The 142,947-nt window shown below is 38.8% G+C and overlaps 11 protein-coding genes across 15 annotated transcripts; 6 read left to right on the forward strand and 5 right to left on the reverse strand.

Moving 5' to 3' along the window:
• Window positions 1–19,227: 19,227 nt before the first annotated feature.
• On the forward strand, window positions 19,228–19,905 carry LOC121050016 (secreted RxLR effector protein 161-like). Its single transcript, XM_040508545.1, has one exon. The coding sequence runs from the start codon at window positions 19,228–19,230 to the stop codon at window positions 19,903–19,905; it is 678 nt and encodes a 225-aa protein (XP_040364479.1).
• A 15,817-nt stretch (window positions 19,906–35,722) lies between these two features.
• On the forward strand, window positions 35,723–37,212 carry LOC112173307 (aquaporin PIP2-7). Its single transcript, XM_024310920.2, has 4 exons — window positions 35,723–36,112; window positions 36,215–36,510; window positions 36,601–36,741; window positions 36,868–37,212. Exons 1-4 carry the CDS (start codon window positions 35,827–35,829, stop codon window positions 36,985–36,987), a joined length of 843 nt encoding a protein of 280 aa, XP_024166688.1. The 5' UTR covers window positions 35,723–35,826; the 3' UTR covers window positions 36,988–37,212.
• A 1,959-nt stretch (window positions 37,213–39,171) lies between these two features.
• On the reverse strand, window positions 39,172–47,230 carry LOC112171352. The gene is made up of 14 exons (XM_040508546.1): window positions 47,007–47,230; window positions 46,403–46,557; window positions 45,716–45,874; window positions 44,962–45,114; window positions 44,699–44,827; window positions 44,409–44,561; window positions 43,904–44,280; window positions 43,374–43,769; window positions 42,903–42,966; window positions 41,490–41,648; window positions 40,737–40,939; window positions 40,387–40,627; window positions 39,749–39,885; window positions 39,172–39,660 (listed from the first exon to the last, which is right to left on the reverse strand). Exons 2-14 carry the CDS (start codon window positions 46,524–46,526, stop codon window positions 39,433–39,435), a joined length of 2,523 nt encoding a protein of 840 aa, XP_040364480.1. The 5' UTR covers window positions 46,527–46,557; window positions 47,007–47,230; the 3' UTR covers window positions 39,172–39,432.
• Window positions 47,231–58,801: 11,571 nt separating this feature from the next.
• Window positions 58,802–62,029, forward strand: LOC112171353 (transcription factor ABORTED MICROSPORES). Its single transcript, XM_024308550.2, has 10 exons — window positions 58,802–58,915; window positions 59,036–59,096; window positions 59,292–59,404; window positions 59,494–59,673; window positions 59,822–59,903; window positions 60,000–60,071; window positions 60,218–60,766; window positions 60,976–61,254; window positions 61,362–61,538; window positions 61,637–62,029. Exons 3-10 carry the CDS (start codon window positions 59,301–59,303, stop codon window positions 61,844–61,846), a joined length of 1,653 nt encoding a protein of 550 aa, XP_024164318.2. The 5' UTR covers window positions 58,802–58,915; window positions 59,036–59,096; window positions 59,292–59,300; the 3' UTR covers window positions 61,847–62,029.
• A 9,192-nt stretch (window positions 62,030–71,221) lies between these two features.
• LOC121050017 lies at window positions 71,222–73,548 on the reverse strand. Its single transcript, XM_040508547.1, has 2 exons — window positions 71,316–73,548; window positions 71,222–71,232 (listed from the first exon to the last, which is right to left on the reverse strand). Exons 1-2 carry the CDS (start codon window positions 73,546–73,548, stop codon window positions 71,222–71,224), a joined length of 2,244 nt encoding a protein of 747 aa, XP_040364481.1.
• Window positions 73,549–75,574: 2,026 nt separating this feature from the next.
• On the forward strand, window positions 75,575–78,963 carry LOC112171354 (transcription factor ABORTED MICROSPORES). Of its 2 annotated transcripts, none has more exons than XM_040508121.1 (9): window positions 75,575–75,870; window positions 75,950–76,058; window positions 76,171–76,359; window positions 76,597–76,681; window positions 76,799–76,867; window positions 77,079–77,789; window positions 77,981–78,319; window positions 78,424–78,600; window positions 78,713–78,963. In XM_040508121.1, the coding sequence occupies exons 1-9, from the start codon at window positions 75,732–75,734 to the stop codon at window positions 78,926–78,928; spliced, it is 2,034 nt and encodes a 677-aa protein (XP_040364055.1). In that variant the 5' UTR covers window positions 75,575–75,731; the 3' UTR covers window positions 78,929–78,963. The 2 variants fall into 2 exon arrangements, with proteins under 2 accessions (XP_040364055.1, XP_040364056.1); XM_040508122.1 differs by having other exon boundaries at window positions 75,575–75,729.
• Window positions 78,964–80,698: 1,735 nt separating this feature from the next.
• On the forward strand, window positions 80,699–82,515 carry LOC112172463. Its single transcript, XM_024309816.2, has 2 exons — window positions 80,699–81,202; window positions 82,163–82,515. The coding sequence occupies exon 1, from the start codon at window positions 80,800–80,802 to the stop codon at window positions 81,196–81,198; it is 399 nt and encodes a 132-aa protein (XP_024165584.1). The 5' UTR covers window positions 80,699–80,799; the 3' UTR covers window positions 81,199–81,202; window positions 82,163–82,515.
• Window positions 82,516–83,777: 1,262 nt separating this feature from the next.
• Window positions 83,778–90,922, reverse strand: LOC112169724 (probable ubiquitin-conjugating enzyme E2 23). 3 transcript variants are annotated; one of them, XR_002924852.2, is made up of 9 exons: window positions 90,782–90,922; window positions 88,022–90,033; window positions 87,289–87,432; window positions 86,320–86,793; window positions 85,807–85,876; window positions 85,585–85,724; window positions 85,076–85,387; window positions 84,239–84,555; window positions 83,778–83,978 (listed from the first exon to the last, which is right to left on the reverse strand). XR_002924852.2 is itself a non-coding variant. In XM_024306779.2 (8 exons), exons 2-8 carry the CDS (start codon window positions 90,023–90,025, stop codon window positions 84,304–84,306), a joined length of 3,396 nt encoding a protein of 1,131 aa, XP_024162547.1. In that variant the 5' UTR covers window positions 90,026–90,033; window positions 90,782–90,922; the 3' UTR covers window positions 83,792–84,303. The 3 variants fall into 3 exon arrangements, 1 of the variants encoding a protein (XP_024162547.1); XR_005801159.1 differs by having other exon boundaries at window positions 83,792–84,148; XM_024306779.2 differs by having other exon boundaries at window positions 83,792–84,555.
• A 7,296-nt stretch (window positions 90,923–98,218) lies between these two features.
• On the forward strand, window positions 98,219–100,689 carry LOC112170551 (trafficking protein particle complex subunit 2-like protein). Its single transcript, XM_024307882.2, has 5 exons — window positions 98,219–98,382; window positions 98,482–98,578; window positions 98,838–98,916; window positions 99,005–99,086; window positions 100,209–100,689. The coding sequence occupies exons 1-5, from the start codon at window positions 98,350–98,352 to the stop codon at window positions 100,347–100,349; spliced, it is 432 nt and encodes a 143-aa protein (XP_024163650.1). The 5' UTR covers window positions 98,219–98,349; the 3' UTR covers window positions 100,350–100,689.
• Window positions 100,690–101,009: 320 nt separating this feature from the next.
• Window positions 101,010–104,879, reverse strand: LOC112170550 (probable 26S proteasome non-ATPase regulatory subunit 3). Of its 2 annotated transcripts, none has more exons than XM_024307881.2 (9): window positions 104,750–104,879; window positions 104,555–104,648; window positions 104,202–104,392; window positions 103,972–104,109; window positions 103,737–103,873; window positions 103,560–103,614; window positions 103,369–103,479; window positions 102,191–102,430; window positions 101,010–101,864 (listed from the first exon to the last, which is right to left on the reverse strand). In XM_024307881.2, exons 2-9 carry the CDS (start codon window positions 104,631–104,633, stop codon window positions 101,352–101,354), a joined length of 1,464 nt encoding a protein of 487 aa, XP_024163649.1. In that variant the 5' UTR covers window positions 104,634–104,648; window positions 104,750–104,879; the 3' UTR covers window positions 101,010–101,351. The 2 variants fall into 2 exon arrangements, with proteins under 2 accessions (XP_024163649.1, XP_024163648.2); XM_024307880.2 differs by having other exon boundaries at window positions 104,555–104,643; window positions 104,750–104,877.
• A 1,842-nt stretch (window positions 104,880–106,721) lies between these two features.
• On the reverse strand, window positions 106,722–109,734 carry LOC112169334 (monooxygenase 2). The gene is made up of 6 exons (XM_024306351.2): window positions 109,509–109,734; window positions 109,231–109,377; window positions 108,949–109,017; window positions 108,487–108,652; window positions 107,913–108,141; window positions 106,722–107,629 (listed from the first exon to the last, which is right to left on the reverse strand). The coding sequence occupies exons 1-6, from the start codon at window positions 109,580–109,582 to the stop codon at window positions 107,076–107,078; spliced, it is 1,239 nt and encodes a 412-aa protein (XP_024162119.1). The 5' UTR covers window positions 109,583–109,734; the 3' UTR covers window positions 106,722–107,075.
• Window positions 109,735–142,947: the final 33,213 nt, after the last annotated feature.

Raw genomic sequence — 142,947 nt, forward strand, 5'->3', positions numbered from 1 at the left:
ATTAAAATTACAGGACTAACTATTAAATGCTTAAAGACAAATTATGTACTTAACTAAAAAAAACAAGTTAATATTCTACAACAAATTTGTTATGTGAACATTGACAACACTCAAAGTAGTCTACTCTTCTTGATGGAAAGACATTTGTGGAAAATAATTATTCGAGCTTGAACAGTCATTTAGAAACAACTCTCGGTGTTTTTCAATAATTTCTCTTTTTCTCCCATCAAAATATGTCTTACTTATCGGAGTAAAATTGGTGATTTGCATCAGCAAGTAAGCTTCATCTAGATTAAGCTCTTCTTGTGCCTCCCTTTTCTTCTCTCTTCTTGCCATTTCTTCATCTGCCCTTATGTTATTTTCCACGACTTCCACACAAGGCCAACCATTTCTTCCCTAATGAGCTTAGCACCAGTTACCGAAACTTTTTCCTTCAATCTTCTTTTGACATTTCATCCCATCAGCCTATAAATGGGTGTTGGAGTTGGATTTGGAGTTAGAGAAGCTTCGGCAGGATCAACACCGTCCTCCAAGGAATATGGTGAATTCCTTTTTGTACAGGTGTTGGACCATATTTCTCTTCCGGTGGATCATCAAACGTTACCCAATCTTTGCACAAATCATAACAATTATCAAATTTAAATGACGTTCTCATGTCGGCCCAATAGTAACCCTCCATTTGGCAGTGCTATAAAATGAATTAATAAAATTGTTACAACAAAATTTAATTACACACCAATACACAGAAAAATGATTAACTATGCCACAATAATTTTTTCATAATTAAAATTTTAAATTTGAAAAACTTAACAAAAAACTTACTTGATCCGATTGGTTTGCTCCACTTATTATCCTCCTCTCAACTTGTTTGATGCATTGATGACATTTGTTTATCTTTGGAAAAATATAATTTTTCCATCAACAATTACAACTATCTTCCGATCTTCTCTTTGGAAGAGTATTGCCCTTGTAATAATCCAAGTATGCTTGTTGGATACTTCCCGAAAGCCCTTCCTTCGATTGACTTGTACCAATCAAGCTATTTTTGAAGACTTTCACGTAAGCAAGTGTTAGAGCTTCATCTTCCTTTGGTGTCTAATTTCCTATTCTTTTTGTATTGGAGGCCATTAGGAAAAGGAATAGAAACTTGAAATATGTATGTGAGTGAAATGAGTAAGAAAATAAATAGGAGAAGGGAAAGAACCATTGGCTACCCAATGGTTGAAAACTCAAAATTCAGGTTGAAATCAATTAAGCATCCAAAGGTGGGCCAACAACTTGTCATCCATCATCTAAATGTTGGTCTATATTTAGACTTATGGACTTTAGCCCTCCATTTGTGTTTTTTTAATTAGACTCAATCCATGATTGGAGATGGGATGTCCTGGTCTATAATTTAGACCATACATCTTCTATTGGATAAGGCCTTAGCTAGCGTCTGAAGTCTCTAAAAATGAAACTGGGGATTGACATGGATAAGTGAAAGTATATAACTAAGTGTCTAACTTGATCAAAATATGCTTTAAGCACCTGGAATAACACCTAGGCCTAAATCAAAATTAACTGGGAAAGGCACAAGATGATAGTCAATATATAGTATCTTAATAAGGTCAAAAATAGAGACAAAGTGCAGATATCATATCTCTACTACTATAAAGGGAAACCAAAATTTGGTGTCATAGGCTTCACCAAATTTGTATTTGCCATAAATGCCATTTACAATAAAAATAAAAACTCATAATGAAATAATCTTAAATGGTTATTATGGTGATCGGAAAAAACAGAAAAAAATATAAAATTGAGAAAGCGGATGAGAAGAAAACTTTCACGTTCTCGTCTTTTTAACAATAACACGTGCATTGCATGGGTATGAGGCTAGTCATAATAAGTCACCTAACAATTTTCTTTGTTCTTAATTATGAACTGAGAGTTTCTTCCTAGGGCTTCTTCTGATACAAAATGAAAAAGAGAGAGAGAGAGAGATAAACAATTTGTGAAGCCATCACGTGCCTCTACAACTTATGTAGTAAATAGACCTCAACCAAAAATTTGTAACCATGGACGTCCGACGCCTCGATTTCAGTTTTCATGTCAACTTCCAGCTCGTTCTGCCGTTCAACATTGTTCACCAAATATTTCACTTTTAACAAACACTAGCACTCGTTGTTATCTGTTTGAGTCATCTTTACCCTATACTTGACATCTTGAGGTATTTCGTAAGTTTCTAAGTCTTCTGTCCTTACACCCAACTAAATTATGCCTAGGGAGGCCAAACTATTACCATCATATATATGACATGTTTTCTGAGTCATATTGATAAATACATAAAATTCTAGCCCCATATAGATTTGAATCAAAAAGACCATGCACGGGTCTCTTGAACGTTCTCTCTGCCATTCTTAGAAAATACCTAGAGCCCACACCTAGCATTCAAATGCCAATGATCATTATACATCTAAATTTCTTCCAAAATATATCTTGAGCCAACCACATAAACACACTATGTTTCTCCACTACTAGAACGAATGCCAATTCTTTATCATCAATGGTGCTCATATTAGTAAGCAAGTATGTTCTTGCCAAGCTCGGTTGTCCAAACTTGTCACACGAACAATCAATTTCCTTGCCATTATATATGTACTTCATGTTACCCAGAACGACTCCTTTGTCAGTAGCGAACAAGTGTAGGCAGTAACGATGACAACAAATTGTGCAACATAAGTAGTCAATAATAGAGCTAATCCTTCGCTGATTTTTATAAAGTGTCGTATTAGTAGAAAAAATATCTCTTACGTTTGCATGTATGTTTGGTTTCCACAACTTAAATATTTCTAAGAGAACAGAAATAGTCACCGTAAATATATTGTTGGGTTTGTCCATCAATTTGTGCAAAAAAATATTGGTAGTCATGAGCTTAACATATTCACTTTCTTCGTCAAACTCCTGATTTTGTTTGCCTGTTGACAGCACTTCAATTGCATAATTTTCTGAATCTTTAACCTTTTTCAACATATCCAAAACCTTCTCCAGTATCTCATATGTTGATTTTTATGTGGCCTCGATGCTTAAAGAATCTACAAGTGGTTGTCCTCTAAAGATGGACAGTCCCTCGATGCCTTGGATGAGTTGGATGATTTCATTGGCAGGTAAGACTTCTTCTTTCAAGGGATCCGGAGACTTCGCTGTAGTAATTGTTTACTCAATTTCTTGTTTTAGACGTTTGAACTCATGTTTTATTGATCTTTTCGGTTTTATTATCAACTCTTGTAGCAACTTTATCATCCCCATTTATACTTAGGTTTTGAAACGTCTCAGTAAAATCATTAGCCATTGTATTTTGTTGGACACAACAAGATCAATGTGACTATAAAACCTTCAGTGAAAGTGTGAGGTATTCAAATTAAGGAAATTCTTCTATGCACTAACGATGTAAGTGATCCAACACTTATAAGATGATCTCAGCCCTTGATATTTATAATCAATCTTTTTTCTAATAACCAAGAAATGTATATTATGTAATCAAACTATCCGTTCATATTAGTATAAGTGAACATCGGTGTTCTAAATCCTCCCCCTACAAATTATAATATAGAGATCGAAGCACCTAGCTTATTCTTTTATAGTAACAAGTAAGTCGGCAGCTATCCTTAGTTCCTCATTGACCTAAGAGAAAAAGGGCTAGCTTAGCCTTGACCAGTTAGGATTTACATTATGATTTTCCCGTTTAGAACCAATATAGCTCATTTTCCCTTCTTTCTAACTTTCATTACTTTCCCTTTTCATCTCTCGGTCTTATTCCTTTTTCATAAAAAAAATAAAATCCGCCTCTTGGTAGCAAATTTCCTTATGTATTGTTGTTTATAGAGGCTGCCTCACCAAATTGAACATCATCCTTTCTTTTGCAACGCATGCACTAGATTTGGTATATTTTTGTTCCATTTTATAGCAAGTGGGTGGTATGCATTCTATGATTACATGTGCTATGCGTTCTATCATTATATTCAAGGTTATTACTGCTTGAAATGTCTCATTTAAATAAACACTTGTAGAGCATAACTGGATTAGAAACATAATCTATAACAAACTAGACTAAATTATGTAACTCAACTAGAAAAAACGTAGAACTCTTTCTAAATCAATAAATATTTATATATCAATAAATTAATAAATTATGTATTTATATAATATAAAAACCACTCTAAAGTAATAATTTTTTCTAGTCCCAAAAATATTAATATATTTATAGGAGTTTTACTGACTAAGAGTTAATTTGATCTAAGTCCAAAACTCACATTCAATAGTCTGGATTTATTGTTTGAATGATGTCAATACAATATCAAATGATGTGGAAAATGATATGGCATTACATATTTTTAATAAAAAAATTATAATTATATTAAACTTTTCTTCATTAAAGGCAAAAAAAAAATTAGGAAATATCAAAAACAAAATCAAACCTTTCTTTGGGGAAGACACAATAAGAAAAATAAAAAAAGGAAAGAGCAGAAGAATAAAAGCCAAATGCTAAAGAGAATATCGCTCTTCCCATGAGGTTTTATACGTTCTATGACTATAGGAAGGACGTGCTCAAGACTGTATCATATTTTTGCAGATGTTAAAGAGCATCACTTGCTTCGAGATCAAACATTGATTTAGATCATAAGCGAATTGAATTGGGAGAATATAGGAGTGACAATTTGTCTTGTTTCTTGTTTTTAGTTGAGGAAACTTTTGGTCTTGTTATTATCGAGCTTATATTTCCATCAATGGGGCACTCATAGATCAGTGTGGCAATTGCCACACTTATATTTTAGGGATGTCAACCTCAGACCATATGTGGCTGACATCAATGTTAAAATTTATGTTTGTTCTCCCAATTCAATTTGCTTGGGATTTAAATCAATGTTTGATCTTGACGCAAGTGATGTTCTTTTAACATATGAGGAAACATGTAGGGTCTTAAGCACGTTCTTCTTCCAGGGAAGAGCAATATTCTCTTTAGCGTTTGACTTTTTTTCTTCTTCTCTTCTTTTTTATTTCTTTTAATTTTTTTTTAAATAGGGCTGGTGCGCCTGTTATCAAGGCTTGATTAATGAAATTTCATAATACAAGGGAGGACGTAAAGCCTGAACCTATATTACAATAAGCATTAAGAGTACGTCCTGAAATGATATCAAGAGTCTTCATTAAATCTATGTATTCTAACAAGCACCAATCAGCAAAGAGTGCACAATTGGCTACTCTATTTGCTTTAACAAAGCGGTGACATAACGAAAAGATTATTTTATCATGAAGAAGCATAATTACAAATAGCATAGCTTCCCTACTATGTTGCGGCACATAAACAAATCTGACGACACTCCATTTCATCTTGCCACTAGGAAGTTGCATCCATTTGATCAAGTCAACGGCTCGCCGCCTCGCTAGGTCAGATAAGGCACACTGAGTATGCATACCGGGACCAAGCTCACATTGCCCTATTATATAGTGATAGGGACTTATTGCTGGCATAAAGCCACATATTACTATACATAGCATGCAATAAAACATAAAGAAATAAAGTAAGAAAACAAAAACATAAAAGAAACAAAGTTTTGGACCAGAGCCTAAACCCAGGCCTAAGCCTAAAAGTCACTGAGCCTAAGTCAAGGAAGAAGGCTACATATGTCACCCCTCCTCCATCTCGCACACAGAGCTCCCGCTGTTCAACCATCGGCGGTATACCCGCTGCACGTAGCAACCTCAGACTATCCCTTCACCTCCCCCCCCCCCCCCCCGGAGCCGCCTTCCCCAGCCAGCATCGCCACCAATGGAAACTGACCCAATCTAATCAGAGAGATGGTTGTGGATGCAAGTGGCTACAATCAACCTAAGCCAAATCAAAGAATTTCGATCTATTATGAGCCCTTTAGATCCCGCTCTCGCTCCCACCAAATCGTCACCACCAGGCAACCTCACCTTCCGCTATCCACCCTCCACTTTCACTAAGACACCATCCCACACTGATTTTTCCTAACGGCACCTCTACGCGATCAAAACAACAAAGCCACTATGCAGTCTTCGCTCTGACTGGACACTCATCTACCACCGGACACTCGGTCCACTCTAGCTAGTCTGACGACATAGCCATGACGCATGCCTTCGGACAGGGCATACATCTCAATCGAAGTTGACCAAGCGCGTGCAGACTGGGCGTTTTTTCTTTCTTTTAATCGTGTCTTGTATAAAGAAAAGTTTGATTTCGATTTTGATATTTTCCTTCTTTTTTTTAATCTAATAATTATAATTTTTGATTGAAAATATGTAATTCCTTGTCATTTTCCACATCACTTAATGTTGTGTTGACATCATTCATACAATAAATCCAAACCATTGAATCACTACTAAAAAAAACTTCAATTGTGACGGCAGTTTGCGATGGTAAATAGTAATTTTGTCGTAGCAAATACTTTTTGCGACGGCAAATTGAGCATTTGCGACGGAAATGTTAGCGTTGCAATAGGCAGCGTCACAAAATCCAATTGCGAAGGTAAATTTCCGTTGCAAAAAGTATTTGCGATGGAAACTGTTACCGTCGCAAAGGCTAATTTAGTTGCGACAGGTACTTTGCCGTCGCAAAAAGATATTTCATTTAAAAAAAAAAAAATTTGCACACCAAAGCTAGTTCCACGTTCTACAAATATTATAAATTGAAAAATATCCAAATACAATATCCATCAGTTTTACATCAACCAACAATCACAATTCAAAGACCTGAAATTATATTCGAATATGTATTTGCAAGCAAATATACAAAATTAAACAGATATGTAGTGGTAGACAATGCAAAAACTACTCAACATGTGAATACTCCCACGCCTTCTGCCAGGTTTGGACCTGAAATTGAGATAACACGAGGGATATAGTAAGAAGCATAACTAAATCAGCTAATATAGTCAATGATGTATAAGAGTAGCTTATAATAGAGCTTGTATAATATTGCATGAAAGTGAAACAAAAAGTAAGCACCATACCCCACCTGAAGAGAAATTGCAATGTGGAAAGCATCTCTTGCCACACATCTAGTTTCTTCACATCGTTGTAAACAAGCCCTACAATTCCAAGTGAAATGTGACACTGTCTGTCACGCCCCTGATTTTTAACAAAATTAAAAATCGATATATAATCTCATACTTATATATGCGCGATCGTTCAGCCATTAATACAAAATACGTGGAAACTTTTTCCTTTTAACCCAAGTACACATTGATGCCCTGAACCCACAGTAATAATATATACTTGCCCTCCACAGAGTTATGTAATACAACAGCGTACGAATTAAATTGCCACAACAAAATAAAACGTAAATGCTCCTCAGAGCTCACTACAAGTGGAAGTCTTAACAACGGTAAAATCACACAAATGGCTTCCTACCTTTAAGCTGCAAGCACGCTACCTCAGCATCAGCCACGATTATCCTGACCTGCAACAATAACCCCTACACCGTTTGAATGGTGCACCGGGTTGCCACACAACAAACCCGGTAAGCTTTTGCAAGCCCGTATGAGTAACTCAAAACACACACGCACAACTCACCCTACGAGGAACATCAACTCGTAAAAAGGGACACACACCCTGTTTTCCCAAAACAGCACATTCTTTTCCCAAAAGAAACAAATACAAATCACCCCGTGACAGAATCATATTAATTGAAACTCTGACAATTTACATGTGATACACAAGTCCTCCCCGGACATTTAAAAGAAAGTATCCCCGAAACTCCCTTTTAAAAACACGTACTCATGAGCATCAGATAGCTCCCTGCTGATAGGAGCACAATGTGCGACAATATTAATGAGTATGTGCTCCATTTTAGCCTTGTTTCTCCCTTAAGTTTCGTGTTTTGAGTCATCGAGTCATTTTAAGAGTCTTGTAGAGTGTTTGGTGTGAAATAGGCAGAAAACACAAAATTCATGAAGAATCCTAGTTGGATCAGGATTCCTCACCGTCATGCTAATCTGTGGGCCTTAAGAGAGAATTTATGGATGTATTTTTCTGAAATTAAATTGTTTTAATTTCTTTTATTTTCTCTAAAAGAATTTAATTTTGTGCCCTTTATTAAATCAGGTTGACCAAGCACTGAAGAAGAGAAATAAAGGAGAAAGACGTTTTCAGTTGGAGAATAAAAGAGAAAGATGTTTCAGCTTGGAAATTAAAGGAATTGCCCCATTATGAAAGGAGTTAAGACCTTAAAGGAGATGTCTCAGTTGGAAAATTAAAGGAATTACGATGCAATCCCATCCGTCCAATGATGAAGGGTATGATCGACAAAAGCCAACCGATGCTCCCCTATAAATAGGCCAGCAACGTCCAGAACTGAATTTGCATCACTTCCCAGCCAAGATAATTCCTTGCCTATCACTTCCTAGCCAAAAAATTTTCCGAGACTCTGCCCAATTCACTCCTTAAATTTCCATCACCTACAAGACCGTGACCACCTTCCATCCATCAATCTACGAAGCTCTAAGGCGCTAAGTCAAGGACGCTCCACTACCATAGTAGAGACGAGTTCATCACCTTGTTGTCAAGCCGCTAAGGAAATCTTCAAAGTGTAACTATGACTCTACTTACAATTTTTGTTTCGGTTTTGTGGGTTTGCATTTGTGAGTTGTGTAATTGGAGACACGAAATTTTCAGAATATTTTTATTAATATTTTTGAGATTTTCAGTTTATTATTGAGTTAATTTCGAGAATTCTTTTATGATGCATGTTACAATCTTGTGCCCTTTTACGTGTTTAGGTAATTTTTAGAGTTAGGTTCATAAGTTTGCATGCTAGAATAACGGTGAGAGTTCTTATGTGTTTGCTTAATTTGCCAAGAGTGATTGTTATTTGTTAAGACGCTGAGTTAAACAAGTAGTAATTAGTTCTAACGGGTGGTAAAAATCATGCTTTAATGATTAAATGATTCTGGAAATTACGTGTTAAATTCTATGTGTAATGGTTAATTTGCACGTGTGAGTTGATTCAAGGGTTAGATAATACTACCAGTTAAGACAATTACGCTAAGTGTTTTCGAAAATTAGTAGTATTAGGCTTGGTAAAGACTTTTCCAATCCAAGCCTACATTAGAATGAATCAGATAAGTGGATGATCCGCTGAGGCTTTTCATTTGAGCTCTTATCTAGGCATTAAAGATGGGCACATTTTTGTAGCATGTTGAAATGGATTTTCTGCTTTTACACTTAGTAATTTCTGAGTGGTATTGGTCTAGGTTAGGGAAGTCGATCATTATATATAGTTTTATTTGTTTCATTTTTATTTTAAGTAGAATAGGAACCAAATTTGAAAACCCCCCATTTTATTCTTTTATTTGTTAATTGACCTTTTTGTGTAGGTGTACCCTACAATCCCCGGACTGAACGATCCCTGCTTATCCTATACTGACAACTACATTTTGCAGGGTTAAATTGTGAGGCTATTTTAGCCGCATCAACCCCCTATGATGTACCAACAACAAATCAGTCCAACCTAGCTAGACACACAACACATCAACACACCTTCAATCATACCTATCGTTAACCTAACAAATAGAATATGATTCACAAGTCCTCCCAGGACATTTAAAAGAAAGAATCCCCGAAACTCTCTTTTTAAAACACGTACTCATGAGCATCAGATAGTTTCCCGCTATCCCCCATGACGTACCAACAACAAATCAGTCCAACCTAGACACACAACACATCAACACACCCTCAATCATACCTATCGTTACCTAACAAATAGAATATGATTCACAAGTCCTCCTAGGACATTTAAAAGAAAGAATCCCCGAAACTCTCTTTCAAAAACATGTACTCATGAGCATCAGATAGCTCCTCACTACCCCTTATGATGTACCAACAACAAATCTTGACACTTCCCAAGCAAGAGGAATTCCCAATTCCTAACACATTGTCTCCCGAAAAGTCAAGTCTCAAGCAATAGAATGAAACCCATCAAATCCCTATTGCATAAATCATCCCTCAACCCACAAGAATATACTTATGTCACGTAAATATATATATACACACATGGTCATTCACTCAGTAATGCCACTAATACGAACAATAGTTTGCAGTTAACTAAATAACTCTCAAAACAATAAAGGTATTCCGTTCATTAATGAACCTTGTGAGATTACTCACCTCGAAACTCCCGCTGCGTCTTCAATACAGAATAAGGTAGCCACACCACAAAACAACCGTCCAAGGATACCTCGTCAAGTACCTAATCACATACGATTTCAACTTAGCAACAATCCACAAATGATTTAAGTCCAAAACCCCTGTTTTGAACTAAAATCCCCAAAGTGACGCCAATCGAGGCGAAACCACATTCGAGACCACCCAATGTCTCCGGAATACTTCTACGATCGATATGTCGAAACCACAAGTCGATCGGAAGCTCGAATCCTCACGGATTGAATAAATCGACCGGTATGAAACCGTAAAAATCATAACAAATCCATACAAACTCCAAAATTTGCATATTATATATCGAAACGCTTGTATCAACGAGAAGAACATATATAATACCAAAAACAGTTCCCTACATGGCCGGAAAGCCACCAGGCGCACTGCCACCTGCCAAAACTCAATATTTCACAAATTTCCCAACATCAAAGCTGTTCATCTAAGCATGCTTGTGAATTTTCATAACTACCTCGAAGTCAGAAAACAAGAATAAAGGGTCAAAAACTACCTCACAAGCTTTGGATTTTTGCTCAAACTGAGTTGAACCGATTTCCACGTAAATCGATCCAAACAAACACTATAGATCGATCAAGGAGCCTTCTCTGAACTCAACCAACGAAGCATGAAGCCACGAAGTCGCCGGAACTGCGTTTTCCGATCTGGTCCGAAAACACCAACTGTGCCACCTTTTTTCGCCGTACACAGTAGATATCGCAGATAGAGGATGCCACAGAGACGACCAGACGGAGGAGAGGAACCAGCTGACCAAGTTTCAAGGCCAGAGATCACCGGAGCTGCGAGTTCCGGTCAGGTCGGATCTCCGGGTTCGGGTCAGGTCAGACGGAAGATTTCATCTATGAAGGAGTCCAGAGAGAGAAGAGAGGGGAAGAGAGTTTCCGGAAAAGGAAACCAAATGAAAATAGTAAGTTTCCCACTCGGGAAACTTCTATTTATACCAAAATGGAAACTTCTTCCAATGGCCATAACTTCCTCATACAAACTCCAATTTTCGCGTTCCACATATCCACGAACTCGTATCGACGCGCTCTACAACTTTCTTGAAGGAAGTTTCTGGAGAATCCCAACGAATAAAAAGTCAACCCTTGCACCCCCCCTAAAACTACGCTTCCTGAATAATTATTCGCCCGAAACACTTCCGCTCCATCCAGGAGCCATGAAACCGTCCGATACCCACAATTTAAATTCCAGAAAATCCTCGGAAAATAAATACGAATTTCCGGGGCATCACACTGTCAATTCCAAAATTTCAGTTGGTCTAGCTCTGGTATCCAATTTCCCTAAATCCACATGACAGATTACAAGTGTATGCAAAATAAGCCATACTTCTTCATTGTGCAAAATGGACGAAAACTTTGATTCCACCAAATAAATAAAAAGACCCATACTCAAGGAACCTTGTACAAGTCAGTACTGAACCAATAATTACATATTAATATCAAAGGATGAGGAGGTACTTATCAAACATCAATTTTAAGTGACTTCAAATGGATAGGAATTGCAAGAGGGCACTGAAAGAGAAAAAGAAAGAAGAAGGAGGAGGAGGAGGAGGAAGAATTAGTAACACCGAGGAAGCCTCTATTTTAATGGTTCAAAATAGGGCTGAAAGTTAAGAGTTAATTGCTTGTGAAGAAAGCTTGTTGACATCACACAATTTACTTTTTAGATTGAGCTCTTATTAGCGAGCCATCTAACAAGGAGACATGTGAGACATACTTATCACACACAAGTAATAACCAACAATGCTCCACGTCTCCTTGCTATAGTTATGAATGACTAGACTCAATCTATATTTCCAACCAGTAAGCACAGAACTGAAAAATAAATGCCTCCTTGCTAAGATAGTCCTTAAGCTGAAACTTCCAGTCACTCAAAAAATAAATGGCTAATCTAGGCTAAGAAAGCCTCAGTAGGTTACAGAACAATAGCCACATTGCACAGGACATTACAATGCCCAGTCTTTAAAGCAAACTGATGATAACATGAAAATCTCAAAACGATATACAGTGGCAAAACTGATAATAGAAGCTACAGCAATAGAACTAAAAATCCCACAAACGATAAAAGAATGATTTACCTATAATGAGGATCAGCATCACCAGACTAGCATCTATAGCTCTGAATCTGAATTCCCATAATACCACTACAAAGAAAGCAACCCAGTAGTGCCTATATTTTTTTCCCTACAAAACTACCCATAGATAAACAACAAAATAGTGAAAGTTATAACCTGTGGAACAATAAAAGTTATAAATGTTCATGGTATGCTACTATTGTATAAATTTCACAACAAGTAAAAGCAAGAATCCACAATATCATAAAAGCAAGAATCCACATTATCATAAAAGCAAGAATCACTAACATGGTCTCCAGAACCCTAATAAGAGACGGTACCTACAACTGACTGTAATAGAAATTATCAAACAAGATACAATATATGAACATCAACACACCTATTTGCCCAATTGTAGAAATAATAAAAAAAATTAGTAAATGGGTACCTAAATTTCAAGCAAAACACATTGGAATCTTCAATTTCACGCCCCAAAAAGACTAGCAGAGTAGCTATGAACACAAAATTTCAAAATTTAACAAAGTACATATAAGTAAGGTAATCTTGGAAATCCTAATTCGTGTATTGATGTGGAAAAACTATGAGGAATCGAGATGGTTACCTTGTAGAATTGAAATTGAGGTTTGGATCCTCAGTGCCTAATTCGAATCGAGGTTTTGGTGTTAGGGGAATTGGGCTCTCACCTTTGAATTTTGGGAATGGCTTACGCATGTGTTGGAGGCCACATCAAAAGCTGAGAGGGATGAATTACAGCCTTTACCTTAATTATCCAGATCGAGAACGCCAGGGTCCTGAAACCAACGTCCCTCACCATCAACTAGTTCAGCTTCTTTAAGGAGGAGACAACCATCAACAGAATTCAATCCCGCTGTCTGCTCATCTTTTGGAATATAGCTCCTAAAACAACAGCCTAACCGACTATAATATGATCCAAAGAATTGATAACCCAATCGATCGAGAAATTTGACCTTGTTCTTGCGAAGCAAAGAATGATATGGATTCCAACGTTTAGGCTACTAGAAATCGAAGTATCTTGGGATCTAGGTGAGGAATGGGGACGAAGAGATAGGGTTTGAGGAAGAGAATGGGCCAGCCTCTCTCTTTTTTCTTTTTCCTTTTCTTTTATCTAGCAGTTTGTTGGCTTATCCTTTCTCATTTAGCATGTTTGCTGCGACGGATTGGCTATACTGTCGCAATTGATGTAAAATTATGCGACGGTAAAATTGAAACAGTAGCAAAAGTTTGTAAATTTATGACGGAAAGTATACCGTAGTATATGCCGTTGCAAAAGCTAACTTTACGCGATGGAATATTTTTCCGTTGCAAATTTTCGAAGCAATTGAAGTTTTTTTTAGTAGTAAATCTTTTTAAATCTAATGGCTTACAATAGATGTAAAAAATTGTGTAAAATATAGTGTCCATTGATCCAAACGTATATGTGTTAATTACTGATCTGCATCTGCTAGTCAATTTTAAATTTTAGTGTCAACTATCAATTTTATATCTCACTTTTGCAACCGAACATTTGGTTTTCACTAGCTTTTTTAGGAGTAATATAGTCATTGGCAATTTATATTAATAACACTTTGATACGTATGGTTAAACAGTCTTCTTATTTAGAGTCAATTTCTGTTATCAGCTTTTTAGGTGTGTCATCTTTCATTATGAGCAATATATGCTAGTTTAAATATATCGTTTGTGTGTTTCAGATTGGAAAAATAAAGCATCAATCAGATCGAAAATGATCACCTGGTCAGTTATTGACCAAGAAAATAATGCTCAACTACCCTTAGATATAAATCCAATGGCAGAGAGAATTATTATTAAGTTGAGATGTTTTGTTTTCCACCCTTGGATGTAAATCTAAGGGTTGTTGAGCATCAATTCTTTGGTCAGCAACTGACCAGGTGAACACTACTGCAATCAGATTACCTTTGCCTCCCTCTAATGACAGTCATATTTTTGAGGTGAGGGCGTCCTCCAAGTGTCTTTCCTTCTTGATTTGTTTACATATTTGTGTGTTCTTGCTACGGTCAATTATCATGCTTAGAACACGGAAGAGTATATGTTTACATCATTTTAAGTGATGAATCTTGTAATCTTAAAAAATAAAAAATAAAAATTAAACGATTAATTTGCTTTGTAAGCACATTGACAAGAATTAGATAAACAAATGAGAGTAAAAAATTTGAGATGTTCTGATGTGAGGATTGAAAAGTGACAATCTTGTTCTTGGGATGGAAGAACATAGGATGCCTGTGCAGCACAAAAGCTTATGCACAGAGCTAATTTTGTGGTGGCATAAATCAGGGCTAATGCTGAGGTTTTTTATGCCCAGGGCGACATTGTGTTTTTTTTAGTCTCTAATTACAGAACTACCCATAAATAGACATATGATGATTCTTACAAATGTCAAACTCTAATTTTTTTCTTTTTCTTTTTAGGGGTTTGGAACCCAGTCAAGATGGGCGGCTCATCTGATGCAGATTTTATTAGAAAAAGAAACATGATACAACCAAGGGGACATAAAACCAAAATTTTGTATATCAAAGATTACATATTTCTTCTTGCCACAAAAATTCCTAGCTTTTCCAAATGATCACAGACATAATGTAGTACTTCAACATAATCACACAAATAAGAGGTATGGTAACGCGTGTCTTCGTAAAATTTATGAAGAATTCTAAACCAAAAAAGAAAGCCATATTCATAAGTTAAACAAACAAATAGAAAATGTCCTAGAAAAAAAATATCAAATATCAAATATGTATGTACTCATGGTCAGCCTCTATGGAGTTATATAGGATAAAACCTGAATGTTTCTCTCACTGTGATGCTGAAATAAAAAAAATATCACTGACATCACATTCTCTTACTAAAATCATAAGAAACTTATGCTTAAGAAACATTTTACCAATCAAATAAAATTAATAGGATTAACTAAAATGCACCAACAAACACATTACATGAATGCATAACAACATTGTTGTGTTTTTGGCTCATTGATACAATCTGGAAAATTAGGATGCATAATTCAAATCCAAGTCTAGAAAGGAAAGAGGTTCGCGCGCAGATTTTCTAAAAGTTCTAGGAAAGTTAGTCTTTCAGGTTCTTTTAGGATTTGTATTATAGGCTTAGTCTATTAGGATTAGGAATCCTAATCCCATGTTGTATCAGCAGCTTTTATGTCCTATAAATAGGAGCTGCAGGGGGTTTTCTGAGAATAGAAGACAGAAAGTGCAGAAAACTGAGAGTCAAGGTGATAGAGAGATAAGAACTAGTCAGAGGGGTTTGAGGGATCTGCAATAAGTACTTGTAAACACCTAAATTCTTCATAGTGCTAGTGAATCTCTCAAGAGAGATCACGAAGTGGATGTAGGCTAAAGTTTTGGCTGAACCACTCTAAAAATCTACTGTGTTGTTTCTGTTTTCAGTTCATCTATTTTCTGATTTTACTTAAGTAAAACACAAAGATCCTAAAGGGGGCTTACACAATAAGTGGTATCAGAGCTTAGGCTCAAGGTGTTTTGCAATGGTGAACGGCAAAGTCATTGTCGAAGCAGGAGATGTGAAACCGTCCATTAAGCCCTTTAATGGCAAGGACAACTTCACGCTTTGGCAAAGGAAGATGAAGAACGTTCTGGTTCAGCAAGAGGTTGATGAGGCAATTAGAGATAAGCCTGCAATAATGACTGAAGCAGATTATACGAAGAAGAATAAGAAAGCAAAGAGCCCCATTGAGCTGCATCTTGCTGATAATGTCTTGCTTCATATTGGTGAGAATATGACTGGAAAGGAAGCATGGGAGAAGCTTGAAAGCGTCTACAGGGGTAACACTATTAGCAGTAAGTTGCTCTTGAAGGAGCAGCTCTTTGGCCTCAAGATGGAGGAAGGGGATGATCTTAATGATCACATATGCAATTTTTAGAATTGCATATCAAACTTGGAGAAGGTTGGAGCAAAGATGGATGACGAAGACACGGCTGTCATGTTACTACATTCGCTTCCACCTTCATTCAAGCACTTCAAAACCACCATGATATTCAAAGATACTATCACACTTTCTAAAGTGTGTGAGAATCTAGAATCATATGTCAAAATGGATAAAGAAGAAGAAAGTTCTCAAGCACGGGACTTCATGTCAGAGGCAAGGAGAGAGGAAGGTCCAGAAATAGAGGTGGTGGATTTGAAGAAAGAGGCAGGTCAAAATCCAAGGGAAAAGGCAAAGAAAAGAAGAATGGTTGCTTCGAATGTGGTTCACTCGACCACTGTTAGAGGAATTGCAAACAATGGAAGGAGAAAAAGGCGCAGATGTTAGGAGAAAGCTCCAAGTCAGCCAATGTCTTTGCTGGAAATTATAGTGACGATGGAGAACTTCTCGCAGTAACAACCAGCTCCAGCGCTCTTAAATATTAGACCTTGGATACAGCCTGCACATTTCATATGTGTGCACACAGAAATTGGTACGACACATATGAAGAGAGGAACACCGGGGAAGTGTTGATGGGAGATGATTCACCTTGTAGGATCATGGGAATTGGAACAGTAAAAATCAAGATGCATGATGGAATTGTCCGAACGCTGGGAAACGTCCGACATGTCCCAAAATTGAGCAGAAATATGATTTCATTGAGCACTTTAGATAGGGCTGGATTTTGGTATAAATCTGAAAAAGGATAGCTCAAGGTAGGAAAGGGACAAATGGTCTACATGAGGAGTGTGATGCAAACAGATAACATGTATAAACTTACGGGTTCTATGGTGGTTGGTGGAGCTGCAGTTTGTACAGAGGAAGACAAGACTGAGCTTTGGCATAAACGGCTAGGGCACATGAGTCAGAGAGGGTTGCAGGAATTACACAAAAGGGATCAGCTGGAAGGTGTAATGAGCTGCAAACTTGAATTTTGCAAGTATTGCACACTAGGAAAGCAGACCAAGGTGACGTTCAATGTGGGCAGCAGTGAGAACAAATCCAAAGGAGTATTGGACTATATTCACACATATGTTTGGGGGCCTACACCAACAAAATCAAAGGGTGGAGCCAGATACTTTGTCTCTTTCATAGACGATTTTTCAAGGAAGGTTTGGGTATACTTTATGAAAACTAAAGACCAGGTTTTCACTAAGTTCAAGGAGTGGAAAGCTGAAGTTGAAAACCAAACAGGCAAAAAAATCAAGTGTTTGAGAAGCGACAATGGAGGTGAATATAGAGATAATCAGTTCTTACAGCTGTGCAAGGATGCGGGCATTACAAGACACTTTACTGTTAAGAAGACTCCTCAACAAAACGGTGTTGCAGAAAGGATGAACAGAACTCTCATGGAGAGAGAAAGAAGCATGAGACTTCATGCGGGGTTGCCTGAAACTTTTTGGGCAGAAGCGGTTAATCATGCATGTTATTTGATTAATCGATCACCTTCTAGGGCTATTAACTTCAAGTGTGCAAAGGAGGTATGGTCTGGAAAGCCCGTTGATTATTCCAACTTGAGAGTGTTTGGTTGTAGTGCTTATGCACATATTCCCAGCGATGAAAGAACCAAACTAAAACCTAAGTCCCATGAGTGCTTGTTCATCGGCTTTGAGAAAGGGGTGAAAGGTTATAAGTTGTGGGATATTGTCAACGACAAAAGGGTGATCAGCAGGGATGTAATCTTTGATGAGAAGACTATGCCATTGAATGAGGAGGTTAATAGCAAGAAGGAGAAGATGGCTGTTGTTGAAGACGAAGCAATCAAGATTTCATTAGCTAAACCATCAGATGAAGATTCCCAAGTTCAGGTGGAGCAAATTGAGCAAGTAGGGAATGATCAAGGAGCTATTGAAGAAATAGAGCAGCAACAACAGTCACCAGTTAGGGCTCAGGTGGAGCAATCCCTACAGAGGAGTCGAAATTCCCCTATCCCACAAGCACCTGAGTCATTTAAAAGAATCATAGCACTTGACAAACCTAAGAGGAATCCAAGAAAGATACAAAGGTTTGGGTTCGAACCGGAAGAAGATGTGAGTCATGCTCTGAGTATAAGTCAAGGAGATCCAACTACTTATCAAGATGCCATAGAAAGCGAAGAAGGGGCAGGTTGGATTGGTGCTATGATAGAAGAGATGGAATCTTTGCATAAGTATTCCGTGTGAGAGTTGGTTCCTAAACCCAAAGAAAGAAAACTTGTTGGCTGCAAGTGGGTGTTTAGGAAGAAAGAAGGAATACATGATGCTGATGCCATAAAGTATAAAGCACGTTTGGTGGCAAAAGGGTATTCGCAGAAAGAGGGAGTGGATTATGATGAGATTTTCTCTCCGGTCGTCAAACACACTTCAATTCGGTTATTGTTGTCTATAGCAGCTCAGTATGATATGGAGATTAAGCAGATGGATGTGAAAACTGTGTTTCTTCATGGGGACCTCGAAGAAGATATTTATATGTCACAGCCGGAGGGTTTTGTTGAAACAGGAAAAGAGGATTTGGTTTGTCTGTTAAAGAAGTCCCTATATGGACTTAAGTAATCACCGAGGCAATGGTATAAACGGTTCGACACATACATGCTGAAAATAGGCTACACAAGGTGTCTATATGACTGCTGCGTTTACTACCATGTATTTCAAGATGGGGGGATTATTCTACTACTTTTGTATGTAGATGACATGCTAATTGCATGCAAAGATATGTTGAAAATTCAAGAGCTTAAGAAGAAATTGGGAGATGAATTCGAGATGAAGGATCTAGGAGCTGCACAAAAGATCCCTGGAATTGAAATAAGGCGGGATAGAAAAGCTAGTAAAATTTGGCTATCACAAGAAAAGTACATTATGAGGGTTCTTGAACGCTTCAACATGGATGGAGCTAAGGTTGTTTCTATCCCATTAGCTACACATTATCAATTAAGTGCAAAGCAAAGGCCATAAAGTCAAAAGAGATTGATGCAATGAAGGATGTTCCATATGCAACTGCAGTAGGGTGTTTCATGTATGCGATGATTTGCACAAGACCAGATTTAGCTCAAGCATTGAGCGTTGTCTCTAAGTACATGTCAAATCCAGGTAAGCCCCACTCGGAAGCAGTGAGGTGGATTTTGAGGTATTTAAAAGGGACTAGGCAGCTTGGAATCATGTTTGAGAGAAAACAAGAAGTAGCATGTGTGGCTGGTTTTGTGGACGCAGATTATGCAGGAGACTTAGACAGAAGGAGGTCTACAACAGGTTATGTTTTTACTTGTGGAGGAGGACCTGTGAGCTGGAAAGCAACCCTTCAAGCAGTCACAGCTCTATCTACTATTGAGGCAGAATATATGGCATTAACAGAAGCTTCAAAGGAAGCTATTTGGTTGAATGGGCTGGCAAGTGAATTTGGAATTCACCAAGAAGGCGTGGTAGTGAAGTGTGATAGTCAAAGTGCCATTCATTTGGCAAAGAATCAAGTGTTTCATGCAAGGACGAAACACATTGATGTTCACTATCACAGGATCAGAGATTGGGTAGAATCTGGAAATATCTTTGTGGAGAAGGTTCACACAAATGACAATGCTGCAGATTGTCTTACCAAGCCCGTTACTATAGAGAAGTTCAAGCATTGCTTGAAATTGCTCGGTGTCACAACATGTTGAGTTGTCGTGGAGCACCTCCTCACTTGAGGTGCGTTGAGGCAAGAAGAGTCTTGCCAAGGTGAAGGTTCTTGAAGGTTTGTTCGGGATTACTTCAAGAAGTTCAAGACATCCTGAAGGTTGCAGCAATCGTTTTGGTATCAACTCACCAAGGTGGAGATTGTTGTGTTTTTGGCTCATTGATACAATCTGGAAAATTAGGATGCATAATTCAAATCCAAGTCTAGAAAGAAAAGAGGTTTGCGCGCAGCTTTTCTAAAAGTTCTAGGAAAGTTAGTCTTTCAAGTTCTATTAGGATTTGTATTATAGGCTTAGTCTATTAGGATTAGGAATCCTAATCCCATGTTGTGTCAGCAGCTTTTATGTCCTATCAATAGGAGCTGCAGGGGGTTTTTTGAGAATAGAAGACAGAAAGTGCAGAAAACTGAGAGTCCTGGTGATAGAGAGATAAGAACTAGTCAGAGAGGTTTGAGGGATCTGCAATAAGTACTTGTAAACACCTAAATTCTTCATAGTGCTAGTGAATCTCTCAAGAGAGATCACAAAGTGGATGTAGGCTAAAGTTTTGGCTGAACCACTCTAAAAATGTGCTGTGTTGTTTCTGTTTTCAGTTCATCTATTTTCTGATTTTGCTTAAGTAAAACACAAAGATCCTAAAGGGGGCTTACACAATAACATACCATTATTGTATCATCTAGTGAAAAGAGCTTTGTAAATTGCATAGATAAACCACTCAGCACATAGCCATGCAAGGATATCTACGGCAGCAAAGCAGTAGCAACTCCTGCAAAAAACTTGAAGAGCAAAAAATTGTCAGATCTTAATAAGATCATATTCTGGTGTAACTTAATCAAGAGATAGAACCTTCAGGTGTAATTTAAACAAACCAATAACAATACTTACATATTATGACAAAATATGCAATAGAATAGAAACATATTCAAAAGTTAATTTGCAAACACTTCTACAATAAAACTTGGAATAGTCGATTGTGAAATAGGAAGGTTGAAAGCTGAAAATTGAATACCAACAATGACAGTATAGCCAAGTTTCGAGATTAATTTGGCCCTAAGCTATTACCAATTAGCAGATTATTAGACTAAAAATAGAGAGAAGAACAAATGATGAATTGACAAAGTGAATAACCATTGAAACCCCAAATTTAAAGCGAAAATTTGATTGATTTCAAGGTTTTGGAGAGAGTGAGAGACTCTTGAATATAGCATAGCTATACTGGTGTTTACAATCGAGAGAGAAGAAAAGAAGAGTCAGAAGACGGAAAGATGCAGCTTAATGCGTTTGGGAATAAAAGAATTTTTTTTTCCGAATTAAACATTTTTTTTTTGTATAATCTTATACATAAAAGAAATGTATGCCCCCATTTGTTTTGGGCCCTAGGCTGTCGCAAAGGCTGGCCTTGGACAGGACCGAGCTTGGCAGAAATCCTTTTCAAGTATTGGGGGCACCAATACTTTTCAAAAGATGGCACAAATCTTTTTCAGGTATTGGTGCCCCAAAGTACGTTTGAACTAAGATTTTTTTATTTTTTTTTTGAAAGGGGCTGGTGTGATTGCCCTCAAGTCTTGATTAATGAAATTGCATAATACAAGTGGGGGACGTAGAGCCTGAATCCCAGATTACAATAAGCATAAAGAGAACATCTTAAAATAATACTAGGATTCTCCACAAAATCTATGTACTCTAACAAGCACCAATTAGCAAAGAATGCACAAATGGCTCCTCTATTTGCTTTGAGATAGCGGTGACATACTGGAAAGATAACTCTATAACGAAGAAGCATCATTACAAATAGCACAGCTTTTCCACTATGTTGCTGCAAGAAATTAAATCCGGTGACACTCAATTTCATCCTGCCACTAGGAGGTTGCGTCCATTTGATCAAGCAAATAGCTCGCAGCCTAGCTAGGTCAGACATGGCACACTGAGTATGCATATCGGGACAAAACCCATGTCGCCCCACCGAAATTTGATAGGGTCTTATTGCCGGCATAAAGTCACGTCTTACTAAATGTAAAAAATAATAAATAAAAAAAGAAACATAATAATATGGGCCTAGAGTAGAAGCCCAAGCCCAAGTACCATCATGCCCACGCTAGAGCCCAAAGCTGCAAGAGGTAGGACGCCACCATCTTGCCAGCAACCTCGCCTTCCGACCACCAACAGCATCACCACCTTTGCCAGCTTGTCGCTGAGAGATCGCAATCCTTCCAAGTTCCCTTTTACGCCGACAAGAGGAAATGATGCACCTAAGATCGATCACAAACCGCTAAAACCAAATCGGATCCAATTGATTCAATCTCAACTCCTATCCCAGCGCTGCTGCCTCCCAATCGTCACTTCCAGGTGATCGCTGATCTCGCAACACCAACTCGGACCAACCCGGCAGCGACCTTCTACGCTCCGCTCTCGGCAACACCTGCCCCACATCAAACCGCCGCAATCCTCTACCATCAGAACCTCCACTCGGTCGAGACAGTGCTGCCAACCCCCAACAGCCCTCACTTCGACTAGGCCACTCTCCACTAACACTAGGTCCCCTCGGGCCCGTCCGACGACGAAGCAGTGAGGGCGCGCTGTTGGACGGAGCATCTCTCTCAATGTGGTCTAAATTTTCACCTCCAATAATTTTGGAGCTCTCTGAAGGCCAATAGTTTTAGATCTACATGAAAAATAACTAAGTTTTTTTTTAAGAATAAGTAAGTTTGAACTAATAAATCTACCAGACATAGAGACAAAAATAAGACAGTGTGATGCAATTTTAAGAAATTTCATCAACAGACCTGTAACTTTGAAAAATCATAACTGAATCAAGAAAAATCTTTCAGGTGGATTCTAACTCTCAAATACTCTTTGAGATGTTCTCTATAGCTTCTCAGAAGAAAACAATTTCAAATTATGAACAGAAAGACACAGTTTTAAACTTTTAATAGAACAGGTTACTAGGTCAGTAAAATTTTAATATGAAACTAAATATATAATAAATTCTTTGGAATACATAGTTCCAAGTAAAAAATGGAAATAAGTTCTATAGAAATAAATTTGAATCAAAATACCTTGTATATCAGCTGTCATCACAATGGACAACTTTGTTTGCTTAATATATATATATACAGATCCTATACAGAGCGAGTCCTCACTCTGAAATTAACGTGTGAGGTTGGAGTTTAGGGTTACTTTTCTGTTTCATATCCACATCTCGACCATTCAGTTTTTAGGTACTAATGATCATCTCTGCAAATTTTAAGCCAATTTGATGATCTTTAAGGTATCTAACTCACTTAAACCAATTGACGAACTGAATCTGTCCACCCTGAACCGTACTAGATTTAAGGCAGTTATCGATGCCTTAACGACCATCAATTTGGCTGAAATTTTGCAGAGATGATCAATTTTTTTTATTACATTTCAGCATCTCGACTGTTCCGTTTCTTTGTCTTAATGTATAAATCAAATCTACAAATTTTTAGCCAAATTGATTATCGCTGTTAAGGTATCGAAATAGTTTAAATCAATGGATGAACCAAATCTTTCCAACCTGAACCGTTCATGTTTATAATTTTAAATCACAGTTTTGAATGCCTTAATGATTATCAATTTGGCTGAAAATTTGCATAGGTGATCTACACATATAGATCTAAAAACTTAACGATGAATATGTGTTCGAAAAGTGGGTCTAATAAGCTATCCCTTAAAATAGCCAAAAAAAAGATCCCTCCCTAGAAGGGCTCAGTACATATATGTAATAATTATAGTCATAGTGTGCAAAACTGGGGGTTTTAGTTGCTAGATAACACATAGCCTAAATAGCAAAGGGGAGTGTGGATATTCTACAATCCACACTTCATACTTCCTTTTATAATATCTTAAGTTTTATGTTTTTATAGTGTGGATTGTAAATATGTGACGTTAAGATAATATAAAATAAAACATGGAGTGTGGATTGTAAATTGGGAAGTGTGAATTTCACTCCCAATAGCAAAAATGGTATTTTTAACATGCAATAATAGAAATCTGACACCATAAGAGCCTAAATTGACAAGCTCACCTAAAAGGAGAAATATTAGACAACCCGTGTACTTGGTTAACCTAAAAATATTGGCCATCTACATTTATAAGAATTCATGTTAATACTCACAAAGCCTTATTAATCAGTTAATCACAGACATTACAAAAGGATGATATGTATTTCACAACTACAGACTTAGTTGCACCAGTGTTGGTGGATTCATATGTATTTCACTTGCTATGCCGCTTTCGTATCTATTATATATTGAGAATAGGCAAGGAATCATATTTCTATAGAATCAAAAACCCTAATGAGCATCATGAATGAAAGGGTGATGGAGTTGAGGAGTGACATTCAACTCATTCAAGCACAGATCCATGAGTGAAGCCCTATCACCAAATAAGACACCAAACACCAATCCTTGCTAAGATGCAACTTCCAGAGGCATCTACAGGGATACCTTCGTATACATCATCGTGTATAAGCATTCAACCATAATACAAATCTATTTCTATATAGCAAATATGATAGACTTGTTCAAATCTATTTCAAATGCCAATTCTAGAAACATGAAAACATTGTAAGACCTTACTACAGCAAATCCGAATAAGAAGAAGTAAACCAACCAGAACTTGAAAATCCATGAGTTGACATATATAGTTTGAAACTATAAATGAAGTTAACTCAATATATTATAATTAACGGAATAATCCCACATTGTACTCCACTAAATCATCTGATAAAGACAATTAAACAAGATAGATAAACCAACTACAAATATTAACCAAGTCACAGAAATTGTTGTAACATATCATTAACAAGACAACAACAATTATAACGATGAACATAAACAGCCTCCAAAAGATATTTCATCATCACAAAAAGCTTTTTTTTTCAACTACATCCTCTGGAATAACTAAGAGCTCCCGTACTTGACCTGGTCAACATCCTTGCTCTTGCAACCATAAATTCTAAGGTCTCTACAAAATCCCAGCAAAGCATAACATACTTGCAGAAACCCATCGAGTAACCTGCTAAACCATGATAATAATGACTTTTCCTTGTTGTTGTTCTATGGCAGCTGAAGTGAAATGATACAAAGATATTTTAACTGTGAACAGGTTAGCAAACACAAAATGTAGTAATGCGACTAATGCCTTCAATTTTGTATCAGATAATCGACATCAGTTTTATTCTTGGCTTTAAGTCAATCAGTACTATTAACCTACTTGGCTAAGAAAATTTTAGCAAAACCAACATCTCTGAGTACCTGTATTGAATTTGAAGTAGTACTTTCTGATGTGCATTAGCTAGTACTAACTTTCTGGACTACTTTGGAGGCAGTCCTAAATAAATCTTTGGACGCTATTATGCCAATTAGTGATCGGTTTGCTTCTAAGTGTTTAATTTTATCAATCATTTGAATTCATATCTATAAATGCTTCTTGCCTTCAACTACCTTCTACTCCATTGATTTATTGTGACGCTTTTCTTGTACACAACAAGCTGTTGGAATTAATGCTTTCCTGGTCCAACTAGGAAGCTCCAACAAAGTTCGCTGTGAATCAAAATTCGCTGAAGTAAGTTCACTAGATGAGTTCACTGCAGGGAAAAGATAGAAGTGAGTTCGTTGCGAACCAGAGTTTGCTAAAGTCTATTAGCTGAATTCTAAAGTTAATTAGTTCGCTGAAGATTTTAGTGTGTTCGTTGCAGAAAAACTTAGCTGTGGTGAAAGACTTAGCAGCATGAAATACTTCGCTTTCTGAAAGATATTTTCCAGCCACTTGCGTTAATGTTTGCTCCACTCAAATTAAGCTAGATATTTTGTATCTAGCTAAAGTACCTTTAATCTAGTTTAATATGCTTTCATTCTATATATTTTGTACGTAGGTTAATCTTGTACCCTATATAAAGGTTAAGGTTGATGTAAAATATAGAATAGAAAAAGAGAACAAGTTGAACAAGTTCTGAAACTCAAAGCACAACGTTTGCTTAGTTTTATTCATCTGTTCTTGCTTCATTTGTTACTGCAAATTAATCAAATCATCCAAGTTGTGGTTTTGATTATATTTTGTTCAAATACAAAATAGAAGCCGTCAAAAATACCAACACATGCATGCATGCAAGCTCATTAATTGGATCCTATATAACACGTTTTGTGCAAGTGACTTCAAGCACCGATAAAAAGCATAGGGATAATTGTCCTTGATATATTCAAAATCATTCATAGTACATCTACTTCATGATTCTCCTCTCATAGTTATCTCATGTTTGCTCGAGATCACCATATCTGACTCCATTTTTTGCTGTTTTAAGCACTGATTTTAACAACCAAAAGCTTCGCAGACTATCTTGCTGTTACAACCAAGGCAGGCTATTGTTTTGACATTCCCATTCCACCCCAGAAGCTCGTAGTACGTGTTCGTTCTAAACAGGAATGTTGACAATGTGCAGAAGATCGAAAATCTTCTATAAGCATCGATGATTAGATGGTACTAGTGTTGATACAATCAGTCCATCTTCCTGTAAGTTAAAATCAAACAGAAACAGCTAGCTGTTTTGGAAAGGAATATCCTGGATGGATTATTCCTATTGTTTCTATTCAGTAAACGTGGATGTAGCTTCCTTCTATATCAATTAAATTAGAGCAACGTTGCATTATAGAGGAAAGTAAAGGAAACTTCCCGTATTCCTCGGACTGTGAGTGCAGCATATCCACAAATTAACCAATCTATTTATGAATGTGCTGGAAGACTCAGTAGCACCAAATTAACTCAGTAGCCCACTTAAATGGGCAACTAATTGTCCTAATTTTTTTTTTTTTTTGAAAGAATTGTCCCAAAATTTTGAGTAACGAAAACGAAAAACTCACAAATATTTAGCATTAGTCTAATCTGTCTGTTGGCCCATCCACTCTATACATGTGATTTTGTATTCTCCTCCCACCAAACATGAGAACAAAAGAATCGGGATAGGACACTAATAGGAATGCTATTTTGGATAAGATTAATCATCAAATGCTAAACATGAACTCGATCGATTGACAACATTTCAACTACTTTTTGAAAAGGGCTTTCGTCATATATACTATGCCAAACTATCGAAATTTAGTTTTAATAAAAAAACGTCTAATAAAAATGTTAGAAAATTACACACAAGTGTCATTTTAAAATTTTAATTAGCTATAAAGCCACCTAGTTTTTCTTGTACAACTAAGGCCACTTTCATCTTCAATTTATTTTGTACTTTACGATTTTGCCCATCTGCAAACAAAACAGTCTCTGTCTCTCTCTCTCCCCTTCCTATCCGTCACCACAGACCTCTCTCTCTCTGTCTCTCCTTCCTCCCTCCCCGTAACCATAGACCTTTCTCTAGAGCTCACTTGGACCACCGGAGCTAACTGCCGCCGGGATAGAATGATCGAGCCTCTCCACAGTTTGAATTGGTCATCGGGCTGCTGGAAGAGACTGATTGAGCCTCTCTACGGTTCGAATTCATCGTTCAATTTTCTGATGCGCCGGGTCGAAGGCTGTGTGCGTCAACGGAGGTAATGGCTTCATCGACAACGGTCGGGGTCTCCTCCATCTTCCTCCGTGACTGGATAGTCGTTATTGTCGTCTAGAAGATCTGGTATGCGAGCTCCAGTGTCGCAAAACCACCTGGCCTTACGGCTCCGGCGTCAGGTCCAATAACGACAGCGACGACATCGTCTCCGCCTTCGAAGGTAACTCCAACCTCTTCTTGCAGCTTCGGCCTCGTTCCCACAGCCGGGATCTGAGATTGCGTATCTGAGCTCCGATTCGAATCCGTTGGGATCTGAGATTGCATATCGGAGCTCCAATCTGAGATTGCATACCTTGAGCTTCCGATCATCGAGCCCGGTGGCCAGGAGCTCAAATTCGAAGCCGAGTCGTTCTCCAACGAGCGGCTTTGATCTGGCGGCTGAGATCTGAAGCAGTCGATGCTTTCAAAGTCGTTGGCGGCGGTAGAATCGCCTGGTGGAGTGAAATGTTTGGGATTTTAGGGTTTTGATTATAATGTATAAGAACATTGATGATTTTGATAGAAATGTTTGGTGAAATGGAGTAATGGAGTGATCTATATGCAAAAGTAGGAATCTTCTTTTGAGTTTTGGTATAGAACAGATTGGATTTTTTTTTATGGGCTAAATACAAATTACTACCCTATGGTTTAGGTCCAAAATCAATTCAGTCCCTGGACTTCTAATTTCATCAAAAACACTCCTGCACTTTCAATTTTGATCTAATAGGTCCAATTTGTTAGTTTTCCGACAATTGAGTTATTTAACTTGTTCATGTGGTTCATATATGGCTTATGTTTTATGATGTGGTGTCGAGGTGGTCTGCATAGTCAATTTAGGAGTGAGTCATACTATTAAAAATAAATAGTTTTTCAACAAATAATCCAACTATAACTTGAACCCATAATAGAATATTAACGAATTAGACCTATTAGATCAAAATTGAAAGTGCAAGGGTGTTTTTGATGAAATTAGAAGTCCAGGGACTGAATTGATTTTGGACCTAAACCACATGGTACTAACTAGTATTTAGCCCTTTTTTTATTCTTTAACTGCTGAGTGTTGAAACTGTTTCTAATTTTTAGTTTCAATTTGAGAATATATGTGTGTGCCTCCTTTAAAGTTGGGGAATGCATCAGATGGCCGTAGTAGGATTGTAATTTTGGTTTCTTAACTGGCTCTGGAAGCATATGTTTACCAGAGTTTGATTTGATTGGTTATAATTGCTGCTTGTAAGAGGTATTGTAGCTATAATTTGGAAGCCTTCGATATTGTAAATGTATAGTTGTTTTAATGTTTCATAGAAGTTTTTGTGCAGGTTGGTAATAGCTTTCTCAGTCGGTGATAGTAGCTTCGTTAGTCTCTGGTAATAGTTTTTCAATCTTGCAAATAGATTTTGTTTTGCATGTAGTAGCTTTCCGTGTTGGTGTGAGTAGCTTTTAGTGATGATTAAAGTAGTTTTTGGTGCCAGTGAGAGTAGCTTTTTTGATATTGGTAGGAGTACTTTTTGTTGCTGGTGACAATAGCTTTTATTTCTTATGAGAGTAGTTTTTCTTGCTAGTGACAGTAGTCTTTGTTTCTGGTGAGAGTAGTTTTTGTTGCTGGTGATAGTAGCTTTTCTGGTGACAGTAGCTTTCTGAAATTTGTGATAGTAGTTTTTGTTGTTGGTGTGAGTAGCTTTAAGTGTTGTTGGTGACAGTAACTTTTGTTGCTGATGATAATAGTTTTTGTGACCTCGCCGAAAAACTCATCAGAGTAGCTTTTGTTGCTTGTGACAATAATTTTTGTTGTTGGTGGGAGCAGCTTTTAGTGTTGGTGATAGTAGTTTTTGTAACCTCACATAAGGCCGTCAGAAATTTCATCAGAGTAGCTTTTGTTGGTGGTTACAGTAGTTTTTGTGACCTCGCCGGAGGTTGCTGTAAATCTCACCAGAGTAGTTTTTCTTGCTAGCGACAGTAGCTTTTGTGGTCACCGGAGTTCACTGAAAGTTGGCCGGAAACCCACCGGAGTTGGTCGGAGACCCGCCGGAAGTTGGCCGAAGGTCGGCCGGAGACCCGCCAGAGTTGACCGGATGCCTCGCCGGAGAGGAGAGAGAGCATGATTGTTGACTTTTTACTCTAGTGGCATTTCTGTAAATATATTAGTTTTTATATCTAAAATATAACACCCTTTTTAATCTAATAGCCTTATGAGGGAAAAAAAAAAACTAGTTGGTGGCCTTATATCTAAAAAAACATTCAAATATGCACTTATATGTAATTAACCCTAAAAATGTGTGCTTATTTAGCCAACTAACATTTAATCTACTGGATACGACATTGCATTTGATAATGATAGAGATAACAAATTCAAATCCCTCTTTGTTTTATAATAATAATAATAATAATAATAATTAATTTATTATTATTATTATTATTATTATTATTATATAAAGTACATACTTGTAAACATGAATGTATCCAATATAAAACATCAGCTATTATGATTTACATATTTTAGATTCTGAATTTTATTACTAAATTTTAAGTTGCAATAAGGCTTTCGACCATCGTGGGATCATGGCTTTCAATCTCATGTTGTAGCGCTGCTCTAGGGTTTGAGCAAAGAAGACTGCGGCGGGGACCATTGCGGCCTTGCCAGATTGATAGATCTAGTGCGGCGAGGTTTCACGTCGTCGCAGGTATTGTGGTAGCAGTAGCCGTCAAGATCAGAGCTGTTTCCTCCTGCTGGTGACTTTGGTGGCATCCTCGTGCGTGTGCGTCTTCGAATCGGATCTGGTGCAGAAGCGGCAACAGGTTCTTTGGAGGCAGGCTGGGCTTAAACCTCCTTGGTGTGGCCAGCTGTGAATCGGGGTTTCGTTTGAAGCAATGAAGTCAGCGACGGTCCAGGTTTCAGAGCAGAGTTGATCGGCGAGGTCGACTTGGGAGGCAGATAGGGGTCGCGCGTTCGGATTCTACTGGTTTCCGGCCGGTCTGATCTTGCAGGTGGACCAGTTTGCTTGGATAGAAGGGTGGGTATGGCCCTCTAAAGAAGACGGCCGCCGGAACTTGAAGCGTGGTGGTGGTGCTCAGAGCAGTTTTCTGGGCTTGGAGTTGGGCCTGGGGTTCTGGGTCTGACTTTGAACTTGGGCTAGCTGGGCCTAGTTCATGGGCTATCAAGGAGGGTGCCTTGCCACTCTCACTTGTTACTTAGTGACTTGGGCAGGCCCAACCCAAGAGTTTGACATAGTTGGGCATGTTTGGGGCTACCTATGGTCTTCAAGTGCTAATCTATTCGGATCATGACTTCTTCGAAAGTTGGTAATTATCTTGGATGTGATTGGTGTATTTCAAGTGGTTTATGGATAAGGAGGTAATTCTATTTGTTGGTTAGGAAGTGGCTTTCTGTTGGTACCACAATTGTGTGATTGGATAATGGGAGGCTAGTGAATGATTTTGCCTTAGAAGACATGGAGTTTCTTTGTTTATAAGTTCGCTAATTACTGCGAGCTTATTATTGACTTGTAATAAGTTTGCTTCGCTTAAATTAGCGTTTTTCGGATTTTCTTACAGGCTATCTTTTTATCAGTGCAGCTAGACTCTAGTCATTGGCTGAATGTCGGCTATTGATCCTAATGATACCAATATCTATTAAAAAAAAAAAAAAAAGGCTTTCAACCGTACCATTGATAACGGTTTGCATTTCTAACTTCTAATACGTTGCCGCAGGCCTTGTTTTCGTGGTCGACTACGACTAAGACTGAATCACCTAAACACAGTCCAATCCTATGTAACAACACAATATCAACTCTCATTAGTTTATACTAGCAACTCAACTACGTGTATATAGCCACGGTTTCAGGATAATATTACTTGCATTTTTAGTTAGTCATCCTTTGTTTTTCGGGATACTTGATTCAGTGCTCCAACCTCCGACCCCACAAATTTTCCATGATGAAAACGTACAATGTGCTTCATTATAATATAACAAGTTACACCATTAACACAGTGATAGTTATACTGCTATATAAAGCGATGAACAATCTTGTCCTTAAAGACCAAAGCATTTCTCTTCCAACTTTAAGAACGCCAGAAAATTCAGCAATGCTTCACTGCTCCCTGCACAAACTTCTTCAAATTACAGTCAACACAGATTATTCTTCTGCCATCTAAAAAACTGTTTATCTTTGCATTTCCCACTCTTTTTTGCTTTAATCAAGTATCTCTTTACATGATCATAGATAAAAAGGCATCAACTCTTCTATCCGAAGTTCCGAACCATCATATCCAAATCTCGAAAACCCACAATTCTAAAAAAATAAAAATAAAAACCTCAAATGCCCACGAACATTTTTCCTCTTTCATCATTTTTCTCTTTAGCTAAAGTTAATTAATACAAGAACAGTTTCGTCACTTTGAAATTATATGCAGATTCTATCCAGAGTTTGAAATTAATGTACGGATTTAGAGTTTATGGTCATTTTTCGGTCACATATCTACATCTCGATTGTTCAGTTTTTAGATACTAATATATATATATATACCGTTCTGAAGAGGACGTCCACAACCCAGAAAAAGTGCGGACGTCCCTCCTCCGGCATCAAGAAGGCGGCGATGGCTGCTCTGCGGTTGCCGGACGAACCCTCTGAACATCCCAGACCACTTTCCAGTCGGGTGGACTCGCCGGTAACCACTTTCCAAGTGACCGTGATCGGACTACCACTTTGCAGTCAACCACGCTACCCAGACCTCCAACCTCGATCTCTTTGGCCTTCGTCTTCACTGCAAACTGGTCTGGGATGCATGTAGCCTCCGTCCGGCAAGAGGAGCGCCGCCGTCGGAGCTTGATCGCGGAGAAAGGAGGGACGTCCGCACTTTTTTTGGGTTGCGGACGTCCTCTTCAGAACATTTTAGTGTGTGTGTGTGTATATATATATATACAGATCCTATCCAGAGCGGAGCTCCGCTTTAAAAATTAACTTGTGAAGTTCGAGTTTTGGGTCACTTTTCGGTTGCACATCCACATCTTGACCGTTCAGTTTTTAGGTACTAGTGTATAGATCGTCTCTGCAAATTTTCAGCCAAAATGATGATCGTTAAGGCATTGATAACTGATTTAATGCTAGTACGGTTCAGGTTGACAGATTCAGTCCTTCCATTGGTTTAAGCGAGTTAGATCTCTTAACGATCATCAATTTGGCTGAAACTTTGCAGAGATGATCTATACATTAGTACCTAAAAACTGAATTGTCGAGATGTGGATATGTGACCGAAAAGTGACCGAAAACTTGAACTTCACAAGTTAATTTCAAAACGGAGCTCCGCTCTGGATAGGATCTGTATATATATATATATATATATATATATATATATATATATATATATATATATATATATATATATATTGTAAAGATTGATTATTGTGGTTGCTTTCATGAAGTATTTGTCTCTTTCAACGTCTTAATTCTGCTTCAACCAATAGTTCCAAAAGAATGCGTTTGATTCGAAACCGTGGGCGAGCCTATTAACAGCAGGAAAAAAATGTCAAATCAAAGTGATATGGACATTGCTTAAATGATAGAGTACTAGTTAATATCATTAGTTTGAACCACACAATATAATTGAAAGCAGAGTCCGAAATTTATCATCTGAAGAAATTTTTTTTTTTTTATGAACTAATATCATAACTTGAATATATATGCCTTTAAACTTGTGTTCACCTGAATAAATATTTGTAAGAGAAAAAGATTACTTCTAATGCTCATATATATTAGACAAAACCGTCCAAATTCTCATATGTAATTTTTAACCCTTTCTTACATGCTACATTTTAATATAATTATATTTAGAAAATGGTTGATTAAGCATTTCAAAATTTAGAGGCTACAGGTCTGGCTTTGTAATAGTAGGAATTTGAAGAAGTTTGGGGTTGTTGTTGCTGTTGTTTCATGTCATCGTTTGAGTGCTGATATGTTAATTTGTCGGACTAGTTTAGTAATTAATTGTGCTAATTAGATCTGTACTAGCAATAGTTCAATATGAGCTTAACAAGTAAGGGTTTTTTGCTTGGGAGTTTTTTTTTAATGTTCTGTGGATTTTTTTTGTTTCTGAATTTTATGTTTCACATGAACTAAATTAATCAAATAGAGGATTGTGAAATTTATTTCCTTTTTATAAACATAAAGATAGAGCATCCTAGGAGTGCTTGGAAAATGGATAGTTTGGTGCATGGGGATGATGATAAGAACGTGCGGACAATTTCGCCCAATGGAAGATATAATCAAAAGTTGTGCATAGTGCCTCCTTTCAATTAAATCACTTCCATTTCGTTATCAAATGAAAAGGGCATCGAAATTATACATTTCTTTGTTCTATTATTCCAATGGAAGTAGCTTAGCTTCATTCATAATCATAACCAACCTGGGTCCGCAGCTTCACTAATAGCCACAAAAATCAAATTATTTAAAGTTATGACCGTTGTGATGTGTGGTTTAGAAGAAGAAGGCTCTGGAAGTATCTAGCCGTTTTACCTATAGGACACGTGTCCAATTTCAAGCAAAACCATGTTTTTATTTTCTTTTGTGTGAGATTTAAAATTGTACGTCCACTTTTCAACACTACTAAAGATTACTTGCCAAAAAAAAAACCCTACTAAAGAATTGGTTTCACTCTTCACAACCCTACAACAGTGTTGCTAATTTGGTACCTTCAATTGACCCTATAGTTGTTCAGTTGTTGTAATTACTCGAGCAAAGGACTCAATTTGGGCAAATTAATGGACGTAAATAGGAGGTGTGAGATTTGAGTGGATATTTTAAACTTGCCTAGGTAATAATATCTTGTAATATGTAATTTTTAGTATCGTTGGTTGGCCAATTAAGTAATTGTATGAATTAAAATTCAATCCACAAAGAACAGTCTCATCATTTAGTGTCGAAAGTTCGAATCAACTTCAGTATATAATATCGAATAAGAATGTGTTATCCGCACTCTTGATAGTTATTTTTACAAGTAGTTTAGAGAAATAAAGCAATAGTTTTTACCATAGTGGTGTTCACTTAATCAGCAACTGACAATGAAAATTATATGTATATCTGACAGTAAAAAAATAAAATAATTCAACTTAAAATAATTATTTTCACTATTGATTTTACATTCCAAGATTGTTGAGTAAGATATTTTTGATCGATAACTAATAAATCAGGTGAACATTGAACATTATTGATTCTTACCACGACCGTTTTCGTCACTCTCTCTCATGTTTCGTCACTCTCTCTTATTTGGTTTAAACCCAACAATGATGAGGGTTAGTTTGGGCAGAACAAAGAAAAGAAAAGAAAGAGGGTCCAGTATGTTCTACCAAACTCCAAAGTACCATATATAATTAGGTGCTTCAAAATCAAATAGGGTTGAAGAAGGAGCATGATTCATGATGCCAGTGACTGCAGGGGATCACTGTGTCTCTAAAATAGTACCGTTGATAATGGATAAGGACAAACCAATGAATGAAAGCCAGGCTAAAAGACACCATCTCCCAGACTCGGGACTGCGATTTTATCTCAAACAAATACAAAAGATTTCCCACAAGGGACACAATTTTAATTTTAAAATAATTTCAAACAGAATTTATGTCCAGCCCAGCTCAAATAGTCTGTGTGATATATATAAAAGCACATGACACGGGGATTGTGTTTATGATTTCAAAATATGGATAGTATTTTAAAATAGGGGATAGTCGGATGCGGAAATATGACATGAAATGAAATGAAGTTGGATCGAACTAGTGTGCCAACGAAGGTCTTTCAATCATCATAGGGCTATAGCTGTGCAGCAGCCTGTGCTGAATAATTGGTCCCCGAGGATAAACCCTACCTCTAAAACAGACATGCCCCAAAGATATGGTCCCCTAAACCGGCATTTGGCAACCCCTTCTTAAATAATAAATATATCGAGAGAGATGGGACGAGATATAACCGTTGTGTATGACTGTATGGCTTTAGTCGGATGCCAGCCTCACCCCTCTCCAAAGCCCTAGCACCCATTTCCCTCTCCCACAACACACGAGAGAAAGAGAAAGAGAAAGAGAAAGAGAAAGAGAGATGATTAGCCCTCACATGGCTGAGCTGTACCCTAGGGTCCCACCACTTCCACCCTACTCTCTCTTTTTTCTAGGACATTCCCACTTCCCGAAATACCCCCGCCTTATCCACATATCTACCATCTCCCCACCCCTTCCTCACTCCACTCTTTTATAACCAAACACCACGCCTCTACCCCAGCACACTCACATTTCTCTAATATTCTCACAGCAAAACCAGAGAGCTCTCTCTACTCAAAACTCAAGAGCGAGGTGAACCAAACTATTCGAGTGTTGAAAAATGACGAAGGAAGTGAGCGAGGAGCCGCAAGCCCACCACCACAAGGACTACGTCGACCCACCGCCGGCGCCGCTCTTCGACATCGACGAGCTCAAGCGCTGGTCCTTCTACAGGGCTCTCATAGCCGAGTTCATCGCCACCCTGCTCTTCCTCTACGTCACCGTCGCCACCGTCATCGGCCACAAGCATCAGACCGGCCCCTGCGACGGCGTCGGCCTCCTCGGTATCGCCTGGGCCTTTGGTGGCATGATCTTTGTCCTCGTTTACTGCACCGCCGGTATTTCTGGTAAGCAATAACACCCAACACCCGCTACTGAAACTCCCATCTTCTGTCATGTACTGGAGCTTCAATTTCTGATGGGTGTTGTGTTTTGTTTTGTGTATCCAGGTGGTCACATTAACCCGGCGGTGACTTTCGGGCTTTTCTTGGCTCGTAAGGTCTCTCTGATCCGGGCCTTGGCTTACATGGTCGCCCAGTGCTTGGGAGCTATCGCCGGTGTCGCGCTGGTCAAGGCCTTCCAGAGTAGCTACTTCAAGACCCTCGGTGGCGGCACCAACTCTGTCTCTGCTGGCTACAGCAAGGGCACAGCTCTCGGCGCTGAGATCATCGGCACCTTTGTGCTTGTCTACACCGTCTTCTCAGCCACCGACCCCAAGAGGAGCGCGCGTGACTCTCACGTGCCTGTGAGTGGTTTCTTCACTTTCTATTTTGCTTTCTGTATGTTATGAGGGTTTTGGTGTGATGATGATGATATGTATGGGTTTTGCGTCCAGGTGTTGGCTCCTTTGCCTATTGGGTTTGCTGTGTTTGTTGTGCACTTGGCTACCATCCCCATCACCGGAACTGGCATCAACCCTGCTCGGAGCTTCGGTGCTGCCGTCATTTACAACAAGGAGAAAGTCTGGGATGACCAAGTAAGACCAAAAAAAAACCTCGCCACCTTTGTTGGTTATAAAAACACCTTGCATGCGTTTTGGGCTTTTGATTGGAGTGTGATTATGTGTTTTAGACTGATGGGTATTTTTGTGATGTGGGTGCAGTGGATCTTCTGGGTCGGACCCTTCGTCGGAGCTCTTTGTGCAGCCGCGTACCACCAGTACATCCTGAGAGCCGCCGCCATCAAAGCTTTGGGTTCATTCCGGAGCAACCCCTCCAACTAAATGAGAAGAAGAAGCTAGAGGAAATCAAGATCTCCACATCTTATATTTTGGTTCTATTTAATTTGTTAGTTTGTTGATGGATGTGTGTGTGTATGAGAGAGGAATGTTTGATGATGGTGATATCTCTTGATTAAATTTGTCTGTTGGATTTTTAAGAACAAATATGTAGCCAGTGGATGTGCATTATTGTCAATGAGTAGTGGTGTTTTGCCATCTTTCCTCCAAGTCATGTTGTGCTCCTTCTCCCCCCTCATAATTTTTAGCTGCAATTTCAATTTAACATTGTGACCCAAACAAGCATATTTTCTCGTTAAAATCGGAGAGCATTGCACAGGCCATGGTTTGGTTTAATCTCCATGAATGCGTCCCAGGCTAGGCCAAAGTTTGGTAACTTTACTTTTGGCAGTCTCTGGAGCCTCTACAATGCATGGTGCTGGCATGAACTGTTGGGTGTGATGATGATGCTGGCCGTGGATTCCAATTGGGTCCCTGCCACGTGTCCTTGCAAGAGAGCCTAGAAGGTGGTAGATGCATGTACGGGGCACACATGTTTACCCGCTTGACGGTTCAGGTCTGAAATGACAGGTCAAGGTTTTGGAGCAGAGTGAGCCCACCCAATAAGGACCAAAACCCTGGCAGCAGGCACATGGTTGTGAGGTTAAAGTTAAAAGTAATATCTTACAGTGGTGACCCGTCTTTTCACGAGGTACCGATGGTCAGGACTCAAGTGACAAAAATAAACCAGAGCTGAAACTGAAACTGCTGGTCCATCCGTGGTGGTCCAGCCTGCTGTGCTGGCGCTTGTTCTTCATCACGAGGGTCGTGGTTCTCATTCTTCGTCATGGTCCTGCTCTTCAGTTTAGTATCACGATGTTTTTAACACTAATAATTTTTGGCCGGAAATAAAACACGTTTTTTGTTTTGGGGATATACTTAACCACTTTAAATCGGAATGAAGTTACGAAACAGTTTCCTTAAGGAATCATTTTTTTGGTTTTTAGATTTTTTTGTCTAATTACAATAAGTTTTCTTGTATTAGGAAATCTAGAACTTTAGCTTCTCCGGCATAGTACGAAATCTTCGCTATCTATACAGTCTGAAATGTATAATGAGTGGGTCTGTTTCTACGTACCGCTGTGGTACCTACCATTACCTTCTTGTTTTGTCTATGCCCTTAAATGACAGCGGAAGAGTATGTAACGACCTATTTTGACTTGTGATAAATATACTATCCCATGGGGGGTGGGCTTGATTCAAAAAAAAAAAAAAAAAAAAAGTTAGGAAACAGTTCATTATTAAAAATAAAGGAGCATTTGAAGTTCCGACGTGCACTCGTGCACTTGCACCAACATAAATAAACGACTCAATTATATTAAATACACTTTTTGCCTATTAAAAAAATTGATTATAAATATCAAGGATTGAAATCATTGTTACGTGCGTAGAAGAATTTTCAATCAAAAACATGTTGAACCACACACATGTTGAGTGTTAATCTCACGACTCATTGCAATTCAATGTAATTGTTGATCGACGTGGTAGTTTTTTTTCATCAAGAACATGTACCAGTCCACAGAACCTCCTCTCTTGCTGAAAACTGAACATGCCAACCATACAGAAAGCTTTAACTTAAAAGTGCAAGTTAACACAGGTCTAACTAAAAACCACATCCCACGCGGTAATCATACACGACTCTTTGGTGGCAACCCACAATTTACATGACCGTCTGGTGGTTGAGATCTGGGAGGTACCATTCAACAACCGATTACACTTGCAAGGGCAGTTCCCAAAAAAAAAAAAAAAAGGCCTTCTGAATTTGAGACAAGAAAAGAAGAAATATTAAAGGTGAGTAGCAAAATCATTCATCCAGATGATAAAAAAAAAGCACAACAAATCATTTACCGTTGAACCATGTGTCTTTATTCTTTAACATTGATCATTTCTTAACAACCATTTTTAGTGGTGTGCTGCAAAGTTGTGAATAACAAGCAAACTTTCAAATCAGTTAAAAAGAGATGCCCATCAATAAAAGCATTGCAAATCATGAAAGAAAAAGCTAAAGTGTTTCATGGCTCTCCAAGGTCATTATTCTCTTCACCCTACACAATTATACACATAGCAAAGTTTTCTCATGCCAGAATTCGTCAAGAGGATAATCATGTTTACATTATGGTTCTAGTCGGATAGACAAACTTTTTTTTCATTTCAATGCAACCAGATACAAAAGAAGAAAATCTGTTAAGATACCTAAAAAAATGTTAAAGACACTTGGAATACAACAAAATCTGTATCAAAGAAACACTTCACCATAAATTCATACATGCATTATTACAATTCACCAGCATCAGACCTGGCAGCACTAAGTTGAGGGAATAGTACCCATTAAGCCAGTTAGACTTTCCCAATTACAAAAACATCATGATACAATGCATTTTGCAGTTTACCTTAGTCAGGCAATGCAGTTCCTCGCTCAAGATTGTTTTTGATTTCCAGCGTGTATTTACCAAAAGCTCGCTCAATCTTCTTGTTAAAATGCTCATTACGGTCATTGATCGAGTCAATATCCTTCTCATCATGAAACCTCCTCCTCCTGCTGAATTTCTTTTTCTTCTCTTCCTGGTCCTTTAGTTCCTTCACCATCTTGTCAATTTTATCCTCTGAGATCTTTGGAGCCTGCACCATAAAATATAAAATTCAAGGCTTAGAATCTGTTTCTAACTAGACTACCAGGAATCATCACTTTTGATCAATAGAAAAATACCTTCCCGTATTGAAGGCTGGAAGCTTCACGGTAGAACTCTGGATCTTCTTCTTTCATCTTATTGTAATCTTCCAAGTCAATATCAATATTCTTTGTTCGCTTTTTGTATGCATCATACAATGTTTTCTGATTAAAAACTGTTCAAACAGCATGTTAGCTTACTTTTCGATTTATAGAACTACAAGAACAAGTGGATATATAAAGAATGATGTTCTAATCTACCAAACTGTGCAATATCCAGGAGATAATTCCACTGTGTGTGCACGAAAGGGCATGACATAGCCAACTGAACTAAGGACATGCCTGGTACAGTATCCAACCATATTTTGTAACAAAATTTTAGCTGTTCCCACATCCAGGACTCCATTTTCTCTTGATTAACCATACTCAACCTAGACCACAACTCATCCAGATAATCTAAGCCATTTGATTTCTGCCATACTCTGGAACTCCAAAAAAAAAAAAAAAAATTGGAGTTGCCAGCGTTATGAAATATGGCTAAAATTATGTTATGGAACAGTGGAACATGAAAATCACGTGTGTACCATCATTATCAATCATCTGAAACAGACCAGATTGAACTAAAACCAAAACAATAAAAGAAACAATAATTGACGAGCAGAGGTACTGGAGCATACCATCCCAGCCATATGGGGCAGGATCCTTTTCCCATTTCTTGTACTTTGACTCTGCCATCTCTTGTGTATCTAGCATGTAAGCGGTTTTCATATCCAAACCATTTGCATCTAGAAGTTTACCAATTCTTTTTTTCCTCTCTTCAAGCCATTTTTGTTTAGAAATGCCCCTTGATTCTTGTGGAGGTTCCATTCTTTTCTTTTCAGCTGCAATATCTGTTTGATTTGCTTTCCTAGCCTTATTCTGAAATATTTTGACAGTAAGTCAAAAAGAAAGTAAGATGGAATAGCAAAACAATCCAACAAACTCTGTGACAATTAAGTCTACTTTTGACAGTGTCAGAGAACCTTACCATCTTCATCCTTAATTCCCACAACTTTTTCTTCCTCCCTGTGAACTTTGTGAAGTCTCCTTCCATATTCTCCTCCTCCTCAACAGGAGGCTCATCACCATCATCAGCATGTTCATCAGTCTCTGATGGTCTATCTAGATCTTCCTCTTGCTGAGCAGCCTCTAATTTTGATTTGCCACTACCACCACTAACTTGTACAGATTCTGATGTAGGTGAGAAGAAATAGTTTAGGTATAGAAACACAAATTACAGGGAATAACAATAATTTATTAAGGGTTCCACAATATAGAAAACAACAGAATTCCAGGTGTTCTTGACTAAAATTATAGCATGCATACTTTTAATACGAAGGGGTAGAGTCGAAGAAAGAAGATGAAGATCTCATTATAAAGGAGAAAAAATGAAACATACGAAATAAATACTTTCAACATGCTCCCTTATAACTACAGGAGTTGCAATAATCAATAAAATCTATAAAACCCTAAGTTTCATTCAACTCCTAATCAAAGCAGCTTCTGTAAATCACAATCTTACAACACACAGTTATGCAATTAACAGTGAAGTACAAGAAAAAAAACTTGTCTACGATCGTGATATCACATACGAGAGTCGAATCACAGCGAGCGGCATTAAGATATGCAAACGTACACAGAAAGTGGAGAAACAAAATCGATATCCTAGTCAAGAATGGTACAAGATTCTTTCAATTGATAAACTGACAAAAAGTGGCTCAAGAACAGTTCAAAGAATAACCTGATTGATTTTGATCCATCCGAGCTTTGGTTTCAGCAATAACTTTGAAGCAAAACTCGCTGCATTCGTGGTAGGGATTGGATGCATTCCTGCAATCCCGGTGCACTCTTCCTTCATCAGACATGATTTCGGCTGTCTCTATATCTTTGCAGTAGCTACCTGAAACAAATAACCCACCAATTAAACCCAACTACTAATGACAAAAACCCTTTCGACATTAATTTCAAAAACCCAGGTTTTCTAGTTTCCGTTTCTTACTTAAAAAGCTATACAACGAAGCCCCAAAGCTACAGTATTAGTTCCTCAAATTTGTTTCTATCCAAAATTGCAAGTTCAAAACTTAGCCCAAGCCTGACGAATTGGAAAAACTGAAGATACACGGATGAATAAACGAAACGAAATTGGTCATGAATGACGAAATAATGGTGATTTGTATAATGGAATTAGAAAAATTTGAGGCAAAAAAGTAAAAAGCAATATGAATTGAGCGTGGAAGTTCAAACAAAAACGTAAAGACGAACCTGGGCACAGAGATTGCTTGGATTGGGGGCGTTAGGGTTTTGGGTTTTAATAGGGGATTAGGGATGGAGGAAAGGAATCAGGAACAAAGTGGCTTGCAACTCAAGCGCGAATATATTTTTACAGGGGACGATGTATGTGGGATTTGAAGATACCGACGGAAAGTTTTGATTTTATTCCCTTATTCATTAGGGTCTTTGGGTCTGAAAGATATTGGGGACTTGGGCCCAAAAAAATAACTTGTTTTGAAAATAAAATAAAAAATCTCTCTTTTCAGTATGGAATTCCAGTACCATTTGGTCTAGTGACATAGTCTTCCATTTGTAAGTGGGGAGGTTATGAGTTTGACTCACGAAAAACTAGTTGTAGTATTTGAATTGTATATATATATATATATATATATATATATATATATATATATATAAATGTGTGTGTGTGAGAAAAAAGTTAAAAATAATAACTCTTGTGGGATTTATCATTTGTCAACCAGTTTCTTGAAGCAACCGTTATGTTCATAGCTTTCAAGAACTCGAAAGAAAATGGCATATCTCATTTCTCAAATATGTGGAGCCTCTCACTCCCAAAACTCAATGGCACAGTTAAATCGATCGACAACCTAAATTACTTCTTAACTTTCAAGTACAAAATGACATAATGAACTAGTTTCAACTCCCAACCTTGAAAAGTTCTTTATCTAAACTATTTTTGGTGCTTATAGATTTGTACATACTATACCCAAACAAGGATTTGCAACCAAAGTTCAACCTTGTACAACAAATGAACACTACCGTACTATAATATAACTCTACTGAATTTTATCTACAAATCGGAGACATTGTGGATCAATGAGGAGATTATCATCATCAATCCGCGGAGTTCGATTTCACATGATACCGATAGCAGCTATTACAGGAGACTCTGATATATTATGCAAGTACAAGAAACAGTTCAACATTTCCTAGTGAAGCACAGAAAGAATTATGGCATACCAAACAAGCACAAAATGCACAAGACAGTCACAACTCAGTAGTGTCATCAAAACATGTGAACAAACATTTGAAGAGAATGAGTAGTAGCTGACTACGTAAAACACTTTCTCCAGTTTCCTTTTAATAATAGTATAAGACTAGGGAATAGCAGCTTTCTTCTAGCTCCCTTGTGTTCAATAAAATGGAAGCGAAAAAACACTTCAACACTTACCATGACTATTAAGTACCACACAGTGAAATGGACAGAAAACCTACCTTAAAAGCTACAAGTATAAGAGGATGTTATAGGCTAGTTTCACCCTATACAACATTTATATAGGACTTCTATCTATAACTGATTACAGGCTCTCCAGCTTTTACAGTCGCCTCACAAGACCTTGTCCAACAATGATTTGCTTTGAAGATTTTCAACCTTGGACTTCAGATTACTAACAGTCTCACTCAAAACAGATGATTTGAGCTCAAGCTCCCTCAGATGGGCTCTGGTTTCAGAAACTTGCTTCTTGGCATCAGCAACCTCCTTTTCTTTCAGAGCCAAAGCCTCCATCTGGGACTCTAGTTCTTTCCTTATTGATTCAATGCCACGATCACAGTTGGCCTTTTCTAGTTCGAATGCTCGATGCTGACTCACGAGATCAATGGATTGCGCACATTCATTGAGCATAAGACGAAGCCAACCAACATCCATTCCTGAAGATTCTACATCCTTGAGCATAGCTGACATTTCTTTGACTTTTGACTTTGTCAGCTGCTTCACCGAAGTGCGTTTCAACTCTTGAACCACATAACAGACACACTCGAGGTAATAAGAGCGAATGACAATTGATTCCAATTGACAGCTTGCTGCTATATCACCATACTTGTCAAAGATCGACTGGAGAATGGAACATAAGCTTCCTTTCACACGGTACTTTCCCACAGAAACACTGGAATCAGAATTGACAGATCGTGCATCGTCATCATCACTCTCTTCAACATAGGGAGAACCTGAGAAACTGAAGCTTCTGTTTTCAGAAGGTGTGGCAGTGGGACCTTCTCCACCATTGTGTGTAGGGAGAGAAAGAGAGGGGTCATTTTGATAATTCCAGATGTAGGCACTGCCCCAGAGGAATTGATTTGCTTCTTGTTCAAGGAAGGATCTTTTACTTGAGCAAGCGGTCCAGAATAAGACTTATACTCATCATTATCTAATTTCACAACAGGTACATTCTCAATCTCTTCTTCAGGCTTTGGTTCAGATCCCTGCTTTTTGCGGCCAAATATAAGATCATCAAGGGTGGAGCCTGCAATCAAAATTGACCATGTTTAGACAGATGAAACATGATGTACATTCACCTCTATGGGCATAGAGGTGGACGAGGGTTGAATTAACAATCCACAATCTGCCAGGTGGAAGAAGACTTATTCTCACCATTCCCTATTTTCACAATTTCATTAGATGGAGACATGGGAGAACCAGAAGGATTAACTGAACCTTGACCGGATCCATTGTCAAGCTCTTCATGGGGCTTTGGCTGGGCTACCTGCTTTCTTCTGCCAAATATAGGATCATCAAGGGCAGATCCTGCAATTAAAATTACCACAATTGAGAGGAAGAAGCATGATTACATCTGGATACCCTCCGTATATGTGCAGGGCAAGTGGAAGAAGAATAAATAACTAAATCTACAATCCATCAGTAGGCAGAAGATTTATGCTCACCGTTCTCTATTTTCAGCTTTTCTGGAAATGATGAAGGATCAACACCTTGACCATTTTCATGCTCTTCAGCAGACCTTGTTTGGGAGACTGGCTTTCTTTTTCCAAATATAGGATCATCAAGGACAGACCCTGAGACATAATGACCATAAATGAAGAAAAAGAAGCATTGTTACCTCTGCATCTCTGCATATACATGGATGCAAAGTGAACGATGAAAATATAAAAATGCTCAGTTAGTCAGGTGGAATAAGATTAATGCTTACCATTCTCTACATTCACCTTGTCCTTAGATGGAGATGATTGAGCATCATAAGGATAAACCACACTTCGGTCAGATACATTGTCAAGATCTTGAGGAGTCTTTGGTCGGGATCTCTCTTTTCGTCCACCCAATATAGGAATATCAAGTATGGAGCCTGCAATTAAAATAGCCATTGAAAAAAGGTAGGAATTATTAAAATCCATACATATTATGTGTGAGCCAGTGTGAAAGAGGAATGAATAAATAAATCCACAATCTTTATTGGCTTCTCTTCCCAGGAACTCCAATGCATCATGTGCCAATGAAAGAAGAATATTACCATCCAGAACCTCAGCCATTCCTATGGCATGAAAGAAACTAATCTCTGTTTTTCTTACCACACTGACTAGGAATTCATAGTGTGTCCTTGGACTTGGTGGGAAGTACTGTAGGTTTTTGGTACAATACATATGGCCATCCCGTGAAAGACGAAACAAAGCCAGGGTTGCTTAAAAATATCTTTCTTGGGAAGACTATTTAATTGTTGTCAAGAAAATGCAACTTTGAAACTTGGAATACAGCTTCCAGACAAGGCTTTTCAAGTATATTTGATTAGAGGTAAATGGTGTTCGGTCATTCTTTAGAACCCTTCGGCTCTATAGGAACAGCTTGTTTTTCTATGACGTTTATCGGTTATTGCAGTTTAAGGGAAAATGTTATAAGATTACTTAGTCCAGTCTACTAAGAAGTTACCACACAAAAAAGCGAAGAAAAACCTGATTCTTTTATATCCCCACGAGCTTCACCACCGGCAGTTCTTTTCGGAAAAGATTGACCAGATTGATGGTAAGGATTAGATGCCCTAGTTGCATCCACTCTTCTCTCTCCAGCCATCTTTCTGTTGAACTCACCATCTTTTATATCACCGCCATTATCTTTAAAAGAAAACAAAAAAAAAAAAAACCTAAACTTTCCAACCTATAATCGCAAATTGTTAAATGATAAAACCCCTTGAACCAAGATTCTCCAAATCAATAATTCACTACGATGAACACTCTTTAAACCCATAATTAACTTTACTTTATACCCCTACCATTTCTTATCAATCAAGATAGTAAAGCATATATGTCAAATAAAGTCTCCAACAAAACAGAGTTATTGACTGAATAACATATATCAGAAACATATGAAGCGCATTCCACAGAGGAAAATACAGGTATGCACGTTGTAGACAAACCTGTCCATACCCAGATTAAAAATCATCTCTGTTCAAAGTACGGAAAAAAAAATGCATGCTTATGAAAACTTTAATAAGAAAAAGTTGCCCAACAGTTCCTGAACCAAATATGAACATGGGGCAGCTTGATAATGAGTTTTAGGTAGGGAGTTAATAAAGAAAAAAAAAAGTGGGTGGGGGAAGACAAAAAGAAGAGGTTAAAATCACACATGGAATCTAACGGTACCTGATTTCTTTTTATTCTTCCGGCCTTTCCCTTCTGCAATTTTTCTCAGGCAAGTTTCAGTGCATTCATGGTACGGATTCGCAACGTTTACGCAATCAGGGTGCACTCTTCCTATCAAAGCCATCTCTTTCTCTCAGTTGAGTTCACCAACAAACCTGCAAATAAGAATTCCAATTAAGCATTTATAAACAATCTCGAAAAACCAATTTTTCCCGTAATTTTTTTTTTTTATCAAACTCCATAACTTCAGAAGCAGCAACCTCTCAAAAGCAATAAAAACATAAAAATTAACCTGAACTAATTCAATCAAGAACAAAAGTTTGCACTTAAATTGACTAAAAACAACACCTTTCAGCATCAGGCAGTCAATCAAACATGAACCCCAATTCAACGAGTTAGCTAAGGTGGGCTTTTCATATGCTAAAACTTATATTACCATAAGTCATAACAGAGATTCAAGTCTCCACCTTTCATCATCAAACAAACAAGAGTATAAAAACGAATACATGCAGTGAAAGTCTGAAACTTTCTCATCACCCACCATAACCTCAATCATGGACTTCAAGAATTCAACAAGTTTCACAAAGAAAAACTAACAACATACCCACCAAAACAGAAGGGTCAGAGCGAGAGACGAAGTGGGTTTCTTCTCTGGCAGGCGATTATGGAACCCAAAAGCGCAAATCGTGAGGCCAGAGCAGTATTAAGTTGGTGGAGGAGCAGTCTTGTTTTGACTATGTAGATGACTTGTGTAAAGAGGAATTATTAATAGCTATAAAGAAGAAAAGGAGTCAGCTTTTCCAATGTGAAATGTGCTTCTTCGCCCTCTCAGGTCAGTTGGGTTGATTATTACGTGGGACGTGCGCGTACACAAAGACAAACCAGTCTGTAGGTGTGCCAGAGCCACCATTGCTGGTGCCGTTTGGCTGTTGCTGACGTTCAGGCTGACCCACCAATGGCTGACAATTCTTGCGGCCATTAGACGGATCATTACATCAGATTAGTGTTTTTTTTTTTTTTTTTGTATGAATTACATTAGATTAGTTTGTAAAATCGAAAGGAATTTTAATAAGTACCCTTATTCAGAATACGTATGCATCAACAAATAGGTTCACCTACATCTATCTATGCTATTTTTTTTGAAAGAATCTATATTATTATTAAGAGAAGAAGATTTGTTAGCCAAGATCTAGAATTTTGACAGAAAAGATCCTCAAAGACTAATAAATTTTAAGAATTAATTAAATCAGAAGGATAATTAAGATATTTATAAAATATATTTTTATTAAAAAAATAAACAAAAAAAGTATCCACAACCCACTTTTCTCTCCTTATTATTTTTTTTATGTAATAACTAACTCTTTTCTTTTTTATTTTCTGAAGAAAAAAAATAATAATAAGTTGCACATGAAAAGTATGTGTGAAGAAATGCTAGTACAAATTAAAAAGGAGAAGAAAGTTCCACCTACATTTTGTATGAATTGTGATGTATTTATATATACCTTAACTGCCTTGGATTGTGTTGCTATTTAGAGTAATTTAGAACGACCTTTATGATTAATTTCTTTATCAATTTCTTAACATTTAAAAAAAAAAAATCTTTCTTAATATAGTTGATTAAATCTATCAATCAGTTTCTAGAGAGTTCTAGGATTTTGAGACTCGGGTGGCTCCGTCGTCCTTAAGTTGTTGCAGATAGTATTTTTTTTTCTTTCATGATTCAGCACATAAAAGGGTTTGACACTGAAATGATTGGTTACAAACAAGAGATTTTTTCACTAGATGAATTTGTAATGATCAATTTATCTGTGAAAATCAACACGCGTGAAATTGTGATTGATTTGTAAAGAGGAGTGTCATATATTCATGAACTTAAAAAATGAGAAATTTGAACCAAAAATTCAATAACTTGAGCGTATTAGTTCCGTAATCATTCAGTTTGATTGAATTATTGCACGGTAAAGAGTAAGCATTAAAATTACAAAGCAAAGAAAAAAAGTCGAACTTCGCTATGATTGACGTGAAGAAGAAGTTAAAAGTTTCCAGTACATTGATTCATATAGAGTATTATAGACCGTTAAAGTTGACTGAACTGTTAGGAACTCATTAGTTCAAAGATGACGAAATCGACATGTTCTAGAAACTCAATTCTAGTTAATATTTTCCACAATCTATCCTACGTTCCGCTTAACTCCTTGGAAATGATGAATAGTCTTGTGGTTATGAGAAGTCTACATTCCTAACTTGCATTTTACTCTGTGAAGGTCCAAGCTCTAGGCTAACTCTGAAAGACTAGAATATGGACCGCTATAACGAATTGATCTCACCCATTAATTAGGTTTCAGTTAGAGATTCAGTATTGTTATGTGACTCATTATCAACACTGTTACATCACTTTCATTTGTATATATCTTTTCTTTTACCTTAATCTTCATTGGTCTGGTAACTCTGGTTAAAGAAACCAAGAATAGTTAGTGATATGGTAATGAAGTCTTTATTGATGCTAAGTGTTGATTCTATTTGGCGAGACAACGAGAGCTTTTAACTAAGTAATGTTAAAAGGTTAAAAAAACATCAGCTTGAAATCAGAAGTTCCAACATAACTATATTGTTCTCACTTAATATGTGTGGAATTTTATCTCAAAAATGTCTCAATACTATTAGGAATAATCCAACCGCTTATATTCTTTACGTTGTTGTGTCTCCAATTTGATGTGAGATTATCATTCTCCATATTATAATTTGTATTCAGCCACACAACCCAACACATATTGTACATCACTAATATAAATTACCTCAGTCTCATTTTAATTTTTGCAGTTTTGGTCGTTTTTCATTATAGTTCCTATATTCAAAAAGTGCATTATGTAACTAACAAAAATGATGTGCTAAAATTTTGTTGGAGAAATCTCTTGTTCCCGACAAGAACGTGAATTGGTTTAGATACTTTTCAAAGTTTAATGGCAAAAGCCATCATTAACCATTGGCAAAATTTTAGGAGGCTCGAAACAATTTGATCTTTAAGCAAATCCAACCCCACCCTTGAAAATTTTTGCTTGATGACCAGAAAGGGAACATCACTACTCACAAGAAAGGTCCAGAAATACCAAACTCAGTCCAGGTGAATCCCCATCACTATGTCAAGGTCATTTTTGATGGTTCAGTATATCAATAACAACAATGCTTCGCTCAAGATACTTAACTGTGATGCTCAAGATTGACCTCGATATAATAATGAGGTCCTTACATTGATTGTTGGTGCTAGGAATATTTTCTTTATTAAGAGCAAGTTCACCGATTTGGTTAGTGGGTCAGGGTCATTAGGTTATTGTGTCATTGGATCAGACATTTTTCACTATTTTTTTTATGTTTGTTTCTAGGTTAGTTTGAAAACTATTCGGGGTCACTCTTGGTCAGTTTGAGGCCAGGAAACTGACCCAGAGAGTGACCTGGATTAGTTTGAAGGCTGACTTAGAGCAAGTTCACCTATTGAGTCACTAGATCAGGGTCAATGGTCACTAGGTCACTGGATCAGACATTTTTCACTATTTTTTTTTATGTTTGTTTGTATCCGTTAGTTCTGGGTCAGTTTGAAAACTATCCAGGGTTACTCTGGGTCAGTTTGAGGTCAGGAAACTGACCCAGAGAGTGACCTGGATCAGTTTGAAGGATGACTTAGATCAAGTTCACCCATTGAGTCACTAGGTCAGGATCAATGGTCACTGGGTCAGACAATAGTCTTTTATGTTTGTTTTCATCCATTGGGTCTAGGTAACTGGGTCAGTTTCCAAACTAACCTGGGTCAGTTTATAGGTCTAGTGACCCAATGAACTGATCCGTTGACCCATACCCAATGGGTGGAAACAAATATAAAAAAGCAGTGAACAGTGTCCAACCTAATGACCCAACGAGTGAACTTGCTCTTCGTGATCCAAACCCAATGAGTGAAAACAAACATAAAAAAAATAGTGAACAATGTCTGATCCAGTGATCCAATGGGTAAACTTGATCAACATCCTTATAAATTGAATGTTTAGAGCTTCAAAAAAGTGTCTAAAGAACTCTGGAAAATGGCTTCAATAAAGTTCAAGTAAGGTAACTCAAAATTCTTAATTAACTGGATTTGTTTTACTCAATCCATGAAGAACATATAATATATATATATAGAGGCCCTATCACAGGCGGACATCCGCATTGTCAGTAAAGTGCGGAAGTCGACGTTGCAGTAGGTTCCAGGCGGCGATGGTGGCGCGGGGCTTGTAGGACGGAAGCCGGAGGCATCCCAAACTACTTCTGGGTAGCGATCGAGGTCAAAGGAGATCGAAGTTGAAGGATAGTCGCCGGAGACCTCATCTGCAACTGCAACATTTTGGGCAGCACTGCAACCCGTTGCCGGTGGCTCCACCTGATTGCAGATTGGTTTGCTCGACCCTTGGCCTCCGTCTGGCAAGCCGCGCCGCTCCGTCGAAGCTTTATTGAGGCCGGAGGAGCGACGTTCTCACTTTTTCTGGGTTGCGGATGTCTACTCTTGAACAGCTCTTTATATATACATATATATATACATATAGAGAGAGAGAGAGAGAGAGAGAGAGAGAGAGAGAGAGAGAGAGAGAGAGAGAGAGAGAGAGAGAGAGAGAGAGAGAGAGAGAGAGAGAGAGATCTCATTTTTCTTTAAAGAAATCCTATTTGCTCACCTTATAAGAGAAACTAACTCCATTGCTGATAACTTGGTAAAACTCGGTCATTCGCAAAATTGAAGCTACATTATCAAGACTCTTTCTCGATTCTAATGCTCACTAGTTCCATGTCTTAAGAATTTTTCTTTTTAATTTTTGTCTTTATTAACAAAAAAAAAAGATAGGGTACAATTACAACTATTTTTAGATGATACGCCCGAAAAGCAAGCGCATAATTTAACCCTAAAATATCGTTAGTAGCATAAGCAAGCAGGGATCGTTCTATTCCGGGGATTGAGGGTACACCTGTAATTGCAAAAACAATTAATTAAAGTAAAAAGTATTATTTACAAAAATAAAACAAAGAATAAAAATATATACAAGTAAACACAAAAGGGGGTTTTAGGATTATTAAATTAAAAACTAAAATAAATAAAATAATGAAAATGTAGAAACATATATACAAGGGTGGAACGCAAGGAACAAAGTTCAAAACCAATTCCATGTAATCAAATTCGATTCAAACCCTATAATTGTTCATCTAAGTCATGAGAAAGGAGTTGATCATGTGAAACATTCGAAAGCAAATGATTTCCCATATTTTACTTTTCAATGCTAATTAACCTAAGCGAAAGCACCTAGATCAATCCTATCAAACATGCATTCAAGCACTAGAAAGCTAGTTAATCATAACATGTTTAACGCATTACACATAGAGAAAGGCTATCAACTCAAGTGTACAACTTAGTTATGGAAAAGTCCACCTAATTGCAATCCTCTTCAATTAAATTCGATTCTTGTCCAGAACCTTTACTACTTTTGATTCAAGTTACACAAAGCAAAAAGTTGATTCATGTTCTTAAACCTAGCACCAATTACATGCAAATCCTATAAGTGTCGACCCAAATAAGATAAACATATAAAAGTTTTCTGTAAAGCAAATTTAATTGAACAAACTCACATAAGCAACTTAGAATCTCAATTATAGAATTCGAAAACTTTATTTAAACATAGAAATTGGGCTTAAACTTTGCCCTAAACGTTATTGTTAACTAGAAACAAGTTCATACGAAATCAAACAAGGAAACCAAAAAGGTTACAAGGAAAAGGAGCGAATTACACCGTGAGTGGAGATGGAGATGGAGAGCTAGATGGTTGGATCTTGAATCTTGGAAGCAAGCCTTCAAGGTGGATGATGGAGGATATGATCTTCACGGCTCCTTCTTCTTCTTCCTCTCCTTGCTTGAAAACGCAGAACTTTGCAACTAGAGAATGGAGAGAATTTTTCTGAATGAAGAGGTGTTGTGGTGTTGTTCTTCTGTTTGATGGTGTGTGTAAAACATCTAGAGAGGAGGGTATATATAGGGGAAGGCAAGGCTTCATGAATTTAATTTCCAAGGAATTTTCTGGTTGCACCACACAGCTCCAACCAATGAATTAATGCCACGTCAGCTCTGCCATGTCATTCAACCAATCAGGAAGCTCCAAAATCAATCCCTAATATATTGTTGCTGATTTTCCCAAGATTATTTCTGATTTTTCTCTTAATTTTCGGCCAAATATCTAGGCATGAACCTAGACAATGTATTTGGATGCATTTTGGACCTTTCTTCCCTTAAATCTCTCCATGGCTTTATCCTTAATGTCCTCCCCTTGATTTTCTCTTGATTCCCACATTAAAATTGCAGATTTTATTCTCTAATTTCAGCCAACATATCTTGAGGGAATTATGGAACGAATCTGGACTTGTTTTGAGCCTTTTCTTGTTGCACAATCCCTTGAAACTCTCCCTTGATTTTCTCAACGTAATCTCCTTGATTTCCACATTATCTCCATCATTTCCCATGCAAAAATCAGATTTAATCTCCCATAGTATCTTCAAGCCATGTAGTCTCCTAATGCCTTCAGGTTTCCTAGCCTCATCAGGATTCCTGCGTTGACTAGGATTCCTAGTTGGACCAGGAAAACTCCATTTCTTCATTTCAGCTCATTTCCTTGTCATTTATTCCAATGTACCTAGAAAATAGAAACTTTTATTAAAATTACTAAAAATAGAAACTTTCTAAAGATGGAAACTTTCCTAATCAAGACGGATTTATTTAAGGAAATAACCAAGTAAATATGAAGAAATAACAATTAAAACGTCGCATTAAAATGCTCCTATCATTAGACTTTCAAAATAATAATAATAAGGTCAAATCAAGTTAGTACATAGGGATACATAGAGTGATTCTAATAATATGACCTAGTGCTGCTTCTTTGCCGCTCTCTAAAACACAGAAACCATAGCGTCGAGTGCTTATGGCTCCCTTCTCCAACTGCATCATGGCCTCCATCGAGGATGTCACAGCTACTTTTGCCGCATCGCTTGCTCTGGCTGGGGGTGATATTGTTGATCTCTCCCACATTGTTGGTGGATCCACGACACGGGGATCTCAGGCTTTCTTGCTAACTCGTCCTTTGACGAGGAAAGCATGCAACAGTGCGGATCTGCAACATCATTTTCAATGTATCTGGGTACTGGATGGATCATTCAAGGTACAAGATCGGCCTCCAAATAGGTATGTTTTCTCCTTTGATCAGAGGAAGGATCAAAATAAGGTGATCAGAGGGGGGGCATGGTATTTCAACAAAGCCCCTGTGATAATGCAAATCTATGATGGTCTTGCCGCACCTCAGTCGGTACTGCAGGAAACCCTCTACTTTTGGGTACGCATCAACAACATTTCACCGGCTTTGGAAGAGCAAAGAACCATCATGAATGTGTTCTCTATGGAGGGAACATACCAGGAAATAGATCAAAAGCTATTTAATAACACTAGTAAAATCAGGGTTCGGGTGGCACACGACATCTCTAAACCCTTTTTCCAGAAGATGACTTTGAAACTTGCTCCTGGAGTTATGGCTGAGATAGACTTCTTCTTCGAAAACCTGATCGGTAAATGCAGGAAGTGTAACCTAATTTACCATGCCCAAGAAGTCTGTTAGGTGGTCTTACCGTGCAAGCAGTCTAAGAAAGCGGACCAGATGCGTCTCCCTCTGCCAAAGTCATTCATGGGCTTTGCAGAGAACAGGTTTGTTAATGGTGCCTTCAAGTTCCAGGGTGTGCAAACACCAATCTTACCTTCTGTAGCACGTAACCTATTTGGATTCGGTGATAAGTCTAGAAGGCCTATAGTTATTCGCAATGCTAGTGTGGAGAAACAAGCTGCAACTACTCGAACGGAGGGTACTAGTAAGGATGCCCTAGCTTTGGTACCTTTTGAGGCGACACCGGCAGATTTGAAACGCAACAGGCCACCTTCTCCCTTCTCCTCCCCAAAGAAACTCAAGCTTCTGCTTGGTGAAGCATCAGAGAGTATAACTGGGATTCCAAAGAAGCTAAAAGTCCCGGAGTTCCATACCAAATTCTTTGCCAAATCTCTTGGATTGATTGAAGCTCTAGGAGGACTTTTGGTTACTAAAGAAGGTACAAAACAGAAGGAGGAATCACTGCCAATCAAAAAGAAGAAAGGTAGGCCTTTAGGGTCGAAAAACAAAAATCCTTCCAAGACTAAGAAGGTATCTGCTGAAGAAGTGCTGAGTGTGATCTGCCCTAGCAAGCCTCCAAGCCCTAGTGTTAAGGGCAAGGAGAAAATTTAGTTTATTTATTTTGATCTTAGCCTATTTACTTGTCTTTGGTAACATAGTTTATAGGCTTTCTTGAATAAGTGAGCATGGGTACCGTCAAATGATCGGATCTAATCTATGTATCGATGTGATTTACCACAAACTCTTTATCTACCCATAGATGGTAGAGGGAGGATGTGTAATGGTCCTTTCTGGCCTAAGTTAATATTAATATATTGACATGATATTCTTAAAAAAATAATAATAATAATAATAATAAGACACCTCAGTTATTTAGGCACCAAAAATATGACTCATTCATGTATTTGTGTACAAATAAGACTCTCAAGTATATTGAGAAAATTGGTTTTGAATGTGTTTGAACATAAATTTGGCAAGACCCACATGGCACACAGGTGGATACAAGAAATTTGGCTTAGGACCGCAGTTGAATGGTTGAATAGCCGCGACATAATGGATGACCGCTATTGAATGGCTGCGGCATAATGAATAACGGCAATCGAATGGTGTTAATCAAATTCATAAAGGCCATTAGTTGTAGGCGTGCGTTAGAAGGATTCAGGATATTCAAAAACCGCAGAGATTATAATTTGAGACAATCATCTTTAGAGTTTTTCTATTGGAACCTCCAAATTTACTCACTTGACCTCCTTGCTTTTTACACCTCCTATCAAATTTTCAAATACTAAATTTACTCATTAAACCTCACTTAAGTTCCTGAAATAACCTCACTCATATAATTTGCAAACAAACTATTAATTACATATTCATTCCTTAATCAAATTACATAAATCTCTTATCCAATAAAAAAGAAACTCAAACACAAGGTATTGGGCTTTAAAAATTAATTTCTAATAAAATTTTTTTTAAACTATTTTTTCTCTTGTAGATGTGCAAAAAAAATGAAGAGTAGTTTTTCTTAATGTTTAATTATTTTCTCTATTTTCTGTACGTCATGATTAATTATTTAATAGTTTTTAAGTTTTTTTTTTACTGCTAGCTCTTTTTTTTCTTTTCTTTTTTTTGCAAATATAATGAATAGACTGGGATTTAGGTCATAATATGATTTCTTTTGTTATCCCGAACCAATATGCGTTCAACATATATGATGATAGGAATTTTTATGTCACATGATCTTGATTATAGTTTTAATTCTTAATAAATATATATAAAAGCTTTAATGAGTATGTAGTGAAATTGGAAAATGAAAATAGATAAGGAAAATAATAAGAATGCGATATAATATTATTGAATTAGAAAGTCTAGAGAAATTAAATATAATTTTTTTTGGGTATAATTATTGTCCTTAATAGTCATTTTATAAGAGGTTATATATGTCATTTAATAATTCATAACAGAGTGAGGTCAATTGAGCACATTTGGAGGTCTCAATAGAAACACTCTCATCTTTAATGCACGGTTATGAGTTTTAATTCCCGAGTTAGAAGTTACTACATTCAAATGCATGTAACCGTGCATTGATTCACAAATTTGAATTCATGCAATCAATACGGTCTCGACAATTACAACCAATATTTTATCTTTTCCTTTATTCCGCAATGTATCTTTCACTATAAAAAGGACCATAAGCATCATTGTTAGTGGTACTCGACCAAATGCTCTATGCAATTACACAAATTTTATCTCAATACATTTCAACATTTTAACAACAGTTATCAATCTTTACGTGTTTATCTTATCGCTTTCTTTATCGGTATTTATCTTTCCTACACTTTACATTGTAGTTGTTTACATTCCTGCAATTTATCTTTTCAATTGTCACTTTGCTGCAATTTATTTCTCCCGGTTTACATTCTTGTTATTTATCTTTATTTGCTGCACGTTTACAGTCCTGTTGTTTACTTTGCATTATTTACATTCCTGCATCTAGTAAACGAGTTTTCTAGCATTCATGTGTTTCTTTGTTCATACCCATATTGAATCATCAGGGTAACACTTTATACGTTGATTTTGTTTTTTGACTTTTTTCCGTGACTTATGAGTATCTGCATCCCATAGATTTATCAATTGTCGCTCACACTTTCACATTCACTCACCGAGTTGCACAGCACAAACAATCCAGCTAGGTAAGACCGATCCGTACTAAAGTCCTTGCATTCATGGCAGAGAGAACCCAGCGGCCGAGATTGATCATTCCTCAGCCCGCAATCAATAGATCAGAAGTCAAATCGGCGCAAGATCTACAAACAGAACAAAACCTCACTTGGCCTACAGGCCTCGAGTTGGCACGTCCGTGCACACTTCACCATTCCAGAAGGAGATGTGTAAGCCAAAAAATCCCTTGACCCAGTGACATGCGGTCGAGACAATTTTTAAGTGAACAGGATGATAGAAACAGGAGAAAGTCACAAAGAATACCTCAATTATAGACCATTAGACACATTGGTATCTCAAGTTCTAAATAAATCATTTTGGTACCCGAACTTATCACTATGTCTAACATTCATACACCCTGTCATTAACGGTGTTAAACTCAAGTGCCATGTAACTTCTTGCGTGGGTATTTTCATTCTTTTACCTTTCAGGGTCCATATGAATTAAATATGTTTAGTTATATGTGTATACACCTTGTGTATAGGTGAGGCCACTGCAACTTGAAACCACAAAGTTGCCTAAACCTTATTATTCACAGATTAAATGTAGAAGGTGTGGTTTGAAAGTTCATAATCAGAGGACATTTGCTAGACGTAATCAAGTGATTACTTTGAGCACTACTTAATTATATCACCTTGCTATTGCTAATTTCTTAATTATATCAGATTACTTTTCTTTTCTTTTTTACCAGCATGCTATTGCTAACTACTTTGAGCACTACTTAATTATATGCAGCCTTAAAACCCAAATGTGACAGATGAAGTTTCATATGACGATATGGAAACCTCAAATGTGAGAGCTGGGAAATTAGAATTTGGGAAAGAAGCAACATCTCTTAGAAGCAAAACAAACAAATTTGAGGATGACCAAGCAGAGATTCATGATCATTTGTTTTTGTGGCATTTTATTATCTTTGAAAACAATGAATCTTCAAGTTATATTGCTGAGTTGAATATTTTATGTAACAAATAGTTGTGCTTTTGAAACAATGCAAATGTCTTATGAAGCCATGGAAGTTATTAATCTATTTGAAAGTGGTTGTCATTTAACGCAATGAAACCACATATGATTGTTTTTCCTCTTGGCAATATTTGGAGGGAATTATGTATGGTTGCTCTTTTAAGAGGGAGTGGGGTGAAGGCCATGAGATTTTTGGGGCGAAAAGGTAAAAGGATGAAAATACCCACGGAAGAGGTCAAGTGACACTTGAGTTTAACACCGTTAATGACGGGGTGTATGAATGTTAGACATAAGTAATAAGTTCGGGTACCAAAATGATTTATTTAGAACTTGGGATACCAATGTGCCTAATGGACTAAAATTGGGGTACTATTTATGACCTTCTCCCCATTAATAAAAGTGAAACTAGTAACTTAGGTATGAGTGAGACATCAGAAGGAAGGAAACTTCTAAATGACATCATGGCCAATCAAATGGCAAGTTAATGTAACATGCTGTTATATAATTTAGAGTAATGAAAATGAAGTGTTGGGGGAGTTCATCCTTTTCAGCTTCATTAATGAATTCTACATGGTGGGCCAAATGGGCCACTAGCTTGTTCATCAATTTCATTCCACTAATGTTAGACGTGGCCTTAATCCCTATGATTTTGCTGATGTATTATATTGTTTCTGTTGCTGTTCAAAGTTGTATAGAGTAGTTGAAACATGAAACAATATACTTAGCTTAGACTAGGTAAGGTAGTTAGGTTTTTATACACCATTGTAGGTCATGCAATACATGCTGCTCATCATCATTCCAACTTGGAAACTCTATTAATCTTTTCTTTCTCTTCCTCTCTAGGCATATATTAAAATAACCATTTTCTTCATTTCAAATAATTAAGAAAATAAAATAACATTTCCTCTCCTTCATGCATGAGTTGCGGTTCACCAACCTAGGCAGCTAAGCCTTCTTAAAACATATATATAAAAAGGAACAGTTATGAGATACAGGGTTCAACTGGTTTCCTTCTTGTTGCAAACTCAAAACTGAATATAGAAATAAATTTCTTCTCAATTTCTCTGAGATGGGTATTTAGGAATGATGGTGATTTTGGTGTTTGATCTCTGAGAATTTGGATGATATGAATGTAATTAACTATTGCCATCAATAAGTAAAAAACCTTTCAGGGATCTTCACCCTTGTCTTTTCTGCTTCTAATTTGTTTCTTGTTTCATTCTTCTTTTGGTACTTTTGTTACCTTGTTCAGTAAAAAAGGTGCCACAAAAGTATTGGAAGCAACAAGTACAATTGTCATCAATATCTGAAAGGTTTGCTACTTCTCTTTGTTGGTTACTTGTTAGTTTACTGAAAATGAGCTAACCAGTGTTCATTAGGGTATTTTAGAACCAACAATAAGAAATGACTAATAGAACAAAATTGATGTATTATGATGAACCAAGAATTCTACCCTTCCGATTTGTTTTAACAACATGGCATTTTACAGTTGATTATGCTCATTGCAGGTGCATGTAATGAACATGACTATGTATAATCTGATAATTGAGAGGCTTAGACCCCTTGTGGGTTTGAAAGGCTGGGATTATTGTGTTCTCTGGAAGTTAAGTGAAGACCAAAGGTTAGTGGGAACTGTATAATTAACTTTTACTATAATTATTAATCCCTCCATCTTCTTTTTGTGTGACATTTTAGATTGGTTGGGTTTAGGTTCATTGAGTGGATTGGTTGCTGCTGTTCTGGGATTGATGAGGACACCCAGAATGGTGGACAAGAACTTCTGTTTCCAGTTTATCAAGTCTTTCAGTGCAGGGATACAATGCAGCACTCAAGAACTAATTCTTGTGATATCCTTTCTCATCTTCCTTCTTCAATGCCCTTAGACTCTGGGTATATATTTAATGCAGCACTGTATCCATTCACTTTTTGTTTTTCCTCATTCCATCATTTTGTGATTGGCGTACATGCATTAAAAATTAACACAATTAAGTAGTGGTTTAATGTCATTAACCAAAGTTTCTCGTGATTACAAAAACAGGATTTATGCAAAAACCATGATGTCAAACCAGCCCTGTTGGTTGAACTGCTCCTCTGGTAACAGAGATTCAAGTGCTATGCTAGTGAGTATATAATTTTCTCATAAACCTCAAGCTATTTTAGGTTCATTAATATAAGTAGTGTATAATATCATTAAGTTTCCTACTTACACAATGCAGGAAAGAGATGGGACCCTACTTTTGGTTCCAACTGCAGGAGGATTAATGATTGAGCTGTTCGTCTCCAAAGATGTATGATATTATTCTTCTTCATTTATAAACCTTCCCTTGTTTCTTATGTTTCTGAATGATCTGTGCCAAAATGTGATAAACATGTTATACGTACTAATTATCTAATTCACATCTTTTATGTATTTATGTAACTATTTTCTTTCCAGGTCTCTGAGAACCAGCAAGTCATTGATTTCATCACAGCACAATGCAACATTTGGCGCGAGCAAGACACCCTGATCAGTGCAAGCAACACATGTAGTACAAACACCCCTGTACTTTCCCCATCAATGGCATCATTGGATCCTCATGATGCGAATTTGCCATACGATATCACAGTTGATCGAATCCGCCTATGCTCTTCTGAGTCCCCTTCTCCATTGAACTTCCTGCAACATGTCACTAGTTACAACTCTGACAACAGAATGAAGAACAGTACTAGTGAATGTAATTATGACCAGGGTAATTCACATGAGCACTCTTTGGATCAGCCATTAGAAAACATGGAGCAACAAGGTACTCTGGATTATCAGGATTCGATAAAACCAGCAGACCATTCAGTTTCAGATTGCAGTGACCAAACTGATGACACAAATTATAAAACAAGAAATGGAAAAGAGCCTCAATCCAAAAACCTTGTTGCTGAGAGGAAGAGAAGAAAGAAGCTTAACGAAAAACTCTATAAACTTCGCTCTTTGGTTCCCAACATTTCTAAGGTAATACTGCTGCATTTCCTTATAATTTTTTCTACTCATTCTATCATAACTTAATTGGTTTAATCACATGTTCTAATCATACACATTGATTAATGTAACCGGCAACATGTGGTTAGAAAAAATTGACCTTAACTTGGCATTTTTCATTACGGAAACCGGCAACCTCGTACCAACTCTAATGCAGACCTACTAATCTTGATTATTCTCAGATGGACAAGGCTTCGATTCTCAAGGATGCGATTGATTTTGTCAAGGACTTGCAGAGACAAGTGAAAGAACTCCAAGATGTGCTTGAACATAATTCAAATGAAGATGGAGGAGCTAAGAGAACTTTTAATAGTATCTCTGGAAATCACAACAATTACCAGTCAGAGGGTCTGAATCAACATGGAATTTCCATGGCAAATAAACCAAAAAGTGACAACCCTCAAAACGGCTTTCGTGACTCGGATCATAATACTAATGAGAAGGGACAACAGCAGATGGAGGTACTTGTTTTATAATATGATATTGTGTTAAATTAATTTGTTTATATGTTTTCTTAGAGGGCTTTGTTAGTTAGTCAAGCGATTAATGGATGGTAAATTAAATACAGCCACAAGTGGGAGTAACTCAGTTAGACGGCAACGAGTTCTTTGTGACAGTGTTCTGTGAGCAGAAGCCAGAAGGATTTGTGAGACTGATGGAGGCATTGGATAGTTTAGGCTTGGAAGTGACTAATGCAAACGTTACTAGCTTCAGAAGCCTTGTCTCTAATGTGTTTAAAGTAGAGGTAAGTAATTGCTTCCAAGAACAACCTTATAGATAAATTTTAGTTAACTACTTATTTAGTTTTATCGTGATGTTATTGTTATTATTAATTGGCTGCAGAAAAGGGACAGTGAAATACTGCAAGCTGATGAAGTGAGGGACTCTTTGCTGGAGATAACGCGGAATCCCTCGAAAGGGTACTGGCCTGAGATGGCGAAAGCATCTGGGAATGATGGTGCTTTGGACTATGATCATGATAAACATCACTACCACCATCACCTCCACAACTACCATAGTCCTCCATATCACGTTCGACATCTTTATAATTGAGCGGATCGAATTAATCTACTAATCTTGTATTAATAACTGGGCACATTTGATTAGTTTTTTAACTTTAGTTTCCCTACAATTTGCTGTAGTATATTTCATCTTATATGATGGAGAACATGCATGCATGCTCATGTTGTTTCAGCTATTACCTTAGCACCTTGAACTCAACTCAAGTTTTTTGATCTAATGATGAAAAATGAACCTTAATTAATTTATATTTAAAACTCAACTCATACTACATAGTTGTAGATCATGAGGCGTCTAATCTTGTCATTGATTGTCTTAAAGCAACAATCACTTTGTGATTTGTGTCTCTTTCATGGAAACGGGAAACAAAAATTAAAGGGGCAAAAGTCTCATTTCTCAATCTCTTTTGTGGCATTTCAACATATACTTTGCCTCCTCACCTTAAAAGAAAATAGCAAACAAATAAGAAGTGCTAGACATGCAATTGTTGAGTGACAGTAATCATCTTCATTCGCCCCTATCTAAATACGCCACTTTTCGTACATATCGAAGCTTGTTAGCTAGGGTAAGTGAAGATCCTAGAAGGAGCCTAGAGGGGGGTGAATAGGCTCACAACCAATTTTTTTTCGTTCAAAACTTTCTCAGGGATTGCAACTGGGTGATCAATCCTGAGTGCTGATATTGAACAGAATATATTGAACAATCAAGCAAACCAACTAAAGCATTAAAGAACACAGATTTTTGTTAACGCAGTAAACACCCTATCGAGGGAAAACATCTGCGTGGCCTTTAACTCTTGAAAGACCAAAACCAATTCACTATGAAACCAAATTACAAGATTACAACACAGTGATTGCACTGAACTCGGCAACCATTCTAGACTGACTCACTAGACTGTTTGTACTTAACTCTTGCTAATTGTTTACACAAGTGAACAACTCAGAAATCTCAGCTATGAAACAAGCTATGAACACAGCAAGTTCTTCTTGGAGATTTCACCTTTGAAGCTTACAATTCCCAACTGAACTCATGGGATGCAAGAGATGAATATGCATGAATGGTTTTGTGTTTTTCAAATTGTTTTCAACATGGAACAAGACATTTTGAAAAACAGAAAACCAAAGAGATAAACTCTTGATAGACAAAGGGACTGAAACACAAAAGTATTTTCAATATCCCAAATAGGAACTGTGATGCCCCAGAAATTCGTATTTATTTTCCGAGGATTTTCCGGAATTTAAATTGTGGGTATCGGACCGTTTCGTGGCTCTTGGATGGAGCGGAAGTATTTCGGGCGAATAATTAATTGAAGAATATGGTTTTAGGGGGGTTGCCAAAGGTTGACTTTTTATTCGTTGGGATTCTCTGAAAACTTCCTTCACGAAAGTTGTAGAGCGCGTCGATACGAGTTCGTGGACATGTGGAACGCGGAAATCGGAGTTCGTATGAGAAAGTTATGAGTGTTTGAAAAATTTGGAAAGTTACTATATATAGGGGTTTCCCTTTCGGGAAAGTTACTATTCTCATTTGGTAAGTTTCCATTTTCGGAAACTCTCATTTCTCTCCGTTCTCTCTCCTGATTTTCGACTGACCCGACCCAGACCCGGTGGATCCGACCCGGATTTTCCGACGAGCTCCGGCGACGGCGGACCACCAGACGAGGCCAGATCTGTTCGCCTCCTCCGTGCGCTCCTCCCTGTGGTGTTGGTTTTCACGGCGGTTCACCGGAAGGTAGTGATCGGAGCCGCTACAGTAGACGAATCGGGACCCGACCGGAAATCCACTTTTCCGGCGACGTCTCAGCCGATCCTTCTTGGTTTTGGAATCTCCTCCTCCTTCTGATCATCCTTATGCCCGCCTTGAAGGACGATTTTGTGTGTGGAGTGGAAGATCTAGGTTTGAAAATCTGCGGTGCACAACGAATCTGGGGTTTGATCAGACGGCTGCGATTGGCCGATCTTGTAAGCTTGATCTAGGACGATCTAGGCCGAACCAGACTTAGCTCCAGGTATGAAAGTTGCTCTACTCTTCATGATGAACATTTCTGGTTGGCTTGATTGTTGTGGTTTTGAGTTTTGGTCGGTGGTGGTTGTGGTGGTTGCACCGCCGACTGTGGCGGCGTTATGGTGGCCTTCCGGCCATGTGATGGTTAGTTTCTGGTATTGTATATCATCCACTCGTCGATACGAGCGTTTTGATATATAATACGCAATTTTTGGAGATCGTATGATTATATTGTGATTTTTACGGTTTCGGACCGTTTGATGCTTCGATCCGTGAGGATCCGAGCGTCCGATCGACTTGTGGTTTGGACATATCGATCGTAGAAGTATTCCGGAGACATTGGGTGGTCTCGGATGTGGTTTCGCCTCGATTGGCGTCACTTTGGGGATTTTAGTTCAAAACGGGGGTTTCAGACTTAAATCGTTTGTGGATTGTTGCTAAGTTGAAACCGTATGTGATTAGGTGCTTGACGAGGTATCCTTGGACGGTTGTTTTGTGGTGTGGCTGCCTTGTTCAGTATTGAAGACGCAGCGGGAGTTTCGAGGTGAGTAATCTCACAAGGTTCATTATGAACGGAATTACCATTATTGTTTTGGCGTTAATTATTTAACTGCAAACTATAGTTGGTATTAATAGGCATTCCTGAGCGAATGACTACGTATATATATATTTACGTGAAATATATATATTCTTGTGGATGATGTGTGATGAATAATATGCATGATGGGTTCATATTATTGTTGAATTGGACTTTTCATAGAAACAATATTGTGGAAAAAGATGTTTTCTATTGTTTGAAAAGCATTGAGTTTGATGTTACATTTTGGAGTCAAGCGTGACTCATTTTAAATGTATTGGTCTTTGTACCAAGGGTCACAGATGGTGAGCAGGGATGGGGAAAGCCGGAACTAGATGGTCGTAACGTTTTTAGGTCAGATGTGACTTACTTAACGTTGACTTGAGACCAGATGGGGTTTGAAAAGCATGGGTCGCAGATGGTGACCAACTGTTGGTTCTAAGACCAGACGGGGTATGAAAACCAAGAGTCACAGACGGTGATAGGTTGCAGATGGTAACCAATGATTTATCTGTGTTATGAGTCTAGTTACCATAGATGTATTGTGGCATTTCTGAGTGAATGAGTATGTGTGTACATATATATATTATGGGGTATATATATATACATATGTATTCATGTATTGGTTGCATTTCTGAGTGAATGAGTATGTGTGTACATATATATATTATGGGGTATATATATGTACATATGTATTCATGTATTGGTTGCATTTCTGAGTGAATGACTATGTGTGTACATATATATACATACGTATTCATGTATTAGTGGCTTCGTGGTGAATCTGTGTTGATGTGTTGTGTGTCTAGGTTGGACTGATTTGTTGTTGGTACATCATGGGGTTAGTGGGGAGCTATCTGATGCTCATGAGTACGTGTTTCTTTAAAAGAGAGTTTCGGGGATTCTTTCTTTTAAATGTCCTGGGAGGACTTGTGAATCATATTATATATGTCACAGATGGTGACTAATGGTTGATATGAGACCAGATGGGGTCTGAAGATCATATGTCACAGATGGTGATCGGTCGCAGATGGTGACCAATGGTTGATTTCGAGATTGAATGGGGTCTGAAGATCATATGTCACAGATGGTGACAGGTCGCTGATAGTGACCAAGGCAAGAAATAAGGAATCACGCAGTTAGCCGGGCGAGTGGTTACGATAAGCTAGAGCGCTAGTATGTCTGCCATGGTACCTCATGGATCTAAGTAGGTTACTTATGATTCCTGGGTACGTATTTTGTCCAGGTTGGACTAAGAATCATATGCTATTTGTTAGGTTAACGATAGGTATGATTGATGTGCGTGTGTGTTTTATCCAGGTTGGATCAATTAATCATATTTGAATTGTGATGTTAACGATTTATATGATTTTGTCACGGTGTGGCTTTTGTGTTTTCCTTTTTGGGAAAGAGTATTGTTTTGGGAAGCATGGTATGTTTTCCTTATTCTCGAGTCGAAAGGTTTTCCTCGTATTGGCGTGAGTTGTGCGGGCTTTTATCCCGTAAATTGGTGTGAGTTATTTTGAGTTACTCATACGGGCTTGCAAAAGCTTACCGGGTTTGTTGTGTGACAACCCGGTGCACTATTCAAACGGTGTAGGGGTTAATCTTGCAGGTCAGGGAAATCGTGGCTGAAGCTGAGGTATCTAGTTGGCAGCAGAACTGGTAGGAAGCAAATTTGATCTGGCTTTGCCATTGTTATGACTTCCGCTTTGTAGGGAACTCTGAGGAGTATTTACGTTTTATTTTGTGATGGCAATTTAATTCGTAAACTTATGTAATATATAACTCTGTTGAGTGAGTGTATATTAATTTGGATTGGTTCAGTGCATCAGTATGTACTTGTTTTAAGGGAAAGATGTTTCTAAGTATTTTGTATTGATGGCTGAACATTTCACGCATATATAATTATGGGGTTATATATCGATTTATTGTGTATAAAATCAGGGGCGTGACAGGAACAGAGAACCCATATATATAGAGGAAGAAGAGAAGGGAGAGTTCACTCAAAGAACCCTTAATCTCAATTGGAGTAGGTAAACCCATACCCATAATTTCAGATTGCCCATGTAGACCCATGCTCCTAATTTCAATTGGGAATACCAATTCAATAAGCCAAACACTCCAACTCCTTAATCAACACTGACACAAGAAGGGAACCCATGAAAAACCCATGGTTTTGTGAAAGAGATGCCATGCACGAGCTTACCGGAGCCAAGATGAAGATGGGTCTTCTTTTGATCTTCAAGATTTAAGCTTGATCTTGGACAAGACAGCAATATGAGATAGGATGGGGAAGCACGATAGCACGGTAGCAAAGTAGCAAACTGATGAGGTAGCAAGTTCCAATTGAACTAGTCTTCAAACTTTGCCTTTGGCTTTCGACAGCAAGGTACCCACACACAAGAGAAGAGGAAGTAATTAAGTTGCAATTTCTCTATCAAGCTAAAGTGGGGAAGCTGCCAGCAAACTGATCTTCAAGTACGTCTTCACGTGGGTCTTTGACAGCAAGATAAGAAGAGGCAAGTTGCAATCATGCTAAGATGGGGAAGCTGACAGCAAGGCAACCACAACAATTGTAATTAAACAATTATGGGCTTGGGCTGCAACCTTGGGCTTCTTAATGAGTAGAGTTTTGTGAAGAAGGAATGCCAACACTATACTAACATTCTCCCCCTTTGGCATTCCTAAACAAAACACTACTTTGCAACACAAGACTAGCCTAACACTTAGACAGCAGCTGCAAAATAAACCTGAAACAATTGCACAAGCAATACCAAGTGAAGCAAGGGCACAAGATAAACAATGTAACCAAGCATTTGAGATGAAGTATTATCAATAAGGAACAGCCACAAAAGCCACCAAATACTTCTCCCCCTTTTTGTCTAGGAATGACAAAGGGAAAATGCTATCAACAAGAACAGAAAACATCCATTCAAGAGTACAAAATCTGCAGAAAAATGCAAATGGCCAACTTGGATAACATTTTTGAACTAACAACCTTCAATTTTGAAGAGCACAAGGAAGACCACATGTATCAATGAATACTCCCCCTCAATATATGCAGCGGATTATTGAGAATTTAAAAATGCAAGCAAGCAAGGATGAAGGACATAGTCAATCCTAGATTTTTCTTGACAAGTCAGGCAAAGAGCCACAAAGGATTGCAGAGCACATTTGAATCCCTCCAGATCCCACAAAGAAACTCAAGACAATTTGACAGTTCCTTTTTGTAAACACAGCTCAAAGATGACTTGTAGCATTTCATGATTCTTGAATAGTTGAGAAACTTGAGCTAAAACATCCAAGGGATAAGAATTGATACACAAGAGATTACAAAGGAATGAGATGAAATCCTATTTGAGTTTATTGATCCTTATCACTCCAGATTTTATTTTTTTATTTTTTTATTTTATTTATTTAGCTCATAATCATTGGCTTTGTTAAGCTTGAGCTTTCCGAAGTAAACCATATTTTTGACCCATGTAACAAGTCTTATGTCAATGGCTCTCAAACCAGTTGGTTTTAAGGCATTAAGTGTAACAAGGACACTCCTAAGGACATATCAACTCGAGTCAAAAAGAGGATGTCAAACAAGAAAATACCACCGGGGTGACCAAACCATTCCCTTTTCTTCCCAATCCTCATATCGTTCACCACGACCGAGGCCCGTTTACTTTGGGAATAGCCTGGCCAAGCTTCTCTAAACATTTTCATGAAGAAGCATAAACTACTCATCTCAAACCATCATAAAAACTGAGCACAAAATAAAACCCCACAAGAGATTTTGGTGCAAGAGTTTAAGATAATAGACTTTTCAAACAAAAATGAGCAGTGAACAATAGAAAGCTGATGCAAAGAGTCTTGAGAACCTTGAGTGACCAAGGAAGAAGAAATGATGAACAAACTATCCTCTGATCTTAGATCAAGACATGATCAGTATTTTCCAGGATTGAAACAATGCATGCAATCCCCAAAGGAAATTAAACACTTATTTTTCACAACCTATATTAAATGCAGCACACAAAATATACAACACACAACTTGCGTATATGAGTGAGAATATTCAGGCAGTAGGACATACACCAATAGACTTCCTAAGAGACTCAAAACGAAGGTTGTCTAAGGGTTTTGTAAACAAATCAGCCAATTGATTTTCAGTGGGAATGAATTCCAACTCAAGGATATTTGCATCAACAAGATCACGAATGAAATGATATCGAATATCAATATGCTTTGTGCGTGAGTGCTGAACAGGATTCTTAGAGATGTTAATGGAACTAGTGTTGTCACAAAAGATTGACAACTTACCTTGAGGGAAACCATAGTCGTTCAACATTTGTTTCATCCATAACATTTGGGTGCAACAACTACCAGCTGCAATGTACTCGGCTTCGGCAGCTGAGAGAGACACACAGTTTTGCTTCTTGCTATGCCATGAAACAAGATTGTTTCCCACAAAGAAACATCCACCCGAGGTGCTTCTTCGATCATCCACATTTCCTGCCCAATCTGAGTCAGTATAACCTGCAATCTCAACATTGGAATCAAAGGTGTACACCACCCCATAGTTAGAAGTTCCAGAAACATATCTAATGATGCGTTTAACAGCCTTTAGATGTGATTCCTTAGGATTAGCTTGATATCTAGCACAAACACCAACACTAAAAGAAATATCGGGTCTACTAGCAGTAAGGTACAACAAGCTTCCTATCATGCTTCTATACAAGGTTTGATCAACACTTATTCCAGTCAAATCCACATCAAGTTTTGAACTAGTTCCCATGGGATTTCGGACAGCAGTAGCAGCATCCAAACCAAACTTTTTCACAAGGTCATTGGCATATTTGGTTTGAGAGATGTAGAGACCATCACTCCTTTGTTGGACTTGCAGACCAAGAAAATAATTCAATTTGCCACACAAACTCATTTCAAACTCATTTTTCATGATATTAGTGAATTCTTCAATCAATGAATCTGAAGTTGAACCAAAAACAATGTCATCCACATAGACTTGAGCAAGAATTAAATGATGAGAAGTTCTTTTTACAAACAAAGTTTTGTCAATTGAACCTCTAACATAGCCTTTATCCAAAAGATGAGAGGAAAGTCTCTCATACCAAGCTCTAGGGGCTTGTTTCAGCCCATAGAGAGCTTTCTTAAGTCTATACACATGGTCGGGATGGATAGGATCTATGAATCCTGCAGGTTGTTCAACATACACTTCTTCTTGAAGAACACCATTTAAAAACGCACTTTTCACATCCATTTGATAAAGAGTAAACCTCAAATGACATGCAATAGCAAAGAGAAGACGAACAGATTCAAGCCTTGCAACGGGGGCAAAGGTTTCATCAAAATCAAGACCTTCAACTTGAGAATACCCTTGAGCAACAAGCCTTGCTTTGTTGCGGGTAATCTGACCCTTTTCATCAGATTTGTTTTTGAAAATCCATTTTGTTCCAATGACATTTGAAGAGTCCGGTCTAGGAACCAAATACCACACATCATTTCTAGCAAATTGACTCAATTCATCTTGCATGGCATTTATCCAATTAACATCACACAAAGCCTCTTTAGCATTTTTAGGTTCTATAACAGAAACAAAACCATAAAATGTAATGATGCTAATATCTTCTTGATGCTTTGCAATGAAGCATGAAAGAATAGAGAGATTGCTTACAGCCCTTCTTGCTTGTCTTCTTGTTTTTAAACCATCATTCAAATCACCAATGATGTCAGAAGAGGAATGATCCTTGTGCACTTGCTGCTGTCCAGTTCTGTAAACAGGCTGGATTGTAGAGGTATCATCAATCCCCTCTGAAACTTCCTCATCTTCTTGGCCTTCAGCAGCAGCATCATCATCATTTTCTCTCTCGAAAAGTACCTGATCAAAACTTATACAAGGAGTATGTGAGAGCACAATTGAGTCATCAATAGAGACATTAATGGTTTCCATCACAGAACAAGTTCTCTTGTTATAAACCCTATAAGCTCTACTATTCAATGAATAACCAAGAAAGACTCCTTTGTCACTTTTAGCATCAAATTTGGCAAGATATTCTCTATCCCTATAGATGTAACAAGGGCTGCCAAACACTCTCAAATGGCTCACATTTGGTTTCTTTCCTTTCAAAATCTCATAAGGAGTTTTTTCAGTTCCCGATCTAAAGATGACCCTATTGATGGTATAGCAAGCATTGCTAATCGCTTCTGCCCAAAAAGTATGAGCAAGACCAGCAGAGTTTAGCATAACTCTTCCCATTTCAATTAAAACCCTGTTTTTCCTTTCCACAACACCATTTTGTTGCGGAGTTATGGGAGCCGAGAACTCATGCTTAATTCCCATATCATTACAAAACTCATCAAATGAAGCATTTTCAAATTCAGTTCCATGATTAGTTCTAAGTCTTACAATGCATTTATTTGAAGAGTATTGCTCATTTGAAATCATTTTGCACAAGTTTTGAAAGTTGTCAAAAGCATCAGATTTTTCACACAAGAATTTCACCCAAGTGAACCTAGAAAAATCATCGACTAGAACAAGCATGTACTTCTTACCACCTAAGCTTTTGGTTTGAACAAGTCCAACCAGATCCATATGCATTAAATCCAAAGGTTGTGAAGTAGACATAGAATTAATGATCCTATGTGAGGAACGAGTTTGCTTACCAAGCTTGCAACCCTCACACATACCGGTTGGTTTCCCACTCAATTTGGGCAAACCTCTTACCCCTTCTTTGGTGGAGAGCTTCACCAAGTCTTGGTAGTTCACATGGCAGAGCCGTCTATGCCAAAGATTGAGAGTATCATCAGTCGAGGAGGAACTAAGACAAATCTGAGAAGAAACAGAATCATTAGCATTAACACAATAACAATGATCTTTGGACCGTAGTCCACCCATAACACTCTTACCCTTACCATCAAGAACAAGACATCTCAGCTTATTGAATCTAACCTCTTCAAAGTCATCACTCAATTGACTTACACTAATAAGATTAGCTTGGAGCCCTTCAACATACAACACATTTTTTAAATTTGGGATACCAGGAGCAGTTACAATCCCTTTTCCCACAACCTTTGCTTTCTTTCCATCACCAAAAGTGACAGAACCACTGATAGCCTCATCATAGAAGGATGAGAACCAGTTTTTATCACCTGTCATGTGCCTAGAGCACCCACTATCCAAATACCAAGTATCAGCTTTTCTAGATGATAGAGCCGTAAGAGCAACCAAACAAGTAGCAATGGAGTCATTTTCTTCAACATGTGAGAAACATAAAGAGGATAGAAGACACATTTCAGAAGGTTCAGAATCAGTTCCACAAATGTCAAAGGGTTTAAAATCAGTAGAAGCAAGTGGATGAAATGACTTATTTTTCTTTGCCCAAACAACATTTTCTTTTCTCGGGATTGCAACAAGTTTAGCAATCCTACCAAATTCTTTCAAAGATTTTTCCAGAGTTGACTGTAAAGAAAGAAGCAGAGAGTTTTCATGAGACCTTGTAGACTTTTGAGGACTATTTCTGAGTTTATGACACCTTGGTCTAATGTGTCCAGTAATACCACAATGGTGACAAATAGGAATGAATTTTTTGGATGACTTAGGGACATTTTCTTTAGGCAGCAACCTACTTTTCACAAAAATAGTTGGCTTTTTAGAGGAGCTTTCTCCAGAATGAAAACCAAGACCCTTTTTGTCCCTATCAACTTTGCCCATTCCAATCATTTTGGAAACTTTATCAGATCCAATTGAAAATTTTGAAAACTTTTCTTGAGAATCATGTAAGGATTTTTCAAGAGAGATTTTTTCAGAAGTTAAAGAATTGACTAACCTGATTTGAGCATTCAAGTTCTCTTGCAGAGTCTCCACTTGACTTACCAATGCATTTCTTTCAATTTCCCACTTCTTCTTGCAGGATTGCAACTTCTCAGCTATCCCAGATTTTTCTTTTTCACAAACAGCAAGTTGATCCTTCAATTCCTCAGTCTTTCCAATCATTATTTTTGAGGCCTTGTACAGTTGCTGGAACTTGTTAGAGGCTACCTCCTCAGAGTGCTCATCATCATTAGATTCATCTGAGGACTCATTTTGGGTGGTACCAACAAGAGCAACATTTTCCTCTTCATGGTCGGACTGAGTTTCAGATTCAATATCACTCCAAGAGGTTTTAAAAGCTCTATTTGATTGAGACTTATATTTCTTGTTTGCACAATCAGCAGCAAGATGACCATATCCTTGACACTCAAAACATTTTGGTTTTTCACTGAAAAACTTCTTTTGAAAAGGCTTGGAAGACTTTGAGTATTTGTCATTAGAAGCATCATCGATTTGATTTCTTTTGGAAGAAGTGGAACCAGAAAAATTTTTAGAAGAGAATGGCCTTCCAGATTTAAGAAATTTTTTGAACTGTTTTGTGAGAAGAGCAAATTCATCTAGATTAAAATCAGAAGGGTCTTCTTCTTTTTTCAAAGTGCTTAAAGCAATTGATTTTTCTTTCTTACCCTTTCTCCTTTTTGACTCAAAGGTTTTCAAATTTCCTACAAGCTCATCTAATGAGTATGAATCAAGATCTTGAGCTTCCTCAATGGCAATTTGCTTAGCCTCAAAACTAGGAGGAAGAGCTCGAAGAAACTTTTTCACAATTCTATGCTCTAAAATAGGATCACCCAACCCATGACATTGATTGGTAATATTGATGAGGCGACTATGGAAGTCATCAACAGATTCATCCTCTCTCATAGTCATTTCTTCAAATTCAAGCACAAGGCTTTGAAGTTTTTGTGCCTTCACCTTTTTGTTACCCTCATGAGTGGTTTGAAGTAATTCCCAAGAAGCTTTAGCAGTTGGACAATTTGTAATTCTTTTTCTTTCCTTATCCGACAAGGCAGCGAAAAGGCTATAGCGAGCTTTAGTATCACATTTGTGATCAAATTGCTCAGCAACAGTCCACTCACCTCTTGGTTTAGGAATAGGATTTGAAGTTTCAGTTTCCTTTTTAGTTGGTTCTATCCAACCCTTCTCTATAATGTTCCACAACTTATCCTCTTGAGATTGCAGGAAAGCCATCATCATTACTTTCCATTGAGAATAATCTTTCCCATCAAAATATGGAGGAGAGTTAATGGAACTAGAGACTCTATCACGGTCCATTCTAGGAGTCCAGAGGAACACACTAACACAGGTTAGTGACCCGCTCTGATACCAATTGAAGATCCTAGAAGGAGCCTAGAGGGGGGTGAATAGGCTCACAACCAATTTTTTTTCGTTCAAAACTTTCTCAGGGATTGCAACTGGGTGATCAATCCTGAGTGCTGATATTGAACAGAATATATTGAACAATCAAGCAAACCAACTAAAGCATTAAAGAACACAGATTTTTGTTAACGCAGTAAACACCCTATCGAGTGAAAACATCTGCGTGGCCTTTAACTCTTGAAAGACCAAAACCAATTCACTATGAAACCAAATTACAAGATTACAACACAGTGATTGCACTGAACTCGGCAACCATTCTAGACTGACTCACTAGACTGTTTGTACTTAACTCTTGCTAATTGTTTACACAAGTGAACAACTCAGAAATCTCAGCTATGAAACAAGCTATGAACACAGCAAGTTCTTCTTGGAGATTTCACCTTTGAAGCTTACAATTCCCAACTGAACTCATGGGATGCAAGAGATGAATATGCATGAATGGTTTTGTGTTTTTCAAATTGTTTTCAACATGGAACAAGACATTTTGAAAAACAGAAAACCAAAGAGATAAACTCTTGATAGACAAAGGGACTGAAACACAAAAGTATTTTCAATATCCCAAATAGGAACAGAGAACCCATATATATAGAGGAAGAAGAGAAGGGAGAGTTCACTCAAAGAACCCTTAATCTCAATTGGAGTAGGTAAACCCATACCCATAATTTCAGATTGCCCATGTAGACCCATGCTCCTAATTTCAATTGGGAATACCAATTCAATAAGCCAAACACTCCAACTCCTTAATCAACACTGACACAAGAAGGGAACCCATGAAAAACCCATGGTTTTGTGAAAGAGATGCCATGCACGAGCTTACCGGAGCCAAGATGAAGATGGGTCTTCTTTTGATCTTCAAGATTTAAGCTTGATCTTGGACAAGACAGCAATATGAGATAGGATGGGGAAGCACGATAGCACGGTAGCAAAGCAGCAAACTGATGAGGTAGCAAGTTCCAATTGAACTAGTCTTCAAACTTTGCCTTTGGCTTTCGACAGCAAGGTAGCCACACACAAGAGAAGAGGAAGTAATTAAGTTGCAATTTCTCTATCAAGCTAAAGTGGGGAAGCTGCCAGCAACCTGATCTTCAAGTACGTCTTCACGTGGGTCTTTGACAGCAAGATAAGAAGAGGCAAGTTGCAATCATGCTAAGATGGGTAAGCTGACAGCAAGGCAACCACAACAATTGTAATTAAACAATTATGGGCTTGGGCTGCAACCTTGGGCTTCTTAATGAGTAGAGTTTTGTGAAGAAGGAATGCCAACACTATACTAACAGTAAGCATTCAGTTGTCGATACTAGCTTGCTCTACGTGCTCACGATACAGATGTTTGACACATTACAAGTAAGGACTTTTCATTTTACAAACCACTCTTATACAATTTTAAAAATGTGTTTCATTTTTTATTCCTAAATTATCAATCTATCTCCGTATGTACGTTACCATGTGTCAAATTGTGATTTTCTTGTAAGTAGGTGTAAGTGTGTAACCGTGTAACGAGACCTTGCTCCCTAACTAATTAGCGTGTGACTCCTAGCCACTTTTCTTGTAGTGAATCACATAAGATTCAGGACGTAAGGTGAATCTCATCTTCATGCTCAATTTCATTTTAGTTTGATGCACACAATGTTAGCCTTTTTTTCTTCTAAATTGGAGACATCAGAGCCCTCTTGTTTTCCTTCACTAATTGCATATGAATAGGTGATGTAAGGTTTCTGTTTTTGGTTTAGAGAGTAGTTGAAACATGAGCAAATACATATACCAAACCAAAACGAATGAAAAACTTTAGCGAAGTAGTTAGCCCTTTTCACGCTTTGTATTAGCTCATGCAATATGCTCCTCCCTATAATAATTACCAAAACTCACATTTATATCCTTAAATCCAAAAGAAAAAGAAAGTTAATTAAGGATCTCTCTTATACTCATGCATGAACTGCAGCTCACCTACCAAAGTACCAAGCTATATATGCAAAACATAAAAAGAAACATTTTGTGATTATCTGAACAATTTTGTTGTCTTCGCAGTTTTGCTGATATAGAATGGTGCAGTTAACTATTGCTTTCGGCTGAAGTTTTGTATGGATCTCTACCTTTGTTTTTTCTGTTGTGCTTTTGTTGCTTCTTCCATCCTCGTCTTGTTTTTCTTACTAAGTTGTTCAGTACTGCCCAAAATCTCGAGAGCAAGACAAACTACTCATATCATCAGCTGCAAGCTAGGTCTCTATCAATTGTACTACCCCCAACTGATACACTAAGATTCTGTTGGAGTTTAAAATTAAAGCACATTTTGTTGTAGGTGTCATGAACAATATCATCATGTCAAATCTCATACCGAGGCTTAGACCCCTTGTGGGTTTGAAAGGATGGGATTTTTGTGTTGTCTGGAAACTTAGTGAAGACCAAAGGTTAAGAAACTGATGTAACTATATATACGAATTAATTTCTCGGTTAATTTCTTTCTAATCCTATGTATCAATCTATATCTATGTGTGTGACCTATTTTGGGGGTTACTTCAGGTTTGTTGAGTGGATGGATTGTTGCTGTTCGGGGACTGAAATTACTCAAGATGTTGGATATGAAGACCATCTTCTTTTTCCAGTAGTTTCTGCAGTCCTTCCTTGTAGGGATACCTTGTTACAACATCCAAGAACCAGATCTTGTGATTTTCTTTCCAAAATGTCTTCTTCAGTTCCCCTAGATTCCGGGTATGTCCTACTTATTTTTGTTTATCCTTGTTCCCCTCAATCATGGAGCTTCCTTTCCTAGTCTTTTGAGATAGTGTGGCATGTTATGCTATCAGTGTTGATCTAGACTAATGATGAAGTTGAATCTTGTATACATGTGTGATTTGGATTGAAAATTTAGCAATATCACATGTCATGTATCGTTTTCTTTCATAACTTGAATTAGTTAACTAACCATGATGTCATGATCATAAACAGGATTTATGCAGAGACTTTAATGTCAAACCAACCCAGTTGGTTAAACTTCTCTGACAGTAGTACATATTCGATTACTAATGTAGAAGTAAGTACTACTTGGCCCCTATCAGTTTCTAGTTTTCTACTATGTTCGAAACAAGGAGAAGTCCTTTGAGTTCATATTGATGATTCAAGCTCATAGGTTTTGTTTTGACACTTGCAGGAAACTGTTGGGACCAGGGTTTTGATGCCAATACCAGGAGGACTAATTGAGCTTCTTGTTGCCAAACAAGTAATATTTCCAGTTTTTGTGACTCGTATTAGTTTGATACGAACTAAAGATGCACAAAAGCTATGCAATGGCACATTTAATATATCAGAAATAAATTACATCATTTTGTTCTTTGTAAAGAAAAAGTAATCTTATAACATGGTAGAATTAATGAACTATGGCATTGAGAACTTGGAACACTATATAGTTATCGTTCTATTACCTGTGACAGGTACTTGAAGACCAGAATGTTATCGATTTCATCACAGAGCAATACAACATCTCAATAGAACAGGATCATATTGGTACAAGCTTTGGGGTAAACTTGGACACAATGATTCATGATGAAATCCAATCAAAGCCAGTACTTTTAGACCACGAACAAATGGATCCCAGCAATCATGTTTTCTGCTCTGGCGATAATTCTGCCATGAACTTCTTGCAGCAGTTTAGTCACAACTTGGGAAGCAGGATGAAGAACATTAGTTATAATGTCAATTCTTTTGAAGATTCATCACATGCACCATTTCTTTCTGATAAGCAAATGGAGCACCCATTTACTAATTGTTCGAAAAAAACTGGGTTTGATCAAGCAACGGAGGCAATGCAAAGGTCCATGATGATGAGTGAGACACAAGCCACACACCATATGCATATGCAATATATGGATCAGTCATTAGAACCAGGCATGGATCATGAGCTGGAGCAGGATGCCGGCAATAATGATAAGGACTCAAATATTATAAATGATGATGGGGGACATGCTACAGATTTGAACTCAGATTGCAGTGATCATGATCAGATTGATGCTGAGGATGATGCAAAATATCGGAGGAGGAACGGAAAAGGGCAGGCCAAAAACCTTGTTGCAGAGAGAAAGAGAAGGAAGAAGCTTAATGACAGGCTCTATGAACTTAGGTCTTTAGTTCCCAATATTTCCAAGGTAAGTATCATCTTAATTAGTCTCTTTCTTGCTATATATATAAATGTTACATATTTGTTAAGGTTCTGCTGCTCATGTGCTTAAGAGCCTTTATCCCTACATTCGAGATCCAAGCTCGAATTTCTCTTCCTCAATATTGAAAATTATAAATAGATTTGATACATCTAATGCCAAACTCATTTTCCTCTCAGTTGGATAGATCTTCTATTCTTGGGGATGCAATAGAGTATGTGATGGAGTTGCAGAACCAAGCTAAAAAACTTCAAGATGAGCTTGATGATGATCATGATCACGAAGAAGTTCGCCATGTTCATGAAGGTGCTGCTAATAAGAACTGTGGCGTCACTTTCCAACATAACAGTTTACAATCAGAGATTGATCAGATTCAAAGTGGGGTTGACCTTAAAACTGAGCAAAATGATCATAAAGCTCCAAATGGGTTTCATTTGGGAACATCAGGAGACGGTAGTGTCTCAAAACAAAGCCCCGATTCAGAAGTTATCCACGATCACAAGACACAGCAGATGGAGGTATGAATCTTGAGTTCTTATTTCTTAATACTTAATTGTCTTTCCTTTTTGTTTCTTGGGTTTATATTAGGTAATTAATTTAAGAAATGGAACAAATTGTGTAGCCCCAAGTGGAAGTAGCTCAAATAGATGGGAATCAGTTCTTTGTGAAAGTATTCTGTGAGCACAAGCCTGGTGGATTTGTGAGATTGATGGAGGCATTGAGCTCTCTGAGCCTGGAAGTTACTAATGCCAATGTAACTAGCTTCAGATGCCTCGTCTCTAATGTCTTCATCGTAGAGGTTAGTTGCTTCAACCTCAAGCAAAAGAAGAATGCTACAAAACTTTTTTTTTTTTTGAAGCTTTAATGAGTAACCATGATTCCTATGTTTTTTTTTTCCTTCTGGGTAACAGAAGAAGGATAGTGAACTAGTTGAAGCTGATGAAGTGAGAGACTCGTTGCTAGAGCTAACAAGGAACCCCTTAAAATGGCGTAGTGAGGAAATGGCGAAAGCATCAGAGATTGGGATTGGCTTGGATAACAACCACCACCATCATCCCCATCACCAAAACCTCCACAACCACCATTTCAGTCCCTTCCACTTGCACCATCTTCCTACTGAAGCATAAAGTATCAGTCTTTCTCACATTAAAATTATATAAAATTTTTTTTTTTAAAAAACAGCACTTTGGATCAGTAGTTTATTTATTTACTGTTTTACTTTGGTTCAAGGTTGTGCACAATTTGAAAGCTAGGACATATAATGTTGTTTAAATTAACAGTTACTGTCTCTTATAAACTGCATGAGACTCTTTTCTCTCATTCGGATATAACAAGTTAACAACATACCATGGTGTGTTGATTTGTAGCTTTAACTTCATGCATGAGTTCATATTAGGGCTGTCATTATTAAGTTTAAATTTATATTCTGAACTAGAAGTTGTTGTTATGGTTGTTGATTTGGATTTTAACAATCTGAGTAATTTGTACCAATTCACCTTAGGTTTGTAAACAATCTTGGTTGCTGATTTGGATCATAAGTACCAAATCTGAGTATAATACACCAAACCACATTTGATGATGTTTTGTCTTTTAAGTCAGGAGTTAGGACTAGCCCACCCGGTTTGGCAACCGGTGCCTAAGTCCTAAAGCATATGTTTGGCCTAACATAACATAAAAGATCTATCAATTCAAATATTGTCTAATCATCCAATTACATCAAATAAGACCGTAGATCCTAATCATCTTAAAACTATTTATTTGTTTGATATAATTAGATAATCAAACGACTTTCAATTAAATTAATTTTTAGAAACGATAGTCTTTCAAATGTAATTTACCTTTGAACGATTCGGATCATCAAAACATAAAGCAAATAGAGGAGTTGAACTTGTCAAGTGTGGATCTAAGGGCCTGTATGGTATGGTTGTGTTTTTAAGAAAAGTTAATTTTTACTTATTTTTGAGAATAAATGACTGATAAACAAAGCAGCTAAGTGACAGCAAACCACTGGTGATGGAGCGTATGGTCAGGTCATGTCGTCAGGTGACCAGAGTTGGTTATGCTTATGATTCCGATATTGAGAGAGAAGGAAGAGTGTGTGAAGAGAAGAGTGGCGTCTATTCTCAATAGGATTTCCATGAAGAAGAGGGTTGTGTGTAATTTCTTCAAGAAAATGAGATTAGGAGTTGGTATTTTGAAAGATTCATTAAGCTACAGTAATAAGCGCCATAGTGTAACACGCTACTTCTGCTTCTAATAGGAAGCCTGCAGTGGCTTTTGCTTTTCCAAAGAAAAAGTCCTTACTTCCTAAGAAAGCAGGTTGATTTGCAATTTACCAACACTAAAGTCCATTGCTTATAAATAAGTTGAGGAGCTAAACCTAGCCCCACCCCCCATTGCTTAGATTCTCAGTAGAATTTTCATGTAGAAGAAGGCTGTGTGTAATTTCTTTAAGAAAAAAAGAGTATGAGTTGGTATTTCATTAAACTACAGTAACCAGCGCTACAGTGTAACGTGTCGCTTCTACTTCTAAAAGGAGGCTTGCAGTGGCTTTTACCTTTCCAAAGGAGTCCTTACTCCCTAAAAAAGCAGGCTGGTCTGCATTTACCAAACACCAACAAGTCCATTGCTTATAATTAAGTTGAGGAGCTAAACCCACCCCTTACAAAACCCAAAACGCACCCTAAAGAAACTTCTAATTTTGAGTCTCTCATCTACTCGCTCAGAAATAGCAACCTAGACTTTTGGACATGAATTAGCCCTCTAAAATCTCCAATTACCGACTCAGTCCTATGACTCCAGCTCCAAGTAAAGTAAATAGTAACTCCCCACTCTTTTACTTTGGTCCCACATTTCTTGTCCAAAAGGCAGGCTCAATCATAAAAACAAAAGTTACCCCATTTTGTGCAGAGGACAAAAACCCTAGCCCCTCTCTCACTCTCAAAAACCCCAAAAACCACCAAGGCTCCTTCTTCATTCCTTCCTTCCTCTTGCATCAATGGCCGGTGGTCGATTCCGCGAGCTTCTGAAGAAGTACGGCAAGGTCGCGCTGGGCGTCCACTGCTCCGTCTCCGCCGCCTCAATCGCCGGACTCTATGTCGCCATCAAGAACAACGTCGATGTGGAGTCCCTGATCGACAAGCTTCCCAATCTAAACCCTCTTAAAAAATCTCATGAAGAGAAACCCACCTCCGAAAATGGGCCGTCGACGGCTGTGGTTGAAGAGAGGAAGAGGAATCGGACGGCGGAGCTCGCAGCCACCAGCGGCGGTGCTCTGGCATTGGCTTTTCTCTGCAACAAGGCTCTGTTTCCGATTCGGGTTCCGATTACGCTGGCGGTCACGCCTCCTTTGGCCAAGTTTTTGGCCAGGAGGAGGCTTATCAAGACCGGTGTATGAATTGGTACTTTTTTTTTTTCTTCTTGGGTTTTTATGACGTTATATATATATTTTCTCTTGGTTTCTATAATGTCTGGTCGAATAGAAATGAAAGTAATACATTTTTGTACCCATGGCGATTGGTTGGGATGGTTTCTATTTTTTTTTGGATTTATTGGCTGGATTTTGATTGTGGATTCTTGATTTATGAAGGAAGGGAACATTTGGGATCGACTTATTAGTTGCATTCTGGAATGGTTAATCCATTATCAATTAAATTTAGGCAGACCTATTTTTCTAAGAACCAAGTTTTCAATGTGTTTTGAATTAAAATGGAGTATTAAGAACCAAGTTTTCGATGTGTTTTGAATTAAAATGAAGTATCAAGCCCCATTTGGTGTTGAAAGATGCTGTCTGGTCTGAGTTGAATTTTAAGTTCTTGTGTGCACAAAGAACACAACAAGACAGACCAAATTATTATATTTTTTTTTCCTAAGACAAAAGTTCTTTTGTTCCAGCTAGTGCTGATTTCAGATTCTGGGCTCTAGTTGATTTGAATATCCTTGGTGGGGATTATTGAAAATAAATTGAATGGGAAAAGTTAATGTAAGTATGGGTGTAGAGAGGACATGTCAGAAATAGTGTTTTATAGAAGTAAGCATTCGTTCTTCTTCAAATTCTTTGTCACTTAACATTAGGAATTCTTAGTCAGCCGAATGAAATCAAAGTTCCACATCCACATGATTGTACTGTATGAAATTGAAGGAGATGCATTCCCACAGTGAAATTTCAGCATGTTTAAAAACTGAAAGTTCATGTAAGATAAGCTAATGCCCCTCCCATAAGCCTTTGATCACTTCAACCTTGCAAGGCTTGCAGAAAACCTTTGTCGTCTTTCTTGCTTGCCATTTACTACTGTCCCACGTTTGGTTTGAAATAAAGAGATAGCAAATGAATGACTTGGAATTTTTCTTGTGCGTATCAGGGGAAGTTCCTTCTATGGACGTCATGACATCATCAAGTGGAATCCTGAAGTTTGCACAAAGTAGAGAAGCTAGATTCTATATAAGCATTTCTAAAGAACAATGTAGGAAAATTTGTTTCAAGGTTTAGCTGTGCATTCGCTATTGATTTTGGTCCTTTAAGGCATAGTTTGCTTTTGTACCTTAATCACGTTGAAAAAGACATCAGCTTCAGTGGCAAATCCTTTTACTTATTGCTGTTGTTTTTTTTTTCACTGGAATGGGTTCCTAAACCCGAGTCTTTTATCAGATATAAATTTGGAATCTTAATAATGTACACGTTTTACACTTCCAAGTACTCAAGAAATTTTACATACTGCACGTTGGTTTACCAGAAGAAACTCTTTTATGTTGCATTTGATGGTGATATTATTGAGCATTTCAAGGCATAAGATGTTGCTGGTTATATTGTGCGCTTGAAGAGAATGCAGCTGTACCATAATCCGATTTCAAAATTTTCAACAAAGTTGAGTCACTTGACCTAACAGATTTTACTGGGAAATAATCCTCATGCTTTATCATCAAGGCTGGTTAGGTCCATCGGGTTTCAATTGTAATATGCCACAATCAAGTGATTTTGAAGAAATTTCATCCCCTACATCTCCTAATGTCGTTCAAATATTATACCTTGGCAATGGTTATTGGAATCGGATGCTAACCTAGCCTAGTTCTTCGGATAGGTGCTGGAAGCTTGCTTCCCAGCCTTGCAATATACAACAGTTGTTTGTTCACGTCAAGGCTCCATTGCTTTTTCATTTCCGACCACAGCAACCTTGCCTGGCCAGTTCCGTATATTGGATTATTTTTTAGGGTAAATTCTTTCTATGGTCAATTGGACACTTTGGTACTTAGTCTTCAAAAGAGGACAATTTGATACCTGAACTTACAGTTTAACATTTCTGTTAATCTTTTCAGTTAAATGTAAGGATAAAATTGACATTTAGAATATATGTATAAAAAAAACATGAGTTTGTGGGTTGATAACCATCTTCTCTGGGTCTTCATCATTTTTTGGGTCATTTGAGAGAAAATGAACATAAATTAATGCTTTTGAGTTATGTTAAAGATGAAATAATTGAATTTTATATTTAAAAAATTTAGTCGTCATGATTTGAACACTCAAGAGACTACTTTCGGTGGATTAGACATAATTCAGTGAAGTAGTCTCGTGGGTGTTCAAATCTTTACTATGTTTTTTAAACATAAAATTCGATTATTTCACCTTTAACATAACCCATAAACATTAATTCATACCCATAAAATGATGAAGAACAACTATCAACCCACAAAACTCATGTTTTTTATTTTATTTTTGTACATATATTCTAAATGTCAATTTTACCCTTATATTTAACTGAAAAACTAACAGAACTACCAAAGTGTTCAACAGAGTATAAGTTCATGTATCAAATTGTCCTCTATTGAAGACTAGGTACCAAAGTGTTCAATTGGCCATATCTCAAGTACCATAGAAAGAATTTACCCTATTTTTTTTGGGATAGACTGAAATAGATCTCAACAAAAGCTCTGTCGGTGCTCCTATTTTTAAGCTACTGAGTATTCAAACTACACAAGGAATACAAATGATAGCAGAGATCAGAACAGGTCATCGCTTTTGTATGTGTCCCAACAAATAATGAAGTTAATCATGAGTCATCACTTGTTATGATACCTCTTACAGATAACCAAGTAGATTGAATCAATTTAATTCAATAATCAGCAAACAAACAGTACAAGCAAAACTGAGTGCTTTCCCAATCCCAGAAAGCCTGCCCAAACCTAAACCACAAGAGAGGTCAACAACATTAGCTAGCAGCCAGATGCAAAAGGATGAATTCATTCCCAAACTGCTTCTAGCAGGAAAACTATTGTATATGGACACAACGGGAGAGCTGGCAACTTCGCTCCAGACACTCCCACTTCCTAAATTTGACAGGTGCCTTCCATTTCTGTTTGACCCATTACAAAAATGATATCTAATAAAATGTGAAAAGCCCTTAAATTGAAGTATCTTAGATTGACAAACAAAAATGACTGACCTTGGAGCCACTGACACAGAGATCTTGGCAATTGCATCTTCCAAGTTCCAACAATCCAATTTATACTATGACTGTTGCAGATGCTTAAATTCATGACAATCGGCTCCAACCTCACTCAAAGCCAAGAACAGCTTTGGCACAATCTTAGCTAACATCAACTTGAAACCAACAGAGGTTGAATTTGCATCACTGCTATCACTAACAGATGCATCTTTAGTGAGTGAACCTATCAAGTAGCCTTTCATATATGCATCGCAAGCCTTGAGGATATAATAACCACGCCTCCTGAAATGGTCTTGAACAAGCTCTTCAAAGTCCTATACATGCAATCAATATGAGAACATTAAATAAACTAATCAAAATTTTACTAAAGCAGCCAGTGGGACATTATATATAAACTTGCCACACATTTATCATATGATAAATGGTGAAGTTTCAACAGTACAGTTTTTTGTTTACATGGTTTAGTTGGTAACATCATAATGGATATAGTTCACTTTTCTCCTGAACATGTAATGAAATGGGTCCTCAATAAGACGACACTCAATTAGTCAATCTATTTCACTTATGACAAATATGGTAGATGTATAATTAGGTGACTGGGACCCAGAGCCGGACGTGAAAAAAGCTCTAACTGAATAGAAAAATTATGACCATCTGGAATAGATTTCAGCAACTGATTGAGTTTTATTCAACTAATACAGGACCTCCTAGGATAGGAAGCGTATCAAAAAAGAAAATCTAAATGAAACAGAGATAAAATTTGTAACCAGAATATATGCAACATAAAAATGAATGAATGCGAAAAAAAATTGAACGTTATAACATGATCATCACCTTGGGAGGCCTCCGCATAAGAGACATTATCGTCTTGCAATTCAGCAAGAAAGTATTCTCATTGTAGGACAACGAATTTTTCTCCCCTTCAGCTGTTCCAATTTGCTTATCATAGCCAGCTTCGTTGAAATAGGGCTTAGAATTTAGCACCAATCCCTGGAGTGAAACTAGAACTTGAAGGATGCTAGAAGACTTTGGATCCCAAACTTCATTTCCTCTGCCAGTCCAAGTATTTAACAGACTAAGACAGACTTTGCCTTCTTCGTATAGATTTGGATTTATCCGCCAGCCACCAGAATGATAATATGCTGACTGCAAAATCACAAATCCAGTCAGAAAGACACAAAAACAATTTATTTTCTTCAATTCCAAAGAAACTGTCACTTAGCTAATTACTATTTTTTATTGTTTGAAAAACACACACACACACTAACTATAGCTTCATAGTTAAAAAAACAAACTTAGCATAAAAAAATAGTGGATCATAAAATTTAGATAGAAGGTCTAACCGGAGGGACATCAGGGTACTCCGGAGGGAGATGAAAATCGAAAAAGAAGAGGCCATCTTGGTAAGGTGTCCCATAAGCCCCAACTATAACTGCCCTCAAGAGATCCATTCGATCTTCATAAACGCGTACGTAGATGCCATCTGTTTAGATTACACTGTTAAAACAAACAGTCGCTACAACAGGTCAAAAATTGATCATAAAAAATAAATAAGGAATGTTTACCAGGCAGGTTATTTTGAAGGATGCCCCAATCTTGCTGAATCTTCTTGAACCACTTCTTACCATTGTTATTCTGTAATGATGCAAGGTAGGATTTAGAGAAGTCATCCTAGTCTTATAAGTCAACAACCACATAAAGCCATCATTATTTAGAGAAGTAGTTATACTTAACATGACAAAAATTCGAACACTATTAACCAGGCCAAAAAAAAAATTGATGGAAAATGAGATAACGACTTCAAGGTCATTGCTCTTCAATGTTCAAATTGTCCTCTCAAAAATGTAACAGGAAAAGAGAAGTTGAAAATAGAAAGGAATGTTTTATTAGATCAAAATCTCCTACATATTTTGTTTGTACCTTATTGTAAGTTAATAGCTAATTTATAGTAAGTTTATGCATGTACAAAGAGCAATCCTCCAAGAATAAAGTGGCAGTCTTACCCTGATTGTTACAATGCCATTAATCGAATGGACTGAAACTGAAATTGAAATTGAAACTGAATTAAAATAAGATACCTGCCCTGCTGCACCAAGATAATGATGGTCCAAAGGATCTTTGACTATATCAAAGCGTTTGAAACTGCAAACATCACCCTTGCTACATTCTTTAGCATCCAATCCTTCAGTCCTTAAGTTGCACAAGATTTCTGCTGCATCCAATATTTTTGTTGTCTCCGAGGAAACATGCTCTTCATTTTTATGATTGGTCTCCACACTACTATCAACAACTTTAGATTTCTGAGAGCAGGAATCTTCACAATGATCTCCCTGAAAAATTTCAACTTCCCGAGGCTCAAAATCACCTTCACCTTTAGTATCTAAAATTGGATCCAAGTTCTTTTGTCCCCGAGCAAATATTCCACTTGCCAGTCTGGTAACAAAGCGAAGTGCAGCCAAGGGAACAGACAATGCAGGGTTCCTTCCAGAATTATCTTCTCCACCTACCTCTGCTTCAGAATTCATATTAAAGTCGCTCTGTATCTCCACTTCCTGAACATCAAACACTTGCTCATCATGTCAACAAAATAAATCAAATAGAACACTTTCAAGGTCCCTAGAACGGGGGAAACAAATCCTCTTAGGGAAGAAATCAACCATTTTTGGTGAGACCTCCAAGACAAATAAAAGAGGTACTCTCATATGATATTAATCATATTATGACATATCCAAACACCCAGCCTGTCTATTAATGCTCTAAAGGAAAACAGAGATGATTCAGATGAATATCGTTTAGCTATCTAATCTACCCATGTATTTCAAGGGAGCAACTGTGACCAAAAGGTATAAAAACAAGTTAAAATATGTCATCCGTATACTATGGTAAAATGCAATTTCCGAGATCTCAACAACTTAAACAAGGCATCCTATCTAAAGCTGAACTCAAAACCTATTAATTTTTCTGGTACATAAACAAGGTTTTTTTTTTTTTTTTGTCATACTGTATAAATTTAGTGAAACATACTACTCTTTCAGACAGTAATATACCTCTGTTATACTCTCGAGGGGAAATAGGGCATGCACCTCCTCATCATCAACAGTTTCCCAACTAGCAGCATCACTAACCTCGCTCCCAGCAATTGAGTCATCATCATCAGCTCGACCAACAACATAAATTGCTTGAGGTCCAACCTAGTAACATATCAAAGGATCAAGTAATTGCATCAACAGGGCTTGCAACTCTTCCATTATATTAAAGTTCAGAGTTCAGCATTAAAATGTCCGTTCACAAGTAATAATAAAAAATAAAATACAAAATTTGGTCATCCTTATACCACAAATCTTGGTTGAGCACATTGGACAAAGAAAAACAACATTTAGAAATCTCAAATAATAATTCAAGCCAAAAAGACTATAAAACCCTGATTTTATTTGACCGACCATATGTCAACTGGCTGATCAAACCATTCAAGTGAGTTTTTCTCTCATACTCCATTGACCAGAATGTTTATCACATCACACATACCAAGTAGTATTTAAAGAGCACTTATCCTCCAGAGTTTGAATAACCACTCCCCAATATCATTAAAACAAAAAAAAAAAACATGTAGGCATGTAGCCTTTTAAATTTTAAGTGAGCCTAGGAGAGGTAAGAGTATATAGTACAGATGATATCAATTTAATAACTTCAAATTACTGACACACAGTTTTCGATTTAAGACTAACAATAAATCATAGGGAAGAGCAATAGTGCTAAGTTGAGAATAGGCAACAAACATACCGTAGAAACCATCCCGTCAGCCCATGTAACTTCAATATCACCATTCTTAAGACCAGTTATATTCCCAACCCAGGAAAGATCTGAGAAGTCCATACAAGATTTATCAACAGAAGAAGCTTCATCAACAACTTCTGATGTAAGCTCACTTGGTTGATTTTGCTGCTTTGGCTCCTCAATTAAGTCCGATACCGAAGCAGTTTGTGCAGAAACAGAAACTGGCAACAATCTGACAACAACATCCCCATAACAGTAATCATAATCTGGGTGACCCTCAAGCTCATATACACTAACCACTTCCTCCTTGTCAAACTCTCTAGGATCTTCAGCTCTGGAAACTGCCTTCAACCACTGTACACAAGCTGTTCGCTCCTTGGCATTGACGCTTTTCACGAGTCCAACACGCCTAGCTTCAAAAGCATTGTCACCATCATCAGATGCCTTCTCCACCACATATTGTTCAGCAACAAATTCATGATCACCAGGACTATCAAGAGGAATTAAATTGGTTGAAGCCAGCTTCCGTTCTGTTGAACCATCCTGCCATGCCACATCAACTGTTGTCCTGGTATTGGCAATCAAAAAAGATCTTTCAAAATTTTCCTCCTTTCGTGCCTTCTTGTCTCTTTTAACCACAGGTTTACGCAGCTTTTTGCGATGAAGAGAAACAGGCACCTTTGTGACTGACAATGAACTACCGCTGGAACTAGATTCAATAGAAGTATTACTTCCAGCATTTCCATTGTTTCCATCTAATACAGACACTGGGTCAGTATCCATGGATGCACTATTTCCATTTGGTTCTTCTAGTGAACTCTCTTCCGAATCACAAACATTACCCATTTGAGTAGAATCTAATTGATGAAGTTCTAATTTTGAACCCTTATCTACGGCAGTGGAAGATGACGACCCCGATGATGGAAAGAGACACCAGTCGCCCAACTGCCAATTTGCATGTGTGAAACAAGACAATAATTTCAACTTCCTGGGGACCTGCTCTTTAGCAGGGGCAGTTGAAGAATCTGGGCCACAGCCAGCAGAAGCTATCCAATAAATAAACACTGATCCCACTGTAACTTTAGTAACAGTACCTTCCAGACGATTAGCCTTCCATGAGCCGGATAGCCACAAAGAATTCTTGAAAACCGATGATGACCTTGCCTTCACACGCTGGCCTGGGTAATAAGGGAAATGCACATCTTCAAGCATATTTTTGGAAAGTGGTTTAAGATCCATCGGATCTGCTCTCAAAATTCTACATAGGGAACCATCATCAATCATCACTGTCACATTATCAAAAACATCCTCAATTCTACCCAGCCAGGCACCAAGGACCACATAATCACCAACAGTGAACTCCCTCACACGTTTTAAGTCATTGGATGACACATCTTTTATGATGGACCCGTCAGGAGCTTTCAGATCAACAGAGATATTGACATCCACCACGACACCAACTTGCCCGGTTGGCTCAGAAGCAGCAGCAACAAAATCTCCATGCAAGAATCCTCGATCAACAACTGTTAAATCATTGATATTCTGGGTTGACTCAGTTTCATCTATCCAAAGCACTCGAACCTGGTCCGCAGGAAGAGGACCAGTCTTATCATTACCACCATTCTGGTTCTTGTCACCATTTTCATTAGTATTACTGTCATCACCACCATCTTTGTCATTTTCATGATTCTCACTGTTGTGGTCGTCGTCATCGTCGTCATCTATATCATCCTCATCCTCATCCTCATCATCAGACGTGCCACTATCAGAATCCAAATCACCAGCAACTTCAGTCACAACCCCAATCATACCATTCTTGCTCCTCACAACATCTTGTCTATATATGTATGGAGTATTATTTATGCCACCGACAACCTCACTCAACTTTTTAAATTCATTATTCACATTTGAATCAGTTGAAAACTCAACCTGGATCAAAGAACTATTATCATGGTCTACAGTAGTAGGTTCATCGTCTTTAAAAACACTGTCATGCTGCTTGCTTCCCATACCAAAATCTAAGAACACACAATAAACGTGGCATTGTCAAACCAAAATCCTAATAAAACCAAAAGACAATACGTAACAAAGTAATGAGATTCCTAAGAAAAATTGAAACACCTTCTCAAATTCATCTTTCTTACTTATCTATCTCGAATTCAAATGGTTTCTCTTCTCATAAAGCATTTGGGCAGATATAGAGTTCTACGGATTACTTAACCAGCAAACTGTACTGTTTGTGAATTCATCATCCACTTCCTTAATCGGAAAAAAAAAAAAATTCAAATGCACCTAAAACTTCCAACCCTTTCTTCTCTTAAGGGAAACATGTAAATACATGATATTCATGCAACCTAAATAAGAGTCCATATTAGAATCAACTAAGGTTAACCTCAAAATTCCCAGAAAAATTTCACAAACGCAATGAGCAGAGGAATGGTCTTATCGAATCGGGCGGGGTTAGATAGACAAAAACGAATTGAACATTTCAACAAAAGGAAACCTAGAGCAGCTCACATTCAGCAGAAGAGCCAAAGAATTCAAATTTCAACAGGAGAATCTTAAAAAAAAAAAAAAAAAAAAAAAAAAAACACATTAGCACAAATCGGTGTAGCGTCTCAATCAGATTACATATTTGATCTTAATTTTAAATGCAACCCAATTGAAAGATAGAATCAAACAGCAATAAGGGAATCGATTGACCGAAAAAGTTGCGAGCTTTGGAGCAACCTGTAAACAGAGGATTAGAGGGTGTGTGAAGATTACCTGCAGGAGTTGGAAGAGATGGAGATGGTGCGGTAGGTGAAGGAAGAAGACGAAGAAGAAGAAAGCTTGGTTCTTTGAGAGGGAGGGAAGTCGCAGAGGTGTTTTGGTTTATAAATGCAGGAGAGCTACAAGCGGCGTATATTCGTCACGCTCTATATAGTGTTCAATTAGGAAAAGATGCTTGCTCTATTATTATTGTTATTTTTGAAAAAAAAAAAAAATTGGGTTTTTGAAAATAAAAACAGTGATTCCGTGAGTGTTGGATTGAAATTGGAGAGATAAGACTCGTATTAAGAACCTACCAAAAATGGTTTGGAAAATAAATCCAAATTCCAATAGTTATTTCATATTTAAAGTTTTTTTTTTAAAAAAAATTATGACAATTTCATAATTTAATGTTGAAGCAAAGCTAGATTGTGCTTTCTTGGTCCACCGGCATGGGTTTTACAAGAACAAGGCAAGGTAGCCTTTGACTTGAGGCGAGTAATGTTTTAGCTCAAATCGTCAAGATGTTATAAGGCAAAAATTAAAAAGTTTACGATCTTAAATAAAATAAAGAAATAAATTGTGAGTTCTTGAATGATGGGAGATGGGTATGAGTTTTTGGAAGACAAGGCAAGGTAGCCTTTGTATTGAGACAAGTAATGTTTTAGCTCAACTTGTTGAGGTTCTACAAGGCGAAAAGCAAAGAACTTACACTCAATAAGCAATGAAAAAAAAATACTTATTATTTTAAACTTGAAGTCATAACTAAAATTCCGCCAATGTTTTAACTTAGAATGACTTCCATGTAGTGACCAGTGGCGACGATGACAATATTGTTGCAAGTTTGCACTAGCTGAAGTCGTGTTTGAGCCTATGTTGTCGGGCTAAGGGTGGCTTTGGCTAAGGGTGACCCTGCCCTTTTAATTTGATCAGCAACACCCTCGTGCTTTCAATTTCAATCAACCGTGTCTAATTTCATTTGTTCCGTCCAATTTGAAAGTTAACTTTGACTGAGGGGCCCACTTTGGGGTTAAAAATGTCATTTCCAATACATTTTCTTCTTTTCTCCTCCTCTCTCTCATCTCCGATGGTTTTTTTTCTTTCTTTCTCTTTTTGTCTCCTCCCTTTCTCTCTGGGTTGCATGACCCTCTGTCTGTCTATCTGTCTCTCTCTCTCTCATCCACGCACTGCCACCGCTAAAAATCATGGCATCCGACCACCGATTCTTAACACCGCCACCACTACTCGAACCACAGCACAAACCTGACCCAAACCCAAAGAGAATTGATGATTGGCACAAGCCCAGCCATCGTACACAGCCACCAGTCCTTGACATCTTGCTTCCTCCAATTCCGGCAACTTTTGCAGCACACTATTCGACTCAAACTTCGCCAGGAGATGAAAACCGAGAAGCCTCACTGCCAACCTGAAGCCGGACGACGTCATTCGCACCTTCACCATAATCTGGGTTTCTGGCAAGACTGATTTGCCATCTCCGGCCACATCCGAGTTGCACAACCACCATGGTTGCAATCAGAGCTTCGTTCTCCACCAAAACCCTCTGGTCTCAACCTTCGATTTTGACCCGAGACGCCTCACGCGCCACCGCTGGTGCGTGGACCATCATAGCTACGCCGTGAATGGCTGTCGGATTTCCAGATTATCTTAGGTAAATTATCATCCCTTGTTCTCTGTTGGAGCTGCTGCTTGATGTGGAGTGAAAAATCCTAATTTGATATTTTATTTTGGATTGTGTGAGGTTTGTTAAATTTGGCATCTTGGAGATTTGGAGGAGTTGCTGGTCAGTCAGTGTCGAAGATTGAATTGTCGAGTTCTGGAAAAATTGAAGTTTGGAGGAGAGGGAGCTATATGATCATTTTCGATATATAATTGGCTAAGGTATGAATGGTGAATTGGGTTTCTTGTATGGAAACTCTGAGCCAGAAGCTGGCGGAGGCCACCTCAACATTCCCTTCATCCTCATCTGGATTTGCTGGGCGCCGGAGACCGGGAGATGAGGATCAGAGGAAGAGAAGAATAAGAGTTTTTTTTTTTTTTTTAATGTGGAAATAAGTGAAATGTCGAATTTACCCCTTTTCTGGGCCCACTAGCTAAGTTTGTCATTGCCAGATCAGCATTTAACATCCGATTTGGATGTCTCATAAAAACTTGGGCACGACTGATTGAAATTGAAACCACAGGGGTATTGCTGATTAAATTGAAAGAGCAAGGACTGACGTGATGTTACCCCCAAACCTCAGGGTACTAAACTGAAATTTTTCCTTAATTAAATCACAAGAACAATTATGACATTTACAAAATATATTTTTATTAAAAAAAATAATATGGGGAAATGATCATTTACCCAATTTTAGCTTAAAAAGAGAAATTTTAAATACACACCCCAAACTACTTAATACACATCTCTATTATTTTATATTTCAAATCAAATTTTATAGGTAGGTTAATGCCCAAAATAGACATCTATGTATTAAAAGAAAAATAATAATAATAATCTTATGTTCCTTATATTATTCTATAATTATAAACACAATGAATTTCTATACATGACATCCTGATTTAAAACAAGAATAAAGTTAGAAACCATCTAATTTAAATTTTCCTTAAATGAATTGTAATTAAATGGGGTGAGATACCATGTAATTTAGAATTTCGAAATCAATAGCATTAAATGTTTTTAAAACATATTGCTTTACTCCCACTTTTTAGTTCCTTTATTTATTTATTTAAAAGTGATTATTAGACAATTTATTATCTAATATAAAACATCACAAGTATAAAACTTTATAATTGTTAATGTGTTTGACCATCCAATGACAACTTCGTAGTTCCGCCATTGTAGAAAAACTATTGATACAATTTTGGTTGAATGTTCGACTCAAAATTTTATACTTGATCAAAAGGATGTTTAGTGGATGAGAAGTCAAATAATATAAAACCTATTTCTAAGCATCTATTTGAACTTTGAAGGGAACAATAATGAATCCTTATGGATTTCCCAATAACTAACACAAGTAATTAATATGGTCAATTATATATACTAATCAAATGTTAAATAATAGTGTATTTCATGGTTTTTAAGTTTAAGGATATTTTAGGTAATTTGGGTTGTGTATTTGGTAAAATGTTAGAATGAGAAATTAAATGATAAGTGTATTGAGTAAGATGTGTGTATTAAGTAATTAGGGGTGTGTATTTAAAACTTCTCCTTAAAAATTGTCCACTTACCCAAACACTCTAAGAGATTGCCCACTTACCCAAACACAAGAGATTATTTCTCTATTACCCAATTAAGTATTTATTTTATTTTATTTTTGGGACAATTTTGCCCTCTCCTCTTTTGTCACTTAGAGAAATAAGTCATTGGAGACCTTGCTTAACTCCGGTGGTGGACTCCGGCGACTGGTGACCCGACTCTGGCGACAAGTGACCAGAATCCAGTGACCAGTCACCTGAATCCGGAATCCGGCTGCCTGATTGGTGACCGGATTCTGGCGTCTAAATTTATTGCCCTCCAGTAATCAAATTATTACCCCCCAATAATCATATTATTGCCCCTTAATACGCATATTATTGTCTCCCAATAATCATATTATTGCCCTCCAGTGAATTGCATAAACTCCCAAAACCAAATTGAATACACTACAGGAACAATTGATCAATTTATATGCATATTATTGCCCCTCAATACTCATATTATTGACTCTCAATAATAATATTCTTGTTTACATTTTTCTTTCCTTCTGGGCATTCTGCCCCAATTTTACCAAAAAAAAATAAAAAAAATTGATTACGGTGAAGCAAAATCAAAGAGCTCCATAGAGCAATTGGAATCTCAGATCCATGAGCTTCAAATCTGCACACTCTCCATCTCCACCAAGCAAACTGAGCTCCAGACCTCAGTCTCATCTCCACAAGCTCATTGCCCTCGAGAACCTCCTCGTCTTCCACGGCCGCGCCGGCAATGAGAACGCCGTCGATTGGCTCACCACCACCGAGCGCGACTTCGACTACCTTGACATCCCCCTTCGCCGACCTAGTTAAGATCGTTGCCACTCGCTTGCGTGGCGATGCGAGCCCCTGGATGTGCTGGTATGAGTCTCGGTACCTGGGGAGTGCGCCGTGGTCGATTTTCAGGTATGAGTTTCTGAGGTTTTTCCGGCCGGAGACGCTCATCGCCCCCATGTATAATTTGGAGCAGAAGAGGTCGGTGAAGGAGTATGAGGTGGAGTTTCTGAGGTTGGCTGCCGGAGGTGGAGATCTCAAAGCCGTGGTTGAACAATACACACACAGAGAGAGAGAGAGAGAGAGAGAGAGAGAGAGAGAGAGAGAGGACAATACTGTCAAACACTATTGGATTGGGTAAATGGGGTTAAAAAAACTCTTATGGCACGTTTACTTACTTGAAATGAAAAATAATCATGAATCGGAGACAAGTGGAATGAGAAAAGAAAGGAATCGATATTGATTCCGGAGGATTGATTCCTAAACTCATCTCCCCCCTTCGTAATCAAATTTCTGAATATTCAGGAATCGATTCCTGATAAATAGGTGGGACCTACACCCATTCCGATTCCTTCATGTATTAGTAAACACAGGAGTGTTTTCACTCCGTAATCATTCCATTCCATTCCAAGTAAGTAAACGTGCCCTTAGTGGAGTAAGTGGATAATTTTTAGACTAAAATTGGGTAAGTGGTCACGGCCCCAAATAATAATAACCACAACCCACTTTTTACTCTCACTATCTTTTCTATGTAATAGCAGCTTTCTTTTTTATTTCTGAAAAAATAAAATAAAAAATATTTGCACATGCAAAACATGTGTGGAGAATGACTAGTATTTATCATATGAGGTTAGACAGATGAAAATTAGGACGTTGGATTTTCCAGTTGTGAGTTTAGCGATTTCTCAATAGAAGCATAGTAAGGGCATATGTAATCTATGTTTACTTTCAACTTTTATGTCAGTTGTAGATTTTGCATTTTTTTTGTAGTGCTTATATAGGTTGGTGAGATTGTTTAGATAGTGACCCATCTCTGCTGCGCCTATAAGAGCAAGTCCACTGGTTACTCTTTAACCGGGAAAAGAATGGATTTGCTGAGGTGGTGACCGAGCAAGAAAAAAAACCATCTTCCACCAACAGAAGCTTGACCGGGCAAAGTCAGAACTTTCATGACTTCAGTCAAGAAAAAGGGCAAGAGGATGACATTTTCCTTGCCCAGCCAAGGCCTGTGCCAGCTTGGCCCACACCCAAACGTGGGTGATGTCTGCGGAGAGAGAAGAGGTGAGGCGACCTTGGGGGCAGCAACATCGTGGAACTGAAGCAGCAATAGCAAGCAGACCCGCCTGGGTTGCTTCGATCTTGGCCTGGGGCAGCGTCTGGGCGGGCTGACGCCACGGAGCGGCAGGACGAGGTGAGGCGACCTCGAGGGGGCCGAGTCCTTGGCCGGAGGACGGAGAAAAATCCGGGTCGGGTCGGACGAAACCCGCCAGGTCTGGTGCAGCCGCGAGAGAGAGAACCGGAGGGGGGAAAATGCAAAAAAGAAAAATTTTCGTCCTTTGAAACAAAATAGAATGTTTTTTTTTTTTGCTATTTATAGAAAATTTTCAGATTTCAAAAATTCATAATAAATTCATACGAACTCCGAATATTGCGTTTCATGTATGTACGAGATCGTATCGACGAGCTCTACAACTTTTATGAAGGAAGGTTTCCCAAATTCCTAACGTATAAAAAGTCAATTTTCACGACCCCCAAAATAACGTAAAAGTGGATGAACAGTAAAAGTGGATGAACAGTTTTGACCGGTCAAGAAAAAAAACGGGTGTAAACCCATGTCCAGTAGCAGTGAACCGTATCTTGACTGGTCGAATTCTTGACTTCTCAACCTTGACATTTCTTGACTACGGATGAACTTGCTCTAAGAAGATAAATGAACATTGCTCATATTTATTGAATCTAACATATTCCACCAAAAGAAATGGCAATATACTTACGTTAATCAAAACATCTCAATATTTTAAGATTATCACACATCAACCCCTAAGTAATAATCATTGTCCCTTCCATCGTTACTATTATCGATAAATCATGCCACTGATCAGTGGCCATATAAAGATTTGACTGATGTCAACCAAATGGGCCACTGGCCACTGACCACTCAACAAGTCTGTTTAACACCTTTTTTTTAATTTTTTTTTAAGGAGGTCTGTTTAACACCCTGCAACACTATAAAACAAAAAAGAAAAATTAGAGAAAAAACTTCAACTATTAAAAGGTAGCTCATTCAACAATGCAAAGAGACATTGGTCGTGCTTATGATGACATTATCTTCTATCTTCAACAGATGCAAGATTCATATTTTACTCATGCTTATCGTCAAGTCAATGTTGTGGCTCATACTTTAGCTAGTTTTGCTTATTCATCTTCTAGTTCTTTATTTTGGGGCTCAGAGCCTCCTTCCTGTATTATTGATGTACCCTCAAAGGAGTTTTCCTCCTAATTTAATTTGAGTTGACGACAGTTTCTAAAAAAAAAGCAAAAAAACAAAAAAAAACGATGCAAAGAGACATTATCAGATGAGAAAAATAAAAAAATAAAAAAAAAACAAAAAAAAATCACCCGTAGGGTATATATAAGGTGGAATAGATTTCAAGGACTCTATTAGAAGTTTTTTTTTTTTTTTTTTTTTTTTTGAGGAAGGGCCAGAAACGGCTACCCGTAGGCCATGATCATTAGTGAAACCATAGAATACATGGGGGGGGGGACATAGATAATACCAGGCGTCTAAAGTAAGAATATGTATTTTAAACTGCACCAATTAGCGAATAGTGCACTTTTGGCTACTCTATTCGCTTTTCAAGAATGGTGACATACCGGAAATAGTACCGGAAAGAATGGTGACATACCATAGAATACATGTGGGGGGACATAGTGCCTAAACCCCAAATAACGATAAGCATCAAGAGAATCACCCGAGATAATACCAGGCGTCTCAAGTAAGAATATGTATTCTAAACTGCACCAATTAGCGAAGAGTGCACTTTTGGCTACTCTATTCGCTTTTCAAGAATGGTGACATACCGGAAAATAAAAGCTTTCTTGAAGCCATATTTTACTAATAAAATCATCTTTCTCACTATGTTGCCACCGGAAAATAAATCTGGGGACACTTAGTTTCATCCTGACACTAGGAGGTTGCGACCACTTAACAAAGCGAAGAACTCGCTACCTACCTGGGGCAGACAAGGAACGCAAGATGCGCAGATCTGGACAAAACCCACCTCGTCCTACCATGTGTTAGAAGTTTAGAACCAAAGAATATTGTTTTTTTAAAAATAAAAAATAAAACATAAATAAACCAAAGAAAAAAAATTTGAGAGAAAGTAAGATGTCCAATGTCCATAATTCATGAACGTAAAAAGCAAGGGTGGATTTACATGGGTCTACCCCAATAGGCCATTACCCGTAATAAGACTCAACGACGTCGTAGCTGGGACACGTCCATCGCCCCATTGAGCAAGCAAACAGAAACTGAGATTGAGCCTGAGCCGGAGAAGATGATCGTCTGCGTCGCCGTCGTCGGGCATCAGGTGCGCCCTCAAACCCTACCCTAACAAAGATCATCGAAATGAACCAAAAGAAAACACTAACGTATTTGTTTGTGTGAAAATTCTGATCCGGGAGAGCAGAACAACCCTCTTTACATCCAAAGCTTCACTGATGCCGATGACGCCCTCAAGCTCCACCACATCGTCCACTGCTCCCTCGACGTCGTCGACGAGCGAGGTAAATTTACCGATCTGGGTTTCTCTTTACTTTTTCATATACCGCATCCATTGCTGCTCCCCAGCAAGGTTTTACTTGGAAGCCCTTTTTTTTTTCTTTGAAGAATTTAGACTTGGAGTTACAAATGCAATTCTGGGTTCTGTTCATTTGGTCTTAATTGGGTATTGTTGGGGATACATTTGGATCATATTTGAATTGAATTTGTGTATTTCAGTGTGAATTTATATGGGTTTATGTGTGTGTGTGTGGGGTTTTGTAGTGAACAATCCGAAGAAGTCCGGACCGACGCTGAATGAGACATTCTTGGGTCTGCTTTATCCAACCGAGAATTACAAAGTGTGAGTGGTTTTGCCGCTTCTCTTGTGTATGGTTGTCACGAGGGTATTGCATTGTGTTGTTCTTATGTGGCGGTGATATTGTGTGCAGGTATGGCTATTTGACAAACACAAAGGTGAAGTTTATCTTGGTGACTACTGATCTCGATGTTAAAGATGCAGATGTCAGAAATGTGAGTTGTTTTGCTCTTCATTTGATGTTATCGTTACTAAAGAATTCAGTGTGTGAAAATGTAAACTGATGCGGCATTAACTCTGCAATTTTTCATCAATCTGAATATGAATTCATATTTCTTCTCATGCTTAATGATGATGAAAGATTACGTAACTCTGAGTTGATCATCAAATTCGTTCTTATATTTTGACCGTCGTTCTGAAACAAGATTTCATTTTTCTGGGAAATGACCTAAGGTTTATACTTTATAGGAAACAGTGGAACTCCTGCAAGTCGTTGGGTGTAACTGAGTAGGATTATTTTTACGTTTTGCACAGTAGGGTGTTCTTGTTATCTGAATGTTGAATGGATATTATAGATTCCATTTTCTCTTTTTTATCTGGTGATGTGAGAAGGAATTTGGTACTATCATGCTTAGCATTAGAGTGCATAGCTTTTACATTCAAGTAGGTACACAAGGGTTGGCTATTAGATTATTTGAATAGAGGTAAACCAGTTCAGTTGAGGATGCAACTACAAGGCATGGTAGCCTAGTCAAGTTTGCAACCTCTTTCATTACCTGACTTTTATGGGCACCCAGGTGAACTTGGTTATTTTTTTCAGATTTGCTTCCTCAAGTGAGACTGTGAGAGGATGCCATCGGTAGCTGTGACCCGGAGTTTATGTACATTAAAAACTGATAACTGTCTCAACTGTATTTTGGTTTTAAGGGATCAAAAGTCCTCTTGATCCACCTTATTTCTTTGTCACCTTTGAATGAGTTGTGAGATGTTCTATTGTGGCTTCACTAGAAATACAAATGTTACCAGTTACATGGGTTTACCAAATAATAGTATGTTTGCTTTCTTGTGATCACTTACTTTAAAACTATGGACAGTTGTGATGTTTTTTCTTTCTTCTTCTTTTTTGATAAAGTGATGTTATATCTTTGGCTCACCTTTTTGTTTGTGTATCGAGTTTGCTTCCCTGATCTTCCACTTTAATAGTATAGGTGTTCACTAGTCCTTTTAGTGCTACTCATTTCATCTTTAGTCACTATAATCTCTCTATGCAACAAAGCTCAGAATATTTTCTGTTTAAGCTAATTATGTCCTTCCTGACTTGTTGATTCATGGTATAGTTTTTCAGGCGATTCCATGCTGGGTATGTGGATGCAATTTCAAACCCATTTCATGAGCCAGGGAAAAAGATAACCTCAAAAACCTTTGCTGAAAAGGTGAGCACCATTGTCAAGTCATTCGGGTTCAGTTCAACTGGGTGAATGATTCCTCTGGACTATAAACAAAACTTTCCCGAATTACTTTTCATCGAGGAACTCATTCTCTTGCCACACCCTACTTGGTGGAACTGCATGAGCTCGTCTACTTTGTATCTCAACATAAACAGATTTTGTATCACTTCAGTTGTAGATCAAACCAATTTTTCTGATTTTTTTCATCCAATCCAGGAGATCATGCTTCTCTAATAGTGTAAAGATATGAGCAGGACATGATATGAATTCTGATTATTCAAGGGAGTTGTTTTTCTTTGCTGTGTGTATAAGGTAACACTAGATATTGTGTCTCCAACCAGTAACAAGTTTGCAAATCAGAATGCTTAGAGATGTCTTGCTGTGATTATGGTCGGTCCTCTGATTATGGATTCTGAGTTGTGAATTCGAGTTTTACGTTACACACTTGTGAATTTGAATGCTTATCCATAACCATGCAAAAACTATCATCCACAAACGGGAGAAAATATGTTTCAAACAGCAGCAGTCTTATTCCCCTTGAACTAATGATCAAAAATAAAAGCATCCCACTGATTGCCAGAGAATTCTTGGCATGACTGAAACAATCATACTAGCAATATGCTGGTCTGTTGAGTTTTATTTCCTGTTATTAACATAACAATGAACTAGACAAGGGAATGACAGTGCTACTAAGGTAACCAGTAACAAGTTCATTGATTGGACTTTGGACAAGTCGCTGAAAAATATTCAATTTTTTTCTGTCATAATTAAGGGAAAGAAAGAAACAAGCAGCCTCAAAATATGATTGAAAGAGTGACAACTCAGGCGGCTTTAACAGAATAATCCTACAACACAAATGGAATCACATACTATCACAAGTAAAGCAGACACCATAAAACTGAAAATATTCTAGCTGGGCAGTCCACTGTAACATGCAATGCAAATAGGTCAATGAGACACCCATTAATCTGAAAATTTTCTGGCTGGGCATTGCAATGTAACATCCGGATGTCTTCTCCAATTTTAATTGATTCAAAATTCGTCATCATCCTCCTCAGCTATATGCTTTGCAAGCTCTTGCTCCTGCTGCTGTCTCTCCCTCCTTTTCTCAGCACTTTCTTTCTCCTTGTGAGAATTTGGTGGAAACCTTAGTGCTCGCACTGCATCATTGTGCAAATTGAGGCAGAAAGCAATCCTTGTATCAAATGCAGCTTGGGGCTCATTTGTAGAGTAGATATCTCCAGTTTCCTTTGACACCATATATCCATTTGCATGATCCAGAGTGGCATCAATTGCACCATCTCGGATTGCCTTGGCCACAATACTTTCAGCATCAGCAACAGGGTTGGGGGAGTCCAATCTCAGCTTTTTGGCAACATCAGCCAGAGAAATTCGAGAATACGAGATGCTAATGTTACGCAACCCTGTTCTTATAACATTATGTCGCAGCCTCACAATCAAATTGTGGGTTCCGTCTGAGCTAAACACATTCGAGAACTTGTCAGCTATAGTTCTGAATAGTTCCAAGTCACCAATCCTCACAGCCTGCAAAACAAAACTTTCTAAATAAAACCACCAGTAGGAAGGCTACTTGATAAGTTGATACCTAAGAGGCCAAATTTCAGGAATGAAGGATTGAATCCCAACATCATCCTTAGTATTATATACTACATTACTATATCAACTATTTCAGTAGAAAATGACCAGATGATTCTCAAAAGTAAATAAGAAAACATCCACAAAGTTAAGTGACTGAAATTTTGCTTTTATATCAGAAATAGGCATTAAAAAAACCATCATTTGTCAAACTTGTCCTAACTTCGTACTAGGCACTCGAGTAAAGGGATAAAGATCGAAAATGGAAGACTCACATTTGTTAGTTCAAAATATGGCCTCAAAGCCTTCTCCATTCCTTTTTGCATAAACACAGTCCTCTCAGGGATTTCTCCAAGCAACAAGCGTACAATAACTGCCCACTTGTTACATTGAATTCGAAAGCCAAGGGCAGCTACAGGGGCCTTCCTAGCAGCTTGAAGAAGGGACTCCTTTGCATCAGTATACTCCAACTGAATGGTTCTGATCTTTCCCAGATAAAAGAGATACCGACAAAACTGCAAGAGCAATAATCAAACATCAGTTCATGCATCTTACTAAGTCGGCCCATGCATCTCATAATTCCAAGAAGGTGACAATCACTGAGGAAAGAGATGTTTTTCCCGTCATGAAGTTTTCTACTACAAGGTTTATGATCAGGCTCATACAGTGTTGTGCCTATGGGACAGCCTGGTGGTAAATCCAATTACTTACAGAGAGACCATCCAACCATCCAGTTTGAAACAGGGATGTATGTTTAAGAAATTCCAAGAAAAAAATGAGACAAGGACAAAATAGTATAATTTTCTCTTACTTCTACTAAATTTCATCAACAAAAAAAGAAAGAGAGAGAAAAGAAATATCTGAAATATAGACTGGAACATCGTACAGTGTAATTGATTCCAAAGAGAATAGAAATTTTAACCTAAGAACCTAATAGAGATGAATTTCATTAATGTGAGCACGCGATTGACAGTTGAACAAAGAAAAAGCACAATACGTCTTCACATATGCATGTGCATGTGTGCATTTGTGTGCTTAAGAAACTGAAATATTACATTAAAACTATAGACATGCATGTCATTACAATATGACTATCTATATATGTTAGCATGTCACCACAATGCAACTTTATAACTATATATGTATGCATGTATGTATAAGAAGCTGAAAATATTACATTAACTACACAGAAGGTTACAACTGCAACAGAGTTACAGAGGTGAACAAAGAAGCAATAAAATCATCTCAAGAAACAGCAGACATCTCATGGCATGTCTCATACCTATGCAATATCATCTCACTTGTTACAGTATAGGGTTTAAGACTGTTATACATATGCAAACATACAAATTAGCTATCAACAAAGGCACAAACTATGTCCACATTCATAATGGTGATGACCATAACCATAAGTACCGGGATGATAGTAAATAAGTCAAATATTGAGAATGACCTGCTGGTTTGAATGAGCCTCAAATCGGGGAGCCTTGGACCTCAGTTTCTCTGCCTGATCATATAGGTTATATGACAGGTAATTGCGAAGCAGAAGGTTCAGAAGTGTCTCCTGCATCACATTGTACATATAAGAAACCGCAAAGCATATATTTACTATTGAGATTACAATAATTTTGGCCTCAGTTATACCTGACCCAGCTCATCACGGCGCAAAGTTGCAATCCGGTGAAGATTAAGAAGGTTCCTGTTAACGTAAGAGTAGCCAGTAATCAAGTGCATAAGTAACTAAAAAAAACCATTGAATTAGACCTTGTTCTTAACATTGAGACATTTGTACATAAAAAAGAATCATAAGATACAACTCACCCTCTAATTTCTGCGAGATCACCGGTATATTCATAGCTAAGAGAGTAATAGAAGTAAAGCCTTGATGCCAGGACATCAATAGTTCTCCTATTCATGTTCTTTAGTCGAGCAATGCCAGCTGTGGCACAAGCTTTAGCCTACAAGACCACAACCCAAATGTTATTACAAACACAAATGCTCCCAGTTTCTTTTTAAACTACAAGACCCACACGTAACGATGACTATATTCACTCACCTCACTGTATTTTTTCTGATCAATCAGAAAAATCAGCACCAGCAAGTAGCAGTAAATCTCTAGCTCAGGCGAGGCATGTTTCTTGGGAGCTTGAGTTGCGGAAGTTGCAGTATCAACATCCATGTCATGTTCATCGTCCTGCGTAACCAATGTTTCACAATCACAGACCTCCAAACATAATCAATACTGAAAATACAACTTCAAATCCGAAATCACTGATTGAAAATCACCTTTGGAAGGTAGGAGGACAACCGGGTGTGAGCCTCAGATCCCGGCGAAAAGGCGAAACTGAGAAAAGCCGAGAGCACAGAAACACTCAGCTTCCGCCTCTTCGCCATCGTCAGCCTAACGGCGCGGACAACTCGCCTGACCTCCTTGGAGTACGCAGCGGTCTCAAGAAGCGAAGCAATCTCCTTCAAATCTATCAAAATTACGCAGAAAAAACCAGTACAGATTCAAAATCCAAACTCAAATCCAACAAATCTGAAACAAACCGAAACGCCCAATTCACAAAGCACCGCCTAACTCAGTCAAACTCCAAAACAATGCGAAAAAATTAGGGTTTTAATCGGCGAGAACTTACAGTGGAGAGTTGTGGGAGTAGTAGAAGAGACTGAATTGGAAGGGGCCGGGACCTCTTTCATCTCCACGTCTTGAGTCATCTTGTAGCGACTGTTCTGTTCGCCGAGATTGAACAGGAACAAGAAATTGAATTAGATACTGAAGGAAGATGAATCCGAAGCGATGATTGGAATTGGATTTGATAAGACGGATTTACCTGGAATTTAGAGGCCGCAGTGATCGGAGTCGATTAGGGTTTAGCCTCCTCTGCAAGTCTGAAGAGGGGAGATAAAGAGCGAGAAGAAGAGGTAGAGTGAGTGAGACGAAAAGCCTAAAATATGGTGTTCTTCTAAAAAGGTAATTCATTTACCTTTTCTTTTTTAACAAAGTAAAAAGCTTGTAAAACGTAACACTTGTGATGGGTAAATAATTGTCCGGTTAATTTTCTTCGGTGACTTACCGTGCTATGAAAAATTATTATATAATTCTGAATTATAGAATAATTACTCCCGGATCATCTAGACTAAATCTATCAGACCCAAAAAAAAATAAAAAATCTAGACTAAATCTCGAAACAACGATGTCGAGACCAAGAGATAACTCATACCTAAAGCATTGTGTCGAAAACATGTTTAAACTTCACATTGTTGAATCATCATTTTATAACAGTCACTCAGTTAGGGTTAGAGTCAAAAAATTGTTCAACGATAATATTAAACCAACCATATAACTTATAAGTAATCAGGTCACTACCTGACCATCTCCTCTTCCCTTGTAGGATGGTGTTAGCATTGGGTCAGTTGCTGATGTTAGGCTTGGGGACTCCAATTTGGTGGATGACCAGGTCTTTGCGGCGATTGGGTCTCGCTGCAGGCCTGCAGATCTTTGTTGCGGGAGCATGTCGTTTTTCGGAAGAAGAGCGTCGTTTTTTGGTTTCATGGTGGATTAGGGGAGGCTACTGCTCTTTTTTTATTTTTATTTTTTATTTTTTTATAGCAAACCTCGACAAAACGAGGATAATTTATTGAATGAAAAAGTAAAAAGAGTACATCAAAATAGGCAAGGGGAAGACAACAACCTTACCTCTCGAAAGATTGAAGAGACATGCCTCTTCAAGAACAACTAAAGAACTACTAGCCTAGATCTTGATCGGGTTGTGGGTGCGTTTGGATCCAACGTCAATAGTGGGGGCCTCGACGACTGTTGGCGGTGTCATGACAACCTCGATTTGGTGGTAGCGTAGGTTCCTCCTAGTGCACGAAGTTGTGTTCTGATGGTTGGCGTGGCGGCAGTCTTGTGGCTGCAATGTGTTAGTGCATGAATCTCGATGGGTTAAGAATGAATGAGTGTAGCTTAAGATTGCCTCTGCTTTGGAATCCTTTCGCTGAGATCTGTTAACAAAGAAGAATCGTCAAGAGAAAGTCCGGAGTGTTCCGGACTTCACTCCTCTGATGCCTAAGTTAGGAATGGGCAAAGTGGAAGCTAATATGAGGTGAGTAGAAATGGAGCAAATGAAGTTACCTCGAGCGTGGGGTGAGACCCCATTTATATAGGTGTTAGGGTGCATGCGTTGGGGTCCATGTCAGCTGTCAGTTTTGCGAGATCGCGTCCGTTCATGTGTCTAGACGCACATTCTCTTTGACTGGTTAGTGACCATACGAGCACAACAAGAAACTCAGCAAGTGGGACCGCCAACACAATGAGTGTGGCTCATGTCTGGGGGCTGCCTTGCAGTGGTGGTGGTCATGTTGGGGAGGTCGACAATGATGATGGTGGCTGTGCTAGAGGCTGCTTTGGGCTAGAGCAGGTGGTTTCTACATGGGCCTGTTGGACTAGGGTTTTCCCCAAGTTCATGGGGTGGAGTTTGGGCTTGGGTTCCTTTCTTGGGGCTTGGGCTTCTATCTTAGTTTTTTTTTTTTTTTTGGGTAGAATTCCTTCTCTTTTTGGAAAGGAATTCGAAAGTTCTCAAGTTTGAGATATGCCACCAAAAGTACCATCAATATATGTGCACTTTGAATAAGTGTAGGGTAATTTTGGATGTGCTTCATTGCTTGCTAAAAATGTTGATTGCTTAGGCAACAAATATTTTGACGACTCTACTGAGCGGGTCGTAATGTGTAATTTCACTAATCTATAAAAGAGTTCACATATTTTCTCAAAAAAAAAAAAAAAAAATTGTAAAACACATGTATGCTTGGCCACTACCCCAAGTAGGCAATTTTTAATATTGAGAAACTGAAACAAAAAAATAAAATAAAATAAAAATAAAAACACTCAGGTAAGTCGCAAGTCCGCCTCATTCTAAGGTGGCTCTGGGCTTTGGCCCTGTATCCTGGATACATTTGGAAGTACTCTTTATTAATTGTCAAACCCATACCGGAAAAACTCATCGTACTTCACTAAAGTCACTACCACTTAACCACACTACAATACCCATTTACCTAAGATCCCAAATAAGGATTGGGAGATGGGATTTATATTACCCTCTTTGCCATGCCTCGAGTAAACTTTCATAGGTCATTGCCGCTTAATAATGTCGTCTATCAGATGCTGCTGAGCTTTCCACAATCAAAATCGGCCTTCTGTAGCAGCCACCTAGCTAGAATTGGAACCAAATATTTGTTCAAGGTAGACATCATTTTACCTTCACTCCCTTGCATTAAAGCAACCATATAACCTGTACTAATCAGGTCAATGCCTCTCCATCTCCTCTCATTGGCAAACTTATTCAACCCCATCTCAATTTTCTTATATTCCTCCTTTCCTTGTTCACTTTTACCTTTCATTTCTTGCCTTGAGTTTTTCAGCAAGGCCTCACCAAGACATCTTGCCAACACAACACCGTCTTCTATTGCGGAGCAGCCTCCTTGGCCAAGGTCCGGGGTCATAGGATGGAGCGCATCTCCAGCTACACAAACATTGCCTTTGCTAATATTTCCCCAAAGAAGCTCCCATGGATGCCTAAATCTCAAAGGAGAGGAAACAAAAGCATCCAATTCAGTGTTTTTAATTACAGCTTTTATTTCATCAGGTATATTTCCCAGCTTGCTCAACATAAATTGCTTGATCTCAGCTGGGTTCTTCTCTAGCTCTTTCTCTACAAGAAATGAAAAGAACATAAGTGACATTTGGTTGAAAGCTAGTGAACAAGCATACTTTATCGAGTAAGACATTAGTATACAATTTTTCATTGTGCTATTTTTCTTGTGATTGAACGCTGAAAACCAATGCTGAAGCATTTGGAAAGAAAGGTATATGGTTGCATGTGCTACTTTTTTTGTTTTGTTTTGTTTTTTTGTTTTTTCCCTTTTTTTTCAGCATAACTATGTATAATACTTACTAGACTTCAAAATGCCCCAAAATTGGTGTGAAAAGCTCACCTTGGTTGGTTGGACTCCAAGTGAAGAACCAATAAACTGTTTTATCATCACAAGGGATGGCACCAGATCTAACACCATTGCCAAAGAACTGCATGAAGTTGGGATCAAACCCATGACTGTTCTTGTAGTTCGCACGACCTCGTATACCATGTCTCCCTGTAAAGGCCGGTGGCTTGAAGCCCAGCCATTTCGCCACCACAGAGTTCACTCCATCACACCCAACCAAGACCTAATCAAGCACATTAATGTTGATAAGCATTGGATCAAAATCTTAACTGCATTTAAAGGTGAGCTGTTCCTTTGTACCCTTTTTTTTTTTTAATTAAAAAGAAAAAAGAGGTACACCAAAGCAGGAGGGGCATAGACCTAATTAGAGGAGTATACCAAATACTGAAAGAGAGACATGTTTTAATAGTTGTAGCTAGCTAGATACTACGTACTCTTTGAATGTTTTAATAGTTGTAGCTAGCTAGATACTACGTACTGTTTGAATGATAGAAATTGAATCGGTATTAAAATTAGTTTTAGTTGCTTATGATGCAAATGAAATGTAATTAGTTAATACAAGACTAACCTTGGCCTTGAGGATGGTTCCATCAGCAAGATGCAGCAGCTTAAAGTAGCCTGATTCCTCAATGGAAACCACCTTGGAGGAGAACCTGATTGTGCCACTAGGAAGTTCATTTGCAAGGGCTTCCAACAACAACTTCCTCTGCACGCAACGAACTTCATGGTCTCCTCTGCACATCATGTAGTGTACAGTCGGGTTATCTGATTGAGCGTACTTGATTAATTGAATGTCAATGCAAGCAAACAAAATGATTTCCAGACGTACTAGTCTAATATTAGGCATAGCTGAATACTTTCTGCACTAATTAGAAACTATAATGATTGATTTGTTACTAAAGATTTTCTGTATCGGTCCGTTGGGGGTAGCAAAGTTTATATAAAAGTGAGATGCGGCAACCTGAAGAATACAGTAAGTCAGTGAAGAAGGTAGTTAAAGAGTGTTAGACTAGTCTAGTGGGACACTTACTGTTTTCCCTTGTCCTTCAGTGACATCTCAAACACTGGAAGCCCAGAAACTGTTGAGTAAGTAACATTCCTGGATTCATAAAACCACGTATGTCATATAGATCAACTGCAACTACTAGGAAGATAGAAAACTAGCCAAAAATATATTGCAGAAAGAGATAAACATTCAAAGATATGATAGCAATACTTGATTGTGTCACATCCTCCACTATCAACCACACACTGAAGAAAGTAGTATAAGCTTCTCAAATTAACAATTTGACAACATAATATGTTAAATTACCTACGAAGTGTCTCGTGTTGTCTCCTAAGAGATTCCCCAATTCCAATGGCATCCAAGGCCTTCCAGGCATTTGTCCATGTTGAGAATGCAAATCCAGTCGTCCTCAAACTCTCAGATGTTTCCAACACTAAGCTCCGAATTCCCAGCCTGCACCAAAACTTCAATTAATTTAGCCTTCCATAAGTATGAACAGAACTAGCTAGCTAGCATGTGCACAGATTCATGAACAAAACACTCTGTTTCTATGTAGGTGTGAGTTAGAGAGTGAGAGAGAGAACCTGTGAAGTCCTAAGGAAGTTGTAAGGCCAGCAATTCCAGCTCCAACAATCACAATTTCTTCTACTACTTCCATTGAAACTTGAATAAGCTGAGGCTTGTTTGGGTTTTCACTTTTCTGTGGAAACCGATCATAGAGCAAAGATATATATAACAACAATCACGAGATGGCGGCAATTGGATAGTGTAGATACAAGCAATTATGATGACGACTGGGATGACGAGCATACTACATTAACACTCATAGGTGACTACTAGAGCAACAACCAATGTTCATCTGAATTATGCCGCCGTTAATTTATTATTATTCTCTAGTGGTTAAGTTAAAGTTAATTGATCAGTTTAAGCTTAATTAAACCTTCATTATGGTACCAGATACCTTGTATTAGAAGAAGCCATTTATTATTTTATTTTTATTTGTTAGCAATAGCAGACATGTTTGAGTGCCAAGTATTTGTAGGACTCATAGGTACACAATAAACAAAGTCATTTTCCTCTTTGGCGTGAATGCATAGTCATTTTCTTGATTGGCAAACTTTACAGAAGATGCCAAGTTAACTTGGTCTTTTCTTTTCATTACTTTACTTCAGAAAAGAGTTTGTTCAATAATTTTAGTTGTTATGCGGTTTACTATTGATCTTTCCGGACACGCACATCCCTGGTGGTTCAACTATCAACATTCATACATATCAAGTTAGAGGATCTACTAAATGATGCATGTTTGGCCTAAACTGGTTTGAATTAGGTTTGATACTAATTAATGACAGAAAATAAGAACTCTTGGTGGAGTCCATGCACAACCAATTCCATGCATAAAAGAAAAGAAAAATTTTATCTTGACCAATCATGGTCGTGAAACTCGTGATAAGAGAGATAGACATATAGTTGTATAAAACTTGTCGAAATTTAATGTAAGTGTCGTAAGATATGGCGGAGGAAGTGCCACTTAACCAATAATATTCATACTATATATGAAAGTTACAAAAACTTATTGGAATTTAAGATTACTTTGAAATTTGGTGGAGAATGGAGTCTAAGGGGCTTACAAAATCAAGAATTCCAGAATTTTAAAGCATGAATCATTGCATATCTAAGATACCAATAGAAAGTAATGCAAGTGGTGCTGAGCTTCCCACAATCAAAATCAGCCTTTTTCAACAGCAACTTGGGGATTAAAGGCCCCAGAAATCTGTTCAACAAGGTCATCAACTTTCCTTCGCTCCCCTGCATAAAACCATACACATTAGCTGTCCCCAAAGAACCTCCCAAGGAGGTTTATATCTCAAGGGAGACGATATAAAAGCATCCATGCCGGCCAGTTCAGTGTTTTCTATAGTAGCCCTTACTTCATCAGGAATCTTTCCTCGCTTGCTCAACACAAATTGCCTCAATTGAGCTGGACTCTCTCCCAAACCTTTCTCTAAGACATGAGCAGTAAACAACAAATTTAAGGATCTATCTTAAGTTAGAAGTCTGACCTAACTGGTGTTATGTTACCTGTTAAAATTTGTCTCAAAAGAAGGAATCATAATGGAAGCAAAAGCCGGCCCCCAACCAAAAAAAATTGTGTGAAACTCTAATCTTGGCATGAAGGATCCCAAGTGAAGTACCGATAAACAGCTTTTTTGATCACAAGGGATGACACCAGATCTAACTCCATGCCTGAAGAACCGCATGGATATGGGATCAAATCCATGATTGCTCTTGAAGTTTGCCTGACCTCTAATAGCGGATTTCCCTGTAAAAGATAGCTGCTTGAAGATTAGTCATTTTGCAACCACAGAGTTGACTCCATCACACCCAACCAAGACCTATTGAATCACAGAATTGATACTTGATATGGTAATAGAATCCCACATTGGAAATCGTAGCCTTGCACATATAAGGTAATAACACTAGCATCCTGATCATCAAAACTTTTAACTTACAAAAAAACTCTACCTTTGTCTTTGAGGATGGTTCCATCAGCAAGATGCAGAAGCTTAAAGTAGCCTGATTCTTCGATTGAAACAAATTTTGATGAGAACCTGGTTGTGCCACTAGGAAGTTCATTTATTTGCAAGGGATTCCAACAACAGCTTCCTTTGCACACAACGAACTTCATGGTCTCCTCTGCAAATCTTGTAATGTTTACAGTCTTGATTGATTGAATGGTAATCTAGCAAACAATATGGATGCTTCCAATACCAGCTTAACAATAGGCATTACTAAATTAACTGCAAGAAATAGTTTCTATATTAAAATTATAAAATATTATAGACTCAGAGAAGCAAGAAAAATACAAACTACAGATGAACTTAAACTAGTCTAGCTAGTGATAAACTTACTTTTTTCCTTTGGCCTTAAATGACATTCCAAAAACTGGAAGCCCAGAAATGGTTGAGTAAGCAACACTCCTCTATTCAAAAGTCTGAACGACTCAAATTGGCATTTCGACAAGTAAAACAACATTCCATAGACGGTAGCAAGTGCTAAGCTAAGCTAGAGTAAGTGTGAGATGTGAAAAAGGAAAAAAAAAAAAAAAGGTGATACATTCCAGAGTTATAATTAGTTAATTATGTAAGATCAAATATGGACATAACACATATCATCATAAAGTAATTGATGATTAGCTTAATATCAATCCTAGTTTAACATGGATACAAACAGTAAATCAATACTAGTGACTTAATGAATAGTGTATCAATTCATTAAGGATAGTAATCTATTGCTTAGTCTACAAGGAAGGCTACAAGTTGTGATACATTAAGAATCTAACTAGGAAACCTAAACCGATATGGATAGCTTTAATGGGAAGCTTCTTGAGGTTTAAGTCACCTATATATACAGATGAATTGGTCCCTGATTACTACCGACGTTTTGCATATTGTTCTGTCCATTGAGAAGCAAGTTGGTAAGTAACAGAAGGCTATATTCAGTGTTCGTGTTTGCAGTTGCATAAGATGGAATCCATGCCAGTAATTGCTGAAGGTAAGCCTTAATCCCTTTTATGATTGTGTGCATATGTTGTGAGCATGTATATGGTTATTTTACAATTGGTATCAGAGCATAGGCTCACAAGTATCAAAATCGTTTTAGGGTTTTGCAAAACAAACACAAAAAAAAAAAAAAAAAAAAGGGGTTTTTGCTTTACGGACCAAGTCACTGATCAGGTAACTGACCATGTAACTGGTCATGTAACTGATCAAGGTAAGTTACTTAAGTCAATTGCTGCATCTGGTTAAATATCAAGTTCACGCTTCCGCTGTGATTTTTAGCAGCAAATTGGGGAAAAAGCAAAAAACAGGTTTTTTCTGTGAAATTGATTTCGATTCATAGCATGATAATTGAATTTTGATTGTGCTCAAGAACACTAGTTGCATTCCCGGCGTGCGTTAGGTTAGAGTAGATGGTGACCGGATGAAATTTACAATTTCTTGATTGTTCTGTGGTTTCTTGGAATCGAAACAATTTTGATTGTGCTTGAATATGCATGATGAATTGATTGATGATATGGTATTGTATCTGTGATTGTGTAAAAATTGCATGAAGAACAAAAATCTCCCAGATTTTGTTTACACATTATTAAAATTGACAGATACGAGAGCTTAATTTTCTTACAAGGATGAATCTGGGTAGAATATAAAGTTAAAAGCTCATGGGTTTTGTGGTTTTCTGTTGGCATAAGTGATTATGATGCACAAAGCATTCTTCATTGATGTTGGCAGAAAACGATGATCAGGTAACTGACCAAGTAACTGGTCAGGTCACTGACCATGTAACTGGCCAGGTCACTGACCATGTAACTGGCCAGGTCACTGACCATGTAACTGGCCAGGTCACTGACCATGTAACTGGCCAGGTCACTGACCATGTAACTGGCCAAGTCACTGACCAAGTAACTGGTCAGGTAACTAATCAAGTAACTGATCGAATAACAAAACTGAAATTGTGTTTTGTGTTTTAAAACTATGCTTCAGTTTTATCTTCCAAAGAAGTGGTCAAGTATGGTTTTAGAATACAAAACAGCAATATGCGTGCTTGATGAAAATAAATACGGATACTTAGAAATTTTTCTTCTGTCTAAAGATGTGGATAAATTTCTTTGGATAACTTGTTTTCATTGAACATGGTATATTGATAAAGAACTCCAGGATGTTATGCTTCTGCTCAAAAGTGTTGCTTAACATTATTTTTGGTTATGGACTGATATGAATGCAAGTATGGATTGTTTAGGTTTTCTGTATGTTCTTGTTTTGGTTGCTTAAAGCTAAATAAAACACAGAAAACTTAAAGTTATTTTCTTTACAAATTGAGAACTCACACGAATTTTTGTTTTGCTCCTTAGGTAACTCTTACATGAACTTGAACAGTGTCTTGATGCTAACTGGAACCAACTATAGAGCTTGGCTAGATTCTGTAGAGAACTATATGGGAATGCATGAGAACATAGACTATTGCTTCACTGAGGATAAACCTGAAGAGTTAACTGAAAAGAGCACTAAGAAGGAAACTGATCTTTACAAGAAGTGGCATAGATCCAATAGAATGGCTAAGAACCTCATTCGTACCTCTATGTCCAAGACTGTCAGAGGAAGTATAGAAGAACCTGAGCTAGCATCAGATTTTTTGGAACTCATAGGTGCTAAGTTTAAAGAAAGTGAAAAGGCAGAAGCAGCTAGACTAACCAAGGAGTTTCATGATTTGAAGTACATGGGTTCAGGGGGAGTTAGAGAACATATTATGAAGATGATCAATATAAATGGCAGACTCAGGGAGCTCTTGATGGGGGTTAGGGATGAGCAGGTAGTGCATTATGCACTACATTCCTTGCCTAACAGTTTTAGTCATCTTAGGACCAGTTACAACTCTCAAAAGGGAAACTGGACTCTAGATGAACTTATATCCATCTGTGTGGATGAAGAATCTAGGATCAAGGAAGAAAAGGAACCTGCTACAACCATTAACCTCATTGAGAAGCCTAAAAGGAAAAAGCCCCAAAATAAGCTCAAGCCTATCAAAGCCATAACTAAGAGTTCAACAGCTGCAGTGGCCAAGGAAAATAGGCCATTTAGGTTCAAGTGCTACTTTTGCAAAAGAGTAGGACACATGAAAAAGGACTGCACTGGCTATAAAAATTGGTTAGCCAAAAAGGGTAAGATTTTTTCTAATACAGTTTTTTCTTTAGAAATTAATCTTATAAATGTTGAACCACAGTCTTGGTGGATAGATTCAGGCTCACCTATTCATATTACTAATTCTTTGCAGGGATTCATAAGGAGGAGAATCCCAAAAAGTGATGAAGTGAACCTGTGTGTAGGCAATGGCATGAGAGTGGCAGTCAAGGCTATTGGAACCTTAAAGCTCGATTTAGGATTAGGAAAATTGTTAGTTTTGGACAATGTTTTTTATGTACCTTCCATGAGAAGGAATTTGGTTTCAGTTTCTCTTTTAGTAAAATCTGGTTGTAGACTTGTTATTGATAGTAATGGAATTCTTATTTCTAAAAATTCTGTTCAAATTGGTTCTGGTGTTATCTCGAATGATTATTTACAGTTAAGTTGTTCAATGGCTCAACAAGAAATTTTACTTGTTGAAGATAACACAAACAGTACTAGCACTTTAACAGGTGTTAAAAGAACCAAACTAAATGAAAAGTCTGCATTTTTATGGCATAGAAGACTCGGCCATGTTTCAAAAGAGAGACTGAAAATTTTGGTGAAAAACAACATCCTAAATGAACTTGATTTTTCTGATCTAACAGACTGTGTTGAATGCTTTAAGGGAAAAATAACTAATACTAGAAAGAAGACTGCATATAGAAGCCAAAATTTATTAGAACTCATACACACTGATATATGTGGACCATTTAGGCATCAAACTATCTGTGGGAATGTGTATTTTATCATATTCATTGATGACTTTTCTAGATACAGTTATATTTATCTACTTTCAGAAAAGGCACAAGCATTGAAAGCCTTTCAAATCTTTAAGTCTGAGGTAGAAAATCAACTAGAAAAGAAAATCAAAACAGTAAGGTCAGATAGAGGGGGAGAGTTCTATGGAAAGTACACTGAATCCGGCCAACAAAAGGGTCCATTTGCCTTGTTTTTGCAAGACAATGGAATTAAAGCTCAATACACAACACCCTATAATCCACAACAGAATGGTGTTGCAGAGAGAAAGAATAGGACTCTTTTGAACATGGTTAGATGCATGATGTGTACAACTGGTTTGCCTAAATTTCTGTGGGGTGAGGCTTTAAAAACTGCAAATTATATTTGCAACAGAACACCTAGCAAAGCCATAGAAAATACTGCTTTTGAGCTTTGGTGTGGCAGGAAACCTAGTCTTCATCACTGTCATGTTTGGGGATGTCATGCAGAAGCTAGGATTTATAATCCAAGCTTGAATAAACTTGACCCCAAAACTGTTAGTTGCTATTTTGTAGGTTATCCAGATAAATCTAAAGGCTATAAGTTATATTCTGCTCATCATTCACCTAGAATTTTTGAAACACATCAAGTAAAGTTTCTAAGTGAAAAAGTTCACAATACAAACCTTGAGGATTTAACCTCAGTTTTTGAGGAAATTGTGTCAGATGAGAATTTAAGTGTAGCATTGCCTTTAGAACAAGATGTAACTGATCATGTCACTGGTCACGTAACTGACTATGTCACTGACCAAGTAACTGTCCCTGGTCGAGTAACTGACCAAGTCACTGACCATGTAACTGTACCTGATCAAGTCACTGCCCATGTCACTGCCCATGTCACTGACCATGTAACTACCCAAGTAACTGTACCTGGTCAAGTCACTGCCCATGTCACTGACCAAGTAACTGACCACGTAACTGGTCAAGTAACTGAACCTCAAAATCCTCCAGTAGCTCAACCTAGAAGATCACAGAGAGCAAGAAAACCAACTTATGGGGGGGAAGAGAGTGACTACATTGTTTATCTACAAGAAGCAGAAATTGAAATGGACTGTGCAGAGGACAATGATCCAACTACATTTAATCAGGCCATTGAAAGTAGTGAATCTCATCAATGGCAGCTAGCAATGGAAGCAGAAATTAATTCCATGAGTCAAAATGCAGTTTGGGAATTAGTTGAACCTGACCCCAACCAGAAGCCTATAGGTTGTAAATGGGTTTTCAAAACCAAAAGAGATGCAAATGGCAATGTAGAGAGACATAAAGCAAGATTAGTTGCCAAGGGTTTTACACAGAAGGAGGGCATTGACTTTACTGAGACTTTTTCTCCAGTTTCTACAAAAGACTCGTTTAGGATAATCATGGCTTTAGTGGCTCATTTTGATATGGAGCTGCACCAGATGGATGTTAAAACAGCTTTCTTGAATGGCGAACTAGATGAAGTGATTTATATGAGGCAGCCAGAAGGGTTTGTACAAGCTGGAAGTGAAAACTTAGTGTGTAAGTTAAGAAAATCAATTTATGGCCTAAAACAAGCTTCTAGACAGTGGTACAAGAAATTTGATTCTGTGATTTCTACTTTTGGATTTACAGAAAATCTTGTTGATGAGTGTGTTTATTTGAAGACTGTTGGGAACAATTTTATTTTTCTGGTACTCTATGTGGATGATATACTTTTGGCTAGCAGTAACATTAAATTGCTTAAAGATACTAAGAGTTTTCTGTCAATGAATTTTGACATGAAAGACTTAGGAGAAGCATCCTATGTACTAGGTATTGAGATTAAAAGAGATAGGGCACAGAGACTACTTGGTTTGTCTCAACACAATTATATTACCAAAGTTTTAAAGAGGTTTGGTATGGAGAAGTGTGCAGCTGGAGAAGTTCCCATGTCCAAAGGAGATAAGTTAACCAAGAAGCAAAGTCCCAATAGTAATGTTGAAAAGGAAAATATGGAGTCAAAGCCTTATGCCAGACTTGTAGGAAGTCTCATGTATGCGCAAGTCTGCACTAGGCCAGACTTGTCTTTTGCAGTAGGGATTTTGTCAAGATTCCAATCTAATCCAGGCCATGAACATTGGGTAGCTGGGAAGAAAGTGTTGAGATACCTGCAGAGAACTAAAAGCCATATGCTAGTTTATAGGCAAGTGGAGGATCTGAAACTCATAGGATTCTCAGACTCGGATTTTGCAGGGAATTATCCAGACTCCAAGAAGTCGACTTGTGGATATGTGTTCATGCTTGCAGGAGGTGCTATTGCTTGGAAAACCATGAAACAAACACTTGTTTCAACTTCTACTATGCAAGCTGAATTTATTGCAGTATATGAAACTGTGTGTGAAGGACTTTGGATTAGGAATTTTCTCATGCAGACCAAAGTATTGAGTCACATTGTGGCTGGAACACTTGCGATTTATTGTGACAATGAGGCTGCAGTTTTCTTTAGCAAGAACAGTAAAAGGTCAAATAATTCCAAGCATATTGATCTAAAGTATTACAGTGTTAGAGAAAGAGTAAAGCATGGTGAAATAGCTGTTTTGAGTATTGACACAAATTCACAGCTAGCAGATCCTTTCACCAAGGCATTGTCAGTAGCAGCATTCCAGAAACATACAGCAAGCATTGGAATTTTAGCTAATATAGATGCTTAGGTTCAGTAGAGAGTTAGTCCAGTTGGAGCATTTAAAATTCTAAGGTTTTTTGAGTTCTTGTGTTTTAGTTGTGATCTTTTATTTTGTTTATCACAACTTGTTTGTAATGACAGATTTTATTATTAATAAATTTTGAGGTATTTTCAGATTTTGGTTATTACTGCAGTTTTTGTTGAATGTTCTGAAAATTATCGATTTTGTGTTTAAAGTTATACTTGCTATCAGATGGCTTAAATCATGTGAAGCATGATGTTAAGGTTCAAGCAATATCTTTAAGCCATCAGTGTTCAGTAAATTTGCTTGAGTTTTTGGTTTTAGAAACATAAAGTAGGACCTAATATATGTTTACTTGTTGATACACATTAACATATATTGTATCACTTCTGGTTTGACATATGTGGATTGCAGGAGCTTGTGTTTGTGGTTTTGAAACTCTGCATTTTTGTTAAAATGTATACTGTTTCTTGCTCTGCATAAGTAACTGTGATCTGACCATGTTGGAATGGATTTTCGATTTAAGTTTGTTATCTGGCGCGCACTTCAGTAAGTTAAGTAGGTTTTGATGTTCTCTGGTGCAAATCATCGAGCATGATATGTGTGAGTCCAAGGGGGAGATTGTAAGATCAAATATGGACATAACACATATCATCATAAAGTAATTGATGATTAGCTTAATATCAATCCTAGTTTAACATGGATACAAACAGTAAATCAATACTAGTGACTTAATGAATAGTGTATCAATTCATTAAGGATAGTAATCTATTGCTTAGTCTACAAGGAAGGCTACAAGTTGTGATACATTAAGAATCTAACTAGGAAACCTAAACCGATATGGATAGCTTTAATGGGAAGCTTCTTGAGGTTTAAGTCACCTATATATACAGATGAATTGGTCCCTGATTACTACCGACGTTTTGCATATTGTTCTGTCCATTGAGAAGCAAGTTGGTAAGTAACAGAAGGCTATATTCAGTGTTCGTGTTTGCAGTTGCATAAGATGGAATCCATGCCAGTAATTGCTGAAGGTAAGCCTTAATCCCTTTTATGATTGTGTGCATATGTTGTGAGCATGTATATGGTTATTTTACAAATTACCCACGAAGTCTGTAATTTGTTAGCCGAAGAGCATCAGTAACACCAATGGCTTCTAAGGCTTTTCAGGCATTTTTCCATGTATTCAAAACAAACCATGTAGTCCTTAAACTATCCCATGATTCCAACACTCCTTCGAAATACCAGCCTGATCCAAAAATTTAATCTCAACTAGTTTTGTTCAGAATAATCACAGATAAGGATGACAAGCACGCTACTGCCAAGAGAGAAGAGCCACTCTTCAATAGCAGCCCAGGTTTCCTGTTAGGTGACTGCAATAATACGAATCAATAATGTAAGTGCTTTTCCATTATTAGCAAAGCAGCTATGGTTTTTTTTTTTCCTTTTTTTTTTTCTACTTAAAACCTGCCATTTTTGGGTACTAGGACAGTATCCCTTACCCTGTAGCAAGACAAAGCTTGTGAACATGTGGCTTATATGTCAATTAAAGGCTTCATGTAAGAATAGGAACTTCTGCTTCTATAGCAGAGATTTAGCCAATGAGGTGGGCAACCACACCTGTTTTATGTGGTGAACCATTGCCAATGAGTTTTAATATTCGTAAACTCTTAATTAGCTTCTACTTATCACTCCAATAGCTTATTCTTGGTAGTTACAAATGTAAGACTAAAATGGACTTTATAATGTTTACATCGAGTCATCATCAACAACTTACCAATTTACGCAGAATAAGTAATTGGAGAATTTTGAGACTTTAATTCTGTATAATTTATTTATGGTGTATCCACGTAAATTATGGAGAAATCTAATATGACTTGGTTATTAAGTTAACCTAAAAAGATATGCAATTATAATAGAGATTTGGACTTGAATTGTTTCCTTTATGGGAGGTTACAGAATATCCAATTCTCTATATAAAGCTTGGGTCCCTGCACTCTCTCATTTGCTCTCGGTAATACAGTCTCTTGCCCCATACAAGAATACCAAATATTGAGATGCAGTGTAGAAGACTTAGGCTTGGATTGAGTGGCCATTCAGTTCAAAGGTTCATGATCCATTTCTAATTTATTCCTTGTTCTTACTTTTATACAATTGTATCTGTATTCCTTGTGAAGCGATCTAATGGCTTTTAAGTTTAAGATTACAACAAATTACTAGATACAGAGACCATATTATTGCATTTATGGGCTTCTCAGCTTCCCACAATCAAAATCAGCCTTCTTCAACAGCAACTAGGGAAGGATTGGAGAAAAAAACTTGTTCCTCAAGAAAGACATTATTTTTCCATCAATCTCCTATATTAAATGAAACACATAAGATGTAATAATCAGATCAATGCTTCTCCATTTCCTCTCACTAGCATACTTCTTCAACCTCATTTCAATCCTCTTACGTTCCTCTTTTCGTTCTTCATCTTCAAGTCTAATTTCTTGCCTCCGGTTCTTCAACAAAGCCTCACCGAGACATCTTGCTAATACAATACCGTCTAGCTTCTAATGCAGCATAGCCACCTGTAGAAGATGGTTTTCCTTGATGAATGATTTACAAGTTTACATATATATAGCTGAGTATTCCCTACGTACTGCACAATTACTACATATGAAACAAGATTCACAAGATTAGCCTATTGTCAATGCTATACTAGTAACTGTTATCCTATTATCAATGCTATACTGATAAGTGATAACTGACATTCTTAGAATATATCAGTGTGAATGAGCTTGATCTAGGGAAGATATTAGGCTTGATTGAGGCAGAGACTTAATGTCACTAACACCCCCCTACAAACTAGGCGGCTGTGGATAGACTAGTTTGGCACAGAGAATATGATGGCATTATATATGGAGTGGTTTGGTGAGTAGGTCTACTGGTTGATCTGAAGGAAAAACCGAACTTGATGACTCCCAAGAGTTGCCTTTTCACGAACAAAGTGATAATCTAGCTCTATGTGTTTGGTACGAGCGTGGAAGACCAGATTAGAAGCTATATAAGTGGCACTTAGGTTGTCACAATAGAGCTGAATTGGGAACTGAATATGGGCACCAAGTTCATATAGCAAGAAGCCTAACCAAGTTGTCTCGGCGCTGGCATGAGCAAGGGATCGATATTCAGACTCAACACAGGAGCGGGCAACTGTAGGCTACTTTTTGGAGCACCAGGAGACAAGGTTACTACCAATGTAGATGAGATAGCCAGAAGTGGAACGGCGTGATTCTGGGAAACCAGCCTAATCAGCATCAGAGTAAGTAAAGAGATGGGCATGTTGTCTTTGAGAAGTGAATGTGAGACCATGGCCAAGTGTGCCTTTGACATAACGAAGGATACGTTTGGCAGCGATCAGATGTGGAGAATGCGGTTGGCTCATGAATTAAGACACATAATTGACCGCAAAGGCAATATCAGGGCAAGTGATTGTCAGATACTGCAAGGAGCCAACCATCTCGTGAAAGATAGTAGGATTGGCAAGAAGGTCCCCATCATTTGCGGTGAGAACAGCTTTAGTTGACAATGGAGTGTTGACTGGTTAACTGTGTAACAGATCATGCTTCTCCAAAGTATCATGAGCATACTTCAATTGATTGATATGAAGACCATGGGAATGGGGTGTGACCTGTAAACCAAGGAAATAATGAAGAGGACCTAGATTCTTGATATCGAAACCACGGCCTGATGCATCAATAAAGCTTTGAAGAAGTCGATCACTACTGCCCGTAACCACTATGTCATCAACAAGTGGGTTCTAAGGAATCAATAACAGAAAGAAGAGCTTTGGGTATGGGATACTTTACAGTGCCATATGTACTAACACGAGGCTGAATGAATCCATCTCGGAGATGGGTTCGCATCGAGTGTGTTGGTGTCGGGACTGGTGGAGGTGTCTGGGTTGGTGGAGGCGGTGGGACTGGTGGAGGTGTCGGGACTGTTGGAGGCGTCTAGGCTTGTGGAGGCACTGGGACTTGTGGAGGCGCCGGGGCTAGTGGAGAAGAGAGTGGTGTAGAGGTATCGGAAGGAAGTGGTAGAGAAGTCGCAACAGGAGGTGCGACTCGATTGCGGCGGCGACACTGTTGGATTGGTGGTGGAGATGGAATGGCAGGGGCAGCGGTGGTCGGAGTAGTGATGGTGGGCGGTGCAGACGAAGTTGCTATGTCTTGGTTGTGGTGAGCAGTGTGCGAGGACGCTCCTGAAGGTGGAGGTGGTGGGTCAACGGAAGTCTAACCATGAGAGGACGATAGAGGATCAGATTGAGTCGCTGAGGATGATTGTTGTTGAATAGAAGAGGATGAGTAAATTGGGCTTAGGCCCGATGGTAGATGAAGTGGGCTCGGCAGGGGGCCTGTGGAGGTGTAGATAGGCTTGAATTATTCAAGGGAATGAATTCAAGCTCAAAGAAAGGTGATCACGATTGTACCTGCAAACCCTTATAGGGAAAATTTGTCTCGTTAAATAAAAACATGATGTGAAATATAACCATGACCAATTTTTGGATTAAGGCAATGATAGCCTTTATGATGAGGGGAGTAATCGAGAAAGTCACACTCGACACTTTGACTAGACAATTTACTAGAGGAAAGAGGACCAAGATGAGGAAAGCAAGAACACCCAAAGACGTGAAGAGAGGAATATGAGGGAGATTGACCATAAAGAAGTGTGTGTGGAGTGTCTCAGTTGAGAGTTGGAGTGGGAAGAAGGTTGATGATGTACACGGATGTCAAAACAGCCTCAACCCAAAGGTTGTGAGGGTCACCAGAGGTAAGAAGTAGAGTATGGGCCATTGTGGCAATATGACGGTGTTTTCTCTCAGCGAGGCCATTTTGTTGTGGGGTATATGGACATGAAAAGTGTTGTTGAATGCCCAATGATGCACAATAATGAGAAAATTCATGGTGCACATTGTTTCAATAGTCTCGAGAGCTGTCTGGTCCAACTGAACATAGGTTGTATCGGTCTGCCACTATCGTTATCGGTCTCTATTATATGCAAAACAGATGAAGGTCAGAGGGAAGACCGGGTGTGCCGGCCTTCAACCCTCCGATGCCTAAGTCAGTATCGAGTAAGATAATGATAATGGAAAGTGATAGTAAACAGTTACCTCTTTAGGTTGTTGGAGATGTCCTTAATGTAGCAGGTTTGTAGGAGTTTGGTTCCGTTTCTTTTGGTGTGGGACGCTCGGGATCCCTATATTGCCCCGAGGGGTATCGAAACCCCCATATTGGGAGCTTATCTCGCTGGTGTATAGGTGATACGAGTCTTGTGCTTTTGATACTTGTGCCTAGGAGGTATGTGTATACCAACAAGTCCTCCAAGTCCCCGATCAAGAGTTCTCTTGGGTGGGGAGTTTGTCGCTGGTAAAAGTATCGGAAGTTCAAGGCGAGTTTATGACACATGGCTTTTGTACAACCATTACCCCCCCCCAGTCGCCTAAGTCCCCACTTAAGAGGAGTCTTGGCTGGGGTGAGTGAGTTCTGTTGGCGTTCAACGTGGTGTCACTATCGCGAATCGGTAATGGGGTTGCTTGCGTCTTTTAGCGCATAGGCTATGCCCTGGTGATACGTGTGGTGAGCTTATTTATTTTGGTGTGAGGGAAGACCGGTGTACTGGGATCCGTAACGTGTAATAATGGTAGAGCAGTGAATAGCCGAGGCAACAACGCACGACCTCTGTAACTCTCAGGGATGTCAGATACGTGGTGAGATCTGGGGTTGTTGTCCTTGCACGTCCAACGGTCTTGGTGTTCTCGAGGTCCTTATATAAGGACAGAGGAGAGAGGTGGAGATGGTTACTATTTCTGCATTCGTGTTGGAGCTTGAGAGAAGGACTAGGTGAGATTGGAGTCGTAGTTGTGTGGAAAGCTTTTAATTGGACGTGGGGTGGTCATCGCTGTTTCTGTATTTCGACCGGAGGAGTGAACAGGTACGCCGTCTCTTGACCTTCTTAGTTTATCTGAGGGTATTGGTGTGCGTGTATCTTGTGAGGGGTTGTGCTCCAGGAAAGTGATTTGCCTGCTGGTTTTGGGTTGTGTTAGGTCCGGTGAGATTTTGGGGGGTTTGAGCCTTAGGTAGAGCTGAGTCTCATTTGGTTGCTCCGGATAGGGCTCAGGGATTTGAATTTTGCGGGGGAGTTTTGAGGAAGGCGATATCGAAAGGAGACGACTAGTCAGGGATCTGAATCGCTTGGATTATGGCGCATGAGAATCGCTGTCGTGGTGGGCGAGAAGGTTCCTCTCGTGGAGGCGAAGGGACTTCTCGTGGTGGTGCCGACGCTTCTCGTGGAGAGGGGGAGGGTGCCTCTAGTAGTCGAGTTGGAGGTGGCCCCCGCGGGGTGTTGAGGGTGGCTCTTGGGAAGCTGGCGAGGGTGATTCCCAAGGAGGTGGTGGTGGGGCTTCTCGCGGGAGTATCGCCAGGAGGTCTCAAGGAAGTGGCGAGGGTTCGTCTCGCAGAGCTCCGGTTAGGGTTAAGAGACCCGTGGTGCCCGATGTAGAAGAGGTCGAGGTATTGGAGATCCCGCGTACGCCCCGTGGGTGATTGCTCCTTGGCTAAACACACATTGATCAGCTGGGTTCGAGTATGACGGAGGAGCAGATCGCCGAACTGAGGGCCACTTGGGCTATTCCGGACAACATCTTGTTGCGCTCACTGAGGGAAGGTCAAACCTTTAGTCACCCCTAGTTGGGGTGGGCATGCTTTTACGAGTATCAACTCAGGTGCGGGTTGACGTCCCTATTACCTGAGGAATTACAGTATCTGCTGTCTTGTCTGAATATAGCGGTAGGGCAACTATCGCCCAATGCGTTGAGGAAAATAATGGGCGTATTGCTGCTATGGAAGTTGAGCAAGCTGCTGTGTCCTAGTATCGGAGAGTTCAATTCCATATTCAAAATGCTGTACTAGACCAAAGGTGGTGATAGTGGGTGCGTGAATTTCAAGGCGCTCGGCCGCGCCGTAATCGAGGACTTGCCGTCGAACATTTATTCACGTTGGCGGGGAAGGCCGTGCTTAGTAGGCGGCCGGTGGCAGAATCCGGATATGGTGCAAAGGGCTCCAAGCCTGTTCCAACCCATCTGTGAGTATCGTGATTGTCTTTTTGGTGGGTTTTCTTGCCTTTGGTGTATACTAATAGCGTTTTTGTGCATCATAGTGAGGCTGGAGGTGAATGACCACTATGGAGCGGAAGCGTGTGGCGAGGGTGATGGGTACGTTTTCGAGGGGGTCGAGGGGTTCTATCATTTGTGTAGGCTTCCGATATACGCGAGATTTGAGTTGGGGAGGTTTCCGGGTGAGGGATTCTCCTTTTGCTTGGTGTGTTGTATATGTTGTGTGGTATCCCTACTAACATTGTTTGTTTATTCCGCAGCCGATATACCGACCGAAGCTCCGAGCAAGAGCGACGCCCCATATGTCGATATTGATCCTAACACCATTATGCAAGGGTTGTTGTGAGAATCGCAGACGGTGAGGTGAGTTGACGTTGACCTTCTTTATAAGGTGTGTGTGACCGATCATTGGGTAAATATGTCGCTGCCCGATGAGATGTATTTAAGGTTTCCCGATGCCGTTCTGGAGTATCTCAATCAGCGGGCCGAGGGGCATGAGGTTCCCATTGCTCTGGAGCAGGCTCAAGATGGTCAGGAGCAGCCCATGCAGGTCAGCGAGGTGGGTGAGCTTCCCCAAGTGTGCGCTGGAGAGCGCCAGTCCCCCAAGACTCGGGAAGTGATGAGGCAGTCCCCCCGGGTCTCTTCAGGAGGGAGGATCTTGGTGATGTTGCGTGGGCCTCGGAGCGCACGGTGGATGTGGAGATCTCCGTGGAAGAGGTGGAGCGGCATCAGAGCGACACTAGTGCTCGTGCTCGCCTGGTGCAGGATGCGGTTCTAGAACAGCTGGAAACCGTTTTTGGTGATGAGGTGGGCGATCCTGTCTCGCGAGAAGTCATCACTGTGGATAGTGGAAAGGTGGAGGTGACCAGCCAAGCTGTTGGCGAGACAGGTCTTACGGTCGAGGTACCGGAGGTGCAACCTGACTCTGGAGAGGGTATAATCGGGGTTGCTCAAGTTACCAAGATGGGGACCCAATATGGCGAGGGGGATGGAGTCCGAGTGTTGGACACCTGCACTAGTACGGAGGGGGTCTTGTAGAGGAAAACGACGGCCTCGCAGCTTTGTCTCGGGAGTCCCCGGTTGGTGTCGCTGTCGACACTTGTGGCAGTAAGAGGTCTAGGGTTGATAATGTATCTCGCTTGAGATCTACAAGTGGGGGTTCGCGGGGTTCACGCGATGAGGTTGCTGGGGTCTCGCGCGTACCCTGGCCAAGATTGGAATTACCGATGACGCCATCCTGTATATGGTTGCTGACCTGCGGAACTGTTATCGCGACCGCAGTCGTGTGAGCTCTGAAGACTCGTACCTTGGGTATCGTAAGTCTCATGAGAGGTTGATGAGGGTCTTGTCGTTATGAGTTTACTTATTTTTATTGCGTTAGTGTAGATATGTTGACAATGGTGTAATGTAGGATGTGAATCTGAATTACCACACCTCTGGTGAGTTGGTGGCTCATTTTGATCGGGAGATAGATCAGCTGCAAGGGGAGATAGAGGTCGAGAGAAGTCGGGCGCACGAGCTTCAGAATGCGGTGGACTGAGGCCAGGTGGAGCATGAGGATATGAGGCGAGTCATTGATGAACGGATCGCGAGGAGGATGGAGCTGGAGTGAGCGCTTGCCATAGAGGAGGCTCGTCGTCAAGAGGCTGAGGGTGATATCGCTCCGCTGAGGGAGACGAACCTAGATTTAACTGGGAAGCTGCAGCGGGCGGAGGATGGCCTGAGATTGGTGGAGCAGGTTATGGCCCGGGTGGCTGAGGCTGAAGAGCGCCTGCGAGACTTGGAGAGGCAGGTCTTGGAGCACTATGCCGAGTTAGAGCTTCGTGCAGCTGCCTTGGAGAACTTGGCTCCTTATCCAGAGTGTGTGGCAGATTTGGAAGGGCAGGTTGGTAATCTGCAAACAGAGGTGGATCATTTACGGGATGTGGAGCTTGAAGCAGGCAAGAGGGAGGCAGAGATGGAGCGGCTTAGGAAGGAGTTAGCAGAGCAACAGACTCGATCGAGTAGCTTTGCCGAGGAGTGTATTCGCCTACGTGCTGCTACCGAGACGCATCGGGACAAGCTCGCCAAGGCTAGGCCAGATGGTGTGGATAAGGCTGTGGATCTCTATCTCTGGATGGCCCATTTTCAAGAAAAGATGAACAAAGCCTTCTCGGATGGGGCCTTGCACTCGATTAAAGATGGTATCGCTGCCGGCTGGATTGATCAGGAGAAGCTGGTGCTAGATATGTAGGCCAAGAAGGCGGAGAGATCACAAGCCAGTGCGGCAAGTGGTGGTCGTGGTCCAGGGATTGTGATCCGGGAGCAGGCTGCATCGGAGCATGCATCGGGCCAAGCTGGAGATCGCGAGGCAGAAGGTGCCACTGGCGAGCAGGGGGCTGGAGGTCAAGAGGTCGAGGTGCAAGGCCAGCATGTTAAGGAACGAGACGTGGTGGATGAGCTAGATTGGGTAGAGCAGGCACGTAGTGCCGAGGGCTAGACTTAACTTCTGTATCGTATCATTTTGTGATAGCGATAGGTTTTCCCTTTCTGTAAATGTTTTGGAATTTGTTGAGACAATTGACCGAGTGGTTTGACTTTTGGAATACCCGCTTGGTATTGGGACACGTGAAATTTATGGGGAAGAGGTGTTGGTGCGCGGTAGTCCCCCGTGCGTTGCATATATTTATTGTTTTGTTGATTGGTTGTATTGTCATTAATACAGGTCATCAAGGCGACGCGTCGATTAGTCGTCTGGAGTGGTTGGTGGTGGTGGTATCCCCCTATAAATAAGCAGAGGTAAGGAGATGTGTTAATCATATTTTCATCATGGCGTTTTCTTTGTTTTTCATTGTGCTCTTGCTTCTGAAATCTTTTCTTCCCTATAGGCAGTGTGCGTTTCCAGATTTCTGGGCTTTATAGCTTAATCTCATCTTGGGTTATGGGCTTTATAGCTTAATCTCACAAGGACTCGGCTTCATCACCCTCTTGGGGATTGCGCAATCTGTGCCCCTGCGAAACTGAAAACCCGTCCAAGTGAGAAACCCAAGAACCAAGATTGTTGGAGGTGCGGCAGGCTACAATGATGGAGATCTGGTGGTGATAAGGTGGAGAGTGATGAGCTGGTACTGCCCCCCAGTCTTTCCCACCATTGCCCGGTGAGCCTATCAATCCTCTTCAATCTTTTGTTGAAGCTCCTCAAATTTCATCGAATCAGAATTGATCGAAGCCATCCTATATTGGACTCGGGAGGACATGTGAGGATAGTTGTATGTCTCGCATTTGTATGAATCATGTAACGATGTTATTGTGTATCGCACTTGTGCGAAATAGCAATTGATGTATCGCTATTGGCCGTAAAGCCCTTTGTAATGAATATTTTGTCTTAGAGTATGTATCGCATTGCATTGCTCTATCCCACATTTATTCTGTATGAGCTTGGTACTGTGTATCATCCATCACTAGGTGCGAGTGCGAGTGTAGGCGCCAAATGGCAAGGCAGTATAAAGTTGGTGCTGGGGGTGAGGGCGAATGGCTAGGAGATACATAAAGTAATCTCATTTGTCGCTGTATCGCGTTGGCCTTGGCCATTGCTGATTGACATTGTGTGTCTTCACAATGTAAAAGGGGGCTCGTGAATCGAGATGTGTCGTGTGGAAGTAAGTGTTTGTGACGATGCATCACCCGCTATTTAATCAGTTGATACATGGCGAAGTGTAATGTTGCATTCGTTCATTCATTTGTTGGCGCATGGCGTAACATTCATTCATTCGTCGGCGTATCACGTATTATTCATTCATTCGTTGGTGTATCGCGTAATGTTCGTTCATTCATTCATTCATTGGCTTATCGTGTATCATTCATGCATTCATTCGTTGGTGTATCAATTCGTTCATTCATTGGATCGCACCTGGCAACGCAAGGGTTCGCGAGGGACAACACTTTGCTGTGTCAACGAGACAGTCCGTGGGCGATCTCACATTAACATTCATTCATTCGTTGGCGTATCGCGTAACATTCATTTATTCATTGGATCACACCTGCAACGCAAGGGTTCGAGAGGGACAACACTTTGTTATGTCAGCGAGACTGGCCGTGGGCGATATTGCATTAACACTCATTCATTCGTGCATTCATTGGCGTATAGCGTAACATTCATGCACTCATTCGTTGGCGTATCATGTAACATTCGTTCATTCATTGGATCGCACCTGGCAACGCAAGGGTTCGCGAGTGACAACACTTTGCTGTGTCAGCGAGATCAGCCGTGGGCGATATCGCATTAATATTCATTCATTCATTCATCGGAGTATCGCATAGGCAATGAGTTGGGATTGTTGTACAGCGTGCCCTTTCCTGGTGTGTTATGGTGGCCATCGTAAGGCCTATGGCGATAATAGCTAGAGAAATGTGACCAATCATAGGTCGAAAAGCGATAAGCGTTAACATTCTATTGATATGTTAAGTGGGTGTGGCGATGGGGAACGTTGTGTTCATTATGAGAGTATTCGAGGTATATGTAATAGCATAGCATATAATACTACGTGGAGGCAGCTGCAAAATACTTGACAAGGAAAGGTAAAGGGGATAATATTGGTGCTTACAAGCATGGGGGGGGGGTTACGATAGTGCTGTGGAGGCAAGCCTGGAACCCTTGCCATACTTGGGGTAGTATCGGAGATGCTGGACGTTCCATGGGTGTGGGAGGGTGACGCCATCTGCTCTCCTCAAGTAGAAGGTGGCAGGTCCGACGGCCTCAATGATTTCCTACGACCCTTCCCAAGTGGCCTTGAGCCCGGTTGGGGTTGGCATCTTTTCTTTCATCACCCAGTCCCCGACTGAGAGGAGGCGGGGCAGGACCCTGGAGTTGTAGTAGTGAGTGATACGCTGTTTGTTGTTGATATTCCTGAGGTGGGCCCGCTCGCGTCGCTCTTCTAGGAGGTTCGAGTCAAGGTTTTCAGCCCCTCCGAGTTGGTGAGCGGGTCGAAGCATGCGACTCTCTCACTACGCACCTCTTGCTCTACAGGGATCACAGCCTCGGTGCTGAAGGATAAGCAGAAAGGGGACTCGCCATTTGCCTCTGTCGGGGTTGTCCTTATCGCCGATAGCACCTCGGGGAGTTTTTCGGCCCACAGGCCCTTGGCATCGTTGAGCCTTTTCTTCAAAATCTGCTTGATTATTTTATTGACAGCCTCAACTTGGCCATTTGTCTGTGGGTGTGCGGGGGAGGCATATCCGATCTACGTTCCATACTGGCCAACGAAGTCCCTGACAGTATAGTTGTCGAATTGGGCACCATTATCGGTGATGATGGTCTTGGGGATTTCGAATTAGCAGTATATGTTCTTCCACAGGAAGTTAATGACTTTGGCAACCGTGATCGTGGCTAAAGCCTCGGCCTCGACCCACTTGGTGATGTAGTCCACTGCAACGATGGCAAATTTGAGCTGTCCCGGTGCTGTTGGGAATTTGCCTATGAAGTTGAGGCCCTACTGGTAGTATGCCTAAGGGGCGATGATGATCAAGATTGGTACTGATGGTGCAAGAGGGGAGTTGGTGAATTGGTGACATTTGAGGCAGGCGCTAGCGATGCATTTAGCGTCTTGTTCAATGATAGGCCAATAGTACCCTGTACGCAAAGCCTTGAATGCCAGGTTCTTCGCTCCTGCATGATTGCCGCAAATTCCGCTATGCAGCAATAGTAGGACTTGCTGTCCCTCTTCGAGGGAGATGCACTTTAGCAGGGGGAAGGAACTGCCTTTCCTGTATAGTTTGCCTTCTCGTATCGTGTACAACGTGGCTCTTCTGCGGAGCTCGATAATCTTGCCCTGGGCCCTTCCGTTTCAAATGCCCAGCTTGCAAGCGAATTAGTGGAGGTCGGGCGTACATGGCATTTGGGGCATAGTTGTCACTACTTCCGCAGTGTAGGATCCCTTGATCCTTTACTCTTCTTTTTATATCCCGGTTTATTAGTAGTATTGCTCTGATAACCTTTGGGATTGGTATTGTTGAGTTTTGTGTTTTGTGAAAGTGGAGTTGTTGGTAATTGGGAGCAGGGTGGCTCTAGGAGTATAAGGTTGGTTTGCTTGAAGTGTTTTTGTGTGTTTTACAGGTTTTTGGGTAGTCCATTTTAGGGGTGACTCTGCCGAATTTTTGGTAGAGTTATCCCTAAGGTGGGCCCCACAGGGTCACTTCGGATTTCAGGGTGAAATTCAGGGCGGGTCCTGTCAATTTGGTATCAGAGCATTAGGTTGTTAGGTTCTGTAGACTTGTTTCTATTCTGATACCTTATATGCTTGGTGTTGCCCAGTACCTCTCCAGTGATGGCCCGACTGCAGCGGCTCCTCATCGTGTACTCTTAGGTACTGTGGTATTCATCAAGTGTGTAAGGTACAAAGCTAGTTGGTTTTCTTCTGGTGCTATGCCGCTGCGTATTGGTTTCCTGGCATTGGTAGAGTAAGGCTACTCTACAGATTCGAGTTGTACTATGAAATATGATTCGAGGAAATGTTATGGTTATCCCTTCCTAGATGCCGACAAGTTTGTTAGGGCATGATTTAAGGTGTGAGACCGGAGTTTGAATTTGTACTTTATTGGTAGAGATGAACGACCATTGTTTTGGGCTGTCTCTGAGTATTATAACTGTTTCAGAATCCGGTTTTGGAGAATTGAAATTAGTAATAATGATGGTTAGAATTGAAATTAGTAATAATGATGGTTCTGACCTTGAATTGAGTTTTGGAGAATGTGTTACTTGATACGATCGGCCCTGTAAGCGGCATGAGGAATATTACTGGAATTCGATAGAGATTCTTTGTGAATCTCATTGTTGGAAATCATTTATAGAGAATCCACATTGGAATGTATCCCAACTGGACACCTTATGTCGGCGTCATGTACGTATCACCCTTCGGTAGACAACAGAGAAAATTGAAGAGATGTTCTGGGTTGTTATGTCTAGAGGCTATGTTTTCAAGTGGCTATGGTCACTGATGTTGGTAAGTGGGAAGTGATAACAGTAAATGAGAATTGTAAGTAGAATGAGATTTTTAAAATTGTCGATTTGGGTCGTTGACCTAACCAGGGTGTATGAGCATAGTTTTGCTCGGAATAAAAGAAATTGATTTTAGATTCCACAACTTATAGTTTTGTCTACCTGAGTCTTGGATGGTATCGAGTAGGGAGATGAACATGAGTGGGTTTTTATAGTTGTTATGTGCTTGAAGTTCTAGAAATCGGTAGAATGCTTAAGGTTTTTTAATAGAGTTATTGTTTTGGTCGGTAAATAATTAGGAGAGTTGGAATCAACTCTTTGTATGTGATATTATGCAAATGGGTGTCCTTGGTTATCCGCTTTTGAGTGAAACAGTTACACATAAGATTGGGGAATAGCGGTAATGACCTTGTTGGGTGTCCATAGAAGTTCGAACGGAATTACTATGTGATACGGAATTTGATTCGAGTTTTGAATCATGGAGCCTTGAAGGTTGAATTGTGATAGGCTCTTGGTGGAAGTTTTGCCTGACGGATGGGTTGTGATATGATATTAGCAGTTGGTGGAATAACTTTAAGGAAATAAGTTTTCAGTTAGCTCCAGAAATATTTCAAGTCAAGGTTTGACCAGGACTCTTGTTATTTTGGGTGGAAGGTATTGTAGCATGTTTTTAAGTGATGTACTTCAGTGATGATTACTTTGAGGAAATTGGATCATTATTATTGTGGGACCACGTTCGGATCTGGATATCGCTTGGTGTACTACAAGATGTTGGACGGGTGTCCTTTGATTTATATTAAGGATTGTTCAGGAAAGATCTTGTGAATTGTGTTAGCTACCTTGGGGAATTGATTATTGCTTGATTCGAATATGTGTAATGGATTTCTTTGGAGGAATTGAGCGAACTTTGCCACCCTGGTGATCCTTAATTGGAAATGTATAGGAAGTTGTTGGTATGAGTGAAATCCGGTCACCACTTATCTAAAGGTAAGACAACTTGAACAGGAAGTAGGAGTTGAGTTGGAATAAATTGATTGGGCTTATGTTCTATCAAGGGTTCAACAGATAAATAAGTACTAATTGTTGAGCTACTATGATTGAGTTATGTTATTGGATTAATTCTTGGTGAGAAGATTTGGAAAGTTTTTGGTACAATTTTGGTTAGCACAGGAAAGTCATAGGGATTCTTGTTGTAGCTGAAATTTTTTAAGTTAAGTGTCGATCGAGGAGCGGATTTGTGACTATCTTATCCTCTTTTCGGTAAGGACCATCGTCCTCTATTAGCATTGGCCTTAAGTTAAATAAGAAGAGTTGACTATATTCTAGTACTTGCAAGTTCAACGTTGTTTGACATGATTAATTTCTAGTGATTCTTGTAACATCAGATAATGAACTTCTTCGATATCTTATTTTCCTGTCTTGGGAAGACTGTGTTTATGTGGTACGCAAAGTGTTATTTGTTTAATTAATTGACTTTGAGCTTTTCCATTTGGGCTCTTATTCGACTTTCTCTCCAGGTTGTTTTGAGCAAAAGAGTTTTTGCAAATTTTTGCTTAGTAGTGGATAAGACTTTTCGGTAATGCTTGAGGGCATATCTATACTTTAGAACTGTTGAGTCAACAAGGGATGCTATGAATTTTATTGGGATTGTGGTCTCTGACCAGATTCCAGCTTGAGGATTTTTTTCATTTCAAATGTTGAATTTCTTTTCCTGTTGGTCAGATTTTGGATAAGATTTGGACCAATTTCTAGTGTTGTTGGATGCATCATAGTCCATTAGAGGATTTGACACATACAGAATTTAGAACTTTTCTATAATGTCATACCTGTAGTAGAATTGTTATGAGGTGATGTCGGACAGATGGTTGGAAATGTTCTACTTGGGACTGGTGGAGCAGTTATGAGAGAGGGTTTTTCTAATTATCTAAGGAAGCTATTTTATTTGAGTTTGATCAGAATTCCAATCAAGTATTTAATAATACGGATAGTGGTGTTTTCGGTTGTGAGAATTACATTAGCATATGAAGTAGAATTATCAATTGTGGCATTAGAGGCCAGCGAGAACGACATGGATTTAACCAGATTTTTGACTTATGATTATTAAAGAAGTGTAGCCTCAGTTAAGAACAGTTTTAGTGTGATGCATCTCCTCCTGGATTTGAGTTTTTGGGCTAGAGTAGAGTGAGTAGTTACGGTTCTTGCTTTGCATTGGGTTTCGAACGACAGGGTACTCTTTGCGTACCGTTAAGTAAACACTATCATGTGAGGAATTTTAGCAGTTTTGATTGGGGACGTTGGTAATTAGTAGATTCCTTGAAACACATTTGATTTCGAAGAGTTTTCCACCCCATTATAATTATAGGAAGTTTTTGAGGGACAATGCTAATTAGCCAGTTTGAGATACTATAAGTGTGGCCAGCAGGGCAACTATCAAATGAGTTTTCGTAGTCGACTCGGAACGTCATTTCAAGGCTGGACCAATGATTTTTAGTCAGGTATCAGTGTAGCGCAGCGGAAGTGTAGTGGCCCCATAACTTACATGATTAAGAACTTATAGGTTGTTCGGAGCTACCTTTGTTATACTTGACAATTGTGGAACCTTTATGTGAATGATATTTGATCAATAATCTGTGCACAACAGGCAAAAGAGGAAGTGTTGTTTTGGGGTAGCTAAGTTACTTGTTTTGGACTTGTTGGTTAACAGTGACTATCTTGTGGCATATTAGTAGCGGTTGGGTTACCCCTATGAGCGCACGTACGAAGGGAAATGTATTAAGTATGGATTGATATATTATCACAATATTGTTGAAGAACGGGGTGGAACTTCACCGTGCGACGTATTTGAAGAGGTTACGAATGCTACTATTCCGACCGAATAGTTTGTGATGTCGATACCTTGCATCTGAGCCAGTAGTTGACTTGAGGTTGTAAAAGAAAACTTAATCAAGGGAAGAGTCGATTTTCCGTTATGTGGTACTTAAAGTGTAATTTGTTCAAGTAACCGACTTTAAATTAACCTTGAGTCTTATTCTCGAAATTCTACCATGTGTTTCTGCTTACATGTTCGAACCAAATACGGGTTGCTTTGAACATAATGTTTTGACGATTTTTCTCCTTTAGTTGATAAGAATTTTTGGTAATGTTTGGAAGTAAGATGGTGAATTTATTAGGAACGCTATGAAAACTGCACTTCTACTTCTACAGTATGTAAATTTCGGGGACGAAACTTTATAAGGAGGGGAGATTGTTACGCCCTGAACCTAAATTTATCGGTTTACTAGTCATTTGGACGGTAAACGACAATTACTTTCACTTTTTACTCTGTTTCGATACTTTTAGTGGCCCTAAAAAGTTGACTTTTTGTTCGGGTCAAAATTTGAGAAAATGTTCTTCATGAAAGTTGTAGAGAACGTTAAACCGAGCGCGTGCATATGTGGTACGTAAAAATCGGAGTTCGTATACGAAAGTTATGGCCAAAATACTAAAGTTACTATTCATGATAAGTTTCTATAAATAGTTGAGTTACTGTGGTAAGTTTCCATTTTCGGAAACTTACCGAGCTCTCTCTCTTCTCTCTCCTCGATTCTGTCATCCTCTCCGACCTCTTCACCTTCTTTCGGCCATAATTTCTTCATCCGGCGACGGATTTTGACATATAAGATGTCGTTGGAAAGCTCTCTTCCCTCTCTTCATTTCTATGGTGGTTTGGTGATTGATTCTGGACTGTGGAGGGTGCAGCAACGAGAAGAAGAGGCCGGTCACTGTAGCAGATCGGTATTTCCATCAATTTCTGGCGATTCCGGCTGTCTCCGGCCACCAAACCGGCGTCGAAGGTGTGGTTTTTTCCAAGGATCATTTCCCCTCTAGCCTTGAGCCACGATTTGCAGTGTGGAGGTTGAATCGACGATTTCAAATTCTAGGGTTCTTGGGTTTTTCTGGAAAAATTTCACCGGCCAAATTGGAGCCCTTCAAGGTAAAATTGGAACTGGGAAGAGATCTCCATAGACTTTGTGACCGTATTGCCTAGATCCAGACAAAGTTATGACTCTATTTGGGTGATAGTTGACCGATTGACAAAGTCAGCACACTTCCTTCCTGTGGCAAAGACGTACTCTGGCGATACATTATGTAAGTTGTATTTGGATGAGATAGTGAAGCTTCATGGTATGCCGGTAACAATTGTCTCTGATCGGGATGCTCGTTTCACTTCGGAATTTTGGCGTAGATTCCATAAGGCTTTCGGCACATCCTTGGCTATGAGCACTGCATTTCATCCACAGACGGATGGGCAGACTGAGAGAGTGAACCAGGTGATGGAGGATATGCTTAGAGCAAGTTCACCCGTTGGGTCACCAGGTCACGGTTACCAGGTTACCAGGGTAGGAAACTATTCACTGCCACTGGATCTTTGCTTCCACCCGTTGGGTCAGGGTCGCCAGTCAGTTACTGTTCATCGAATATTTTATAAATTTTTTTTTTGGAAAATGAGAAATGTATAATGTAAATAAATAGTATTGATAAACAATTTGAAAATGCAACCAAAGAAAATTTTATTGGTGAACAAATTATATGTCCACCGACACTTTTTTTTTTTTTTTTTTTACACCACCGACAGTTTTATCATATATACACCACTGACAAAGTTTTTGAAAAGTGTGAAAATATTTAAAACTCCACCGACACTTTTATCATGTACACCACCGACAAAGTTTTTGAAAAGTGTGAAATTTTTTTTAACTCCACCGACACTTTTATCACATGCACACCACCGACAAGTTTTTTGAAAAGTGTGAAAAAATTTAAAAAACCACCGACACTTTTATCACATGCACACCACCGACAATTTTTTTGAAATGAGTGAGTGATAACCTACCGACGCTTTTATGTGTGGAAAATTTCAATAAATAGACATGATGTTTTCACTACATACACACACCATCCGAGCTTAACAAACCTTCACCCTTTTCATATCTCTAGCATTACATATTTCCTAAATTTCCCTTGTTGCAATGAACAATTTGTGGGATCAAATTCGACGGTCTCAGGATGAAGATGATGAAGAGATGATGGCCACCAACGCCATTGTCATGGCTGCAGTTGCAGAAGAATCTGGAAACCAACACCAAGGGCGCGGTTCTCATCCGGGTCGTGCACCAAATGAGGAACGACTTAGAGAAGAAAGGGGCAAAGGTATGTTGGCCGACTACTTTGTTGATCGGCCAGTGTTCAAAGATGCGGAGTTCCGAACACGTTACAGGATGAGTCTCAATCTCTTCTAACGTATATCTACTGACCTTTGCCAGTATGATCGTTACTTTGTTCAAAGGTCAGATGCTACCGGCAAAGTCGGACTGTTTCCGGAGCAGAAGATGATAGCTGCCTTGCAAATGCTTGCGTACGGTGCAGGGGCAGATCAATGTGCTGAGTATTGTCGGATGGCGAAATCCACCTCCGTCGCAGCCCTTCAGCACTTCACAAGAGGAATTGTTGATTTTTACTCAACAAAATACCTCCGCGCTCCAACTACAGCCGACCTCAGACGACTTCTTGCCAAAGCTGAGAGGAGAGGTTTTCCAGGAATGATTGGGAGCATCGACTGTATGCATTGGCAATGGAAGAATTGTCCGACAGGTTGGGCTGGAGAATATAGTGGTAGGAAACAGATCCCCACTATCATCCTGGAAGTAGTCACATCTTACGACACCTAGATTTGGCACGCATTCTTTGGAATGCCTGGGGCATGAAACGACCTGAACGTCTTGGCAAAGTCTCCTTTATTTGATGAGCTTACCGCCAGTAGAGCACCTCTGATCCAATTCCAAGTTAACAACAGAGATCACAGTCTAGGGTACTATCTCGCCGACGGTATTTATCCTCGATGGGCGACTTTCTTGAAAACTGTTCGAAATCCTACACGCCCCAAGGAAATCGAGTTTGCAAAGGCTCAAGAGGGGTATAGGAAGGATGTAGAGAGATGTTTTGGTATATTATAGTCACGGTTTGGTATTGTTAGAGGAGCTGCTCGTGGGTGGCATAAAGAGGACCTTCGATACATTATGTTGACGTGTATTATATTACACAACATGATTGTCGAAAATGAACGACCTGAAGACAGCGATGATGAGTTGGAGTCCGATGATGAGGAGGATAATAATATGAGGGCCAGGATTGCTGAGGTATGGGAGGGACTAACCGGTAGAGACTTTGATCCTGTTGGTAGAGATGCTCATCATATGAACGGATTCATGGACCGCTACCAACAAATTAGATCTGAGCACAGTCACTCCAACCTTCAGCAAGATCTCATTCAACACTTTTAGGAATTTCAAGGCAATAGGAGTATCTAGATCTGCCTTTGTGTGTGTTTTCTATTAGTTTTTATGTTTTTAATTATGTTTGTGTGGTTTCTACTTTAGTTTTAATGTTTTTAATTATGTTTGTGTGGTTTCTACTTTAGTTTTAATGTTTTGAATTATGTTTGTGTGGTTTCATTTAGCACCTCATTTATAAGGGTATTATTCAAATAAATTTTGCATTTCATCAATCTAATATTACATAAGTCAAAAACCAAGCATTGGAATCATAACAATACAATTATTTAAAATATATAACTCCCTAATTTTCCTAATCTTCATCTTCATTAGGAATCCAATTTGTGTTTGTGGGGTCATCCATATGGTTGGGGTTGGTGGATTCACCCGAAGAGAAAGGTGGGGAAGGGACACCACCGGTGAATGGTGGTTGTGGGAAGCCACCGGGGAAAGGAGATTGTGGATAATACCCACCGGGGAATGGTGGTTGTGGGTAGCCACCGGGGAAAGGAGGTTGTGGATAGCTACCAGGGAAAGGAGGTTGTGTATAGCCACCGGAGAAAGGAGATTGTGGATAATACCCACCGGGGAATGGTGGTTGTGGGATGTTAGATCCACGGGTTGCATCTTCAGCTTCTTTATCTGCAATTTTTTTTTGTTTTCTTTGCCAGTAATTCTTTTTGGTTGGCGTCATCTTACTTGTGTCCATCTCCATAATACGCTCTTCCCTCTCTTGAATTTTGAATGCCTCGTTTCGCATATCCATTTGCAAGCGTATATAATCTCGTTGTTGTTGGTCACGGAGATGTCGAGCATATTCCTCATCACGTTTCTCCTTGGCAGACATCATTGATGTTTGGTTCGTTGCTATAGTCTCCACAGCGGCTGTTAGAGGATTGGAATCATTAGATGCTTTCTTTCCTTTCCGAAGAGCTTCTTTGGCAGCCTTCTTTCCTTGAGGCCTCACCGAAGGATTGGGAGTTGCATCGGCGTTTACCTCATCTGCATCTATGTCCAACTGGACATGAGAATCAGGAACGGATTGTTGTGTGTGCATCCGTTGAGTTCCTCCCCTGGAGGTTCCTCCAGCTGAAGAGGAATGGTTTGGAATGTCATCAAATTGTTGAAACCCCTTAACAATCTCGTAACATTCTAAACTAATGAAATCACCTTTTTTTTCTTTTCCTTTCGATTTGGTCATCATAGCTCTCCACAAATCTTGTGCTTGACGTCGCTATTTAATTTAAACAAAAAAGTATAAATCTATTAGTACAAATATAAACGAGGTACAATGTATCAACTATTTAAGTATAAATTGGTATAATGTATAATTTAAATAAAATGAAGTATAAGATGTATCAACTAATTAAATTTTAATATACACTAAAAGAATCATAAAAATTAAAATTCGTGTTACACTACAAATTCATACCTCATCAATCATATTCGCACCACTCTTGTACCAAATTTTTGCTTGCCTTAATGCACAATGCCAAGCATAAAGTTCGACTTTCAAGGTTTTCCACCTCCCTTGAAAAGCTTGCAATGATCGGACATATCCATCCCAATGTTTGGCATAGTATTGGCGTACCTCTATCCATATATAGATCATCTTTTTTTCGTTCCGTACCCCTTGCCGGATCTTTGCTAACATCCCTCAAAGACTTGCACAATTGAATGTCTTCAATAGTTTGCCAACGTGTCCCGTCAATACTTGGATCTCCTACGGTATTGCCTCGTACACTCATATTGGAATAAAAAAATTGTAGAGTATGAAAGCTATGAGGAGAAGGAACAAAAAATTTTGAGGAACAAAGATGATTTTTTTGGTGTGAGAAGTAAAATAGGAGGTGAGGTATTTATAGGAAATTGTGGTCATTTTTTTTTGTTACCGTTGTAATCCAACGGTTAGTATTTTTTTTTTTTTTAAACTTCTTGTACCAGCCGTTAGATCCCTTTAAGGCTCAAAATCAACGGTCCAGATATGTGGACCGTTGCATTCAAAATGCAAAGTAGCCCAACGGCTACACACCACGTCGCACCCCTACTACACCTCCATGCCACTAGATGACAAAATCGTGGCGCCCAAGCGCCTGCTGTCCTGTCGCCGCTAGAAGACAAGCGGTTGGGCTTCACTTCTTCGGCTACGCGTGTCTCCCCTCTTCTCTTCTTCTTCGGCTAGCCTGGCAGCCTGGGTCACCGGCTCAGTCACCATGGTGCTCGAGATGGTGCCCTCGACCTCCCCCTGTAGTCTTGCCCCAGATCCGGTGGAATGATGAACAGTCCGAAATTCCTCCCCCCCAGCCTCCTTTTGACGTGGCGCCCGGGCAAGAACAAGCCCGGTGAACTTGCTCTTAGAGCTTGTGTTCTGGACTTCAAGGGAAGTTGGGCGGATCATCTACCATTGGTAGAGTTTTCCTACAACAACAGCTATCACTCCAGTATCGGCATGGCCCCATATGAGGCACTTTATGGTAGGCCATGTAGGACTCCTATCTGTTGGGCGGATGTTGGAGAGAAGGAGCTCTTGGGTCCTGCGCATTTCCATTAAATTATAGAAATGTTGTAGAGCTTGTATGTGAAGTTTGGTGAATTTTGGAGGAGTTTGGAATTGTTTGTGATTTTCCGAAGTTCGGAGTTTTGAGATTGAATTGTGGGAAATCCGACCGTCGGATTTCCCTCGTTTTCGTTGTGGAATATGCTAATTGAGGAATTGGTGTTGTGGGAGAGATTTGGGTGGAATTTGAGAAGTAATGGAGATAGGGATTTTCAGGTTTCGTTTAGGTTTGTATTTATTTTATCGGATTGCCGTTTACGAAAATATAATTGTGTACAGGACGATGTCGCGAGCTACGGTTAAATGAAGGAACTCGTTTGCGTGGTCGCCCAATAGTACAGTGAGTGGACTTTTATTGTTAAAGAATGATGCATGCATTTATTTTTTCCTAAAATAATAATTTATTTATCATTTTATTATCGAGCATAATATTTTGCCTTGGATTATAATTTTGAAATTGTTTTTCTATATGAATTTCGGTTACGAATCTATTATGCTCGGGTTTGGATTTATGATTTATTTTTGGAAATCATGATTTTCAACGGATTATTTTTCGAGGTGATTTTCAAAAATTTATAATACATTTCTATTCGTCGATATTGAGATTTCTGGAATATTTTTCGAAAATGGGATTTTCGATGGAATTATATTTATCGATTATTTCTCGCCTAATGGTTTATGATTTCGAGAATATTTTGGTGTGCGGGGTCACGTCGTTAGATTATGTACTTTCTCGTGAGATGTTGGGGAAGCCTTACTGATTTTCGAGTTTTCGTGTGGTTTTAAACCACCATACCTGGGTCGTCATTTTTATTGCTAGCTAGCCTATTAGTACTCCTCCCTGCTTACTATGTGTTCGTTGGTGAGTAGAGCAAAGCATGGAATGCTCCAGACTGTGGGACACTCCGACCCGAGCCGGGGAGGCTCCCTTATTTGTATGGTGAGAACTTCTTCCCCACATTTGATTGATACCTTCAGCTAGCGGGGCTAGCTCGATTTATTTTGACCAGCGGGGCTGGAATGTTTTCACGGATTTTCGTGTTGCGAGAAATATGTTTTATCCACGTTGCATGCATCGAGTTTTTAAAGGAATAAATGTGGGAAAGTATTAAAACTTTTTCTTTCGTTTGAATTATCTTACTTATTTATTTTTGTCCACTCACTCTAACGTGTTTTACATTACTTTCCCTTGGGCCCTTCGGTTTCAAATGCCCAGCTTGCAGGCGAATTAGTGGAGGTTGGGCGTACATGGCATTTGAGGCATAGTTCACTACTTCCGCAGTGTAAGATCCCTTGATCCTTTACTCTTCTTTTTATATCCCTGTTTATTAGTAGTATTGCTCTGATAACCTTTGGGATTAGTATTGTTGAGAGTTGTGTTTTGTGTTTTGTGAAAGTGGAGTTGTTGGTAATTGGGAGCAGGGTGGCTCCAAGAGTATAAGGTTGGTTTGCTTGAAGTGTTTTTGTGTGTTTTACAGGTTTTTGGGTAGTCCATTTTAGGGGTGACTCTGCCGAATTTTTGGTAGAGTTATCCCTAAGGTGGGCCCCATAGGGCCACCTCGGATTTCAGGGTGAAATTCGGGGCGGGTCCTGTCGAAAATGGCTTCATTGAGTGAAAACACCGTCATATTGCCACAATGGCCCGTACCCTACTTCTCACCTCTGGTGTCCCTCACAATCTTTGGTTGAGGCCATTTTGATATCCGTGTACATCATCAACATTCTTCCCGCTCTAACTCTCAACTGGGACACTCCACACACACTTCTTTATGGTCAATCTCCCTCATATTCCTCTCTTCGCGTCTTTGGGTGTTCTTGCTTTCCTCATCTTGATCCTCTTTCCTCTAGTAAATTGTCTAGTCAAAGTGTCGAGTGTGTCTTTCTCGGT

Source organism: Rosa chinensis, chromosome 6, assembly GCF_002994745.2.
Source record: "Rosa chinensis cultivar Old Blush chromosome 6, RchiOBHm-V2, whole genome shotgun sequence".
Taxonomy (NCBI): domain Eukaryota; kingdom Viridiplantae; phylum Streptophyta; class Magnoliopsida; order Rosales; family Rosaceae; genus Rosa; species Rosa chinensis.

Bases quoted from the DNA above. Each gene is read 5' to 3' on its own strand.
- LOC121050016 (XM_040508545.1), top strand. From the start codon at position 19,228: ATGAAGGATGTTCCATATGCAACTGCAGTAGGGTGTTTCATGTATGCG.
- LOC112171353 (XM_024308550.2), top strand. From the start codon at position 59,301: ATGAACATGACTATGTATAATCTGATAATTGAGAGGCTTAGACCCCTT. The intron at 60,072-60,217 runs GTATGATATTAT...TTTTCTTTCCAG, and splicing joins AGCTGTTCGTCTCCAAAGAT to GTCTCTGAGAACCAGCAAGT. The intron at 61,539-61,636 runs GTAAGTAATTGC...AATTGGCTGCAG, and splicing joins CTAATGTGTTTAAAGTAGAG to AAAAGGGACAGTGAAATACT.
- LOC112170550 (XM_024307881.2), bottom strand. From the start codon at position 104,633: ATGACTCAAGACGTGGAGATGAAAGAGGTCCCGGCCCCTTCCAATTCA. The intron at 104,110-104,201 runs GTGATTTTCAAT...TTGGTTACGCAG, and splicing joins TGTCCTCCTACCTTCCAAAG to GACGATGAACATGACATGGA. The intron at 102,431-103,368 runs GTCATTCTCAAT...TTGCTCTTGCAG, and splicing joins AGGCTCATTCAAACCAGCAG to TTTTGTCGGTATCTCTTTTA.
- LOC112169334 (XM_024306351.2), bottom strand. From the start codon at position 109,582: ATGGAAGTAGTAGAAGAAATTGTGATTGTTGGAGCTGGAATTGCTGGC. The intron at 109,378-109,508 runs GTTCTCTCTCTC...GTTTTGGTGCAG, and splicing joins ACTTCCTTAGGACTTCACAG to GCTGGGAATTCGGAGCTTAG. The intron at 108,653-108,948 runs GTAAGTGTCCCA...CATGATGTGCAG, and splicing joins CTGAAGGACAAGGGAAAACA to AGGAGACCATGAAGTTCGTT.
- LOC112169724 (XM_024306779.2), bottom strand. From the start codon at position 90,025: ATGGGAAGCAAGCAGCATGACAGTGTTTTTAAAGACGATGAACCTACT. The intron at 85,877-86,319 runs GTATCTTATTTT...GCATCATTACAG, and splicing joins ATCTTGGTGCAGCAGGGCAG to AATAACAATGGTAAGAAGTG. The intron at 84,556-85,075 runs GTGATGATCATG...TTGCATGTATAG, and splicing joins TTATGCGGAGGCCTCCCAAG to GACTTTGAAGAGCTTGTTCA.
- LOC112172463 (XM_024309816.2), top strand. From the start codon at position 80,800: ATGGCCGGTGGTCGATTCCGCGAGCTTCTGAAGAAGTACGGCAAGGTC.
- LOC112171354 (XM_040508121.1), top strand. From the start codon at position 75,732: ATGGATCTCTACCTTTGTTTTTTCTGTTGTGCTTTTGTTGCTTCTTCC. The intron at 76,059-76,170 runs GTTAAGAAACTG...GGGTTACTTCAG, and splicing joins AAACTTAGTGAAGACCAAAG to GTTTGTTGAGTGGATGGATT. The intron at 78,601-78,712 runs GTTAGTTGCTTC...TCTGGGTAACAG, and splicing joins CTAATGTCTTCATCGTAGAG to AAGAAGGATAGTGAACTAGT.
- LOC121050017 (XM_040508547.1), bottom strand. From the start codon at position 73,548: ATGGACCGTGATAGAGTCTCTAGTTCCATTAACTCTCCTCCATATTTT.
- LOC112173307 (XM_024310920.2), top strand. From the start codon at position 35,827: ATGACGAAGGAAGTGAGCGAGGAGCCGCAAGCCCACCACCACAAGGAC. The intron at 36,113-36,214 runs GTAAGCAATAAC...TTGTGTATCCAG, and splicing joins CTGCACCGCCGGTATTTCTG to GTGGTCACATTAACCCGGCG. The intron at 36,742-36,867 runs GTAAGACCAAAA...ATGTGGGTGCAG, and splicing joins AGAAAGTCTGGGATGACCAA to TGGATCTTCTGGGTCGGACC.
- LOC112170551 (XM_024307882.2), top strand. From the start codon at position 98,350: ATGATCGTCTGCGTCGCCGTCGTCGGGCATCAG. The intron at 98,917-99,004 runs GTGAGTGGTTTT...TATTGTGTGCAG, and splicing joins CCAACCGAGAATTACAAAGT to GTATGGCTATTTGACAAACA. The intron at 99,087-100,208 runs GTGAGTTGTTTT...TTCATGGTATAG, and splicing joins AAGATGCAGATGTCAGAAAT to TTTTTCAGGCGATTCCATGC.
- LOC112171352 (XM_040508546.1), bottom strand. From the start codon at position 46,526: ATGGCTTTGATAGGAAGAGTGCACCCTGATTGCGTAAACGTTGCGAAT. The intron at 45,875-46,402 runs GTACCGTTAGAT...TTTCTTTTAAAG, and splicing joins GAAGAATAAAAAGAAATCAG to ATAATGGCGGTGATATAAAA. The intron at 42,967-43,373 runs GTCTTGTGAGGC...GTGCTTCACTAG, and splicing joins GCAAATCATTGTTGGACAAG to GAAATGTTGAACTGTTTCTT.